Here is a 144,179-nt window from a genome sequence, read left to right on the forward strand (position 1 = left end):
GTATTTCTGGAATGAGTGATTTGGCATTTAGGAATCTGGGGTTAGGTTGGAGAGAAGGAAATTGGAAAAGGCCTAGGGTGAAGTGTCTCTGGGTTCGGTAGTATTGTCAGTTGTTTGTGGTTTTGTGGTTATGGTGCTAGTAGTGGGACCTATGTTAGGACGTTCTTGTGGTCTTTTGGTGATTGTGAGATGTGGTGGGGTTTGAGAATTGGAGTAGGTGGGATGTGGTGCGCTGCAGGTCCTTGCAGTAGAGTTCTGTATGTACAGTCATATTTTGATTGCAACGTAGTTTCAGGCAAGTTGTTATTCTGGATGGAGTGGCAGGGGATGCGCTATAGATAAAGAATGTGGTAGAAGATGTGGAAGAGGTCGTGAGAAGAGCAAGGGAGGCAACGGAAGCGACTGCAGATTGCGACGATACAACTAGAAAGGGGGGGGGGGGAGGTGCATATGGGATGATGGGTCAGAGGATCTGCTCCACGTAGTGATAGTGGAAGCAGAGGAGGGGTGGTGTAAATGACGGACGTCGCTGGGGTGTCCATTGTGGGTCAAAGGAAACAGGGAACAGAAGGTCGATGATAATTATCGGCGGCGGAGCGTCACCGGTGTGGCGGGGGATGACGACAGCGACGTTATGACAGCATATGAGGATGGCGGCTGCAGCAGTGGCGATGAAGACGGAGGAGGTTGCGGCGAGTAGATTGTGACGGTGGCGGTAGCGGCAGCAGCTTCGGAGAAGAAGAAGTCAGAGAGACAGCTGCTGCAGTGGCTAAGACGATGGGTAGACGGCTGGAAATGACGGTTATGGCGACAAGAAAACGATGAATGCAAGGAGATGACGAGCACACATACAGAACAAAATCTCGACGACATAAGCAAACTACGCAGATCAACAGACATGGATTCAGAGCATAAGGGAGAGGGCCCTTCCAGTTTATGCACAACTAGATTAGCAACAAAACGAAACTAGAAGCAGAAGCTTCTAGTCGGTTGGTGCCGATGCATAAATTCAAAGAAATACTCTGTTTAAGTAAGTGTGCAAAACTCAGATTACTGTGCTTACACGCACAATTACGTAAAGGGTATTTCTTTGAAGTTACGTGAACCGACGTGCAGCAGCGACATCTAGTGTGCCAGAGTACACAGCAATATTTCTCATGTCTTCAAATTGTTAACATATATGGCGTAATAGCACGCATGGTACTACAAAAAAAGATGTTATGACGAAGCTTGTGTGGGTGATTAATTTGATTGTTGTTGTGGCGTAACAAGCTCGCTACGCCACACTGAGAAGGAAGCCGAAAGGCAGGCGTACACACACGCCGACTGGCGTCAAGTCTGGAACAGGATACGTTATGACTGCTATAAAGAAAATACGTAGCTTTGGAATATACTTAACTTTTAATCAATCCTTGTGATACATCTCTCTTGACTATACAAATGAGACTCGTAAGATACATGCACTGTGACAATTGGCGCCTTGCTAAGTCGTAGCCATTAACTTAGCTGAAGGCTATTCTAACTGTCTCTCGGCAAATGAGAGCAAAGGCTTCGTCAGTATAGTCGCTAGCAACGTCGTCGTACAACTGGGGCGAGTTCTCGTACGTCTCTCGAGACCTGCCGTGTGGTGGCGCTCGGTCTGAACACACAGTGGCGATACGCGGGTCCGACATGTACTAATGGACCGCGGCCGATTTAAGCTACCACCTAGCAAGTGTGGTGTCTAGCGGTGACACCACAATTGTAGCATCTATACACGCAGTGACACGACGAATCATGGTATGTACAGCATTCATTCACGTACGGAAATGCTGTCATGTTTGCTAATAATGATTTCTCATTCTGTATTTTGTTAAATTTGGGAACATTGCAGATCAAGCTCACTTTGTACTTTTTTAGGTCTGAAGACTTGATTTAAAATAAATATTTCCTGAATCGCTGTGAAGACTTATTGCGAATATGGTGCAACTCGTGAAAAATTGTTCTAGTTTTCCTGTTCTGACTGCGATAGAGGCTCAGGCCAGGGCCCAAAACATCGCTTGTTGTTGTGTACTGGCTCAGCATGCCAGCGACTCTGCAATCACGACCCGTCCACTGGGGTAATTGCCGGCGTTCGAGACGTTTCGGCAGCGCTTGCCAAACCTCGTACGTGACATTCACAGCAAGGTCTCCCTTTTCATATATAAAAGGTAGCTGTGTGACCAGCTTGATGATGGGGACAGCTGGACTTTGAACCGGCGTCCGCTTTGTGTAGGCCTGAGTCGCAAACCCTCCGATGTGCCTCCGCCATCGTGAGAGCACCGCCAGTCGGGTGTCCCGGCCTCAAACCTTTGCTGTCTTCCATTGTCTAGTTACCACTCTCGAGCCAGCGGTACGAGTTTCGACCCTGGGCAGTGCCACCAACCAAGAGGGCTCGCTCTGCTTATAGTTATAAGAGCTGAGGCACCATTGCCTGACACAGCTTTGCGAGGCAGACGGGAATGTGCAACTAAACAAGGCGCAGAGCCGTGTATGCGAGATGAGTAGACACCTGAATGTCTACACCAGCGCACCCCAGTCATAGTCATTTGCACCGCCTGACGCCCGCCTCCCTCTTTCGCTGATTTTCTACGCCTGTGTAACAAGAAAGTCGTAATCTGCATCATTTGCCTCTTGCTGCCTCAGCATTCTGCACACCTACTCCACCTCCACCAATGAAATCACGACCGCACCCTTTTACAGGCTTTTTAGGTAGTGTCAGAACAGCTATTGGAGGCTGGATGGTTGAGCGACTCAGGGAAGTGGTGGCAACGGCAATGCAGCAGTGGCGTTCAACGGAAAGGTACACGAAATTTCTGGCTTTAATATTTTTTATTTGAAACAGTGCGAGTGTTTCTCGTTTTGTTTTTTCCTTTTTGTGGGGTATATTGTGCGCTTCTGGTAGTAATACATGGGTGCTATGGCAGTGAGTGAAAACGTATCAGCCTAGGAAGCAACTCAGAACTTGCAGGTTGTGGCAGTTCAAGTGCAAGCTGATAATGCAGAGTTACATTGGGAACTAGTAAGGCTAAGAGAGGAAACAAGGGAACAGTCAATTCCTAACATGCTCTTACCTGTTCTAGTGCCAGTTCCATCTCTTTAGTAAGTCCATTTTTAGGTAAACCTGGAGAATATTTTGAGTTTTTGGTGAATTTACACGCAACTGTAAAAGTTAGGGAATTTGAATGAAGAGCATTTCTTAAATATGCCTTGGTTGACGTTCAGTTATGGTCGTTTCTTGCAGGACTTGAGGCAAGGGCTGATGGGAGCGTTATAGAAAGAACACGAACGTACACTCGAAGAAAAAAAAAAAGCGACGCACCAAGAATGAATTATTCCTATGAAACGGAAATCGGTAGATGTGATGTTCATGTAGAGACGAACAAATGATTACAATTTCAGAAAAAAGTGGATAGCTTACTCAAGAGAAAAAGCTTCACAAATTGAGCAAGACAATAATGCTTTGGTCCACCTCTGGCCTTCATGCAAGCTGTTATTCGGCTTGGCATTGATTGACAGAGTCGTTGGATGTCGTCCTGGAGGATATCGTGCCAAATTTTGTCCAACTGGCGCGTTAGATCTTCCAAGATATGTTTGGAGGGCTTTATCGATAACGGTCCAAACATTCTCAATTGCTGAGAGATCCGGCGACTCTGTTGGCGAAGGTAGGGTGTGACAAGCATGAGGACAAGCAGTAGAAACTCTAGCCGTGTGCGGGCGGGCGTTATCTTCATGAAATGTAAGCTCTGGATGGCTAGAATTTCGAAAAACTTTAAAGAAGGAAAAATATCAAGTAAACATGGGATCTAAACCGCGTTCCTTAAGAGCTATGAGCACTTCGTCATCTTGTAAAGCTTTTTATATTCTGGAAGGAGGCAGTACGGACCAAAACAAGAAAAAATTATCTAGTAAACAGGGGCTATAAAATGCATACCTTAAGAGCTGTGAGCAGTTGTTCAGTAGAAGAGATGTGTTTCATAGTGGTGAAGATGAGCAACTGTTCATAGACTTAAAGTACGCACTTTAGAACCCATGTGTATTAGACTTCTTGGCTTTGAAAGACCGCTCCTGTCATATCCCTCAATATTGAACATTCCCCCTATGACACCCTGTGGATGTGGTCAGGTTGGCCACATTCAGCGGAATTGTAGGACTCCTCAGTGTAAACGAGTTGAACACTCTGTATAGGAGCGCCAATGCCGATTTTCGGAAACAAACGGAAATATGGTATAGATTGCACGTCAGAGTTGAATGAAAGAGAGAACGATGCGACCACTGTGTGGTGTTCCCGGTGCATGTAATCATGACACGTCTGAACAGAATCAATGGTAGACTATCGCTTAACCAGATATGAAGAAGGAAGTCTCTACGAGTTTTTAACAGATGTGGGGTCGCAGGTGGTCGCACCAAAACCGGGCGTCTGGTACGACTAGCCATCGCCACCACTGATCTACCATCCACTTAACGCGAGACCTACATTTCCACCACAGTCTAAAATAGTAAACAGGAGAATGAAATAAAATGACGTGTGGTTAGGTACTCCTGTTGGGTAGGCCGGTCGTCGGGTGCAAGTGTCTTGGGCTGACGCCACTTCAACGACTTGCATGTCGAGGGTATGAGATGATGACGATTAGAACAATACAGCACCCAGTCCCTGAGCTTTAAAAGTATTCGAGCTAGCAGGGGTCGAACCCGGACCCCTTGGCATGACAGTCCGTCGCACTGACCACTCACCTATCTTTTTATTATTATTATTTACTTAATCTTATTTTGTTCGCTTTTGTTCGTCGCATCTGCTCGGGGCGGACACCCTTTTAAGTTCGTTGTTGATCGATTAACTCACTTTTTATTATTACAGAGGGCAGCTACCCCTCTGATCGAACACGCTGAGCTACCGTGCCGGCGATATCGGGGCGGACAACAGGAGAATGTAATTACGTGACGATATTCTTATTTTCTCTTGGCAGGCAACAGGAGCGCAAGATAAACCAATACACTTACTGTACAAGCTTTACTCAATATTCCAATTGACGATTAAAGAATTAACGAAGTGAATTTCTATACCCTATGGCTAACTACACATAAAAAGAAAAAAGTTCCCTGGAATAGAGGAAGAGAAGAAACAAAAATGGGCAAACTTACAGCTACAACCCTAAGCTTTACATTCTTCTCATTAATATTCCTACTTACTCTGCAGAAACGTACAAACGTTCCTTTTTTCCGTGGTTTACCGCTACTTACACAATTTACTTCAAAAACCCTTGCTTCAACTTCTAACCTAGCGTGGCCAAAGATTCACCTTTACCCTCTGACATTATATTCTGCTCTCTTCGTTCTAGCACACCATACTCTGGGCATTTCTCCTATCATCTCGTTCACTCTTTCCTTATAATCTTATCGCCTCTTGTACTCAGGGATCCATCCATATTCGTACACCTCCTGTCTCTCTCGACTGTTTACGTCCTGTAAGGCGAGTACGCTTGCTACACACCCTTGCGATCACCTCCTTCCAGTTCTGTACCATGTTTTTAGAGGGCAATATTTGTCATTTCTACTCTCAGCTAAAACAAAGTTTCACTCACATCCATCCGCAAACGTGTTCGCATTCGTCCCCTTACTGTTCCCTACGTTGATAACCACGAGGGATGCATCCTCACCCACTCTCGGAGATATCGTAACACCTACGAGTACGTTTCTGCTGCATGCCTCGTTTACAGCCCGTAGGTAGCTTCTGTACCACATTTTAACGACATCTGCAGTGCAAAGAGGGTTTCGAGGAATTAATTTCCATATGCTAAATCATTCAAGAATAAGACGGTATCGCAGAATTCTTATTTCGCGAACTGTCACCTCTCCGTTTTCTCTCGCATAATTCTTTCTTGCTCCGCTCTGGGCCAGTAACAGGCCAAGAACGCGCTCCTCAACTCCTCATATAACCCACCCTCTTACCTGGCCAATGGCATTTATATCGCCGCCGCGGCACCAAGATATTCCAACATGAAATGCAAATACTGCCTTACTGACCAGGACTGGTCAGACTGGATAATCCAGGCCATGGAATGCAACCCACTAGTAGGCCACCTCGGCCAATTTGTGATTACCAGACCTCGCTAATCTGTTGGTGCAAATAGGAAAATCGTTCCAATTCAAGTCCTATCCATTCCAACCGTTCCGCCTGTCTCGCTATCATTTCTCTCATTTCCTTTCCTATTTCCGCAGTTTCTTTCGCTTTACTTGTATCTCCAGCTTGCGGCTGTGCACCGCGTTTTTGAAATGATCATCTTTGTCATTCGTCTCTCGGGTGAGTCAGAAAACTATTCTGGTTCACCCAAATGTCCATACGGAAATCTGACAGCATTCGTCCTGTCATTGGTCTTATGTCAGAAACTCTTGAGTAATGCATCCGCACCCAACCTCAGTGATAACGTCACGTCCAGGATCAGACTTCACCGACTACATCCTCTATGAACTCATCTCCGCCTTCTGGCAAGAAAGGCTCTATCTGTGCATTCGCCCCAACACGTTCTATCCCTGCGCCTTCGTTAACTTGCTCATTAGTGTTCTCCTGACTCGCCAAACATCAGGCTATCCTATTCTTGACTATTTTGCTCCATTCGATCTTATCCGGCATCTCATTGTCCCCCACACATACTACTTTATGATCCCAGTGTCTATCTATTTTTCCTCTCACTCCTCGCAACATTTTTGCAGTCCACCTGCTCCTACGATCAGTAGACAATTCAACGGTGTTGTGAGGATCCCTCGGAAGGCGGCATAGTATTTTATTGATACAGTGCACATAAATCCAATAACTGAAAACCAGCAGAGGGAACGTCTCTATTTTGACGTTGAACATTATATTCTAGAATACAAAGTAACTCAGATAGGAGAACAGTGAATTGTTAGTCTTGTTCTCTTTCTGACTCACAGCGGCCTCGCCAGTTTGCCTGTTGACAATCCCTGGGGCACAACAGAGCGCCTGTAACAGATTTTACACTCTTCCTAAAGAAATTTACTACTATTATTTGCTAGCTATTAATTAACTTAAGCCTGCTCGCGCGTCCATTGTCTCTCCGTCTCCGGTGGCTTTCGTCAGTAACCAAGAGACCCTACTACTTTTGCGGCAGACAGGAACAATCTCTGCAGTCTCCAAAAAGGGGACCATGTCTTCTACAGGCCATGTAAAGGCTTGGCGTGGACTGTCAACAGTGGCACAATATCCGGTCAGGTTGCACTGTGTGTACCCCATGGGAGACAGCTCGCCAGCCGTTTGCCTCGTATCTCCTCCTTATAAACCACGGCTAATCTCCGGTCCACTAATCCGCCCTTCACCTTTGCGCGCCGAGACATATTACTACAACTAATTTTCAATTAGAGGTCTTTCTGATCTGTCCTGATCCATAGTGGGCATTCAATAGTTGTTAAGTACAAATGAACAGGATTCATGTCACAGCTGTTGTGCCTTGACCCTGTCATTATTTCCGTCTATTCCCAAATAAAGCACATAAGTGAAACTCATGCAAATATTTATTCACAACACTGAATCAAGTATGGACAGAACAACAAGTAGACCAGACGCAAAAAACATGACAAGAAATAAAGCTTTTAGAAGAGACATATGAACTAAGTAAAAGCGCCAGCCGTGTATGGAAGTGAAACATGGACGATAAATAGCTTAGACAAGAGAATAGAAGATTGGGGAGAAGAGAAGTTTGTAGCACAACTTGACTAGTAGAAGGGATCGGTTGGTAGGACATGTTCTGAGGCATCAAGGGATCACCAATTTAGTATTGGAGGGCAGCGTGGAGAGTAAAAATCGTAGAGGGAGACCAAGAGATGAATACACCAAGCAGATTCAGAAGGATGTAGGCTGCAGTAGGTACTGGGAGATGAAGAGGCTTGCACAGGATAGAGTAGCATGGAGAGCTGCATCAAACGAGTCTCTGGACTAAAGACCACAACAACAACCTACAATGGCTCCACCTCCGCTACGAAATTGTTTACTATCAATCTCAGACTTTTCGTTCTACTTTTGAGCACAACTTAATTAATTTTCATCTGTCTTTTTTTTAGCAATCACTCATTCTTCGCCAATTTTTTGAAACACCGTCTTCGGCCTGGAATGTCGTTGACTGGGGTACAATTCTCTTCAGAGATTAGTCAGGCTTCGAACTGTGGCCCGATGACCAGCGAAGACCTATCTTGAGCCGCCCCGGACATCTCTGGGATACCAGCCTGACTGTCTGGGTGCCATTTAATTTCGTAGTAGCAACCCTCTTGTTGTCATCCATGCCACCCTTCAGCGCAACGGTACGTCGACGATATTCCAAGCCCCTTTTTGTTATCATTCATGGAAAGCCATGTAGAGAGTAAATTTTAGAAAGATAATGCCCGCCCGCTCACGACGAGAGTTTTTGCTCCTTGTCTCAGTGCTTGTCAAACCCTACCTCAGCCAGAAAGGTCGTCAGATCTATCAACTGAAAACGTCTGTAGCTTTATGCGCTGGGCCCTCCATAATTTGGACAGAATTTGGTACGATATCCCTCAGGAGGACATTGAACAACTCTGTCAATCAATACCAAGCAACGTAAGTGCTTGCATAAGAGCCATATGTGGGCCAACGAGTTATCGGCGTGCTCAGTTTGTGGTGCTCTCTTTCTTGAATAAATAATACAATTTTTCTGAGGTTGTAACCATTTATTTGTCTGTATATAACTTCGCATCTATCGATTTCCGTATCGTTCGGATAATTTCTGCATGGTGCGTCGTTGTTTTTCTCTTAGTGTGTATTTTAAATTGTGAGTCACGTCACTTACGGTATAGGGTCTGTTCTGTTCGATATGATTTTGAGCATACTAGGGAATGACCCTGTGGTCGGAATCAGCTATCTGTTGTATGAAATATTTCGTTCGTAGCGAGAGACGATGTAAGTGGAAACATGATTAAAGGTTTATGATGGTTGTATATCCGAGCTAGAGAAAAAAATTGCATACGTAATTTACACTCTACTATAGTTGTTCTCTTTTCTCTCCTTCCACTTCTGTAGGTAATCTATGAATAACGTAGTAAGAATTCAGGTGTCGAATAGATTATTGAGAAACTAGTAATCAGTGGACTGCCTTATTCCAATACGCTGTTTTTCAGTCATTAATATCTAGAAGTGTTTTTGGTATTATACCATCACATATATGGGCAGTGTCTTCTGTTTAAAATGTGCTATTCCCACGTGGAAGGCGTGAACTTAGGAGCATTCCCGTTCAACATTTATGCAATCTAATCCCCGTGTAATTTGATACCACAGAATTATTTGGAAAGATGCAATACAGCAACAATATAACGTTGTTAAGATTTTACAGAACAACGTAGTAATTGTAAAGACCGTTGAAAAAAAAATAACAAACTGTTTCATTCAGAGGTATAATTCACCACAGTTCCAACTGTGTTATTTCACAAGAAAAAATAATTCATTGACGGCGGTACAGATGTTTAACATTATTTCGGTTGTTAATAACCAAGAAACAGAAGGCTTCTCCACATATAATTACTGTTGTTGTTGTCTTCAGTCAAAAAACTGGTTTGATGCAGCTCCCCTTGTCTATCCTGTGCAAACCTCTTCATCTCCTAGTAGTGATTGCAGTCTACATCCCTCTGAATCTGCTTACTGTAGCCATCCTTTGGTCTCGCTCCAGTACCAAACTGATGATTCCGTGATGTCCCAGAACGTATCCTACCAATCGGTCACTTCTTTCAGTCAGATTGCACCACAAATTTCTTTTTTCCCCATTTCATTCAGTACCTCGTCATTAGTTCCTTGATCTACACATCGAATCTTCAGCATTCTTCTGTAGCATCACATTTCCAAAGTTCTATTCTCTTCTTGTATACACTGTTTATCGCCCATGTTTCAGCTCTAACACATGGCTACACTCAATACAAATACTTTAAGGAAGAACGTCCTGACAATTAATTCAATACTCGATGTTAAAAAATTTCCCTTCTTCAGAAGCGCTTTTCTTGCCATTTCCAGTCTACATTTTATATCCTCCCTACTACGACCATCATCCGTTATTTTGCTTCCCAAATACAAAGCTCATTTACTACTTTAAGTGTCTCATTTCCTAATCTAATTCCCTGAGCATCACCTGATTTAATTCGGCAACATTATATTGTCCTCGTTTTGTTGTTGTTGATGTTCATCTTATATCCTCCTTTCAAGACAGTGTCCATTCCGTTCGTAAGTATCGCACACGAACGAGTTTAGATATTATCTTTCTCTCATTGACCACTATATCAGATATATAGGTTACTTTACAACAACTTACGTTTTCATTCACAACCAATATGTAGCCGTCAGGCAAATACACAAACACGTCACCACAGCTCTGAAGGAAAGGGCTTTCAATACCCTTGCGAATTTCCAGGTGTGTAAGTTCCGCGGTTATTCAAAATCCGCTGTAGCGAATGTCGAAATGGTTCTCTTTTGGGACACTTCCGAGTTCCCATCCAATTTAAGTCCAAGCTGAGCTCCGTCTATAATGACCTCACTGTCGACGGAATCTTAGTTTTTTTTTCTTTTTCACAGCTCTGTACCCTGCGTTGTGCTAACAAACGTAAACTGAATTACTACGCAGATGTTTCACCTGTAACTACCTGAAAATTAACGAACAGTAACCTTATAGATAGGACGCAGAAAACTACATATACAAAATTTAGGGGGCATAAAAAACACTTTTTTGCTTGACAAAACTGTCGCACGTCACCAGGGATCCATTAATCTTATGGCACTAGTGAGTTTCAGAGACGGTTTTCAGAGTAACATGCAATGAATAAATTTTAGAGATTTGCTGATGTTCTACGGATTTCTTCCTGTGTGATGAAACGCCGACAGGCAATTCGGAAGAAACAATTGCCCTTTTGGTTGAATCTGCAGCATTTATTCGTGAAGTACTTGGTTGTTTGAACGTTTTAGATAGTCAGTGGCACGTAGATACTCAACTCAGTTTGCGCTTCTTCTGCATTTTCCGCTATATGTGGCTGGCAAAGTGCCTGAGCCAGATGCACTCGTTTATCCTGTCCCAGAGGAAGCGTCTCGTCTGACAAGGTCTGGACATCCACAGAGGGTGGGATTATTGGTAGCTGGGAGCTCCAACGTTAAGCGCTAATGCGGCTGTCGAGGAGGCGAAGGAATCCTGTGTGCCCTCTGTGTGCGTACTGGGAAAGTCATTCCAAATGTGGGAGGACTGCTGCCGGATGCAGAGAAGAGCACAAGGTGTAGTCAACTGCAGGTGGTAGCTTTTATTGGACGACCGATGAGTGTCGCTTTGGATCGGAAGTGATTCTATCTGGTTTTTTGGCGGGAAGCCGAAGTGGTAACGACTACCAGTCTTGCCTCCGAGATGAAGACGGAGCTCACCACCTGCAACATCATCGACAGAACCGACCGTGGTCCTCCGGTACCGACCCAAGTGTGTAAGTAGGCTGTTTATGTTTTCTTATCGGCAACGTTACGGAGCGCTCTGTATGAAAATCACTGGCTGTGCTGTGTGCAGTCTGTGGCTAGTTTGCATTGTTGTCTGCCATTGTAGTGTTGGGCAGCTGGATGTTAACAGCGCGTAGCGTTGCGCAGTTGGAGGTGAGCCGCCAGCAGTGGTGGATGTGGGGAGAGAAATGGCGGAGTTTCGAAATTTGTAAGACTGGATGTCATGAACTGCTATGTATATTATGATTTTTCAACACTATTAAGGTAAATACATTGTTTGTTCTCTATTAAAATCTTTCATTTGCTAACTATGCCTATCAGTAGTTAGTGCCTTCCGTAGTTTGAATCTTTTATTTAGCTGGCAGTTGTGGCGCTCTCTGTATTGCAGTAGTTCGAGTAACCAAGATTTTTGTGAGGTAAGCGATTTGTGAAACGTATAGGTTAATGTTAGTCAGGGCCATTTTTTAGTAGGGATTTTTTGAAAGTCAGATTGCGTTGCGCTAAAAATATTGTGTGTCAGTTTAAGCACAGTCTTGTACAATTGTTCAAAGGGGACGTTTCAAGTGGAGGGTCTAAATCAGAAGTTCAGACGGTTTTGTGCCTAAGGCCGGAAACCAGTCCAGACGAAAGTTTTACAAATGATCTAACCATGTGCAGAAAGAATAGATGAAATAGAGTTGGTGGTAAAGTGTTTACTGCTGTCAGAAGTAGTTTACCTTGTAGTAAAATAGAAGCAGATAGTTCCTGTGAGTTAGTGTGGGTAGAGGTTATATTTGACATGATGAATAAATTAATAACTGGTTTATTTACCGATCCCTCTACTCAGATGATACAGTTGCTGAACAGTTTACTCCGAGTAAACTTAAATCTCACTTCAAATAGGTTCCCCACTCATACAACTATAATTGGTGATAACTTCAATCTATCCTCGATATGTTGGCGAAAATACATGTTTAAAGTAAGTGGTAGTTGTAAAACGTCCTCCGAGATCTTACTGAATGGGCACTCGGAAAATTATTTTGAACAATTAGTTCAGGAGCCCACTTGATGTGTAAATGATTGCGAAAACATACTCGACCTCTTTGCAACAAATATCACCGATCAGACAGAGAAAGCATCATGACGATTATAGGGATTTGTGACGACAAAGTTATTGCAGCGAGACTAAATACTGTAACATCAAAACTCCAAAAATAAACGCAAAATACATCAATTTAAAAAATGCACTGCTTCCCATATGCCTACGCAAAAAAGGTGAGCTAAATGTGACTTAAGGGAACTTGTACGTGAATAACTGTCAAAAAATCGATTTTTTAATTTTTGTCTTAAAAAATTCTCTGTACTTTTCTCAACGAGAAGAAGTTTACTTCCATGCAAAAGGACACCAAAAAGTACCAAAATTAGAGGAATTTAAAAGTGGCTGCACGTACCGCGACGTCTCCACGGCACACAGTCATCTCTGTTAAAAATAAAGTTTTGCTCTCATTTGTCTCGTATTAATGACATTTAAGTCTCTTAAATTGTCTAACCTGCGAAAGCTTTAGAGTTGCTTTTTTTTGTTGGTACAGAGAGTTTAGTCATTGTTTGTTGTTGTTTAGACGCGAATATTTTGTTTACAGAGAAGTATGTGTGCGTGAGTTTCTTATTCTACTTGAAAGCAATGCGAAGAATTAAGAAGTTCGACGTTAAACAACGTAAATTTTATGAAAATCGGTTCACCAAACGGTTTAACTCTGCTAAGCCTGAAATACAAACTGATACAACACTTGAATCAGCTTCAACTACTCCAAGTACTTCGAAGGTAAAACCGAAATGTTTGGACAATGGGGTTGACAGTATTAATGCTGATAATATAGAGACGCCAACTATTGATATCAGATTCAGGAAAATATAGACATGAATGACAGCAATACATGTATATCTACAGCCCTGGATGTATCCTGGCAACGAAGAGGCCATAGTTCCCTAAATGGTGTAGTGACAGCTACCTCCTTGGACAATGGTAAAGTCATTTATACGGATGTATTGCCAATTACTCTCATGGCTGTACTTGTGGAACTGAAAATTATAGACGTCTGATTAATTTGAGTGGTTATTGTGGCGGGATGTAATCTGAAGGTGTTATGGAGATATTTCACAGGTCAGTGGAGAAACTTTTTGGTATCCTTTTGAGTCTCCATCTCCTAGGTAAGATGTGTACATCAATACATCTTACCTAGGAGATGGAGACTCAAAAGGGTACCAAAACGTTTTTGAATCCATACCTTATGCTGACAGAAAAATTGAAAAAATTTAATGTGTTGGATATGTCCAGAAAAGGTTAGGTACAAGATTGACGAACTTGAAGAGGAATTTTAAGAGAAAGAAATTAGCTAATGGTAAGTGCATTATTGGATGTGGTCGACTTACAGACGAAAAAATAGGTAGGTTGCAGTATTGTTATGGACAAGCCATAAGACAAAATAAAAATGACCTTGAGAGAATGGAAAAGTCAGTGTGGGCTACCTTCTTTCATAAATCCTCCATAGATGACAAATCACGTCATTCACTCTGTCCACCTGGCAGTGCGATTCGTTGTGTGGCTACCAGAGGGCTGTTACTCAAGGTGAGACCAGCAACCATAAACATTCTTTGCCATTTGCTATAATGGAAGTTATAAAACCTATATATAGGGATCTTAGTGACACAAGATTATTAGAGAAATGTTTAAATGGTAGGACTCAAAATCCAAATGAAAGTTTCAACAATTGATGGGAACGGATACCAAAAACTGTTCTATTAGGACTAAATACTTTGAAAATAGGTGTGCTAGATGCTTTTGTATGTTTCAAAGACGGTGCAGTGTCAATGCTTAATGTCATGGAACTGATGGGAGTGCCTTGTGTACTAAATATGCGTACAGCTCTAACAGCCATTGACCGAAAGACTCTTCAAAGCAAAAAAAAAAAAAATAAATAAAAAAAATTTAAAAAAATATAAAAATAAATTTTAAAAAAATCTGTGTTGGAAGCCATCAAATGGAAATGGAAATATGTGGTAAGGTCTTATGGGACCAAACTGCTGAGGTCATCGGTCCCTAAGCTTACACACTACTTAATCTAACTTAAACTAACTTACGCGAAGGACGACACAAACACCTACGCCCGAGAGAGGACTCGAACCTCCGACGGGGGAAGCCATCAAAGAAGCAAGAATAAGAAGTAATGTGAAAAAGAGAGGTGAGGAAGAACAACATAGGAAACAAGATAAATATGTACCTGGGATGCGTTAGTGCCATGCACATTTAATAGAAAAGGCAAGTTTTAACTGTAACTTGAATTTCCCAAAAGTTAAATTATTTCATGTTCTGGTACACTTTGTCTAAAAGCTACTAAAGCTAGAGAGCTGAAAATTTGTATACTATCTTAAAACATGTTTAACTAAAACGTAGATTACTCTTGTGACTTAACTTTGAAAATAAAATACTTTTTTGAAGAAAAGTCCTTAATTCATTTCAAAAATGTTTAATAATCATAATTAACATTTTTTTATAACGCAGCTTATGACAGCACCATCTTTCCAGTGATCTGCTTTAAAGGCAATAGTGTAAAGAACTTAGAGGAAAGACACAAACCTTCTACTTTGGTTATATTTTTAGTAATATGTACCTATGACGTACATAAGTTATTTGCATCGTTTATTTCACTTGCAACAAAAAATACAGTTAAAAAAATGTGTGGGAGCTAAAGCTGTGGTCATACATAAAAATGTTGCCAAAAGACATCTTCAAAGACGGTAAGCGTTATATCAGCTTATAAATCTTATTCTTTGAATTACACTGTTTAGAAAACTGACAATTTTTTCAAGGTTTCCCCAGGTATTCACGGACCATTCCCCTTAAATTAAAGAAACAGTGTTGGTGGCAACAGAGAGATATATACCAAATAAACTAATAAGAGATGGTACTGATCCACCGTGGTACACAAAACAGGTCTGAATACTGTTGCAGAAGCAACGAAAAACCATGCCAAATTTAAAAGGATGCAAAACCCCCAAGATCGGCCAAGTTATACAGAAGCTCGAACTGTAGCGCTAGCTTCAGTGCAAGATGCTTTTGACAGATTCCACAACGGAAATGTGTCTCGAAATCTGGCAAAAAGTCCAAAGAGATTCACGTCATATGTAAAGTACACTAGCGGGAAGACACAATCAATACTTCTTTGCCCGATAACAATGGTGATGTTACTGATAACAGGCCGCTAAAGGAGAGTTACTAAACACAGTTTTCCGAAATTTCTTCACCTAATGAGACGAAATAACTATTGCAGAATTCGAACCAACACGAGTAACTTAGAAGTAGACATCCTCGGTGTAGTGAAGCAGGTTAAATCGCTTAACAAAAGCAAGGCCTTCGGTCCTGACTGCAAACCAGTCAGATTCCTTTCAGAGAATGCTGATACGATAGCTCCACAGTTAGCAATCATGAACAACAGCTCGCTCGTAGAAAGAACCGTACCTAAAGGCTGTAAAGTTGTAGTCAGGTCACATCATTACCCAAGAAATGCAATAGGAGTAATCGTCTGAACTGCAGACCGATATCAGTAACGTCAAGTGGCAGTTGGGTTTTGGAACATATACTATGCTCGAACATTATGAATCACCTTGAAGCAAACGGTTTATTAACAAACAGCCAACACGGATTAAGAAAATATCGTTCCTGTGAAACGTACCTAAGTCTTTATTCTCACGAAGTAATGAATGCCATCGACAGGGCACGTCGAATTGAATCCATATTGTTAGATTTGCAGAAGGGTTTTGACGCCGTTCCTCACAGGCGACTTCTAATAATACTGCGTGCCTACGAAGTATCGTCTCAGCTGTACGGCTGCATTCTTGATTTACTGCCAGAAAGTTACAGTTGGTAGTAATTAACGGGACGTCATCGAGCAAAGCAGAAGTAAATATCTGGCATTCATCAAGAAAGTGGTGTAGGCCGTCGGCTGTTTCTGATCTGTATAAACGATTTAGGAGACAATCTGAGCAGCCCCCGTTGATTTTTTTAGCATGATGCTGTCATTTACTGGCTTATACGCTCATCAACTGAGCAAAGCTAATTGCAAAATGAATTAGATGTGATATCTGTACAGTACGAAAAGTGGCAATTAACTCTAGGTAACGAAAAGCGTGAAGTTATCCACATGAGTACTAAAACGAAACCGCTAAATTTCGGTTACAGGATAAAACACACAAATCTAAAGTACGTAAATTCATTTAACTACTTAAGGATTACATTTACGAATGAATTCAAATGGTTCAAATGGCTCTGAGCACTATGGGACTTAACTTCTGAGGTCATCAGTCCACTAGAACTTACTAGAATTACTTAAACATAACTAACCTAAGGACATCACACACATCCATGCCCGAAGCAGGATTCGAATCTGCGACCGTAGCGGTCGCGCGGTTCCATACTGAAGCGCCTAGAACCGCTCGGCCACCAGGAGCCGGCACTAATGAATACACTCCGAAAGATGACATAACTAACGTTGTGGGGAAATCAAACCAAGGACTGCGATTTACTGTAAGAATACTTAGAAAATATGAAAGGTCTGCTAAAGAAATTGCTTACACTAAGCTTGTCCGCCCTCTTCCACAGTATTGCTGTGCGATGTGGGTTCCTCTTCAAATAGGACTGACAAAGAACATCGAAAACGTTCAGAGGAGGACAGCTCGTTACGGGTTGTCGCGAAATAGGCGAGAGAGTGCCACGAATATGGTACAGTAATTGACGTGGCAATCTTTAAAACAAAGGCGTTCTTCGTTGCCCCAGGATCTTGTAATGAAATTTCAGTCACAAGCTCTCTCCTCAGAGTGTGAAAATATTTTTTGCCTCCTATCTACATAGGGAGAAATGATCGTCATAATAAAATAAGAGAAATCAGAGCTCGCACGAAAAAATTTAAGTGTTTGTTTTTCCCGCGCATTGTTCGGGAGTGGAACGGTGGAGAACTAGCTTGAAGCTGGTTCCACGAACCCTCTGCCAGACACTTAATTGTGAATTGCAGAGTAATTATGTAGCTGTAGACGTAAAAAATTCGCATATCTTGTTTCGCTTCGTTTGTGAAAGACATTTATTACTTTAAACTAACCAGTACTCGGCACAGGTAAGCAGCACAGACAAAATGGAAGCTAAATTTCCTCTTTGACCCTTTTATGCCTGTACTGCGGCGGAGCAATGCTCTGTTTCCAAGCTTTTCGACGTGGTTTATTTCCTTATTTGGGTAAACCTCGGTATTACACAGTTACGGATGTCTTGTGCAAAACAGATAAATCTGGAGTTCTAAATATTGTAATTAGTGACAAATTAGTAATCAGATTTTGAAGAGATAAACGCCGTTGAATTCTCCTCTTACACAAGTAAGATACTAGCAGTATGAATTGCTACACTGCCATTAAAAAAAAAAAAAAAAAAAAAAAAAAGTTAATACCGATTGCATCAATACAGCATTGGAAAGGGACTACACGTCGTTAGTGAGGACTTCTTCAAATTTATTTGGATATAAACGGAATTGAGATGATTCAAACGGTTCCGTACTTATTTGAAGTGAACAGATTAGCTGATTCATCATATATGTAGTATTTATTAGTCATACTAGTGGCACGAGAGAACATATCTATGGAGGTCCTTGCTGATATATTATTTACACTGGACAGTCATAGAACAAGCAAATCGTGTCATTTAAAAGAAAGTCATATGCTGGATGCGAAACCACGAGGAGTGGTTTGAGCTACCTAATTGGAAAGGTGCAACACGCACAGTGGCACATTTCCTTCAAGAAGAATGACACGTCTTGTTTTTAAGTGTAGGTGATACTGTAGGTGACAGTAATGGGTATGTCTCGTATAGTGTCATATTTGTGTTGGCTGATGATTAGAGAAGGTGGGTGAACCAGGTGCCGGCACATATCCTACACCTCTCGAATAGCACCAAGATGGCAGCGGAGCTTAATTTCTCTATCCGATGAAGAGATCACCAACTCTACCGGAAGGTCCGGTAATCACAAACTTGACACCGCCTCTTATCCCATTTGCCGTAAAGGTAAAAGGGAAGTAACCTAACAGCACGTGGTGTACCCAGTATTGTCCACGTCCGATGTGGCTTAAATTCGGCGACATGTCGAGAACCGTCGTATTCAACGAGGCAAAGCCCTTGACACAGCACGTCAACAGTTTAGTCATGACAGTCCACTGTAACGAATCAAACTGCTGTATAGATAACAAAAGTTAGATTCCTAATGAAGTCTCTGCTTGGTAGGACTACACAGGGTCTTCCGAAGCTAAGTTACACGAGTCGTCGTTCTACGCTAAGAGAATTCCGCAATGATAGTGGCCCATTTTCAGAAGAGCGAACATGTTGCGGATTTCCAGCAGACACACTTCTACTGCGGCACGGATAATATGTGCGTCGCAGTGAAATGGCGAGTGAAATGGCGCAAACACTGGGAACGTACCCCAGAGTTGAAGCACGCGAACAGTGCGGTTCTTGTGACCAAAGCGTCTAGATTGCACGCAGATGCACCGTGAAATTCTGGCGGTAGATGGACCACATGCAGTGTCGCGTCCAGCCGAAGTCAAATGGTGTCATTAACTTTACCAAGACAGCACAGATGTGGGTGATGATGCTGACGGGATGGAAGGAAGATCTTGCATCACGTGGTTTCCTCGTTTTTATCTAACTAGAACATCTGGGAGAATGTAGTTTTCCAATGATGAGAACGTTCACACAGTGGTTTTCGATTGGCTCTGTGACCAGTGAGCCGATATCTATGGTCGCGCAGCTGATCGACTGGTAGAACGCCCCGACCGTTGTTTTGATTGGTTGGTTGACTGATTCGGCGGAGGTGACCAAACAGCGAGGTGATCGGTCCCATTGTGTGAGGGAAAGATGGGGAAGGAAATCGGCCGTCCCTTTCAAAGTAACCATCCCGGCAATTGCTTAAAGCGATTTAGGGAAATCACGGAAAACCAAAATCAGGATGGCCGGACGTGAGTTTGAACTGACGTCCTCTTGAACGCGAGGTCACTGCGCCACCTCGCTCGGTCGTTGTTTAGAGACTTGGTGATTATGCTGAATTTTAGTATCAGATAACGCGTAGCTATAATTAAAGTGCAGCTAGTCGTGGAGGTCCACTGTGGGTTGCAATTATCGAATTACAGCGAAACTTGGTGGATATGCCAATGCATTAATGTGGAAGCGATATACGTTGAAAAAAAATGTTCCAGTTTTGGCCACGAGGCGCACTGTATAGCATCTCTTTGACGTCTTCAGTGACGGTTAAGAATAAAATCAACGTTATGCCTTCCTTACTTGTTTTAACTACTCTGCTCACGTCGTGATGCTAATCGATTTTATATGGAAACATTTCTATACGTATTACTCGCATTCACAGCGCCAGATTTGCACCTGGTGGCCAAAATTGGAACAAATTTTCTACCAGCGTAAATTGGTTTCGCGTTAAAGCATTAGAATACCTACCGAGTTTCGCTTTCATACGATAATTTGACAGAGCACTGAAAGACCTAAGTCGAAACAAGGCCCCGGGAGTAAACAACATCCCATTAGGACTACTGACAGCTTTGGGAGAGCCAGTCCTGACAAAACTGTACCATCTGGTGAGCAAGATGTATGAGACAGGTGAAATACCCTTAGACTTCAAGAAGAATATAATAATTCCATTCCCAAAGAAAGCAGGTGTTGACAGATGTGAAAATTACCGAACAATCAGTTTAATAAGTGACGGCTGCAAAATACTAACACGAATTCTTTACAGACGAATGGAAAAACTGGTAGAAGCCGACCTAGGGAAAGATCAGTTTGGATACCTTCGAAATGTTCGAACACGTGAGGCGGTACTGACAATACGAGTTATCTTAGAAGATAGATTAAGGAAAGCAAACCTACGTTAGTAGCATTTGTAGACTTAGAGAAAGCTTTTTACAATGTTGACTGGAATACTCTCTTTCGAATTCTGAAGGAGGATGGGGTAAAATACAGGGAGTGAAAGGCTATTTACAATTTGTACAGAAACCAGATGGCAGTTATAAGAGTCGAAGGACATGAAAGGGAAGCAGTGATTGGGAAGGGAGTGAGACAGGGTTGTAGCCTATCCCCGATGTTATTCAATCAGTATATTGAGCAAGCAGTAAAGGAAACAAAAGAAAAATTCGGAGTAGGTATAAAATCCATGGAGAAGATATAAAAACTTTGAGGTTCGCCGATTACATTGTAATTATGTCAGAGACAGCAAAGGACGTAATATAGCAGTTGAATGGAATGGACAGTGTCTTGAAAGGAGGATATAAGATGAACATCAACAAAAGAAAAACCAGGATAATGGAATGTAGTCGAATTAACTCAGGCGATGCTAAGGGAATTATATTAGGAAATGAGACGCTTAAAGTAGTAAATGAGCAAAACAACTGATGATGGTCGAAGTAGAGAGGATATAAAATGTAGACTGGCAATGGCAAGGATAGCGTTTCTGAAGAAGAGAAATTTGTTAACATCGAGTATAGATTTAAGTGTCAGGAAGTCGTTTCTGAAAGTATTTGTATGGAGTGTAGCCATGTATGGAAGTGAAACATGGACGATAAATAGTTTGGACAAGAAGAGAATAGAAGCTTTCGAAATGTGGTGCTACAGAAGAATGCTGAAGACTAGATGGGTAGGTCACATAACTAATGAGGAGGTACTGAATAGAATTGGAGAGAAGAGCAATTTGTGGCACAACTTGACTAGAAGAAGGGATCGGTTGGTAGGACATGTTCTGGGGCATGAAGGGATCACCAATTTAGTACTGGAGGGCAGAGTGGGGGGTAAAAAGTGTAGAGAGAGACCAAGAGATGAATACACTAAGCAGATTCAGAAGGATGTAGGTTGCAGTAGGTACTGGGAGATGAAGAGGCTTGCACAGGATAGAGTATCATGGAGAGCTGCATCAAACCAGTCTCTGAACTGAAGACCACAAAAACAACAACGATAATTACGGCACACGCTGGACACCTTTGAGTAGCTGCACTTTAATTATATCCACCCGGCATCTGCGTCACTTTGAAATATAGCACTGCATACAATACATCTTACTTGGGCTGCCATAATAATGTGTAACTTAAGTTTTGAAGTCAGCCCAGTGTAAGAGCTTGCCAAGAAGTGTGGTTCGAGACCAGACCTAGTGCTCAGTTGCAATCTCTCGACCACACTCGGATGGGTGCCCGTGCAGATATATAGTGCGATAAATTTCGTTCTGATATGAACTTGTGCTAAGAGTGCCTTCGGCAGTGATTAACATTCCTGATCACATGCCACATGGGTAATTATCCCTATTTCACAAGAGCACACTGACTTGCGCCTCTATTTGCGTGAAACGAGTTGCAAGCAAATTGCTTAGTATGTGCCTGTATACAGGGCGCCACTAGTGTACACTTCAGTTTCGTCGTTTTGTGAGTGCCGCAGTCATGAGTAAAATGAGTCCTAGCTGCTGTACGAGTTGTGGAGGACATAATGCTTGTCTACATGAAATCACTGCGTAAGACAAAAGATTAAAAAGAAAGAATAACAATCGAGTTTGGGTCCATGACTGGATAAGAAAGACGTCAGCTCGGTTGCTGAGCGAACTTGCTGAAAGAAATTATACCACTCACTGCACTACAGTTTGTGAGGGGGAAGCACTTCCGTGACGTTTTAAATAAATTAATTTTGAACAAAGCTTTCTCCTGTCAACTATTTCCTTAAGAAAGAATCGGCCAACTCGAACCACAAAATTTTAGTCTTGTAGACGTGGGATGTTCTGCAGGCAAATGTTTTACTTGGCTGCATTTTTCTTAATTCACCTGTACTTGCACTACTAACTGAATGAATTTTGCTCCACAGCTCATATACTGTCTACCAGTCCATGTCTATATCGCAAACGACAGCCTCAAGCGCAGCAACACGTTGCTGCTTGTTTTTATAGGGGTCATTAAAATCCCAGAAAATACCCAGAAAGCGAACAGTTTCCTCCGTACCCCATTTCATATTTCCGTTTATGGAGAAGAAGAGCTATTTATGGATAACGAGCGTTCGATCGTCTCGAATGTTTCAACATCATGTGTTAAAGAGGCGGCACAAAAGGAACTGTTGGCTAATATTAAAAAAAAAATGGTTCAAATGACTGTGAGCACTATGGGACTTAACTTCTGAGGTCATCAGTCCCCTAGAAATTAGAACTACTTAAACCTAACTAACCTAAGGACATCACACACATCCATGCCCGAGGCAAAATTCGAAACTGCGATCATAGCGGTCTCGCGGTTCCACACTGTAGCGCCTAGAACTGCTCGGCCACAGCGGCCGGCTAATATTACCAGTCCCATTCAGAGGGCTGCAACTTATGCAAACGTCAGCCTCACCACAATAGGACGCATAAGGAAGAAACGCGAAAATAAACCGCGTGGTTTAGTGGAACAGCCACGAAGAAAAACTGATAATTTTGGGAGGAAGCTCATTGTTATAGCCAGTTTCACAAAATCGGTCATTCGACAACCGATGGAGGACTTTCACGTAAACCAAAGAATAATGCCGACATTACGGACATTACTTACTGCCGTGAAACAAAAAATCGATTTTCCTTGGCAGAAAGATGTTTTACATAAGACACTGCGTGAAATGGGATTTACATGGAAAAGATCTATATGTAAACGAAAGATTCTGATAACGAGAACGGATATAATTGACTGGTGATGTTAGTACCTGAACCAAGTGAGGAAATTAAGGGAGCTAGGCAGAAAATTTCTTTTATATTGATGAAACTTGGGCAGACAACAATATTATTTACAGAAAATGTTGGCGGGGCCCTGGCGTTGATAGCATTATCTACAACGTCAGCTGAAGCAGTAGGACGATAGTGGTCAATATTGAGTCAAGAGATGGGTTTCTCTCCAATGCACAGTTAATTTATAAAGAGGAATATGCAACAGGAGACTACTACCATAGCGCAGTTGCGTGCAACTTAGTGTCGTCGTGTAAACTAAGCTTTACCTTAATACCTGCCCAGGAGGCAACACACAGGAACAGTGCCCACGCGGGCTCCCCACCCCGCGCACCCTCTTTTACCGTTTCCCACCCCTGCAAGCGCACTCGCCGCGGAGTCCCTAGCGGTACCGCCGCGGCCCTTGCTTTTGTTCGGCCCACAATGGCCGCTGTCAATTGAAAATACCGCCGCCCACGCCCGGCTCGAGTGTGTGCTCTCTCGGGCCCCCGGCACACATCGCATGTCCCCGGAGCGGCGCATTGTGCAGCCCTCTCGCAAGGATAATCCTCTTTCCGCCCTCTGGATGATAACCGCAATGCCCCACTGACGGATGCGCCTTTGAGGAAAAGCGGTGCCGCATTTACTTCAAGCGCACCACGAGGACTTCATCCCCCCGACACCAACGAAGAAGACAGCCGAACACTCTCAGCTGTCGGCAACTTGTCTGATGTCTTTCCATCTCATTTATTTCTCGAGGAGGAACACCTTCACGTTCTACATGGTCATTCATTCAGTTACCGAGAAGTAACACTCCCACCCTCTGCTTGGCAATATTGTAAAAACGATTTTCAGGTTTCAGGAATTGTGACGCACGTTATGTCACTCCGTTATTCATTCTTGGAACACGATGCTCAGGCATGTCTACATCTGCATATACACGCACACTGAAGCGACGAATGAAAATTTATACCAAGGCTGGAGCTCGAACTCGGGTCTCTCGCTCATTAAACAGATACCCTAACCACTACGCCACTCTGGCACAGTGGCTTTGCACAACAGTACGGGGTACCATAGCACGTCTCCCTCCTCAGCACAAATCCCCATTCAGGCCTCAGCCCATGTGGTATTCCCCCCAAACTCGAACAGCATTGCAGAGGCTCTCCAACTGTAATGGAATAGCACATCATTACCGAATGAAACAACGATCCTGCCTGAAGCCAGGCATAGGTGCTTTGAATGAAACTATGTGATTCCAGAGACCTTTTCAACTCTCAGACATTAATGATGTATGCATCCAGATTGGAGCGGAAAATGAAGATATGTACCAAGGCCACGATTCGAACCCAGATCTCCTGCTCACTAGACACATGCGCTAATCACAACTTCACACTGGCACAGGCTGGATTTCAGTCAAGGTCCACCACTTCATTTGACGTTCAGGTGCCATTCCAATATAGCTGGTCGTCCTTTGCAATGCTATTTGAGTTTAGGGGATATACCAGGTGTTCTGAGGCGTGAATGGGGATCTGGACTGAGGAGGGAGGCGTACTGTAGTAGTCCGTGCACTTACACAAAGCCACTGTGCCAAGGTTCTGTGGAGTTTACTGATCTGCCTAGTCAGCTGGACACCCAAGTTCAAATACCGTCCCTAGTAAAAGTTTCAATTTGTCGCTTCAGTCTGCATATATATGTCGTAGATGGCTGGGACCTTAAAAGGTCTCAGGAACCACATAGTTTCATTTGATGGGATGCATAGGTGGTATGGCGTGAATCTACGAGTACTTGTGCGCTTTCCTTTGGCTAGCAACCTGACTACATCATTCGACACTTTTTCTAACTTCCATGTCCACCGAAATTACTTCCTCTAAATGGTGCACATGCTGCAGTCTCGTAAGCTGTTTGACATTCACTGCTAAATAAACAACTGCTCTTTTTCTTTCTTTTTTTCTTTCTTTTTTTTTCACCGATACATCCTTCCACTATGTGCAACCTGGTTGCTACAGCACGTTCTATAATAGTATCTACCCACCTTCTATTAGCTGCAACTTCTCTTTTTTATCTCTTGAAATTTAACAAAGTATCTCTTAGGCCCACATAACATACACTCGCTCGATCATCTTCGTTTCATTATCAATAGATATAGATACATCTTGCTCTACTACGCTTACATCGGGCGCCTTCTATACACAAGAATCCTCAAGGGCCCCACACACATTCAGTATTTATTAACAATGCTAGTTTGACAAGCCTTCAATAATACTGTCAAAAATTGTCAGTTGACTGCGTGGTATTGCAACGTTAAGACGTCGAACACCCAAAAGAAAAAATGTGCTGCAATTATTTTAGCTATAGCCTGCAGGCAACAGAAAACAGAAAAAGAGGAACTGGATCCAAGAACAGTTAAAAAAAGGAACGACTTGTCTCATATGAAATTACTGACTGAAATAAGGACCACGGACCTGAAACATTTCATCAACTATTTTCCTATAAGTCCTGAACCATATCACAAGATTATTTATTCTTGTGGTCTTCAGCCCAAAGACTGTTTTGATGCAGCTCTCCCTGCTACTCTATCCTGTACAGGCCTCTTCATCTCCGAGTAATTACTGCAATCTGTATCCTTCTAAATCTGTTATCTGTCTGCCTTTACGATTTTTGCACCCCACGCTTCCCTCCAGTACTAAATTGGGGATCCCTAAATGTCTCAAAAAGTGTACTACCAACCGATCCCTTCTTCTACTCAGGTTGTGCTACAAATTTTTTTGCTCCCCAATTCTAGTCAGTTCCTCCTCATCACATATGTTATCTACTCATCTAATCTTCAGCATTCTTCTGTAGCACCACATTTCAAAAGCTTTTATTCTCTTCTTGTCCAAACTGTTTATCGTCCATGTTTCACTTCCATACATGGCTACACTCTATACAAATACTTTCAGAAAAGGCTTCCTGACACTTAAATCTATACTTGATGTTACCAAATTTCTCTTCTTCAGAAACGCTTTTCTTACTATTGCCGGTCTACATTTTATATCCTCCCTACTATGGGCCATCATCAGTTATTTTGCTGACCACATAGCAAAACTCCTCCCTGGACTTTAACTCCTACTCCAGATTTTTCTTCTGTTTCCTTTACTGCTTGCTCAATATACAGACTGAACAACATGTGACATAGGCTAAGACCCTGTCTCACTCCCTTGTCAACCACTGCTCGTCTTTCATGCCATCTGGTTTCTGTACAAATTATAAATAGCCTTTCGCTCCCTGTATTTTTCCCCTGCCAGCTGCAAGATATGAAAAGGGTATTTCACTCTACACTGTCAAAAGCTTTCTCTAAATCTAAAAATGCTATAAAAGTAGATTGACCTTTCCTTAATCTATCTTCTATGACAAGTCAAAGGGTCAGTATTGCCTCGCTTGTTGATACATTCCTCCGGAATGTGCTTTCTTTAGAATTTGAATTATTATATTCTTCTTGATATCTGAGGGAATTCGCCTGTCTCATAAATCTTGCTCGCCAAATGAAATAGTTTTGTCATGACTTGCTCTCCCAGTGCTATCAGTAGCTCTAACGGAATGTTGTCTACTTCCGGGCCCTTGTTTCGACTTAGGTCTTTTAGTGGTCTGTCAGATTATTCACGCAGTATCATATCTCCCATCTCAGCTTCATCTACATCCTCTTACATTTCCATAATATTTACCTCAACTATACCACCCTAGTATAGACCCTCTATATACTCCTTCCGCTTCCGTCTGGAACCGCGTGACCGCTACGGTCGCAGGTTCGAATCCTGCCTCGGGCTTTGTTTAGTACCAATTGTCACTTTTCGCACTACACAGAAATTCTCTCTAGATCATTTTGTAATTGGAATTGATCGTCTGATGATTTTACTAGACGGTAAATGACAGCATCATCTGCAAACAATCTAAGGGGGCTGCTCAGATTATCACCTAGATCATTTATGTAAATCAGGAACAACAGAGTGCCTATGACACTACCTTGCGGAACGCCAGATATCACTTCTGTTCTACTCTATGATTTACCGTCTATTACTACGAACTGTGACCTCTCTGAGAGGAAATCACGCATCCAGTCACACAACTGAGACGGTAGTCCATAAGCACGCAATTTGATGAATAGTCGCTTGGGGGGAACAGTATCAAAAGCCTTCTGGAAATCTACGAATATGGAATCCATCTGAGTTCCCTTGTCGGAAGCACTCATTACTTCATGGGAATAAAGAGTTGCACAAGAACGATATTTTCTGAATCCATGATAGTTATGTATCAATAAGTCATTTTCTTCAAGGTTCAAAATGGCTCTGATCACTATGGGACTTAACACCTGGAGTCATCAGTTCCCCAGAACTTAGAATTACTTAAACCTAACTAACCTAAGGACATCACACACATCCATGCCCGAGGCAGGATTCGAACCTGCGACCGTAACAGTCACGCGGTTCCGGACTGAAGCGCCTAGAACCGCTCGGCCACCGCAGTCGGCTCTCTTCAAGGTGATTCATAATGTTTGAGCACATTATATGCTCCAAAATCCTACAGCAAATTGAGGTCAGTGATATGGGTCTGTAATTCAATGGGTTACTCCTATTTCCTTTCTTCAATAGTCGTGTGACCTGTGCTACTTTCCAGTCTAGGAACAGACCTTTCGTCAAGTGAGCAGTTGTACATGATTGCTAAGAAAGGCACTATTGTGTCTGCATTCTCTGAAAGGAACCTGATTGTTATACCATCTGGACCCGAAGACTTGCCTTTCTTAAGTGATTTGAGTTGTTTCGCAACACCTAAGATATCTACTTTAATACCACTCATGCAAACAGCTGTTCTGGTTTCTAATTCTGGAATATTTACTTCGTCCTCTTTCGTGATGGAATTACGGAAAACTGTATTTAGCAACTCCACTTTAGTGGCACCATCATCGGTAACATTTCCATCGCTAACACGCAGTTGACTGTTTTTCCCACTCGTGTACTTTCCATACGACCAGAATCTCTTTGGTTTTTCTGCCATGTTCTGAGATAATGGTTCTTCGCGGAAACTATTAAAAGCATGTCGCATTGACGTCCGCACTAAATTTCGAGCTTCCGTGAATCTTAGCCAGTCTTGGGGATTTAGCGTTCTTCTGAATTTAGCATGCTTTTTTAGTTGCTTCTGCAACAGTGTTCTGACGTGTTTTATGTACCATGGTGTGTCAGTCCCGTCTCTTGTTAACTTGCGCAGTATGAATCCATCCATTGCTGTCGATATTGTATCTTTGAATTTGAGCCATATCTGGTCTACGCTTACATAATTAGCTTGGAAGGAATAAGGACTCTCTTAGGAAGACATCAAGCTAATTTTTATCTGCTGTTTTAAATATATGTATTTTGCATTTATTTTTAATGGTTTTGGTTGATATGGTTTTGAGCCTCTCTACAATGGCCTTGTGTTCACTAATCGCTGTATCCGTCATGACGCTCACTATTAGATCAGGATTATTTGTGGCTAAGAGGTCAAGTGTCTTTTCGCAAACATTTACAATTTGTGTGGGCTTATGAACTAATTGTTCAAAGCAATTATCAGAGAAAGCATTTAGTACAATGGAGGGTAGACTGAAGTCTCCACCAGTTATAACTGTATGAGTAGTGTACTTATTTGTAATGAGATTCAAGTTTTCTTTGAACCGCTCAGATATTATATCATCTGAGTCGGGGGGGGGGGGCAGTAGAAGAACCCAATTATTGTCTTGGTACGGCTGTTAAATATAACCTCTACCCATAGTAATTCGCAGGAACTGTCTTTTTCAACTTCACTACAAGATAAACCACTACCAACAGACACACGCATACCACCACCTACTGTATTGAATCTATCCTTTCTGAACAGGGTTTACACCTCTGTAAAAATTTCCGCAGAATTTATCTCCGGCTTTAGCCAGGTTTTTGTTCTTATAAAGATTTCAGCTTCAGTGCTTTCTGTTTGCGCTTGAAGCTCTGGTAGACTACTTTTCCAACACAGCTACGACAATTTACCACTGTAATACCGACTGTTGCTTGGTCGATTCTCGTCGTTTCTTTGTCCTGTACCCTTTGAGACTGGAGCCCTTTTTGATCTTTCACGAGAATGTCTAACCTAAAAAACCGCCCAGTCCACGACACACAGCCCCTGCTACCCGTGTAGCCGCCTCCTGTGTGTAGTGGACACCTGACCTATTTAGCGGAACCCGAAACCCCAACACCCTATAGCGCAAGTCGAGGAATCTGGAGCCTACACGGTCGCAGAACCGTCTGAGCCTCTGATTCAGACCCTCCACTCAGCTCTGTACCAAAGGTCCGCAATCGGTCCTGTCGACGATGCTGGAGATGGTGAGCTCTGCCTTCATCTCGCTGGCAAGCCTGGCAGTATATACAATATAACCCTGTAATCACTCGACCAGCAGTCCTGTTCTTCCTGCCACCCAACTTCAGTATCTCCCACTATATCTAACTTTAACCTATGCATTCCCGTTTCTGAATTTCCTAAGGGATCTGACATTCTACCCTCCGGTCACAAGTACATGATCAGGTAAGTGAGGAACTTTCCTCTACTACCTCTTGCGAGTCATTGCATATATACGATGTATGTTTCGAAGTGGATGCGTTTCTCCGAGGTGGTGTGTTATTCACCATCTGTACTATATTTTCAAATTTATAAAGTAAGCAGTGTCACAGAGAATCCACCGTTGACTGTTCTAAAGGCGTTTATGCAATGCTCACCGTCACTTAGGCTAAATAAAACCGTTATAAGATAGAAGACCATTCAAAAAATGGATTCCTGGGTACGCACAAAGCAGAATCGAAAACATAAACAGCGCACACAGACGCCGTGAGGCTGCTGCATGAATCTCCGTCAACAGACGAATCGTGAATACTGTCAAACCGTCACTAATTTACCTCAAACTTTCAGTATGTACCGAGAATACTGAGAAAATTTTGAGGGCCATCAACACTGCTTGTCAATATTTCTAGAATTGACGATATGTCAATACATGCCATCAGAAAGGCAATATGTTGACGATTTGACAGTTTTATCGAGCGCAAGGGGGGCCCCTCTACAGTGTGTAGCAGATGGTACTTTTAACACTCTCTTTTTCCCCTTCACTGTTCCATTGTATAACAGTACATAAGAAGATTTGTAACAAATCATTTCTAAACCGCTTATATGTTGCACCCCGGATCCGTTATAGTAGTCGTTTCAGCTAGTTTGTGGCGGCGGAGTGGGGACTTGTTCGTCCTGTAGCGGATAGGTTGGATTCTTTGTTGTTGTTGTTGTGGTCTTCAGTCCTGAGAATGCTTTGATGCAGCTCTCCATGCTACTCTATCCTGTGCAAGCTTTTTCATCTCTGAGTAACTACTGCAACCTACATCATTCTGAATCTGATAAGTGTATTCATCTCTTGGTCTCCCTCTCCGATTTTTACGCTCCACGCTGCCCTCCAATACTAAATTGGTGATCCCTTGATGCCTCAGAACATGTCCTACCAACCGATCCCTTCTTCTAGTCAAGTTGTGCCACAAATTGCTCTTCTCCCCAATTCTATTCAATACCTCCTCATTAGTCATGTGATCTACCCATCTAATCTTCAGCATTCTTCTTTAGCACCACATTTCGAAAGCTTCCATCCTCTTCTAGTCCAAACTATTTATCGTCCATGTTTGACTTCCACACATGGCTACACCCCATACAAATACTTTCATAAACGACTTCCTCACGCTTAAATTCTATACTCGATGTTAACAAATTTCTCTTCTTCAGAAACTCTTTCCTTGCCATTGCCAGTCTACATTTTATATCCTCTCTACTTCGACCATCATCAGTTATTTTGCTCCCCAAATAGCAAAACTCCTTTACTACTTTAAGCGTCTCATTTCTTAATCTAATACCCTCAGCATCACCCGATTTAATTCGACTACATTCCATTATCCTCGTTTTGCTTTTGTTGATGTTCATCTTATATCCTCCCTTCAAGACACCATCCATTCCGTTCAACTGCTCTTCCAAGTCCTTTGCTGTCTCTGACAGAATTACAATGTAATCGGCGAACCTCAGAGTTTTCATTTCTTCTCCATGCATTTTAATACCTACTCCGAATTTTTCTTTTGTTTCCTTTACTTCTTGCTCAATATACAGATTGAATAACATCGAGGAGAGGCCACAACCCTGTCTCACTCCCTTCTCAATCACTGCTTCCCTTTCGTGTCCCTCGACTCTTTTAACTGCCATCTGGTTTCTGAACAAATTGTAAATAGCCTTTCGCTCCCTGTATTTTACCCCTGCCAACTTTAGAATTTGAAAGAGAGTATTCCAGTCAACATTGGATTCTTTATAAACCTTTATAAACAGTTGCTGTTGCAAGGAGAGAAATTTTCCCATGACCGCTGTAGCAGAAAGGTTTCTAAATGTCGTGTCAGAGGACAATGGCTAATGGCAATGCTTACTTTTTTCCTCCTGTGTTCTGACTGACTAAAAGGCCTGTGTTTCACACAATTTCGTGGAGACCCCGAAATACAGGAAGTCGACATTAGCCTTGCTGAACTTGAGTTGGTTCGTCGTGGGCCGTCTGGGGTGGAATTGTGGGGGGAGGGGAGAGGGATGTCGATTATCCCTTTGGTATTTTCTTGTTCTCTGTGAATATTGAGGAGTAATAAGTGTCTACGATTTCGATGAGTTAAGAACTTTAGAAGAATGGTGAACTGGGAATTACGGGTTTAGTGATTGAGATACCCTTGCCTAGAGTCAATTCTAGTCAACAAATTCAGTTGTTTTCTGTATAAATCTGAAAGGGATGTTCCTTGAGTGACCTTTTCCCTTTTGATTTTGAACTGCGTTCGAGTCTGGGTACCGGCCGGAGTGGCCCAGCGGTCTAGGCGCTACAGTCTGGAACCGAGCGACCGATACGGTCGCAGGTTCGAATCCTGCCTTGGGCATGGATGTATGCGATGTCCTTAGGTTAGTTAGGTTTAAGTAGTTCTAAGTTCTAGGGGACTGATGGCCTCAGAAGTTAAGTCCCATTGTGCTCAGAGCCATTTGAACCATTTTCGAGTCTGGTTGTTATCGTAATTACCAATGGAAATTGCTATTGGACAGTTGAAGGTGATTTGTTGAACCGTTAGGGGGACATTTTTCCGGTCCAGAAGTGTGCTCCAGGAATCTTACCTGACAATAGTTACGTACAACAGTGCTTCTAATTACTGAGTTTCATGTTGTGAAATTTAACCCTGTCCCGCAGGTTAACGCGAGACTAGCCATCGTTATTTAACCTCGGTGGATATTGAGGTAAAGTGGACAGATAATCCGGGTTCCGCAAAAACGTTTCCTGTTTAGCAGGGCGTCCTGAAAAGTGATTCCACCAAACTTTTTATTCTGTTTCCAATACTGGTTGAGATGCATATAATTTTGTCGACTTTCCCGCTTCGCTGACGCAAGTTTCAGCCGTCTGCCGCTGGAGGGCTCCGAATTGCACCGTGTAACATAGCAGTGCGTAATGTAGGTAGGTCGGTGCGTGAGAAACAGCCTGCTGTCATCGAGTTTCTAACCGCAGGAAACGTTCCTCGAATTGAAATCCATAGAAGAATGAAAGCTATGTATGGTGAAGATTGTATCGATATCAGTAATGTGCGACGTTTGGTTGTTCGTGCTCGTGATGAAGGAAACAGTCGTGCTAACCTCGACGTATGTGATAGTTCCGATTTCACGACCTCTACGGCAACCGCCCCCCATGAACCATGGACCTTGCCGTTGGTGGAGAGGCTTGCGTGACTTAACGATACAGATAGCCGTACCGTAGGTGCAACCACAGAGGAGGGGTATCTGTTGAGAGGCCAGAAAAACGTGAGGTTCCTGAAGAGGAGCAGCAGACTTTTCAGTAGTTGCAGGGGCAACAGTCTGGATGATTGACTGATCTGGCCTTGTAACACTAACCAAAATGGCCTTGCTGTTCTGGTACTGCGAACGGCTGAAAGCAAGGGGAAACTACAGCCGTAATTTTTCCCGAGGACATGCAGCTTTACTGTATGATTAAATGATGATGGCGTCCTGTTGGGTAAAATATTCCGGAGGTAAAATAGTCCCCCATTCGGACCTCCGGGCGGGGACTACTCAAGAGGAAGTCGTTATCAGGAGCAAGAAAACTGGCATTCTACGGATCGGAGGGTGTAATGTCAGATCCCTTAAACTGGCAGGTAGGTTAGAAAATTTAAAAAGGGAAACGGATAGGTTAAAGTTAGATATAGTGGGAATTAGTGAAGTTCGGTGGCAGGAGGAACAAGACTTTTGGTCAGGTGAATACAGGGTTCTAAATACAAAATCAAATAGGGGTAATGCAGGAGTAGGTTTAATAATGAATAAAAAATAGGATTACGGGTAAGCTACTACAAACAGCATAGTGAACGCATTATTGTGGCCAAGATAGACACGAAGCTCACGCCTACTACAGTAGTACAAGTTTATATGCCAACTAGCTCTGCAGATGTTGAAGAAATTGATGAAATGTATGATGAGATAAAAGAAATTATTCAGGTAGTGAAGGGAGACGAAAATTTAATAGCCATGGGTGACTGGAATCCGAGAGTAGGAAAAGGGAGAGAAGGAAACATAGTAGGTGAATATGGATTGGGGATAAGAAATGAAAGAGGAAGCCGCCTGGTAGACTTTTGCGCAGAGCATAACTCATAGCTAACACATGGTTCAAGAATCATGAAAGAAGGTTGTATACATGGAAGAACGCTGGAGATACTAGAAGATATCAGATAGATTATGTAATGGTAAGACAGAGATTTAGGAACCAGGTTTTAAATTGTAAGACATTTCCAGGGGCAGATGTAGACTCTGACCACAATATATTGGTTATGAACTGTAGATTAAAACTGAAGAAACTGCAAAAAGGTGAGCATTTGAGGAGATGGGACCTGGATAAACTGAAAGAACCTGAGGTTGTATAGGGTTGCAGGGAGAGCATAAGGGAACAATTGACAGGAAAGGGGGAAAGGAATATAGTAGAAGAAGAATGCGTAGCTTTGAGGGATGAAATAGTGAAGGCAACAGAGGATCAAATAGGTAAGAAGACGAGGTCTAGTAGAAACCCTTGGGTAACAGAAGAAATATTGAATTTAATTAACGAAAGGAGAAAATATAAAAATGCAGAAAATGAAGCTGACAAAAACAAATACAACGTTTCAAAAATGAGATCGACAGGAAGTGCAAAATGGCAGGGTGCGCTAGAGAACAAATGTAAGGATGTAGAGGCTTATCTCACTAGGGGTAAGATAGATACTGCCTACAGGAAAATTAAAGAGACATTTGTAGAAAAGAGAGCCACTTGTATGAATATCAACAGCTCACATGAAAACCCAGTTCTAAGCAAAGAGGGGAAAGCAGAAAGGTGGAAGGAGTATGTAGAGGGTCTATACAAGGGCGATGTACTTGAGGACAATATTATGGAAATGGAAGAGGATGTAGATGAAGACGAAATGGGAGATAAGATACTGCGTGAAGAGTTTGACAGAGCACTGAAAGACCTGATTCGAAACATGGCCCCGGGAGTAGACAAAATTCCATTAGAACTACTGATGCCCTTGGGAGAGCCAGTCATGACAAAACTCTACCATCTGGTGAGCAAGATGTATGAGACAGGCGAAATACCCACAGACTTCAAGAAGAATATAATAATTCCGATCTCAAAGAAAGCAGGTGTTGACAGATGTGAAAATTACCGAACTATCAGTTTCATAAGTCACTGCTGCAAAATACTGACGCGAATTTTTTACAGACGAATGGAAAAACTGATAGAAGCCGACCTCGGGGAAGATCAGTTTGGATTCCGTAGAAATGTTGGAACACGTGAGGCAATCCTGAACCTACGACTTATCTTAGAAGATAGATTAAGGAAAGGAAAACCTACGTTTCTAGCATTTGTAGACTTAGAGAAAGCTTTTGACAATGTTGACTGGAATACTCTCTTTCAAATTCTGAAGGTGGCAGGGGTAAAATACAATGAGCGAAAGGCTATTAACAATTTCTACAGAAAGCAGATGGCAGTTATAAGAGTCGAGGGACATGAAAGGGAAGCAGTGGTTGGGAAGGGAGTAAGACAGGGTTGTAGCCTCTCCCCGATGTTATTCAATCTATATATTGAGCAAGAAGTAAAGGAAACAAAAGTTCGCAGAAGCTATTAAAATCCATGGAGAAGAAATAAAAACTTTGAGGTTCGCCGACGACATTGTAATTCTGTCAGAGACAGCAAAGGACTTGGAAGAGCAGTTGAACGGAATGGACAGTGTCTTGAAAGGAGAATATAAGATGAACATCAACAAAAGCAAAACGAGGATAATGGAATCTAGTCGGATTAAGTCGGGTGATGCTGAGGGAATTAGATTAGGAAATGAGACACTTAAAGTAGTAGATGAGCTTTGCTATTTGGGGAGCAAAATAATTGATGGTCGAAGTAGAGAGGATATAAAATGTAGACTGGCAATGGCAAGGAAAGCGTTTCCGTAGAAGAAAAATTTGTTAACATCGAGTATAGATTCAAGTGTCAGGAAGTCGTTTATGAAAGTATTTGTGTGGAGTGTAGCCATGTATGGAAGTGAAACATGGATGATAAATAGTTTAGAGAAGAAGAGAATAGAAGCTTTCGAAATGTGGTGCTACAGAATAATGCTGAAGATTAGATGGGTAGATCACATAACTAATGAGGAGGTATTGAATAGAATTGGGGAGAAGAGGAGCTTGTGGCACAACTTGACTAGAAGAAGGGATCGGTTGGTAGGACATGTTCTGAGACACCGAGGGATCACCAATTTAGTATTGGAGGGCAGCGTGGAGGGTAAAAATCGGAGAGGGAGACCAAGAGATGAATACACTAAGCAGATTCAGAAGGATGTAGGCTGCAGTAGATACTGGGAGATGAAAAATCTTGCACAGGATAGAGTATCATGGAGAGCTGCATCAAACGAGTCTTAGGACTGAACACCACAACAACAACACGGCAACCGACGACTCTCATCGGAATCGGTTTCATGAACTCGTCAGAAAAAAATTTCAGATAACACAGATACAGCTCTTAGGTAAATGAGGCATATCACGAGAATGTGCACAGGACATAATTACAGACTGCGCCACGGAAAACTGTGTGCAGGATAAGTTCCTCCGATGCTCACTCCTGATATGAAAGAGAAGAGAGTGGACATCTGTCTATTTCTTTTACGTTTTGAGCTTCATGCTGATGGGTTTCTTAACAAAATAGTGACAGCTGATGAAAGCTGGGTTCACCCGTTTTGCATCAAAAACAACAGGACATCAGTCAAGTTCCGCCACACAGGATCACGGACCCCAAAATATTCAGAATTACGACATAAGAAGGCAAAGCCACGCTCACATTGTTCTCGGAAGCTCAAGGTTTGGTGCATTTCGATTTCATTACCAAAGGCACCACCATAAACTCTGCACGGTAGTGCAAGGCCCTCAGAAAACTGGAAGCACGAATTCGACGAGTTCGTCCAAACATGGGGCACCCTGTGTTTTATCGTGACAGTGGCAGACTACACGCGAGCTCTGTGACATCTGCAGCAATCCGATTCCTTGAGTTCACTGTCGTCGATCATAAAGTCCTGACCTACCCCATCCGACTTTCATTTGTTTCCAAAACTTAAGATACACCTTTGAGGACTGCACTTTGCTAGTGGCGAAGCGGTGCAAGCTGAGGTGATGTTGTGATTCAGTCAACAAAGTCGAAGATTGTACAGTGACGGTATGAACCAATTGGTTCCTCGCTGGGAGAAAAGTTGTAACGCCGGAAATGCATATCCTCCTATTTCCATCTATTGTACTATAAATTGTTTTCCTTATTTTGTATCCGCAGCTCGTGATCATGCGGTAGCGTTCTCGCTTCCCGCGCCCGGGTTCCCGGGTTCGATTCCCGGCGGGGTCAGGGATTTTCTCTGCCTCATGATGACTGGGTGTTGTGTGATGTCCATAGGTTAGTTAGGTTTAAGTAGTTCTAAGTTCTAGGAGACTGATGACCATAGATGTTAAGTCCCATAGTGCTCAGAGCCATTTGAACAATTTTTTTCCCTTATTTTGTTACCTGAAGATATGACATTTCTGTGTCTTTATATATTGTAATTGGTTTACTATATATATATACAGTTATGTCGATGTATAATTGGTTTGTTTTGTAAATATTATTTGTATTTTTACACTGGGTCTGGCCTAGGGAAAACTATGCTATCGAACGATTACATCGATAGGTCGTGCGGAGATCCAAGGTGTTTAGGATCTTTGGTAGTGTTAACTCTGCCGCATGGAGCGCGGGCAGAGAGAGTCTGGCTGGAGTAGGGCGGTGGAGCAGGTGTGTTGTGTGACGCTCCCGAGAGTTGCCGCGCTTTCAGGGTTTGGCAGCATGTAATTGCGCTCGACTTGCTATGATAGTTTCTGACACGGTGTCGCGGACGGGAAGCATTAGCTGGCGCACATCAAGAGCCCGTTTCGCCTTGTGACAGTGTCGAGAAGGAGGCGCGCAAACATCCAGCTTCTGCAACAGCGACGGCCGACAATGAGTGACTGTCGCCACCTCCTCGACCGACGACTTCAAACCTTCGATCAACCAACAAGGAAGACTGGAAGCACTTAAAGTTTTAGAACTGTACGGCAGACCTCAGCATTTCAAACTGTTGCCTCACAAAATTACAGCAACTTAACATGAGCCTTTGTTGCTCATTGACCCAATTGCATTAGCAAGCAGGGTCCCTTCCTTTTCCGGAATGAACCCGAGTGTCGTTGAAATTCAAACGCCAGCATCAAAGTAATATCATCGATGTCACTGCTTTAATTTCAAAGTTCAGTTAAAGTGTTCATAACTGGCTACAATATTTAGATTACACAAGCACAAATTAAAAGTGCGAGTTTTGTTACCATATTTTAGCTTACCTGTGACTGCAGCTCAGCTTGGTACATACTAACTTTTACTATTGTTAATTGTTCAAAATCATTTAATTCAAGTTCAAAGTTAAATCTCTTATTTCTAAATTGCGTAGATTCAAGTAGCTTTTGCCATGATTGTTGAGGTAGCCCAAGACTAATCATATGTTATTTTATTTCGTAGTGCTTCAGGAGCAAAGTTCACTATTAGTTTCAGTGACTAAACTAACTTTCAATTTTCCGGTTTTATTAATTCTTTTGCTAAATTACGTCAGAGTGTAGCGAAATTTATTACTTCTGACAAACATTCAGTTTTCACACAACACGTGTCAACCATCAGTTGCCACGCTTTTAGTGCTAATTATAAAACCTTTCGTTTTCAGTTATTATAGTAGTTGTACATGGGACATATCTAATTAACGCCAATTAATTGTTAACGTAACGACACACATTTACTTTCTTTATTAACTTTACCCCTTTTCAAAATTAATTTCCACCAATTTCATTTTCATTTTTCCATTCATTTAGATGTAACCCTTTCCTCCCTCTTTACCGACAGATTAACTTCGGTGACGATTACTTTTCCCAAATTTCCATTAGGTACACGTGGTTTAATTTTTCACTGTCATTAAGGTCGATAAGTGAGGGGGAGGTTACAAAGTGTTTGTCGCCAGGGTGACTATATTGACAAACAAATATATAGACACGAGGAAGGAAGACACAGAATGTAAATAAAGTTTCTTTATTTTAAAAAAAAGCTTTGAGAGTTTTCACATAATAAATTCGGAGGAATCACCTTCCAGCACGCCCCCGTAATCCGCGGAGCAGTACGTCGCGTTACTGGTCTCGGCCGTTGAATACGACCAAGGGTGCTACGCCATGGAAGCTTCGAGGAAGGACTAGAGCAGTGGTTTCCAACCTGGAGTTAACTAACCCCTGACAGTACTCCGTCTTCAGGCCACGAGTGGCCTATCGGGACCATCCGACCACCGTGTCATCCTCAGTGGTGTATGTGGATAGGAGGGGCGTGCGGTCAGCACACCGCTCTCCCGCTCGTTATGATGGTATTCTTGACCGAAGCCGCTGCTATTAGGTCCAGTAGCTCCTCAATTGGCATCAAGAGGCTGAGTGCAACCCGAAAAATGGCAACAGCGCATGGCGGCCTGGATGGTCACCCATCCAAGTGCCGACCACGCCCGACAGCGCTTAACTTCGGTGATCTCACGGGAACTGGTGCAGCCACTGCGGCAAGGCCGTTGATCCCCTGAATTTAGAAATGAAAATATTTGGTGGGTAAAAACAAATGAGTTTAATGATGATCTAGAGACGACTCCATTTTTCTTAAATATTCACTATTTTTATTACTGTTGCACACACTTCTATACTAGGTGATTATAATTAAACTTGCTGCTGCTGATCGAGGTCCAGTGTGGGCTGTAATTATCGGCTGGCAGCGAAACTTTGTACGTATGTGTCATAGCGGAACCGAATTAGTCTGGAAAAAAATTAGTTCCACTTTTGGGAATCAGCTGCATATCTGGCTCTGTACACTGTCTCTATGACGGTATGAGACTCACAATGTCATGTGACTAGCCATAATGTGAGTGAACAATACAGCTGTCGTGAAGAAAGACGGTGCACTGTTAGTGCAACTGTTTTATGTGAACAGCACCAATTATGAGGCTGCATTGAGAGAGCATCGCCGACTAAAAGGACTGTGGATATTCCTGATGTCATTAAATGGATTAAAGAAGATGATACTGAAATTCGAAAGTAGGAGTGAGGTTGAAACGACACCATTTGTGCCGTTCCATAACAATAATAACGATATAAGATTGTCTGCAAGAACTCAGGCGGCTGCGCCGCCACCTTTCATATGACGCGGCCCTGCCGTAGGCGCCGCGCATCCACATGTCGACGGATGACAATAGCAAAAAACATTGTAAGTAGGTTGTATAGATTCAGCTACTGTTATTAGGTTGGTACTGAAACGCTATTTGTCTGTATACACCCCATGTTCTTACACTCCTATCCTTGGGCGTAGTCAACATTAGTTGGGTAGCAGACGACTTTTCGTGGCAGAGTAGCTCTACAGAGTAATACCAACTTAGTTTCTTCCACTCTGTGACGAGAGCAGAGAGGACACAAACAGAGATAGTCGATTGACTGAAAAAAGCTTCGAGATGGAGAGGTTGGTCACGGCAGGTTTTTGGCGCGTTCATCCCCTCCACCGAAGCACTGTAAAAACGTTAGGAGCTCCCCAATTCGGCAACGGGGGCAGAGTGTAAGAAGACAGATAAGGGAGCAGACGTAGCATCAGTAGGTCTGTCTCCAAATTCAGGACAAAGGTATTTGAATATTTGATAAATGTATTAATCCGTTCTGTTTCTAGCACATCGTTGCATAGGGAAAGACTTCATGACGTGTCTGCTTTAGTAAGATTTGCCTTAAAATGTTAGCAGAGAATGCTGTTCCTTGTTCCTCGCCGCATAGTAGCCAGTGCTGAAGTTGAAGCCTCTTACATCCCCTATTACATTAACTGCAACCCCTTATAGCGTGTGAAATGACTAGATATGATCTCCGTTCTGGCTAGGGAATTTCGTGACTGTTTATGTGGACCAGATGCACAGTGCCGCTCTTAAAGCGACTGTTGCCCACTACCGATAAAATCAGATGCCGAACGGAATTAAATCAGTAATTCCTGCCGCTTCACGGCTCTTTTACACACGGGTTAGGTCGATTTTGCAAACAGGATACCGGGTGATGTGTTTGACCAGAACCACATGGTCATCGGCACAATAGGCGAGCACAGTAAGCTAGGAGCGCAAAGACGGAAGAAGAATAGAAAGTAGAACGTTTTCTTGTACGCAAAAGGTAAGCTCGTGTCCGTTAAAGATCTGAATGCGAGTAATGAATCTCTGCTCTCCCCTCAGCACTCTCCAACCTATTACATTCCTGTCTTATTGTGTTTGATTTCTCGTTTCGTGTAGCTGATTGAATGCCCACTAGACTAACGAATTACGGGTTGAGGAAAGTTGACGAAACACAATCCCAACCATTCCCTCACGTGTTCACACAGTGTGCACTCAAAGTGACTGTGTGTCAATGAAAGATTTGTCTAAATCGTAGTGATGTTAATATTTGTCTTCACCATGGTGGATTTCGACGACGATGTTATGTGATTCAGTTACTTCAGTTAATAAATAATTCAATGGTAAATAGAAGACTCTTAAACATACAGAGAAATATCCCTGTACATCACTAGAATAAGTCGGATGCCTTCAGTACAAGCCGACTAGACAAAGAAAGAATGATCACTGGATCACATATTAGCATTTGCAACTCCAATAAGCAAGAGTAAAGCCTGTTGGAAAACACCCCTGGAATACTGTTCATAAATGGCAGCACAACAGATTGAATCACCAGCCTGACGTATAGCTTTGAAGTCAGGGTGCGTGGGATAACTACAAGAGTGCTCCTTCTTTACGTACGAAATCGCACCTCATATCATACCTCCATGTGTAGGTCCAGTGCGTCTAGCACACAGACAGATTTTTCTCAGGCCCTTCTTTGGCCTCCTCCTAACCAACACACGGCCATCACTTCTACCGAGGCAGAGCCAGCTTTCATCAGAAAACACAATAGACCTCCACATTGCCCTCCAATGAGTTCTCGGTTGAGACCACTGAAGTAGCATATGGCGGTGGCTTTGGGTCAATGGAGTGCACGCTACAAGGCGTCTGGCTCGTAGCTGTCCTTGAAGTAACAGACTTATAACAGTTCGTTGTGTTACGGTGGTGCCAACTGCTGCTCAGATTGCTGCTGCAGATGCAGTACCATGCGCCAGTGTCATACACCGAACGTGGTAGTGGCACGTGGCCTTCTTACACACGTATATTCTCATGACCATCGCTGCCAGCAATCATTTATACTGGCTACATTCCTGCCAAATCTTTCTGCAGTATCGCAGAAGGAACTTCCAGGTTCTCGTAGCCCTATTACACAACCACGTTAAAATTCAATAAGATGCTGATAATGGCGACTTTGTCGCCCTTTAAGGCATTCTTGATGGACATCAACTGACCACGTCCAGTCTCAAAGGTAACTAACTCTCACGACCGTTACAACGTTTATTTACTGCAAACTTGATTTTCATCATTATAGTGGCGCTACTATAAGCGTCAAAATTGGATAGATGATAATAATATCTCAGATGTAGATACACGACTACCAACTTGAGTTTTTGCCACGCTACTCCTTCTTGCTGTTGCGATTTTTGTTCCATCAGTGTATATAAAAAAGAAACATTTTGTGCATTTCTGTACTCTTTAAGCTTTTACTAGTATATTGAAACGAAAACCAACACAAGAAACCAGTGGAACAGTCTCTGCAGGTAAAAAATCGTTCAAATGGCTCTGAGCACTATCGGACTTAACATCTAACCTAAGAACGACACACACATCCATGCCCGAGGCAGGATTCGAACCTGCGACCGTAGCGGACGTTCGGCTCCAGACTGAAGCGCCTAGAACCGCTTGGCCACTCCGGCCGTCTCTGCAGGTAACTAAACATCACAATTATGAAGAATTGACGAGGATGGCATGCTTGAAAGTATCTCGGAAATACAGTCGGGTGGAGTGGTAGTTGTAGTATGATATTTCGACGATGTGACGTGATGTGGTCATCACCTGATGATTAGTCCCACAAAGCAATCCGTACTGCTGCGTGCTGGAGAGTTTCAGGCAACACATTTGTTGTTAAAGCATAGTAACTCACAAGGGGACATTATATAACAGGGGAAATTGGTTGTAGCTGCAGGTCTTGGTTTTCAGAAACTGTTGTTAATTGATTATGTGTGTGGGAAAGCACCAAGAAACCACTCAAGTTGGTCAGTTCAACTGACAATGTGTCGGTAGTCCAATGGGCTGATATGACTAAGGTCTGGTTCATATCCTTACTTGCACACTAAGCATGAAATTATTATACATGAACATTAGCATCATTGGGGGCCCGAAAGTTTCGAAGTTTTTTCAACTACACTATGTAGTAATTTATTTTTCTTCCCCACACTTTATGGGTCATATACAATGTGTCCCAGAAATGTTGCGACAAACTTCGAAGGGGCTGTAGCGGTTGTCTTCAGGAACAAATTCAGGTTAGGAACCCATAGCCAGAACTGTCATCCAACGGCGGTACAGACCGTTGAAGTTTTGGATGCCAGCGCCTGCCACTAGGCAATTTCTTTGGCAGCGAAAGTGCCTACGTGCGCTGAAGGACCATGTGGAAAGTCTTGCAATGTTGTCTGTTATTCGGTTACTGCGACAGACTGCCACGCTCGCCAGTGGAGAAGGGAGCTAACTGCTGCCCTGACAGACCTTGTCTGCTATAAGTGCGATGCTCTACTGCCTTGGTGGATGACTGTTTCAGACACGGGTTTCCATCTGTAGTTTACTTTTCTCGTGCAGACCGAAAATCAATAGAGATTTTAGAGGGTCCGGGAGGAAAACAAAATTCAGATGGACAGCCGGGTCCAAAAACATCATCCACTGTGGCAACAGAGCATCGCCATCACACGAGAAAAGACCTTTCTATGCATCAATCAGCACCATCTTCTCCACTGGCGATCGTGGCAGTCAGCCACAAACGATGAATAACAAACAACACAGCAAGACTTTCCGCCTTTGTCCGACAGCGTAGAATGTCCTAATAGCTCCCGGGTTCGATTCCTGGCGGGGTCAGGGATTTTCTCTGCCTCGTGATGACTGGGTGTTGTGTGCTGTCCTTAGATTAGTTAGGTTTAAGTAGTTCTAAGTTCTAGGGGACTGATGACCATAGATGTTAAGTCCCATAGTGCTCAGAGCCATTTGAACCATTTTTGTCCTAATAGCTGCACAATGTGTGGCCTAGTGGCAGGCGCCGACGCCTATAACCTGGATGCTCTGTAGCTTCTTTGCATGAATTTTCCAGACATAGGTCCCTATCCTCGACTTGTTCCTTAAGTCATTCTCTACAACCCCTCGAAGTTTGTTGCAACATTTCTAGGACTCCTGTGTGCGATACTGTATATGCAACTGAAAATGCATCTGTAAACCTACAGATAAGAATGATGATATTTTTCGAATTAAGTACTATCAAAAAGCATGCTCATGGATATTTTTGCTTACTATGGGAAGTGAAACTTTTCGAAGGCACAAGTCAGTCATAAGCTTAGACAGGATTGCAATAAAAATATTTTTTACTTAGAATAATAGTGATATCACAGGTTTACATTGAACAGAACAAGACCCTCATTGGATAGTTTAAAGGTCATAAATACTATGCAGTACATACAACGCAAAATTCATCATTACACTCATGGATAAAGTGACTGACTAATTTTTCATTTTGCCTGCTGCTAAAAAGTGTCATTGCGAATATGAAAATAAATTAGAAATTTTTATTGAATATCAAAGATTGAACACTTAGAAGACACTGCATAAACTAATCAGAGACTGAAGCAGTATTACAACAAAAAACTCTTTTCACCTAGAATGGCCGGCCGCGGTGGTCTAGCGGTTCTAGGCGCTCAGTCCGGAACCGCGCGACTGCTACGGTCGCAGGTTCGAATCCTGCCTCGGGCATGGATGTGTGTGATGTCCTTAGGTTAGTTAGGTTTAAGTAGTTCTAAGTTCTAGGGGACTGATGACCACAGATGTTAGTCCCATAGTGCTCAGAGCCATTTGAACCATTTTCACCTAGGATGGTGCTTATCAATCAAGTGTATAAGAACTTCCAGTGTGCTGAAGTAATTACAGAGCAGAAACTACGGAAAAACAGCAAAAGTTGCAAATTACCCTTTTATTTACCTGATGACTAGTTTCTGGTCGGGACCCATTTTCAGATCAACCAGACAGTCAAAATGGTAATTCGCAAGACATGAGAACCATGTCAAATTATGAAACTTATACGTATAGCACAGTTCAAATGAAGAGTCACAGAGCATATAGACACCTGGTGAGCAATCAAAGATTGTTGTGTAGCACTGTACGAAACCAGCATATGAATAGAGGGATAAGAGTCTTGAGGGAACAAGTACAAAGCTCCAGAAGAGAGGTCCCTTCTTTGATACGTTAAGTCGAATTTAAAATTCCGTGGACCGTGTTGGGGCTTTTGTCGAATCAGCATTTCCGGTTTTGCTTGGCGTTAATAGAACGTCAGGAATAGGGCTCCCCTTTGCTTCTCTTATCTCGCTGTTTAAATCAAGCCAGTGAGGGACCTCGTCATTACTATCCACGCACTCAATGCAATGAATTGTTCCGATCCGCGGGGCACCGCAGCACTTGGAGCCGGCGGCCGGCAGATGGCAGCAGCGTGCAGGCGGCGCGCCCGCGGCCGGCCGCACGCACAACAAGTGCAGCGTTTTGTCACCGGCGCCGGCCGGGCAGCCAGGAGCAGATGATGACCTCACGGCCGGGGCGGCGTTGTCACGTCGCGGCCCTCCTCCCAATCAGCGGGTCGCTGCTCCGCAGCAGAAGCAGAGCGACACGCAGAAGCCCGGTGCACGCCGCCACAGCTGCAGCTCGTGCTCGCGAGTGTCGGCGTAGGGCACAACAGTAGTACTTCTCAAATCATGTTGCCAGTACGTTCGCGTCTCAGTGCAATCGATCTCAGTGCCCGAATGTGCCATTTTCGAACTACGGTCGGCGGAATTCGTATCATATTCTTTCCTTCTGGCGACGTTTCCTATTGCAAAACTTGTCTTGTGAGAATCTTATAGGTGTAATACAAGAAAGACTTTGCAAGAAGCTGAAGATGAAAGATATATCTCCCAGTCTATAAATAAGGAGAATCTTTTTTGTACATTGGGAAATCATTTGTAAAATATAATTTCACATTTTTGTAAAAAATTGTTTTCATTCCACTGTCATTTCAAATCTGCAACATAAGTGCTTTATTAACTATGATATACATCGTACCCATGGGTAAATCAAAATTATTCGCTCAGAATTAAATGAGTAAGTAAATTAAAGGAAGCAGATAATTTGCAAACAATTCAGTTAAAAAAACTGTATGTTACTTATTATATTACTACATCGGGCCCAGTGTGATAAACTCTGGTATGTGGTAGTTTTGTAGAATATACAGGGTGGTCCATTGATCGTGACCGGGTCAAATATATCGCGAAATAAGCATCAAACGAAAAAACTACGAAGAACGAAACTCGTCTAGCTTGAAGGGGGAAACCAGATGGCGCTTTGGTTGGCCCGCTAGATGGCGCTGCCATAGGTCAAACGGATATCAACTGCGTTTTTCTTTAAACAGGAACCCCCATTTTTTTACATATTCGTGTAGTGCGTAAGGAAATATGAATGTTTTAGTTGGACCACTTTTTTCGCTTTGTGATAGATGGCGCTGTAATAGTCACAAACCTATAAGTACGTGGTATCACGTAACATTCCGCCAGTGTGGACGCTATTTTGCTTCGTGATACATTACCCTTGTTAAAATAGACTGTTTACCAATTGCGGAAAAGGTCGATATCGTGTTGATGTATGGCCATTCTGACTAAAAGGCCCAACGGGCGTGTGCTATGTATGCTGCTCGCTATCCTGGACGACATCATCGAAGTGTCCGGACCGTTCGCCGGATAGTTACGTTATTCAAGGAAACAGGAAGTGTTCAGCCACATGTGAAACGTCAACCACGATCTGCAACAAATGCTGATGCCCAAGTAGGTGTTTTAGCGGCTGTCGCGGCTAATCCGCACGTCAGTAGCAGACAAATTGCGCGAGAATCGGGACTCTCAAAAACGTCGGTGTTGAGAATGCTACATCAACATCTATTGCACCCGTACCATATTTCTATGCACCAGGAATTGCATGGCGACGACTTTGAATGTCGTGTGCAGTTCTGCCACTGGGCACAAGACAAATTACGGGACGATGACAGATTTTTTGCACGCGTTCTATTTAGCGACGAAGCGTCATTCACCAACAGCGGTAACGTAAATCGGCATAAAATGCACTATTGGGCAACGGAAAATCCACGATGGCTGCGACAAGTGGAACATCAGCGACCTTGGCGGATTAATGTATGGTGCGGCTTTATGGGAGGAAGGATAATTGGCCCCCATTTTATCGATGGCAATCTAAATGGTGCAATGTATGCTGATTTCCTACGTAATGTTCTACCGATGTTACTACAAAATGTTTCACTGCATGACAGAATACCGATGTACTTCCAACATGATGGATGTCCGGCACATAGCTCGTGTGCGGTTGATGTTGTATTGAATAGCATATTTCATGACAGCTGAATTGGTCGTCGAAGCACCATACCATGGCCCGCACATTCACCAGATCTGACGTCCCCGGATATCTTTCTGTGGGGAAAGTTGAATGATATTTACTATCGTGATCCACCGACAACGGCTGACAATATGCGCCAGCGCATTGTTGGTTGGTTGGTTGGTTTGGGGAAGGAGACCAGACAGCGAGGTCATCGGTCTCATAGGATTAGGGAAGGAAGTCGGCCGTGCCCTTTGAAAGGAACCATCCCGGCATGTGCCTGGAGCGATTTAGGGAAATCACGGAAAACCTAAATCAGGATGGCCGGACGCGGGATTGAACCGTCGTCCTCCCGAATGCGAGTCCAGTGTCTAACCACTGCGCCACCTCAGCGCATTGTCAATGCATTTGCGAACATTACGGAAGGCGAACTACTCGCTGTTGAGAGGAATGTCGTTACACGTATTGCCAAATGCATTCAGGTTGACGGACATCATTTTGAGCATTTATTGTATTAATGTGGTAATTACAGGTATTCATGCCGTAACAGCATGTGTTCTCAGAAATGATAAGTTCACAAAGGTACATGTATCACATTGCAACAACCGACATAAAATGTTCCAACGTACCTACGTTCTGTATTTTAATTTAAGAAACCCACCTGTTACCAACTGTTAATCTAAAATTGTGAGCCATATGTTTGTGACTATTACAGCGCCAACTATCATAAAGCGAAAAAAGTGGTCCAACTAAAACATTCATATTTCTTTACGTACTACACGTATATGTAATGAAAAATAGGGGTTCCTATTTAAGAAAAACAAAAAAAAAAAAAAAAAACAGTTGATATCCGTTTGACCTATGGCAGCGCCATCTAGCGGGCCAACCATAGCGCCATCTGTTTTCCCCCTTCAAGCTAGACAAGTTTCGTTCTTTGTAGTTTTTCCGTTTGACGCTTATTTCGTGAGATATTTGGCCCGTTCACGATCAATGGACCACCCTGTATATAGAGTGACCCAGAAGTTCATTAATATTTGAAAACGCTATACTTCGCGGAATATCGTGGGCAGAGAGGAAAGAATTGACTTAAAATGACATGGGGTGTTATTGAAACAAATTTGCACAATGTGGTCGACACATGGCGCTTCATATGATACAAAAGCAATAATTAGCATAACAACAGATTTTTAGAAAAGACGACGTTCTTTATGGCAAATGTTCAGAATGTCGGCAGTCATTTATCAATGTTGTGAACAGCACAGTATAGTGTGTCATTAGGTGCGGTGAGAAATTGCCGTCGGATGTTGTCTTTTAGCATCTCTGACGAGGTCGGACGACAGCCCTAGACTGACTTCAGTAACCGTACAACCAATAATCACACAGGTTGATGTCTGGGGACTTTGCAGGCCAAGTATGACGGAAATGGCGCCTCATCATACGGTCCTCACCAAATGACGTGCCCAAGAGATCTTTCACACGTGTACCAATATTGGGTGGAACGCCATCCTGCGTTTCTCATGCTGCCTCACTGACGTGTCGTTGTCCAGCGCCATCCCTTGGCCGGTCTTTCCTCTCGTTTTTGGTTTCAGTAAAACGTCATGTCTTTTCAGGGTTGTGTGTCGAGTTTTATCCCTCTGTCTACATTATTCCGTGAATCATCGCATTTTCAAATGTTAACAGACTTGAGTCACCATGTGCTAGTATAATTTTTTGAAGAAATTATTAAATGGTAGAAATAAAAAAAATTGTTATGTTTACGATTTGCTTGTCGTCCACTGAAACGCATTTTCTGAAGTTGAATTGCTTTTCAGTATCACAAGGAAACATCTCAAGTATTAAGCGTTCCTCTCTTCATTGTCATATATCCGTAAAATTTGTATAGTTGTTCCACTGACAGGGGAAATAGTATAATGTGTCCGTCATTGTCATGCATTTGGCGTCGTTTTAATAGCAAAACCCGCATTGTAGGATTCGTCTCTAGGTGCAGAAACGTCATGGCATCCAACCGTCAAAAACTGATTGAGACCGGACGCACTGTGACCAACCTCTCGACCGATGTTATCGGGCGATCTCTGGCGATGACGTCAGGCAACCGCAGCGTTATGCAAGGGACTTCCTTGCCTCAGTCAACAACCCGTGGCAAATGAGAGTACCAGAGGACCACTTGTGGCACACCACTCAAGTACACAGTCTCACCTTTCAAAAGTGGTCGTTGTCGTTCACATATCGGCTCCAAAACTGCATGTTGTGGCAGCTGCCTGGTCTGCGGTTTCAAACCCGAACTGTGGAAACGAAACGATGAGAGACCATCCGCCTTCCAAGAAGTCGAAATATAGCAACATAATTAATGATTAATTAATAAATTTACTGGTGTGAATCTGTCTCTTGCTACACAAGTTTATATTCTCTGACAAAAGAATAATTAAGGTCGGTTTATTTTAAATATTCCTTGATTTCGGCGTCCAAGTGTAGCAACAATTTCAGTTGAAGTATTGGCAGTGACAGCAGAAATTTTAATGACAAACACAAAACCACAGTGGATGTTCTTGACGAAGGTCGTATGCTAAATGATATACTAAATAGGATTCTAGCACAATGTGAGTCGATTACATGTAACAAGTTCAATTATTTGTACAAGGTATTAAGTGGAAGGAATAAAGAAAGTTATCACATGGTTACGGTTAGTCTCTCGTCCATTGAAACGCATTTCCTGAAGCTGGAGTGCCTTTCAGTATCGTTACCGAAGAGCCAATTTGATTAATTACACAAGTACAAACTATGTACCGACGCGGATATCGGACAACAACTCCTACTCACAAGGAAGCTGGAGTGCATTTCAGTATCGTTACCGAAGGAGCCAATTTGATTAATTACACAAGTACAAACTATGTACAGACGCGGATATCGGACAACAACTCCTACTCACAAGGAAGCTGGAGTGCCTTTCAGTATCGTTACCGAAGGAGCCAATTTGATTAATTACACAAGTACAAACTATGTACCGACGTGGATATCGGACAACAACTCCTACTCACAAGGAAGCTGGAGTGCCTTTCAGTATCGTTACCGAAGGAGCCAATTTGATTAATTACACAAGTACAAACTATGTACCGACGTGGATATCGGACAACAACTCCTACTCACAAGGAAGCTGGAGTGCCTTTCAGTATCGTTACCGAAGGAGCCAATTTGATTAATTACACAAGTACAAACTATGTACCGACGCGGATTTCGGACAACAACTCCTACTCACAAGGAAGCTGGAGTGCCTTTCAGTATCGTTACCGAAGGAGCCAATTTGATTAATTACACAAGTACAAACTATGTACCGTCGCGGATATCGGACAACAACTCCTACTCACAAGGAAGCTGGAGTGCATTTCAGTATCGTTACCGAAGGAGCCAATATGATTAATTACACAAGTACAAACTATGTACAGACGCGGATATCGGACAACAGCTCCTACTCACAAGGAAGCTGGAGTGCCTTTCAGTATCGTTACCGAAGGAGCCAATTTGATTAATTACACAAGTACAAACTACGTACCGACGCGGATATCGGACAACAACTCCTACTCACAAGGAAGCTGGAGTGCCTTTCAGTATCGTTACCGAAGGAGCCAATTTGATTAATTACACAAGTACAAACTATGTACCGACGCGGATATCGGACAACAACTCCTACTCACAAGGAAGCTGGAGTGCCTTTCAGTATCATTACCGAAGGAGCCAATTTGATTAATTACACAAGTACAAACTATGTACAGACGCGGATATCGGACAACAACTCCTACTCACAAGGAAGCTGGAGTGCCTTTCAGTATCGTTACCGAAGGAGCCAATTTGATTAATTACACAAGTACAAACTATGTACCGACGCGGATATCGGACAACAACTCCTACTCACAAGGAAGCTGGAGTGCCTTTCAGTATCGTTACCGAAGGAGCCAATTTGATTAATTACACAAGTACAAACTATGTACCGACGCGGATATCGGACAACAACTTCTACTCACAGGGAGGTGAATTCAATATCTGACTGTCGTCCTGGATCTGGAAACTACGTAGTTGGAAGTGTCACAAGACAGTGACGGATAAAACTTGCTGTAAAACAGAGTACATTATTGTGCGTGGTATGGTACAATGGTGCACTGGCAATTGAAAGGAATAAATTGCTTTGTTTCTGAGAGCAGAAAGAGAAGCAAGAGCATCGTCCAAAATGTTTTACAACATGAACATCCATTTATTCTAGAAAATATAAGGAGGGGCATAAAAAAGCAAGTTAGATATCAATATGACAGGACAGGTAGGTTTCATTGAATGTTGGGTTGTTATTCGAACTGACACAGATGCGTGACACTGTTTTTCAACGTAATGAGTAAGTCACTGTAAACAACGGTCGGAACGTTCTAATAATCGCTCAGTTCTTCGAAGACCCTAAATCCGCTGTTCGAGAATCAGTATGTCAGTGTTCTCACCGTTGAAAAATCTCTTTTCCCCCCGGATGTACTTTTAGCTTGCCGAAAATGTGGAAATGACACAGTGTATGATCTTCCTTGACTTTCGACCAGCTTCACCATGATCTGTGCAGTCTTCGCACACATAATGGTACCATATTATTTCGTCTGGACGCGAGAAGCATTTGCTCAACACATCGCCAGAATTTCACAGTGAATCTGAGCGCCGTTTAGACGTTTTGCCCACGAGAACTGTACTGTCTCGAGTGCTTCAATTTTGGAGTACATTTCCAGTGGCCGCGTCATTTCACTCACATCCGTACCGCAACGGAACTGCCTGCAGGAAGCGCGGAACGTGCATGCACTGTCTTCTGACAAAGCCCCACTCTGATTGCTCTATCGTCTTAACGTGAGACGACATGTGTAACTTGCTTTCCGAAATCGCCTCATACATACAAACGCATCAAACAATATCGTAAAATAGTGAAAAGTGTCGTTTAGCTTAATCCCTTGTATCTTGTTTTCGTTCTAAAGGCCAAATAACATTGAAAATTAAATGCCACTTTCACTATAGATCATTTTTTCACTGTCGAAACATCGTTCATTAAAATAAAACATCTACCTACGTACATTCTTTATCCATTTATTGCAAATCCTAAATTCATTTTTGTTTTCAGATATTTTGTGTGTCTTCTGGGAGAACATTAGAAGGAAAAATATAAAGTCCTAACCAAATTTGAAATTTGTCACGAAAAAAACAAAAATAAATAAATAAATAAACAAATAAAATCACCACTGAGAAGCCGCAAACTCCATTACTATGACGCGACGACAGTAGGTGAACTTCCACAGTTCACAGACAGTGCAACATACCCAGTTTCAGCACATGCGCCGTCTTCGCCGTATGCTACACTTGGCACAATAAGTTGACATTAACGTCACCGACTCACTCACAACATAACTGTTGACTCACATGTCCACGAGTAGTCGACATCGCGAAGAAAGTCGCTCGTGTGCAAACACTGCACAACCGGCACGCTCCTAGGCCTTACTCGAAAAATTTTGGCGAGCTCTTACTGCGTTACTTCGTTTTCTAAGGCCCAAATTTGGTGTATTACGCAGGTGAACTACGTACTGAATGACATATCGCACAACATCTATACACGGGGAGGTCAATTCAGTATTTGGCTATCGTCTTTGATCTAGAAACTACGTATCTTGCAATGCAAAAAGCTAGAGACAGAATTTGCTGTTACAATATAGTGCTTTATTGTGCACAGTATGGCACAATTGTACACCGACAAGTGAAAGGAATAAATCGCTGTCATGCTACACAAAGCTGACAGTAAAGCAAAGCTATCCTAAGCCCAAACGTTCGTCTCACCACCGTGGTTTTTAGCTAGGTGCTCTTGGAGAGGGTATGACATTGCCGTGCTTCTTTCATCTACATTACTAAGGACGGTGATGAGGAGGGGGGGGGGGTGGCTGAGATGAGCACGGGGGAGAGGAGCGACAGGTACAGTTTAACACCGATTCCGAGAAGGGATACATCGTGCCGTGTTCCACATTAACAGTTCATAACCACAGGTGAAAGATGTGATAAGTGGTAGAAAAAAAATCACAGGAACGACTGGGAATCGAATTCTGGACCTTTGAATTAATAGTCTATCGCCCATCCCCTGAGCCACCATGCGACAAGATGGCTTTGAGAAAGTAATAATGAGAACTTCAGATCAAAAGTTAGGCGTATTTTTGCTCGTTGTACGACGTCTTCGATCAACTGATAAACGTGCTGCATTTCGTGCAGTGTGCACAAGATGGGAAAAAAATACGCCCTTCACTAATTTTGTTGTTATTATTATGGTTTTAAGTCTGAAGACTGGTTTTATGCAGCTCTTTATGCTAGTGTACTCTGCACAAGCCCCTTCATCTCATAATAACTACTGCAACCTACACCCTTCTGCATATGCTTACTTTAATCACCTCTTGGCCTTCCTCAACGAATTTTACCCTCCACGCTTCACTCCGATACTAAACTGGTGATCCCTTGATGCCCCAGAACATGTCCTACCAACCGATTCCTTCTTCTAGTCAAGTTGTGCCACAAATTTCTCTTCTCCAAAATTCTATTCAGTACCTCCTCACAAGTTACGCGCCCTACCCATCTACTGTAGAAACACATTTCAAAAGCTTCTGTTCTCATCTTGTCTAAACTGTCTATCGTTCATGTTTCACTTATATAAATGGCTGCACTCCGTACAAATACTTACAGAGAAGATTTCCTGACGCTTAAATCCATATTCGATGTTAATAGATTTCTCATCTTCAGAAACACTTACTTTGTGTAAGTAGGCTGTTTAGGTTTTTATGTTAGTAACGCCACATAGCGCTCTATATGAAAATCACTGACTGTGCTGTGTGGAGTCTGTGGCTGGTTGGCATTGTTGGAATATTCGCCATTGTAGTGTTGGGCAGTTGGATGTGAACAGCGCGTAGCGTTGCGCAGTTGGAGGTGAGCCGCCAGCAATGGTAGATGCGGGGAGAGAAATGGCAGAATTTTGAGAGCGGACGATCTGGACGTGTGTCCATCAGAAAGAGTAAATTAGTAATATTGGATATCATGAACTGATGTATTTATGATGGCTTTGGAACATTATTAAGGTAAATACATTTTTTGTTCCCTATCAAAATCTTTCATTTGCTGACTATGCCTATCAGTAGTTAGTGCCTTCAGTAGTTAGAATCTTTTATTTAGCTGGCAGTAGTGGCGCTCGCTGTATTACAGCAGTTCGAGTAACGAAGATTTTTTTGGGGTAAGTGATCCATGAAACGTATAGGTTATTGTTAGTCAGGGCCATTCTTTTGTAGGGATTTTTGAAAGTCAGATTGCGTTGCGCTAAAAATATTGTGTGTCAGTTTAGTGAATGTCTCAGTACGTTCAGTTTTGCTCAGCTGTTTGAAAATCAAATAATGTAAGAGGTTTATCAGCACAGTACTTCATTAATTTTTGAAAGGGGACGTTTCATATGTCGACCCTTAGCTGAGGATACCTCACTAGAGTCTTCTGATTTTTTCTTGTAGTTTCTGTAATTAATGTAGCTATTGTTTATTGCTAGCGCGTAATTATAGGGAGAACTTCCTTTATAGTTGTAGTTTTTCATTGTTGTACAGTAAATCAGTTGTGGCATGCATGTAGATTTGCACCAAGTATTTCACAGCTGCACTTGCAATTAACTAGATATTATTTTCAATCCTATGTTAATGTGTTTTCTTATTTTTGCTCTTCAAATTGTGCTTTTCTTGTTATTGTGCGAAATACGTGATAATTATGGCGTGTGGAAAACGTAACACTAGGCTCCAAAGTAAATTGAGAAATGATAGTGACGACGAGCGTAACTTATCAACACCACTGTGTAATGAATTAACAAACATTCAGAGTAGTAATTTGGTAATTGTGCATAGGGAAATGGAGCGGGCGGCAAATAATGGTGTAGACAGTGAAACAATTAGTGAACAGGGAAGCATTATCGATCGATCGGCCGCCAACAGGTCTCCTCAGGATTCCGAAATGACGGGACACAATCTTGCAAATACTGTAGATTCAGGTTTTGCATCCTCACCGTTTTCTCAAATAAGTCAAGACACATTTTCTGCTTTTCAAAACGCGAATATTGCCAGTTCAAATGCACTGCCGAGTAGCACTGAGGAACATGTTTCAGACACCATGCATTGTTATTATAATTAATGCAGCAAATGGTACAAAAGCTTCAAAAGTTAGACACGATAGAACAAAATCAGAGACAACCACAGCAACAGCATCAAAAGTTAGACTCAGTGGAACAAACGCTTGAACAAACACGTGAAGGTTTAACTGCTGAGTTACTTCAAATCGAATCGAAATGTCAAAAATTCTGTAATGACGTAAAAACACAAATTTGTGAGCATTTTGAACCTATTTTTTCGCGCCATGAAAATGCATTATAGAATCACGAAGCAGTCATAAAAGAACTGCAAACTACTGTTCATGAAAATCACGCCCCCTTGCAAGCTGAAATTGACTCAGTGGCATCTACCGATTCAGTTACGCAACTTGCAGAAACTCAGGAAAACTTAAAGGACACAGTAGAGAGGATTTCAACACAAATGGACACTCTGAAACTTGGTTCAGAAAAACACACTGAGCAAATCAGTTCACTTTTGGAGAAAGTAGCCGAATTTTCGGATCAGTTCACTAACTTATCTACAAAGGTAGATGATGATCTAAATGACACCACACCTGTAGCCATCACTGACACAGAAGAGTATGAACAAATTAGAAAATTCAATCAAAATCAAAATCAAATCAATACACAGTACAAAAGAGCAATCCGGGAAGTACAAGATCAGTTGACACAGGTAATACTAGAATTACATATTTCAGAGGAGACTCGCGCTCCAACACGGAAAAATGGACTTAGAAATAATGGAAAAGTCACAAAATAATAACACAGGGCATTTCGGAAATTATGAAAGAAATTGGCAAGGCGCACTAAATTTTGAGATGGAACCGCCGAAACGAATTAACAATGACCGATAAGCGACACGATGACTTTGACTATAAGCTGTTCATTAACGCACGTAAATTTAAAACAATTAAGAATTCTGGCAACGACATTCATCCACAAGCATGGCTTCATAAATTCTCTCATTGTTTTCCTCCCAACTGGTCATTAGAGCACAGATTAGAATTTATGTGTAGCTATTTAGAGAATGAACTAGCTGTAAGAATGCGATCGGTCATTCACGATTGTCACAGTGAAGGAGAATTTTATTATGCTTCCTCTCAGCATATTGGTTTGAAGCTACTCAAGACCGAGTAAAACATAGCATCGTAATGATGAAACATTTCGGACAATCTGAATTTTCCAGTCTTGCCAAATATTTTGAAGACATGTTGCATAAGAATCAGTATCTGTCAAACCCATTCAGTCCGTCAGAACTCATCCGCATTTGCTTAATCAAATTGCCTGAACATTTTCGACAGCTTATTTTCGCAAGACATTGCAAAGACGACATTGAAACTTTTCAGGGACTGTTACAAGAATTGGAAATTGACACTGACAATCGCGGGACGCGAAAACAGGAACACAACAATTACAGGTCACATCCGTCACAATTCCGCGATGACAGAAATAATAACTGGACATGACAAGGCTATTCTTATAAAGCAAATCGTGACCAAAACTGATACCACCCGTATGACAACCGTTGGCAGAGTAGTAATAATTATAGGGAAAGATCACCTCTCCACGGTAATGACAATCACAGAGACAATCAGAGAAACAGACAATATGGAGAGCAAAATAATTATTATCAAGGGAGACAGAATAACTTCAGACACAACGGTCCACCGCTCAGTTACGATTCCGGGAGAAATTCTCCACCATATGACCGACAAAAAATAAACTATGTAAACTACCGACATAATGACAGACCTTAATTTCATCAGAACTGACGGGATTCAAACAGGGCAGGACCCTCTCGGCAAGGTGAATTTGTAGAAGATAGGTCTTCTAATCCCAATAACGACGCGCGCCAACAAAGAGACAGACAATGACTCGCACCGCAGGCAGCCACGTGCGCCGGCTGGCTCAGAGAAAAATAACATAGACGCTAACCTTGAGAAAAATTCCAGTATTCTATACTGACGTATACTGCATGATAATTGCATTCAAGTTGAAACTCTGAGTACTAGGAAGAGTAAAGGACTGCACCACATTTCACATGTAAAACCGTTTATTGAGAGATAATCTTTTTTTTTTAACTTAGTCTTTGCTATAAAATTTTTCATGTCACGTTACTAGTACGCTTTGTCAGACTTAGAAACTGTTAACGTGTAACAATGTTTGAAGTTAAATATCCAGTCAAGAACCTAGAGAACTTATTTAAACAGAAATTACAAATTCATTGTTATAGTGAACAGGGACACAGTGTTATTGTGTGTGTACATTCTTGATTGTTAGTTGCACGATTATGCAACGAATATACGGCTTACATACTTAGAAAATATACTGCTAATGAGATTTTAATGCAACATTTTGGTCTACTTGAAAAGGTATTCTTTATTTGAAGTACATTCTGTGAGATTAAAGATGACTTAGTATTTGGTTTCTTTGACAGCTACACGATTATATTATGATGCTAATAATATGTGACACAATTTACATTGTTGCTTTTGCGGTGTGTCTGTTTTATATCTGCATAGTTTTTCTGAATTCTTCTGGAAAGTAAAACATATTTTACTAGTAACGTTTTTGGTATAGCTACAATGAGACAGCCCTTTCCGTAGTACAACAATACGTTACAGTATAGTAATTTCTTGATCAGGGTAATGTACGTAATAACTACGATATCTATACGCATAGCATTCCACTTTTGTTTATGATGAGGTAAGTACATCGACTTATGCAGAACTTAGCTTACGGAGTACGATAACTACAACACTTCCGCAGGATTATCTTACAGAAAGACTCACATTTAGCGCTAAAGGACAGGTATTTGAGTGATTACTTTTTTACTTAAAACATTTATGTTTAAAGATTTTTGAAATACAAAGATACAAAGGTTTTCCGTGACACATTTCATTCCATTGCTGTAATCGGTAACACCTGAGGGTATTATTACATTAATCCTCAGGGGGGTACACGCTTATTTTGCGTACCATGTGTTTGGCAAGCACAAGGATCCCTAGCTAATATGGTATTTGCTTATACAACTTTACACATCGGTACCACATTACTCTAACACATAATTACACAGCTGTCTGATGATTTAACTGAGAGAGACAAACATTTTTTTACTACGTCAGTGACACATGTTTACGCAATTACACAGTTGGATAACTTCACACTTATGAAATTGTATTTTGTTTGTACTTTGTGAAGTCTTCATATTTTTTCAGAACCATTGTGATACTATGAGAGCTTTGAATGATGAATTTGGTATGCGATCATGATTTTTAAAGTATGTTTGAGGTAGATGACATTACTGAAGTGTGCAGAGAATTTTTTTTAGGTTTTGAAATTATTGCAGAAAGCAACGACGTTTTTGAGATTTGACTAAGGTGTTATGATGTTATTATTACGATGACGATGTGTATTATGCTGTTGAGGTACGTTTATGATCAATAAGCTGATGCTATATGAGGAATTTGATTATGCTACGTATTTATTATAATGAAATATTGAAGAAGTGTCGACAGATATGTATATGTGTAATAAGGTAAGGAATAGTGGGTAGTGGTTAGGGACTCTGATTTGTGAAAAAGCATGTTGGAAACCAAGAATCATACTTTAAGAGCTATGAAATGTGTGTAAATGCGTGAATGTATGCTGGTGAAAATTTTTTGGACACTGTTATATTTATAAGATTTTTCTCTACACATTTATAACGCAAATTCTCGACCTGCGAAATCTTTTTCTATGAGACTGTCACTGTAGCAGAAAATGCTGTCGTAAATATTTCGGTACAAAAGGTAAGTGACCTTGACATAATGTGTTGTGGGCGCCCACCTGCCTGGAGAAAAAGCCATTAGGTGGAGAAAAAAGAGGTCATTAACCTCACTATGGACATTCCTTTGTAGAAAGCATCACAAATATGATACGCGATGACTTGGAAACATATGATTATACTGTGTAGCTCGTACTTTCTCATATTTACTGATATGCCTAATGAAATGATGAGAAATATTTTTTGTCTATACACCTGATTATGACTACTGTTTTTCTAGTTGAGAGATTTTTTTATTGCCTTACGAAATACCCTATGGCTAGTGAATGATGATTCATGTCTTGCTTTGTGTACGTACTATTTTGTTTGATATCTGGTTTCCAGCTGTGTTGCAGCATTGGTTTTATAAAATAAAATTAAATGCATTTGCTAATGTGAACACTTTCTGTCAACAGATCTATTAAATAATAATTTTATGAACAAGGTGTACTGATGGTCTACAGTGTCCAACGGGCACAATATTTCGGCGATCATACATGTCGCCATCATCAGGTGAGCTGACGGACTGAGCTCCTGTGAACGTGCCGGTACGGAGATCCGTATGCTATGGCTGCTCATGGGTAACTGGGTTCGGTCGCGGCGGCGGCCGATTTAAATACTTAAATACCCTCCGCCCGCGGCGCACTCCCTCCGCCGTCCGCGCCCCGCGCCACGGTCGCGCGGTGGAGCAGATTGCGACGGCGTCTGAGATGACGTCGGTGTGATGGCTCTGTCCGCCGTGGTCGTCACAACTATACGTTTGCTCGATTTACTCTTGATTAACCCAGTCGCTGGTCCCCAAGCCTTGCTAAGATTATAGCCACAGTCACGGTTTATGATGTCTTCATTGGTGCGAATTTCGATGGCCTCTCGAACAACGCTGTCCCAGTATCTCGACGTCTGTACCAGAATCCTCGTGCGTCATACTCCATAGCGTGATTTTTCGACAAACAATGTTCAGCGACCGGCGACTTGCTCGGATACACCGCCGACTTGCTCGGATACATCAGTCGAGTGTGCCTCTGGTGTTCACGGCATCGATCCTCGACGGTACGCATCGTCTGAGCAATATGCGACTTGCCACATTGACACGGAATCTGGTACACGCCGGCCTTCCTCAAACCGAGGTCATCTTTGGCGCTCCCCACCAGTGCACGAGTTTTATTCGGAGGACAAAACACAGTTCCGACGCGGTGTTTCTTCAAAATGCGGGCGATTTTCCCCGAGAGTGCGCCTGTATATGGAATAAACGCAGTGCCTACCTCCTCCCTTGTGATTTCATCCATCTCCACAGGTTGTGCTGTAGTGGTTTACCTCCTCCCCTGTGATTTCATCCATCTCCACAGGTTGTGCTGTAGTGGTTGGGCGGAGAGCACGTTGAATCTCCCACTCTGAGTACCCACTTTTCCGAAATACAGTTCTCAGATGTTCCCATTCCTGGGGTAGACTCTCTGCCTCAGAGATAGTGCGCGCCCTATGTACTAGTGTTTTAAGTACCCCATTCCTCTGTGAAGGGTGGTGGCAGCTGTCTGCGTGCAAATACGTATCAGTGTGCGTTGTCTTCCGATACACCCCATGACCTAGGGTGCCGTCAGCACTTCTCTTGTCCAAGACGTCAAGGAAAGGTAATTTACCCTCCGTTTCAGTTTCCATAGTGAATTTGATGTTGGGGTGTATGGCGTTTAGATGTGTAAGGAAGTCAAGGAATTTATCCATACCATGTGGCCAGATGACGAACTTGTCGTCCACGTAACGAAAAAAGCAAGTAGGTTTCCATTCGGATGACGACAGGGCTTCCTCCTCGAAGTTCTCCGTGTACAAACTCGCTACCACCGGTGATAGTGGGCTACCCATGGCGACTCCCTCCGTTTGTTCGTAGTATTCTCCATTAAAAAGAAAATACGTGGAAGGTAAGACGTGCATAAAAAGTTCAGTGGTCTTCTCGTCAAACTTCTGACTAATCAATTCTAGTGACTCTCGCAGGGGTAGCCTCGTAAGCAAGGAAACGACGTCAAAACTCACCATGATATCTGACTCATCCAATCCGAAGCTATCAAGGCGTTTAACAAAATCCACGGAATTACGGATGTGATGAGGGCATTTACCCACATAAGGACTTAATATTCCCGTCAGGTATTTGGCCAACAAATATGTAGGTGCCCTGACGTTACTGACAGTGGGGAATAATGGTACCCCGTCTTTGTGAACCTTCGGGAGTCCATACAGTCTAGGCGGTACCGGACCTTGGGGTAACAATTTCTTAGCGTCACCCTCTGGTAAATCTGCGTCCTTGAGAAGCGACCTCGTCTTGTTCTCCACCTTCTTTGTAGGGTCAACGCTGATCTTCCGGTAGGAATCGTCATTTAGCAGGCTCTGCATCTTATCAGTGTAGTCCTTATGGGGGACAACAACTGTAGCATTGCCTTTATCAGCCGGTAACACAACAATTTCAGAGCGCTCCCTCATATCACGAATGGCCACCCTCTCTTTACTGGAGATATTTGACTTCATCGGCTTGGATTTCGTCAATGCACGACAAGCTTCACGACGTATTTCCTCAGCTGATTCAGGCGGAAGTCGAGCTGCAACCTGTTCAACAGCACTAACCATTTCTGCGAGCGGAGCGAACTTGGGGGTGGGAGCGAAGTTGAGACCTTTCTGCAAAACCGAGACCGCATCATCACTCAACACCATGCCACTCAAATTGATGACAGTCTTGCAGGGAACCTGCAGAGAAGGTTTGTCAAGGAGACGTGAGAACTTAGCTGTTTGACGTCCCGTTGCCTTCTTATGGGCGGAATCAGACACATGTCCTCTAGCCATTTCTAGCTAACCGTTTTGAACTTCCTGTCAATCTAATTTTTTAGACATTTTTGTTCCCTTTGTAAGTAGGCTGTTTATGTTTTCTTATTGACAACGTTACGTAGCGCTCTGTATGAAAATCACTGGCTGTGCTGTGTGCAGTCTATGGCTAGTTTGCATTGTTGTCTGCCATTGTAGTGTTGGGCAGCTGGATGTGAACACCGCGTAGCATTGCGCAGTTGGAGGTGATCCGCCAGCAGTGGTGGATGTGGGGAGAGAAATGGCGGAGTTTTGAAATTTGTAAGACTGGATGTCATGAACTGCTATATATATTATGACTATTAAGGTAAATACATTGTTTGTTCTCTATTAAAATCTTTCATTTGCTAACTATGCCTATCAGTAGTTAGTGCCTTCAGTAGTTTGAATCTTTTATTTAGCTGGCAGTAGTGGCGCTCGCTGTATTGCAGTAGCTTGAGTAACGAAGATTTTTGTTAGGTAAGTGATTTGTGAAAGTTATAGGTTAATGTTAGTCAGGGCCATTCTTTTGTAGGGATTTTTGAAAGTCAGATTGCGTTGCGCTAAAAATGTTGTGTATCAGTTTAAACACAGTCATGTATAATTTTTCAAAAGGGGACGTTTCATATATCGACACTTAGCCGAGGGTACCTCACTGGAATCTTCTGATTTTTTCTTGTAGTTTGTGTAATTAGTGTAGCTTTTATTTATTGCTAGCGCGTAATTATAGAGAGAATTTCCTTTGTAGTTGTAGTTTTTCATTGTCGTACACAGTTGTGGCATGCATGTAGATTTGCACCAAGTATTTCGCAGCTGTGCTTGCAATTAACTAGATATTTTTTTCAGTGCTATGTTAATGTGTTCTCTTATTTTTGCTCTTCAAATTGTGCTTTTCTGTGTTATCGTGTGAAATATTGTGACAATTATGGGGTGTGAAAAACGTAATACTCGGCTCCAAAGTAAACTGAGAGATGACAGTGAAGACGAAAGCAGTGTGTTAGCGCTACTGTGTGATGAATTAACTAATGTTCAACATAGTAATTTGGTAATTCTGCATAGGGAAATGGAGCGGGCGGCAAACAATAGCGTAGACAGTGAAACAATTAGTGAACAGGGAAGCATTATCGATCGATCGGTCGGCAACAGTTCGCCTCAGGAATCCGAAATGACAGGACACAATATTGCAAATACTGTAGATTCAGGTTTTGCGTATTCACCGTTTTCTCGAATAAGTCAAGACACATTTTCTGCTTTTCAAAATGCGAATATTGCCGGTTCAAATGCACTGCCTCATAGCACTGAGCAACATGTTTCAGACACCAATGCATTGTTATTACAGTTAATGCAACAAATGGGACAAAGGCTACAAAAGTTAGACACAACGCTCGAACAAAATCAGAAACAAATGGGACAAAATCTTCAAAAGTTAGACACAATGGAACAAAATCTTCAAAAGTTAGACACAATGGAACAACACCAGAGACGAACTCAGCAACAGTTAGACACAATGGAACAAAATCAGAGACAAACACAGCAAAAGCTTCAAAAGTTAGACACAATGGAACAAAATCAGAGACAAACACAGCAAAAGCTTCAAAAGTTAGACACCACACTTGAACAAATACGTGAAGATTAAACTACTGTGTTACATAACATTGAATCGAAATGTCAAAAAGTCTGTAATGACGTAAAAACACAAATTTGTGAGCATTTTCAACCTATTTTTTCGCGGCATGAAAATGCATTACAGAATCACGAAGCAGCCATAATAGAACTGCAAACTACTTTTCATGAAAATCACGACACCTTGCAATCTAAAATTGACTCAGTTGCATCTACCGATTCGGTTATGCAACTTGCAAAAACTCAGGAAAACTAAAAGGACACGGCAGATACTCTGAAAATTGGTTCAGAAAGACACATGGAGGAAATTAGTTCATTATCAGAGAAAGTAGCCGAACTTTCGGATCAGTTCACTAACTTATCTACAAAGGTAGATGATGATCTGAATGACACAAGACCTGTAGCCATCACTGACACAGAAGAGTATAAACAAATTAAGAAATTCAAACAAAATCAGAATCAAATTAATACGCAACACAAAAGAGAAAACCGGGAAGTACAAGATCAGTTGGCACAAGTAATACAAAAATTTCATATTTCAGAGGACACTCGCGCTCCAACATGGGAAGAGGGACTTAGAAATACGGAACACCCACAAAATAATAACACAGGACACTTCGGAAATTATGAAAGAAATTGGCAAGGTACACCGAATTTTGAGATGGAACCGCCGAAACGACGTAACAATGACCGACATGAGACTCGCCGACATGATGATTTTGACTATAAGCTGTTCATTACTACACGTAAATTCCAAACAATTAAGAATTCTGGCAACGACATTCATCCACAAGCATGGCTTCATCAATTCTCTCATTGTTTTCCTCCCAACTGGTCGTTAGAACACAGATTAGAATTTATGTGGGGCTACTTAGAGAATGAACCAGCTGTAAGAATGCGATCGGTCATTCACGATTGTCACAGTGAAGGAGAATTTTATAATGCCTTCCTCTCAGCATATTGCTCTCAAGCTACACAAGACCGAGTAAAACATAGCATCATAATGATGAAACATTTCGAACAATCTGAATTTTCCAGTCTTGTGAAATATTTTGAAGACATGTTGCACAAGAATCAGAACCTGTCAAACCCATACAGCCCCTCAGAACTCATCCGCATTTGCTTAATCAAATTGCCTGAACATTTACGACATATCATTTTGGCAGGACGTTGCAAAGACGACATTGAAGCTTTTCAGAGACTCTTACAAGAATTAGAAATTGACACTGACAATCGTGGAACTCTGAAAACAGGAGCACAACAATTACAGGTCACATCCGTCGCAATTCTGCGATGAAAGAAATAATAACTGGGCACGACAAGGTTATTCTTACAACGTAAATCGTGACCAAAACAGGCACCACCCGTATGACAACCGTTGGCAGAGTAAAAACAATTACAGAGAAAGATCGCATTTCCATAGTAATGACTATCATAGAGACAGCCATAGAAACAGGCAATATGGGAACCAAACTAATTATTATCAAGGGAGACATAATTACTTCAGACGCAACAGTCCAGCGCGCAGTTACGATTCAGGGAGAAATTCTTCACCACGTGACCGACAAGAAAGAAACTATGGAATCTACTGACATGACGACAGACGATATGATCGTAACGACAGACCTGAATTGCATCAGAACTGGCGGGATTCAAACAGGGCAGCACCCTCTCGACAAGGTGAATTTGCAGCAGTTAGGTCTCCTAATCCCAATAACGACGCACGCCAACAAAGAGATAGCAGACAATGACTCGCACCGCAGGCAGCCACGTGCGCCGGCTGGCTCAGAGAAAAATAACATAGACGCTAACCTCGAGAAAAATTTGAGCATTCTTTACCGATGTACCATATACCACATGATAATTCCGCTGAAGGTGGAGCTCTGCATAGTAGGAAGAGTAAAGGCTTGCACCACATTTCACATGTAAAACCGTTTATTGAAAGATAATCTGCTTTTTAACTTAGTCTTTGCCTTAAAATTTTTCACTTCACGCTACTAGTATGCGTTGTCACACTTAGAAACTGTTAACATGCAACAATGTTCGAAGTTAAATATCTAATCAAGAACCAAGAGAACTTGTTTAAACAGAAATTACGAATGCATTGTTATAGTGAGCAGACGACACAGCGGTTAGTTTATTTGACAGCTACACAACTATATCATGACGCTACTAATGAGTGACACAATTTATATTATTGCTTTCGCGCTGTATCTGATTTATATCTGCACAGTTTTTCTGTGTTATTCTGGAAAGTAAAACATGTTTTAGTTGTAACCTTTGTGGTATAGCTACAATGAGACAGCCTTTTTTGTAGCACAACAATATGTTACATTATAGTACTTTCTTGATACGGTAAGGTATGTAATAACTACAATGTCTATACGCAAAGCATTTCACTTTCGTTTATGATGAGGTAAGTACATTGACTTCAGCAGAGCGTTGCTTACAGAGGACGATAACTACGACAGTTCCACAGAATTATCTTACAGCAAGACGCACATTTAGCGCTAAAGGACACGCATTTGAGTGATTAATTTTGTACTTAAACCATTTATTTTTCAGGATTTTTGAATTACAAAGAAAGTTTTCTGTGATACATTTCATTCCATTGCTGTAATCTGTAACACCGGAGGGTATAATTACATTTATGCTCAGGGGGGTACAAGCTTACTTTGTGTACCATGTGTGTGGCAAGCACAGGGAGCCCTAGCTAATATGGTATTTGTTTATACAACTTTACACATCGGTACCATATTTCTCTAACATAGAATTACACAGCTATCTGATCATTAACTGAGAGAGACACACATTTATTTTACTACATCAGTGACACATGTTTACGTAATTACACAGTTGGATAACTTCACACTTATGAAATTGTATTTTGTCTGTACTTTGTGAACTGTTCATATTTTTATTTGGAACCATTGTGATACTATGAGAGCTTTGAATGTCGTATTTGGTATGGGATCATGATTTTTAAAGTACGTTTGAGGTAGATGACACTTTTGAAATGAGCAGAGAATTCTTTTTAGGTTTTGAAATTATTGCAGAAAGCTACGACGATTTTGAGATTTGACTGAGGTGTTATGATGTTATTATTACGATGACTATGTGTATTATGCTGTTGCGGTATGTTTATGATCAATAAGCTGATGCTATATGAGTTATTTGATTATGCTACGTATTTATTATGATGAAATATTGAAGAAGTGTCGACGAATAAGGTAAGGAATAATGAGTAGTGGTTAGGAATTCTGGTTTGTGAAAAAGGTTGTTGGAAACCAAGAATCTTACTTTAAGAGTTATGAAATGTATGTAAATGCGTGAATGTATTACAATGCCAACGAAAATTTTTTGGACATTGTTATATCAATAGGATTTTGTTTCTACAGATTTGTAACGCAAATTCTTGACCTGTGACTTTTTTATATGAGACTAGCACTGTAGCGGAAACTGCTGTCATAAATATTTCAGTAAGAAAGGTAAGTGACCTTGACGTAATGCGTTTTGGGCGCCCAGCTGAGACGTAGTCGTCCAACAAAAGAAAGCCATTAGGTGGAGAAAAAGAAAAGGGCCATTATCCTCGCTATTGACATTCCTTTGTAGAAAGCATCGCAAATATGACACGCTCATTGCTTGGAAAGATACTTACATCTGCACACCTGATTATGACAAGCGTCTTTCTACGAGAGTTGAGAGAATTTCTACTAACATATGAAATGCCACATGACTATTGAATGATATTGTTATGCTTCGCTTTAGGTAGTTGCTTATTTCATTTGATATCTGGTTTCCAGCTGTGTTACAGCATTGGTTTTATAAAATAAAATTAAATGCATTTGTTAATGTGAAACCTTTCTGTCAACAGATCTATTAAATACTAATTTTATGATCAACATTCTTCAGAAATGGAGCTCTTGGAATGGAAAGAACAATAAGAAGGGATTAATAACAGTAACTGCATACATAATTTTCTTTTCAACTACTTGGTAATTTTTTTGGTAGAGTAAGTTATCGTGATGCATCACTCTAGTGTTAAGATATGACATAGGTATTAAACATGGCCTTTTTTACTGTAATATTTTTTCTGCTTGAGCTTTGTCATGTTTAAATATAAGTTATTGCATTTGCTGCTGCTGTTTGCCAGGCATAGTGCTACTAAATTTCACTTTGTATTACTCTGTTAAGCTAGTTTTACTACTGATTTATTTTTCTTGTTGCTGCACATTGGCTCATATTAGTTGTAATGTTGCATTTGCTTGGTAATTTAGATTTACTGTAGCTTGCTTTGCCCATTTCCATTTTTTTGTCATTGCTGTTTGTGTTAATTGTTTTGTGCTGCTGCATTGCCTCGTCGCTTAGTTTAGCATCTGAGCTCAGTAGATTTAAGTTAGCTTAAGAGGGGGGCAGATTATATAAGAGAAAGAATCATGATGAATTGGAAGAAATGCATTGAGAAGCTATAAGAAAATGGTTTGGCCAAAAAAGTAGTGTACAGTGGATAAAAACTATTTTTGAAAGAGGATGTGAACAGAACACAGAAAGCATGCTTGGATAGGATTTTTTTTTTTTTTGGTGGAAACAAGTGTTGACATAAGAGGAAAGATCTATAGAATGAAGTTTGGGGATGGACTGCAGTACCAAATGTCACACTGAAAACAAACTCTGTCCTGCATTTTTGTGTTATTACACTGTGTGAATTTGTGTTTTTCCTGTCTTTACGTGTTTAGCTAATAAGATTTATGTTGTAGAATTTTTCAAATACTATGTTATTTTCTTTGTAAACATGTTTAGACATTATTTATTCTGTTCTGTTTTAATGCTCATGTGTGAAGTTGATGTTTCAAAAGTTATTCTGATCTTTTATGTATTTACTTATGTCATAATTCCTGTAACACTGATGTATATGTTATTTCGATTCTTTTGTAAATCCTGTACTACAAATGTTATCTGTATTGTTATGTTCTTTAATGATGTATTTTGTACCTTTGTAATAGTATTCTTATGTTTTAAATTGTAATTGACACTAGTTCATCAAATTAAGCAACTTGTAAGTTACATTTCACTGCACACGTTTCTGTTGGTCATAGTATATGGACAATATGTGAGAAGTAGGGACTGATAGTGTTTGCATGTGTGTTGATAATTCAGCAAGGGACTGGATAACAGCATTGCTGGTTCTAAGGACATTTCAAACAAATTTTTTGTGAGTGGACAAGTGGTGGTTTATGGACTTGCTATATTCTCCACAAGACACTTCGATGATGATTGTGCACCTGCACAGTTGCAACGGCTTTTGGCCGTCTCTACAAGGACTACAGTGGGTCTGCATCTTTGATGGTCCACCAGTACCATTATTTCTACAAGGACTACAGTGGGTCTACACCTTTGATGACTCACCAATACCATTATTTCTACAAGGACTGCAGGGGGTCTGCACTTCTGGTGACCCACCAATACCGTAATCTCTACCAGGACTACAGTGGGTCTACTCTGTGATGACCTACCTACCAATATTCTTCAAAAAGTCGAATGACTCTGCTGTGGGTTTCCTCTGTTGTGGCCCATTACCTGTCTGCATGTCGAGAGTCAGCTCTGTCTTTCCGTTGGAAGGACAACACTACTTCTTCAAGACTGCATGGAAATCCACTACTTCCGTGTGCATTTTCTTTTACTGCTCAGACTTTTCGAAAAACACTGCAATTTTACTGTGATGAATGATCAGGACTGTCTTTATGGACTGTGAGAAAATTTTAGCTTTTGACCAACATTGTACCAACAAGTGTGTGCATTTGATATCTTTGTTATTGTAATTATGAAAAATTTTATCAAATCATTATTGGCCACCGCCCAAAACAATTTGTAAAATTTTTTGTGGGGAGCATGGGGGCTATGTAAGTAGGCTGTTTATGTTTTCTTATTGGCAACGTTACGTAGCGCTCTGTATGAAAATCACTGGCTGTGCTGTGTGCAGTCTGTGGCTAGTTTGCATTGTTGTCTGCCATTGTAGTGTTGGGCAGCTGGATGTGAACAGCGCGTAGCGTTGTGCAGTTGGAGGTGATCCGCCAGCAGTGGTGGATGTGGGGAGAGAAATGGCGGAGTTTTGAAATTTGTAAGACTGGATGTCATGAACTGCTATATATATTATGACTATTAAGGTAAATACATTGTTTGTTCTCTATTAAAATCTTTCATTTGCTAACTATGCCTATCAGTAGTTAGTGCCTTCAGTAGTTTGAATCTTTTATTTAGCTGGCAGTAGTGGCGCTCGCCGTATTGCAGTAGCTTGAGTAACGAAGATTTTTGTGAGGTAAGTGATTTGTGAAAGGTATAGGTTAATGTTAGTCAGGGCCATTGTTTGTAGGGATTTTTGGAAGTCAGATTGCGTTGCGCTAAAAATATTGTGTATCAGTTTAAACACAGTCATGTATAATTTTTCTAAAGGGACGTTTCACCTTTAACCTGCTTCATTTACTGTAATTTTCTATTATCTGCTTTCATCGATTTAATTTAATTTCTGCTGTGTTATCCAAGGATATTTACTAGTCTTTATGTTACATATTTGATCCTTTGTTGTCTTGACTTTCGTCTCTCAGTGCTACCTATTCGTCTCTTCTTGTCAATCGATATCTAATGCTCCCTCTAAAACCCTCAACAACCTTCGGTTCTTTCAAATTACCCCTATCCCATTTTTTAATTTTTGCAGTTTCTTCAGTTTTAATGTACAGTTCATAACCAATAATGAGTGATCAGAGTCCACATCCTCCACTGGAAATATCTTAAATTTAAAATCTGTTTCCGAAATCTGTGTCTTGCCATAATGTGACCAATCTGAACGTTTTGGTGTCTCCAGGTCTCCTCCACGTATATTATAATAGTCTTCTTTATGTAATAGAAAAGAATGACTTTGGCTTCTTTCCTACATTGTTGAATCACAAACTAAAATGTGTCTCTTTCAGAATTTACTACAGAGACAAATAGATTAAATTATTTTTAACGTAAGTCCAAACATAAAAGTTTTTCACCTATGCAGAATATGAGTATTCCGGCGGCCAAATGAAAGTTAAGCGCTAATAATATTTCATTTACTCGTTAATCTCTCCAGAGAAATTTTATTGTCATAAAGGTAATAATTGTTTTGTTCCTTCACTATAAGGCGATAAAGTGAAACACACTGACGAGTTCCTTCTCGTCCGTCGTCGAAGCTTCCGTGGCGTTGCGCAAAATCCGCTTCCGGTCCACGCATAACAGCTTAAATAACGGGCGCCAGCTTGCTTTGACCAGAGAGACAAAATTGTCACTGCTCCTGCTCCACTAAACACTACCCTGTGGCAATCCAACTACTTGCAAAACGTTCTCAAATCTGATCAGTCGATTGTAAAACAAGCACCCCAAACAGCCACATTACCATCTCACAGTCCTTTTTAGTCTCTTCCGTCGCTAATCCCCTCCATACCCAAAACCTTAAGTCAAAAAGAAGGACGACATACTAAAGAACACAACCCTCAGGATTTTACATTTTAATGTTCGTATAATAAGTTGCCTTCTCTTTAATCTAAAAATAGATGATCAATGCAGCTAGCCGCTATCTCTGTGTAACGTCTTGTCTGTATAGACGTGTATCTGTTGTCTTTAAGATCCCTTCACCTTCACACATAAGTCTATACAGTAAAGTAAGGCCCTCCCAGTTCTTGGCTGATCCGTGATAAGACAGGCGAAAAATTAGACTAATGGAGGATTATTAGTATTATCTCTATTTTCATTCGCTCTCTCTCTCTTTCTCTCCTTTATCTATGTATAGTTTTTAATATAAGATTTCATTATGTGATATGGTGATAAAAAGAATCAGCCAAATAGAATCTTTGGTAGAGTCCTTCGTCATGGTAATCAGCGGCTGGCATGCTGTAAGAGATCTTTACATTTATTATTACTATTAAACGCTGCAGTCAGTCGGGAGAATCAATCGTTTGGACAATTTGTTCCTTTTACGAAAGATTGCGAATTCCAGATGTGTACGAAGCCTTTTTGGACGATTTAACACACAGTGATTGCAGGCTCTCTTCGACACAGCTGAAACTTCCCCACTATTTACAGGGCCAACGTGATCAACAAATGATTCAGAAAAAACTCATTCGTTCATTCACTCCAGAACAAAAAAGTCACAAACCTTATTTATGGAGGAAATCGTGTATTAAATCCATCTCCATTACATGTCCATATCTCCGGTGATTCCACGCCTTAATTATTTGCCTTTTACATTCTCTTTCTCTTCAAAACAAACCGCTAGCGGCACAAATGTTAATTGGATCGCTTTAGCGATAAGAAAAGCAGAATATGTATCTCTCAGAAACACGTCAATCCCTCAACAGATACTCCAGAAGCTCTCCTAGTTACCCCTCTCCCAACCATGGAGAATGCACATATGCATCTCTGTTATTTCAAAGAATAAACGCACTAGAAAATACTTTGGTATCGACGAGCTGTCGCCGCATATATTACGAGAAAATCAGATCAGATAACTTTTCCAAAGTGAATGAATATGGATGGTTTGATTGAAAATGATTAATTGGTGCGTGGTAGATGGTATTTGCTGTGGGGACATTACAATACCCAAAACCTTAAGTCAAAAAGAAGGACGAGATACTAAAGAACACCACCCTCAGGATTTCCACTAGACCCAAAAGAAATTGATAATCCTACGATGACTCGCGCCAAGTCCGTTTCGTTAGTTTAGCATTACCTCCAGCTAACTAAAGGCTGCTGTACTGCTGTGCGGTCTGTCGCCAGAGAGAATGCGAGCACCCGCTAAACAGCAGCTCGTATCTTGAAAGCGGGTAACTAAATGAGCTGGTACCCACACCCACTCTCGGAAATGCATTTCCGAGTTCTTTTGAAACTTTGGAAACACATTTTAGAATGTGCCGGCTTGTGCTAGCGAGGGCTTTCGGCCGGCTCCCGATATCGCGAGCTCCAAAACCGCGAAATTATCCTAACGTCAACCTCCAGAGCACGATGTAGGCATTTCAGCTGGCAGTTTCCTGATACCGCTGTTAGTGCCTGCTTTGACGTGCTGCTGCCTGCCGATAAACTGAGAAGTTCCTTTCCCAAAGAGTCTCAGTAAACACGGGCCATCACGTGGATTTCGCTTGCCTCTGAAAACAGCAGGATCACCCCATATCATTATACGTATTAAGAAAAGAGCGCTTCATTATATCCAGACTCTAGAATTCTTCAGATCCCCCGAAAAACTGAAAAGTGGCGCTAGAATTCACAATAGGGCAATACACTAGCGGACGGGCAACGCTAGGAAGTGACTTGTTACAAGACGTGATGCTCAAAACGCCATTACTGGCTTCTGCAGTTGAATTGTAGCTCCTAAATGCGTTGTGTTTAACTGGTGGATCCATCAGTGGCTGACCTCTCAAAAGTGAGTGAGAGGGGTCTAAGGACCGTTAACACACACACACACAAAAATAAAAACCTATTTATTAAAACAATACTATCATATTATGACGGGTTTAGTGACACAGAACTAACAAGAAAGTATTTATTACAACATTTAGACTTTCATTTTAGTACATGAAATACAATATAATTACTTCATAAATTTTCTGAGACTGAGCCACTTTACTTGGTGATCTTCCAGTTCGCGCAAATGTTCGACTCTTGCCTCACAACGTAGCATTGCTTCTAAAACATTCCTTTGGAGGTGTGAGTTGTTGACTCTCTTCTCCATATGCGGCAGTATAATTCCTTGCTCTTTCCCTTCATTAAAATGCTCCTATTATCAGATTTGCCTTCCCGATTTTTGGGATGTTGCTGGGGAAACAAATGCAGAGTACATTTGTCCGTATGTCAAAAGGCTATCTTCTTGACTGTCTCTTGCATTTGTATGTACATGCCCTCTGGTCAACAGAATCAACTCTTTGTTAGGCTACATTACTGATTAAAACAATCTCTGGCTTCTTTTTACACTCTCTTCATCTACTGTGGTATGGTGGCGCACAGAACTGAGCAGTACGACACTTTTGTTCGCTATGGGCACATAATATACAGCTGTCTGATTGTCTTCAATCAATGATGAGATGAGGATAAAACGTCTTTATAAATGGAAACTTCTATTTCTGGTGTAATTTCCTTGCTCCTTTTTTGTGTGAAAGTCCCCATTGTTGTAATCTTTTCTTGCAGTTGTTGTTGACGTTGTTGTTGTTGTGGTCTTCAGTCCAAAGACTGGTTTGATGAAGCTCTCCATTCTACTCCATCCTGTGCAAGCCTCTTCATCTGCCGGCCCGGGTGGCCGAGCGGTTCTAGGCGCTACAGTCTGGAACCGCGCGACCGCTACGGTCGCAGGTCTGAATCCTGCCTCGGGCATGGATGTGTGTGATGTCCTTAGGTTAGTTAGGTTTAAGTAGTTCCAAGTTCTAGGGGACTGATGACCTCAGAAGTTAAGTCCTATAGTGTTCAGAGCCATTTGAACCTCTTCATATCCGAGTAACTAACTACAATCTACATCCTTCTTAATTTCGTTAGTGTATTCATCTCTCAGTCTCTCTACGATTTTTGCCCTCCACGCTCCCCTCCACTACTAAATTCGTGATCCCTTGATGCCCCAGAACGCGCCCCACTAACGCGTCCCTCTTCTTCTAGTCAAGTTGTGCCACAAATTTCTCTCCACCCCAATTCTATTCAGTACCTCCTCATTAGTTACGTGATCTACCCATCTAATCTTCAGCATTCTCATGCAGCACCACATTTCGAAAGCTTCTATTCTCTTCTTGACTAAACTATTTGTCATCCATATTTCACTTTCATACATGGCAACACACCATATAAATACTTTCAGAAAAGACTTCCTAACACTTAAATCTATACCCGATGTTTACAAATTTCTCTTCTTCAGAAACGCTTTCCGTGCCATTGCCAGTCTACATTTTATATCATCTCTACTTCGACCATCATCAGCTATTTTGCTCCCCAAATAGCAGAACTCGCCTACTTTAAGTGTCTCATTTCCTAATTCACTTCCCTCAGCATCATCTGATTTAATTTGGCTACATTCCATTATCCTCGTTTTGCTTTTGTTGGTGTTCATCTTATTTGCTCCTTTCAGGACACTGTCCATTTCGTTGAACTGCTCTTGCAGCTCCTTTGCTGTCTGTGACAGAATTACAATGTCGTGGGCAAACCTCAAAGTTCTTATTTCTTCTCCCTGGATTTTAATCCCTAATCTATTCCTTTGTTTCTTTTACTGCTTGCTCAATATACAGACTGAATAACATCGGAGATTTGCTGCAACCCTGTCTCATTCCCTTCTAAACCACTGCTTCTCTTTCATGCCCCTCACTCTTATAACTGCCTTCTTGTTTCTGTAAAAATTGTAAATATCCTTTCGCTCCCTGTATTTTACCCATGCCACCTTCAGAATTTGAAAGAGAGTATTCCAGTCAACATTGTCAAAAGCTTTCTCTAAGCCAACAAATGCTATAAACGTAGGTGTGCCTTTCCTTAACCTATCTTTCAAGATAAGTCGTAGGGTCAGAACTGCTAGCGTGTTCCGACATTTCTAGGGAATCCAAGATGACCTTCTCCGAGGTCAGATTCTGTTTCTTTTTTCATTCGTCTGTAAAAAATTCGTGTTACCATTTTGTCACCGTGACTTATTAAACTGATAGTTCGGTAATTTTCACATCTGTCAACACCTGCTTTCTTTCGAACTGGAATTATTACATTCTTCTTGAAGTCTGAGGGTAATTCGCCTGTCTCATGAATCTTTCTCTCCAGATGGAAGGGTTTTGTCATGGCTGCATCTCCCGAGGCTATCAGTAGTTCTAATGGAATATTGTATACTCACGGGGCTTTGTTTGGACTCAGGTCTTTCAGTGCTCTGTCAAACTATTCACGCAGTATCATATCTAGCATTTCATATTCATCCACATCCTCTTCCATTTCCAAAATATTGACCTCAAGTACATCACCCTTGCATAGACCCTCTATATACTCTTTCCACATGTCTGCTTTCCCTCCTTTGCTTAGGACTGGTTTTTCATCTGAGCTCTTGATATTCATACAGATGGTTCTCTTTTCACCAAAGGTCTCTGTAATTTTCCTGTAGGTTGCATCTATCTTTTCCCTAGTGATATATATGTTCTCTAAATCCTTACATTTGATCTCTAGACATTCTTTCATAGCCATTTTGCACCTCCTGTCAAACTCGCTTTTTAGATATTTATATTCCCTTTCGCCTGCTTCATTTTTATATTTTCTCCTTTCATCAATTAAATTCAATATCTCTTGCGCTATGCAAGGATTTCTACTAGCTGTCATCTTTTTATCTATTTGATCCTCTGCTGCCTTCACCATTTCATCTTTCAAAGCTACCCATTCTTCTTCTACTGTATTTCTCTCCCCTGTTCCTGTCATTTCCTAATTGTCTCTCTCAAACTCTGTACAACCTCTGGTTCTTTCATTTTATCTACATCCCGTCTCCTTAAATTTCTACCTTTTTGCAGTTTCTTCAGTTTTAATCTACAGTTCATAACATATTGTGGTCAGAATCCATATCTGCCCCTAGAAATGACTTACAGTTGAAACTCTCTTCCACGTATACAACCTTCTTTCATGATTCTTAAACCAAGTGTTAGCTATGATTAAGTTATGCTCTGTGCAAAAGTCTACAAGGCGGCTTTCTCTTTCATTCCTTACCCCCAGTCCATATTCACCTACTACTTTTCCATCGCTTCCTTTTCCTACTATCGAATTCCAGTCCCACATGGTTATTAAATTTTGGTCTCCCTTAACAATTTCAATAATTTCTTTTATCTCATCGTACATTTCTTCAATCTCTTCCTCATATGCGGAGCTAGTCGGCATATAAACGTGTACTACTCTGGTAGCCGTGTACTTCGTGTGTACCTTGGCTACAATAAAGCGTTCCCTGTGCTGTTCGTAGTAGCTTAACCGCATTCCCATTTTTTATTCGTTATCAAACCTTCTCGTGAATTACTATTGTTTGATATTGTATTTATGATCCTGTATTCACCTGACCAGAAGTCTTTCCTCCTGCCACTTGCAGTACACCTTTCTTGCAATGGATCTTCAAATAATTACAAATTTGTGAAAATTTATCTATTGTAATAATTGTTGAGATTCTTCCCAATGTGTTTTTACTGTAGCAGCTGCAACACTGCCTTCTTTTGTGTTGTTTGATTAGGCTCCAAAAATGCATTCATTTCTTGAGGCGTAGTAACTATCAATGTTTTTCTAGATACTAGTAATGTAAATGATTTCGATATTAATACAAAGCTTGATCTCTAAATTTGTTTGAGAGTTGGTATTCCCATACCTTCTTGGAGTGACACACTACTTGTTACTAGTTTAGGATGAATTTTCATGATATTGAGTACTCGAATTCAACTGCATGGTGGCGGTGTTTTACACCACTGAATCCCATCACGACTAATAATCAGCACTTTCGTAGTCTGTCTTCACTTTCATTGTTAGAAGACGTGGGATCATCATCCTGGGGACCGTCAGGGTATAAACCACTCCCTGATAAAAAAGAACTTCATTGCCAAGCACATTCAAGTATTGTTGATACAAAATTCTGATCCCCTTTCATGACTTCTGATGTGGTTCTTTTTCTTCTAACAGGTAATGTGGAATTCATGCTGTAAGTAAGGAATAAAAATATCTTGCTTAGTTATTTATGACCCTTAAACTAAACTTATGCTCACAGGAAACACTTTTTCCGTGAAAAAATATACTTATCTTCCACAAAAATACTCAATTGTAGCTTTTGCAGGACGTCTGACTTTAGAACAATGAATGTAGGTGTGCGGAACTGCTAAGTTTTGTCAGTAACTTATCAATATAAGTGCCATTAACAGTAAAGATAAATTATTCGAAAGATGGCTTGTTCATTTAGCGGTCTAAAAGACTCCCGCCAAGCATTAGACGTGTAGGGCTACAGAATTAGTAAGGAAAAATTAATTTAACTTGCACCAATTAATGTTTCTCCTAAATGTTGTCCATTGTATTCCCAATGATTACACAGAATAGAAATAAACAATTTTTGAGACAGTTTATTGAAACACGTAAAGTTGCCCCGTCCAAAGGACGCCAGTTTGCATCCAAGGACTAAACAAGAAAATTATACAAGTTGCTATGGGTATAAGGGCAGATATTTCTGTTGATGAATGATGACCGTGTACTGAACAACATTCCATCAGTATATACTGCATTTGCAGGCTAATAATTATGGTATTATTATATGTGTAGTGTCCGAAAGAACAGACACCACACTTGTAATAGTAGTATATAAGCTTTGACGGCATTTCATGGTACCTTCAGCGTGGAGGCACCCTAGGCCAAAACTATTGCGGGAATTCTGCTAAGTTCTGCAAGGAATGAGGAGGAACTGAATATTCAAAGCCCCTGCGTATCATGCCATTTGAGACTATTCAGACAAAATCGGACTAATAAATGTCTGACAGAGATTTACAGCCAAACATTCTTCGCAAGCCTAATTCATCTAGGGAAAGGTAAGAAAATACTGTAACTCGTACAATTAAAAGTAGTTGCGGAAAGATAACTTTTTCCCGAGTGAATCTCTGATGTATGATAATTTATTTTGTTACGGTGTCGGCTAGGTGACAATTTTCCAGTTTTTATAAGGAAGGCGTCTTAGCGCTATTCACAGTTAACATGGAACAGCCGGTATGTTTTAGCGGTGACTTATGCTAGGGCGCTTCATAATTACATAAAAGTGGGTTGTGCAGCAGTTTATCACACATCACACAGTCGCTTGGCGAACATAGCAGATAAACTGAAATTTCGCTGAGGGACCACTCTTGAGTCACTGCGTATTTGAATGAAGACTATTGAGAAAGGAAGCACAAGGGACGCTAATTTACTGCACTTCCATTACATTCAGCAACCAAAGCGGTGAACGAACGGGAAATCCAAGACCGTTTCGGGATACATTACGTAGGCTTAATTATGAAATACGATGGGAACGAGGTCAAACAGTTCTTAAAATTCTGTTAGGTTTGCTAGAATTAACTTATTCAGATCCGGTTACTTGGCTCCGTTCCCAGAGAGGGACTAATGGGATTAGCTGCTCGTTGGAAGAAGAGCGCTTGCTCTTCACCTTCCATAAAGTGCGTTCCTGCCGCATTAAAATAGGAACGTTAAGGAGAGTTACGGCTCCTGTGGCCGACAAGATACTCACCGAATTTAAGATGGTCTACCCACAGAGAGTTTGAACAACGATGTGGTTGACGTTTGCGCATTTATATTCCGAATTAAGCGACAGCCTGATCGTACTGTTATTATCTGTCTTTTCCTCTGCGTTTCCCGCTGTAACTTAAACCTAGATCAATATTCCAACATTTCTTTCAGCTTTTGCTTAACGCTAACCTTGAGAAACTGATGTCTTGACGCGTCCCGAATATTCGTTGGGACTGGGCGACGGGGTTCGGAAAAGGGAATTAGCCAGCTGGCCTTTCTGAGAGATAGTCTTGACATGCCTAAAATGTTAAATCCCTTACTACACAGGTAAGGATTGGTAAGTGACTCGAAATAAACTCAATGACATGTGTTTTGCAACTCCTAAATTTATTCATGAAACAGTTTCAGTCCCTGCTGTACTTGCCTCGAAGGAGTTGCACACACGAAGAGGGCAAGTCTCAGTACAGAGACGGTGACAGGCTAGCACCGTTTCGTCTGCTCACTATACGACACACTGTTTTCCCCAGCTATTAGCCTACGATTTCCTTAACTGCGCTGATACGCCTGCAGCTACTTCTAAGAAGCCTCGCTCTGCCTGGCTGCTCTCCTGCTTCTCTCTGTCTGATTCCCCTGACTTCCATGGCTTCCATGCCTCCAAGCGTCCTCCTTTCGAGTTTTGTTCGATTTTCCCCTTTTCTCCCATCTGTCCCTGATATGACGTGACGCCGAAGGCCTTTCGCCACCTCATTGGCTGTAACTGTGCACTGCTCTTCTGTAGTTTCCCAGAGGCTGGGTGGTGGATGGTCACACATTGCATCCTAAGTCCGCTATTGGGTTTTCATGACGTATCGGTGTGCTTTGCTAAGGCCCTATATCTTTATACTTTCCGTCCCACGCTCGATGTATAGCCAGGAAATGCTGGCCTAACTACTGTTGTCGGTATGTGTGCTGAGTTCATGTGGAGCTATGCCTATCAGTGGAACCCTGAAACGTTCTCGGATCATTCCGTGTTACTGCTATATTTGGCCGCGTGACGTGCTGGTGACTCGTTGTCCCGCTGGCTGCCCTGTTGCTTTTCCTTAGCACGCCCTAAGACTTCTAAGGTTAAATGTTATTCTCCATTCGTTACTTTTTCTACGAGACTTGGCTGTTTTCTGTAGATAAGACATTGCAATACGCAATAAGAAAAGTAATAATTTCAGACGACAGTATTGTTTTATTTAATACAACATCACAAAATGGGAGAAAAAAACCTTCAGTCTTGCGTCTACTTTCTATTATTCGTAGCATTCTTTCCATTGGATATTAGATGATTACCTAGTTAATTATTTATTAGATTCCTCTATTAGGGATGAACAAGAATCAAGTCAACTGTAATGTATGATGTCATTAAAACTGCGGTACTATGAACGATACAAAATAACAAAATCTTACTTACGATAATATACAACATATAATAGAAAGGGCATGTTACTACCGTTGTAGGTGAACCCAGGTGGGCATCAAGTCAAACTCAGTTTGGAAGAGAGATTGGGGCAGGTTATTCCAGGCTTCAGTTCTTTGTCAGACAATAATATTGTGCCGTGCCAGAATCACGGAAAACCATGATCAGATATTTTCAGTGGATGCAAAATCTGGAAAGCGAGCTGGCCAGGTCACAATCGAACGCACTCGGTATGGTGGTAGTTCAGCACAGCATGAGCAACATGTTGCTATGAGTTATATAGCTGAAAGATAACGCCAAGAAGAATCTTACTGAGGCTGGCGTGACAGGCCTTGGTGGAACCTCTGCTAAGTGGCCTTGACCCTAGTAGTCCACCACTCTAGTATGCTGTCCTCTATTGTTATCAAATAGTTAATTCCTTTTATTTTTGCGTCTTAAAACGACATTTTATGTGTTACGTATATGCGCGTACGTAACAGACAAGATTAAGCGACAGCAAAAATGAAAAACAAAAAAAAAAAGTTCCTTGTGTCAGTTGTGTTCAAAATCTTTACATTTAAATTTTTTACTACCTTACATTTAATGCTTTAGTGCCTCGAATAAGGTTAATGAATAAAGCTCCTTGTGAAATTATTTATAACGTTAGCTAAGTACAGACCACAACCTATTGCAGAGAAGCTTTTAAAAAACTGAAAACTGACTGTTAATCGCTTTCGCTAATATGCTGAAAATCAGAATAAATAATTTACTTGTGATAGTACTGCATGCCTATCTCACAACTGAAAGAAAATTAAGTCTGCCGCGTAATGGCGGCGTATTGTTGCGCGCTAGTCGAAAGCAATATCTAAAAATGCTTAAATATTTTACATGGACGGTGCTATTATTAAACGGATAACAACAAAAATAATGCTTAATACATACATTACTCACCTTTCTTCCAATACAGACCTGTATACTCTTTGCTACATCCGGAGAAGATGGTTCAAATGGCTCTGAGCACTATGGGACTTAGCATCTGAGGTCATCAGTCTCCTAGAACTTAGAACTACTTAAACCTAACTACCCTAAGGACATCACACACAACAATGCCCGAGGCAGGATTCGAACCTGCGGCCGTAGCGGTCGCGCGGTTTCAGACTGAAGCGCCTAGAACCGCTCGGCCACAGCGGCCGCCCATCCGGAGAAGAAGTAGTACTGTAACGAACGCTATTTTTCAGCATTTCACCAAGACGTCCCATGAGTTTATTGCACAATTTTCTATTCTTGGACATTACGGCAGACAGTTTATTCTTTGCATGGATAATTACAATTAATTTCCAATTATTCTCTTATGAATAGCATTTATCGTATTCTCGTCGTAAAGCGTATTGAAAATGATAGTCATATGACTCGCGTAGTGTTCTTCGCTGTTCTGCGATTAACATATTATTGCATATGCAGATTCATGTGGGGCGTTATGCTGAGTGGGGTAGCAGGGGAGCGGTGAGTGGACACCTGGTACCCATCCGATATGTTGTCGTGAAAACACCATTGTTACAATATTATTTATTGTGCATAAGCTACAACAATCGTGATGATACTCTGAAAAGTCAGCGTCCCCACAGTGCCTGGGGTCGACACAGCTTGGAATGAAGTGATCTGTGCTGGACACTAGCGCCACAACGAGGCGGTGGCGAGAAGCGCTGTCGGCAACGGTTGGGGCAGTGTGAGACGGACGGAATGGACTTCGGCAAGAGGAGTGGCTAGCTGGTCGCCGGATGGACCTCGGTATGACAGCCGAGTGGAACTGGTGTGAGTTCTGCTGGATGATACCGCTTCCCGTAGTTTGGAAGGTAAAGCTGCCCAGCTTGTCCTCCACGGTACCTTTACCGATGATGTACGGTTGTAGGAGTGCATGAAGGACTGAGTCTGCTCAATTGAATGACGCAGTCAGATACTCTGTGTGTAAACGGTACATGAACTATGTTAAACAGACTGCACAGCTGGAGAGCCTCCCTTTCATTACTTTTCTGTTTTATGTAGAGTAGAATGGGCCCTGTGATTACGTTCGGTATGTGCAGAGGTGCTCGACTAATGCCCCTTGAATTAATATGTACTGTGCTACCTGTATGTTGCTGCGATAGGAGGATGTTATCACTGAACTGATTAGGCCGCGTGGCGGTTGTGTTTGTAGATGCAGGAACACTGCTTGTGCACACTTACTGTACCTTGAATGGCTCTTGCTGTTGTATCAAGTTAAATTGGGTTCGTTCGACGTTTCTATTTGTGCTCTGAGTGAGATTGTCTGCCATTGCGATAGATGGTGCTCAAAAAGAGTCTGAAAGCTGTTAACAAAAAATTCGGAACGTTGCTCTCTTTCTCAATTATTTAGCGTTGAAGCTAGCCATGCAGGTGCTTACCCGCAGATCCAAGCAGACCATCAGATACAGTTCTCGTCAGTTGTTCTCATAGTGTAGATGACATCGTACGAGACTGCTCAGACTTTGGCTCGGGTTCGATCCTTACTACCGTTCAAAAATGGTTCAAATGGCTCTGAGCACTATGGGACTCAACTGCTGAGGTCATTAGTCCCCTAGAACTTAGAACTAGTTAAACCTAACTAACCTAAGGACATCACAAACATCCATGCCCGAGGCAGGATTCGAACCTGCGACCGTAGCGGTCTTGCGGTTCCAGACTGCAGCGCCTTTAACCGCACGGCCACTTCGGCCGGCCCTTACTACCGTCCCATGCCCAAATTTTGTATCGCATTTTTGTCCGGTTTTAGGAAACACAAGAAGGACACGTTTGGCGACACCGTCTTTGTCTGGCGGCCTCATTGGCTAAACTCGGAAACGGCGCAACGTATCGAACTTTTTTCTTAAAAATTATTTGTCAGCACAATCTATCCTACAACAACCTCACAATTTTTCAGAGTATTCCTGGCCACCCAGTGTGTGTGTGTGTGTGTGTGTGTGTGTGTGTGTGTGTGTGTGTGTAGTGGGTGGGTGGGTAGGGGGTTGGGTGTGTGTGTGTGTAGTGGGTGGGTGGGTGGGGGGTTGGGTGTGTGTGTGTGTGCAGTGGTACATGCTACAAAGCATAACAACACGTCTCACTTTTCTTTCACTAGACCGATGTAAGGTGTGAGTGTGGAAAACGTTAAGAGGCACCCACGTGCCTTGCTCATACTGTGGCATCAAGCAGTCTGGCCTGCAAGATGAGTGGTCTGCCAAGCGAGTGGATTCATTCTTATTTATCGAGTAACATGAACTCTCGTACTCACAATTAAGTTACAAATTATCCTCCTGTATGAATAATACGCAACGGAAACGCACATCTCACTATCAGTAATTTACAGAACTCTGTTCACTATGCACTGGCAATACCACATTTTCCCTTTTTTTTTTTTTTTTTATTTAACGGCTTTTATCAACACGTGGCCATCGCACTGAATATGAGTGGCGCACACATTATAAATTCTGGATATCATGACAACATACAATTCGAAGGAAAAGGTCACCAATCTTTTTCTTTTCACTATCTTATTTATTCCGATAAATTCTATAACCTAAACACACAAATTCTATAACCTACAACAATAACACATGAGAAATTCCGCCCAGTGGGCATGGCTTTACATTGGTGAATCTCTATCTTATGGACTCGAAATTATTTAACGCTACAGTGCCCTTTCTGAATGGGATGGTGGATTTTTTATTATTTCTCACACTTCGACTCTCACAATCATCATCACGAAACTCTCCTCCAGACCGAGCAGTACAAAAGGAACACGCATAACCCACTACCTCTGAAACTACCTTGCTACTCTCCCATGCAAACCACACATACTTAAATTACATGACATACACCACACTACAACATGAAATACTACACAGGGAATAGTCACAACATTATCACTTTTAGCTTTCCCACTTCAATTAATATTTATCCCAGTTTCACACGACACTGCCCCACTTCGTAATTCTACTTTCCTACTATGAACTCTGGAGATATATGCACGTCTTCCTGTGCAATGCAAGCCAAGTGGCGTTGCTGGATAGACGGCTGACTCACCTTGTTTCTCTCTCAGAGCATTATAGTTTGAATCAAGCGTCACACGGAAACATATCTCGCAAAGTAATATTAAGAACATATTCATCACACACACGAGTCCTCAACTGATACCATGGACGAGTACTTCTCTTTATCCTTTGTCTCATACACAGATTGAGACACTCACAGTACTCACCACGTGGAAGTACTCGCCTCTAATTTCAAATCCTGCACACGCTATTTCTTAAATATTTCAACTTATAGTACACACGCTAGTAATTCAGCTAAACTTAAGCACACGGAAGTATTTCAACTTATTGCTAGATGTGGTTTCATTGTGACCGTTGGTCACTTCCGAAGATTACTACGATCCCATTAATATTACCTGCCTGACATTTAATTCTCCCCACAAAAGTTCCTGAAATAGAGAAATTATTATTTCAAACTACTCTTAAATATTCCACATGCATACCATGTCTCCACTCTTTAGTCTTTACGGAGCATAACTAAGACAGGTCTTAACAACACAAGATCCAGCGGCAGAGTGCTGAAACATGACCGTTCTTCAGGTTCTCTCGCACCTCTGTCGAAGTGGGGGAGCACCTTGCTACCGTATTGGTCAGCCACATTTCAGGCGCTCAAAGCTCAGGTAAATTTCATCTCTTTGGTCCCACCGAAGGTGGCCAAAGGATCGTCTCAAAGATGATCATATATTCACATTCACTATCTGCGGTTAGCAGACGACCATACATTCATTCATTTCACAGATCTCACCAAACTGGATGTAGGGATTTATTTTGTGGGAGTGCACATGTGATCAATTAAATAAATAAATTGTCATTCTTTCCCACACTGGTATCCGGCTTCGCTGTATTAATTGAAATTGAGTTATTATTAGAAAAAAATGTGTTGTTCTGACAAAAATAATGAAGTATGTTGTACCTATTTTCAATGTCGGGCGGTACTGTACCCTTTCAACGTGACTGGAATTAGCAGTAGAGTAAAGCGCACCTATTGTGCCCTGGATTGTTGGCATTTAAATGCACATATCAGAAACAAAAATACGGCGACAGCGCAGAAAGTGACGACCGATGTGTAATTAGGACTTGTCAGTGAGGAGTGACTTGTACTTTTCAGTCCTGCTTTGGGGGTGCTGTGGACTCTAAAGAATAAAGCGGTCTGACAACAGTGGTCGAGCACTGAAGAAAAATCAATGTTATTTTATAGACTGAATGATACGCTACCTCGAGTTAACTACGAACTTACGGTTTTGGACAAGCATTGAAGCGTCATGTATTAACATGTGTGAGAAGCTTTCTTAATTATCAGTTGCTGTGCGTTGAGAAATTATGTTAATAAGGAAGAATTACGGAAACCGATTTTTGGTGAATCCGTAGTGAGTTGTTTAAATGTAGAAGTAGTGTTATATCCTTCGCCCGCTATTCAATCGGAAAACAAGTCGGCGATCAAATAAGTAGCACTGCGTAACAACATTACCATAGATCAAGAGAAAACAAGACGGGGACCGGGAAATTCGGAAAAGAAAGTGCCTGTTATTACAGGGAAGACTGAAGACTTGGAATTTCGCAAAACATCGGTCTCTTAAAATCAACCCAAAAGAAGAAAAACAGCCCACGTGGCATTCTAAGTGTAGGATACGCACGAGAGGAAATAAAGTAAGAGAGCCATAACAAGAAATTAAAACAAAAATTTTACCAAAAATTGGAAGGTGTACGTCGTTGCCTAGGGCGACGGAAGTAAACAAGCCATCAAGAACTGTATCGAAATCATATACGCTGTAACGTACAAACGACAGCAACATTATTCGAACTGAAGGGACTCTAGCTTTCATTAAATCCAAACAATTTGATTTGCCATGGTCTTTAACAGAAGGAATACCAGTTGGCCATAGCAACCAGGTCAACAACGAATATTATTCATGAGTCGGAGTACGTTCTCCGCAGGTAAATCATGAGAAAATAAGACGACTACAGAGAAGACTTTTGGCGAGCGGTTTCGGCGACTACGAGTGCTGTGACGGCCTCCGACGGGAACACTCCATCGCCTCCCAGTCGCCGGCAGTGCAGCTGACCACGGCAGCGGCTACTCAGCGACTGTCCGAGACAGCCCTACGTACACGACGGCGTCGGTAGGGCGCTACAGAAGCTGGTGAGACAAATTAGGTGAGATACAAAGTGTACCGCCTCCAGAATTTGTGTGTCGCTATTCAATTTGAAATAATTTACTGTAAACGACGTTAGGTAACGGTGGGTGTTACTGAAAATACGTTGACAAACAACGAAAATTTTTAGTGGCACAAAAGCTTCAAGTTATACAGTAATGTATATTAATTGCATATCACAACCAAACCTATGGATAGTACTGTCTCATCGGAAATTCTAGATAAATTTAAGGCATTAGAAAACCTAGTTGAACAAGCATATAAATTAGACAAGGTATCTAATAAAATGGAGCAGTTAGATGAACTATCTTAAAATAATAACAAATTAGACTATTTACCAACAAAAATAGATAAAATTTCCAAATTAGAGGAAATCTTAGATAATGTACATAAGGAGTTAGAGTTAGACAACAAGTGAAAATACAGTTTAAATATGTGAATGATAACTGCCACATTCAGAAAAATCATCTTCGTGTAGTTACGGAACTATATGCAATCAAATCTCAGGCACAAAAGACAGGGTGGAAATAACAGAACTAAATAAAAGATTTATTGACATTTCTAGCGATCCAAATACTTTAACTGATTTGGAGAAGCGGTTAGAAGAAATGGTACAGCAAAATGTACAAGAAAAACTGAAGACCGTCAGCGCTATCTCTAATTTTGTGAACGATACTATTAATAATAAGATTAAGTTACAGAAATTATGGAGAGAATTAAGACAGAAGCAAGCAAGATTAGAAGGAAAATAGCTACATCCAACATAGGATTACCCCCAGAATTATTAGAAGAATTACAAACAGGAAATGGAGTTAGTTGTGCTAAGCAGTTTCTAATAAAAGAGTATTGTCGGAGTTCAAATGTAAGGAAACAGACGAGAATTTTTTCCATAAATATACTGGAACTTTCAAGATAATAGGTATACCACATCCCAAAGCAGTATTTCGGATCGATCCCAAGATAGGACGCGAAAAAGGACTTTATAGCATTGATACAATATAAATGTTTAAGTCCTCAGGATAATCTGGCGTCTTTTCACTTTATGCGTGATGACAACCAGCAGGTTCCGAGTTGATTGATTAATTTTTTTGTCCACTTTAGTTTTCTATGGGGAAATTTCTTCCTCTTCAACTATTCTGTTCTCTTTGAATTTCCTCCTATCTTAGAGAGATTTTGCCAACATGAAGGACATCTGTTAAAAAGCTACAGGTATACCGATATTTAGAATACAAAAGTATAACATAATCTTCATAAGTCGTTGCAGAGAGGTAAAGATTTACTATAATAATTGAAGAAACTACTGGAGTGCAACAAAATTAGGTATTTATTTTGAAAATCTTTATAAAAATGATCCAAATACTTTTATATATTTTGTGCGTGGGATGTTTTTTCTTCCTTCCAAGTAAACAATAGGTTGGGTTTTATGAATGTCTTGTAGGAGAGGTTAACTACTGGAATGAGTAATATATTTTTTCTAAGTACAGTAGAGCGTTCACAAGTTCGGTATGAATAGCGAGACCAAGTACCCACACGCTTGTTAAGACCAACAAAATGATTGACGAAATCATTAGGACAAATGACACCTCATGACGAATACTTGTGACTACCATATATCTATCCGAGATCCATAGTGGTGGGTTAGGATAAATTTTCGGGGTCTGCGACTGTGAAGCTGTGACAGCCCGTTCTGTAGGGAATCCCGACCATCTTTCTCTCCGGTGTCACAGTCAAGAACCTTAGCAAAAGGAAATCTGCCTTTAGGGTCTCGTCTTTTTCTTCTCTCTCCTAACGCCTTTATTCTTATACTTTCTTTAATTTCTTCTTCCAATATTAGTGCTAATTCTATCCTCCCTCTTTCTGTAAGCATATGTTCTGTAATCCTTCTCTTATCCGGGCCATATATTGATTATGGCACCCTGTTCCCACATATAAAGCCGAGAGATCATGACAAAAATTACGTAGCGACACCTACTAAAGCTTTCTTGTTCCTCAATAAGACGTTCAGTTCTCTCCAGTAAGATGAATGGTTATAGCTTGTGTTAGCGACGTCATCTTAACGATGGTGGGGGAGGGGGGAGGGAGGTTCAAAATGGTTCTAATGGCTCTGAGCACTATGGAACTTAACATCTGAGATCATCAATCCCCTAGAACTTAGAACTACTTAAACCTAACTAACCTAACGACATCACACACATCCATGCCCGAGGCAGGATTCGAACCTGCGACCGTAGCAGCAGCGCGGTTCCGGACTGAAGCGCCTAGAACCGCTCGGCCACAACGGCCGGCTGGGGAGGGATGAAATAGGACAGAAGAAATTAAAACTGACGTGGTAATATAATCAAAGTTATTCAGAGGCCACTTATATAACACATAAATAATAACAGATTGAGAATGTTACAGGAGAAAAGTAGACACTAAGAAACTATTAGTGAAGTTCGGTGGCAGGAGGAACAAGACTTTTACTCAGGCGAATACAGGATTATAAATACAAAATCAAATAGGGGTTATGCAGGAGTAGGTTTAATAATGAATAAAAAATAGGAGTACGGGTAAGCTACTACGAACAGCATAGTGAACACATTATTGTGGCCAAGATAGACACGAAGCCCACGCCTACTACAGTAGTACAAGTTTATAAGCCAACTAGCTCCGCAGATGACGAAGAAATTGAAGAAATCTATAATGAAATCAAAGAAATTATTCGGAGAGTGAAGGGAGACGAAAATTTAATAGTCATGGGTGACTTTAATTCGGTAGTAGTAAAAGGGAGAGAAGGAACTTCACCAGAGGTTGTACAGAGTTTCAGGGAGAGCATAAGGGAACAATTGACAAGAATGGGGGAAAGAAATACAGTAGAAGAAGAATGGGTAGCTTTGAGGGATGAAGCAGTGAAGGCAGCAGGGGTTCAAGTAGGTAAAAAGACGAGAGCTAGTAGAAATACTTGGGTAACAGAAGAAATATTGAATTTAATTGATGAAAGGAGAAAATATAAAAATGCATTAAATGAAGCAGGCAAAAAGGAATACAAACGTCTCAAAAATGAGATCGACAGGAAGTGCAAAATGGCTAAGCAGGGATGGCTAGAGGACAAATGTAAGGACGTAGAGGCTTATCCCGCTAGGGGTAAGATAGATACTGCCTACAGGAAAATTAAAGACACCTTTGGAGAAAAGAGAACCACTTGTATGAATATCATGAGCTCAGATGGAAACACAGTTCTAAGCAAAGAAGGGAAAGCAGAAAGGTGGAAGGAGTATATAGAAGGTCTATACAAGGGCGGTGTAATTGAGGACAATATCATGGAAATAGGAGAGGATGTAGATGAAGATGAAATGGGAGATATGATACTGCGAGAAGAGTTTGACAGAGCACTGAAAGACCTGAGTCGAAACAAGGCCCCGGGAGTAGACAACATTCCATTAGAACTACTGACAGCCCTGGGAGAGCCAGTCCTGACAAAACTCTACCATCTGGTGAGCAAGATGTATGACACAGGTGAAATACCCTCAGACTTCAAGAAGAATATAATAATTCCAATCCCAAAGAAAGCAGGTGTTGACAGATGTGAAAATTACCGAACAATCAGTTTAGTAAGCCACAGCTGCAAAATACTAACGCGAATTCTTTACAGACGAATGGAAAAACTGATAGAAGCCGACCTCGGGGAAGATCAGTTTGGATTCCGTAGAAATGTTGGAACACATGAGGCAAACCTGAACCTACGACTTATCTTAGAAGCTAGATTAAGGAAAGGAAAACCTACGTTTCTAGCATTTGTAGACTTAGAGAAAGCTTTTGACAATGTTGACTGGAATACTCTCTTTCAAATTCTGAAGGTGGCAGGGGTAAAATACAATGAGCGAAAGGCTATTAACAATTTCTACAGAAAGCAGATGGCAGTTATAAGAGTCGAGGGGTATGAACTTGAAGCAGTGGTTGGGAAGGGAGTGAGACAGGGTTGTAGCCTATCCCCGATGTTATTCAATCTATATATTGAGCAAGAAGTAAAGGAAACAAAAGAAAAGTTCGGAGAAGGTATTAAAATCCATGGAGAAGAAATAAAAACTTTGAGGTTTGCCGATGACATAGTAATTTTATCAGAGACAGCAAAGGACTTGGAAGAGCAGTTGAACGGAATGGCTCTGAGCACTATGGGACTTAACATCTGAGGTCATCAGTCCCCTAGAACTTAGAACTCCTTAAACCTAACTAACCTAAGGACACCACACACATCCACGCCCGAGGCAGGATTAGAACCCGCGACCGTAGCAGTCGCGCGGTTCCCGACTGAAGCGCCTAGAACCGCTTGGCCACCGAGTCCGGCTGAACGGAGGATATAAGATGAACATCAACAAAAGCAAAACGAGGATAATAAAATGTAGTCGAGTTAACTCGGGTTATGCTGAGGGAATTAGATTAGGAAATGAAGCACTTAAAGTAGTAAAGGAGTTTTGCTATTTGGGGAGCAAAATAAGTGATGATGGTCGAAGTAGAGAGGATATAAAATGTAGACTGACAATGGAAAGGAAAGTATTTCTGAAAAAGAGAAATTTGTTAACATCGAGTATTGATTTAAGTGTCAGGAAGTCGTTTCTGAAAGTATTTGTATGGAGTGTAGCCATGTATGGATGTGAAACATGGACGATAAATAGTTTGGACAAGAAGAGAATAGAAGCTTCCGAAATGTGGTGCTACAGAAGAATGCTGAAGGTTAGATGGGTAGATCACATAAGTAATGAGGTGGTACTGAATAGGATCGGGGAGAAGAGAAGTTTGTGGCACAACTTGACTAGGAGAAGGGATCGGTTGGTAGGACATGTTCTGAGGCATCAAGGGATCACCCATTTAGAATTGGAGGGCAGCGTGGAGGGTAGAAATCGTAGAGGGAGACCAAGAAATGAATACACTAAGCAGATTCAGAAGGATGTAGTTTGCAGTAGGTACTGGGAGATGAAGAATCTTGCACAGGATAGAGTAACATGGAGAGCTGCATCAAACCAGTCTCAGGACTGAATATGACGACAACAACAACAAGAAACTATTATATAGATTTCGGTTAAGATCATTATGCTGAGCAGAAATCTTCAATATTAAAGATTTTAAAAGCCGTATGTTCAGAGACAATGCATATGATGGTAAGGATGAAGGTGCAGTGGGTCCAGATTGGAGAGAGATAGGATGGTTGTTCTGTGTGACGTGTGCCTCAGTCATCCACATGGTGTTTGGATACAAGCGAAAATGTTTGTAACTTTCCCCGCTATGTGTGTGGTAGCGATTGTACCTCCCCATGAGATATGTGAACACCTTGACTAGCAGTGTTGCCCTGGTCAGTGAAGCAGCTGGAGGCTCTCTGCCTGCTGCAGTCTGGGGTGAAGTGAGTTTTCTTAACCATCGGAATTCCAACGTTACTAGATCAGACTCTAAACCTTTCCTTTGTTTTCTTATTTTCCTCTTTTTATTGTAGGTTAATGTGCCTTTAACATGTCAGTTTTTCAGCTGGTCAATGGTTTATGTAGCCCTGCTTGTTACGGGTAACGTTTTATTTTGAGAAGGTTGAGTCCCCCTGCTTCCCGTATAATGAGCTTAATGCTTAAACATCGTATGAGAGTTTCATATTTGTTGTTATAGAGCTTCGATCACTGGGACAGATACCTGTATTTTATCATAATGTCGATTGTATGTTTTCTACCTTGTAGATGTACACTTGAATATGTGAGCTGATATCACGAAACCGATCGTGCTCCTGTAAATATAAGCTTTTACACAGCTGAAAGCGGTTTATTTCTAAAACATGGATTACTTCAGCTGCGGTTCGCCTCAACGAAGAACTATTTGTGACACAAAATATTGTTGGGTAGGTAATTTTTCTGTACATCTTGGTACTTTATAATACGAATTGAACTTAAATGAAAGTGCACGTAGCTTATTCGATTGCACCTTCATGTTCAGTGAACATTGCGACAAAGTTTCATTTGCAACGGACGTTTCCAGCTGGAAAAATGCTCCATTGAGGTCGAATGTGTGCTGCGATAGATCGATTCTTGAGAGATGGTTATTTCATTATTCGGAAAATTCAATCCTAGGATTGCACAGCACCACTCACCGACATGGGGCAATGCATCCATATACCCTGCAAAATTCCTTGCTCCGATACAGAAATTGTCTAGTGTTGGCTCCAATGGTGACAAATCACTGTCCCGTACTTCACGTAATCTACGTAATGGAGAGTTCAGTCTCTTCCTAACCAACAGATTCAGAATAGTCATTGACACATGAGTTCACCATGCCCAACAAGCAGTACTCTGCTCTTATGGCCGATTTTACTAGCTGTGGCAGGTGTCTCAGTTTTACTCAGCCACTGGCAGTAAATTATTTGCGCTACAACATTTCGAAAATAGGACATAGCCATTGGCGTAAATACGTCCGAATGTAATGACTGTGTGCAAATCATGCGATCCAGAGATCAACCACCTTTGTACCCAATGGCATCCACTATAATCACACTCGTCTCTGCGTCTAAATGATGATGACGAATGCAACTGGGCCATAAAAATTCTTTTCATAATCTCCGTGGATGGGTACGTCCATTGTGATGCTGATGAAGACCCGCTAATAATCTGAAAAAAATGTGGTACAACTACTGTATCTAGTGTTGTCGCTGGGCTCGCTACTGTCGATACACGAATGTTTGCTGTCATGTCAAGGTTTAACTGCATCAGTGGTCACTGTGTCGACATCTCGTGTTGCTCCAGACATTGTCGTGTGCAGATACACGTCTTGCTGCATGAAACTTATTAACTGCTCAAGGAACATGACGTGTCTGTACGATCCTGCACATCCAACTGAACAATATGTTTGCGCGGTCGGGCATTAATGTAGTGGGGCTGTTTTTATCATATGTGGAAATGAATATGCCCTTCCTGAACCAATAGATTTCATATGCACTTGCCAATCGTCAGACCACGAGCAACGTAAGCGTAAGTACTGCAGAACAATAAACTGGGTTTACTATAGGCATGAACCTGCCTCGATCGAATTCGATTACATGCTGGTAGCCGTTTATACGTCTTACACTAAGTATAACATAAGCTTCTAAAAAATGGCAGTAGGGAACAATGGCGATCATGGGGAAATTCGTTTCCCTGTAAGTTCGGCATGAGAGCTCCGATCACTACCCATTGTGGAGGATCAGGGAAAGAGCAGCACTCTACAGAAGCACTATAATCACAAGCAGGATAAGGCCAATGAAAATGCCTACATCCTGTTCCTGATTCTGGTCGTCTCAAATTCCTCCATGTTAAATAATTGTATGGAGTGGTTTGGAGCTAATGAGATCGAGTTAATCACCTGGCAGCCATCTTTGGGTGCAGCAGATATAGCGTGCCCAGTGGGGTGTATCACTAGCTTTTCCAGCCAAGCGTTGTTGCGGCTCAGTCTGGTTAAATGAAGCATGTGAAACAGTTGTTTCACATGCTTCCCAACGTCAAGAGTCTGTGGATCCAGACTGCCGCCGGGTGTGCAATTTCTCGAGACTGTACGGAAGCTCCAAGATACAGACAATATGAACCTTTCCAAATTAACGTTATGTGGATCGGCAAAAGTGTTTGTTTTACATTTGCACACTGTATCTATACCTTCAAAACACGTATAAGTGGCGGACAAATGAAAATGAGACAGATGGGAAAAGGTAAATAAACTGTTTATTCTAATCACCGCAACCGTTGAATACATTTATCCCACTGTGAAACGTCCGCACCCGGTAGCTGAGTGGTCAGCGCGACAGCTGGCCGGTGTGGCCGAGCGGTTCTAGGCACTTCAGTCTGCAACCGCGAAACCGCTACGGTCTCAGGTTCGAATCCTGCCTCGGGCATCGATTTGTGTGATGTCCTTAGGTTAGGTTTAAGTAGTTCTAAGTTTTAGGGGACTGATGACCTCAGATGTTAAGTCCCATAGTGCTCAGAGCCATTTGAACCATTTTTTTTCCAGCGCTACAGAATGTCTATCCTAAGGGCTCAGGTTAGATTCCTGGCTGGGTCGGAGATTCTCTCCACTCGGGGACTGGGTTTGTGTTGTCCTCATCATTTCATCCCCATCGACGCGAAAGTCGCCGAAGTGGCGTCAAATCAAAAGACTTGCGCCTGGCGAACGGTCTGCCCGATGGGAGGCCCTCGTCACACGACATTCATTCATTCACTGTGAAACAAGAAGTCAGTGCCTTCCTGGAAACATCATTACAAGTGCCTACGCAGCCACTATGTACCCAGCTGAGCACATCTTCGTCTGAAACAAATCGAAGATCACAGATAATTTATTTCAGGGCTCCAAAATTTGGTAAACGTCCTGGGGGGAAATCGGGACTATATTATCGCAGAAGAAGCTTAGTAGCACAGTCACGATGGTGTGGTGGTTATGACACTAGACAGGGAGGGTCGTGAGTTCGAACCTCATTTGAACTATAAATTTTAATTTCTATATTCAGTTCGAGTACATTCTAGAAGTATCCACAACTGTCAAGAATCATTGTACTGGAATGTTCTGTAACTGTATATATATACCGTATGTGTTCTGGCTGGAGGCAGTTCGCTCCGCGCTCTTGTATGTGCAAGTGCTTAATAAACCTTCGTTAAGTGAAGTTAGTGTTCGTCATTCATCTAATTACACCTCCTTCTACGAGACAATATGGAGGGTGTGTAAGGACTTCCCGGCGAAATTTCTGCAACAAGATGACCATTCACATGTTACCACCGTGTTTCCGAGTACGCTGCAGAAGTTTCGATGGGAAACCCTTCACATCCTCCATACATTCCCGATCTCTTCCCGTGCTATTTACATATTTTTGAAGCACTGAGGAAAGACAGTCGCGCTGTCGTTTTGCTATGCATGAGGAGGTGCACGCGTGGCTGCAATCGTGGCTGCATAGACAACTGTAATCTTGTTTCCATGAAGGCACTAACTACCGGTCTTGCAGTGGGATAAATGTATTAAAAGTTAAAGTGATTATTTTTGAAATCATAAACAGTTTAGGCTACTTACAAGGTGACAATTATTGAACTATATGATATAAACGTCAATTACGTGTACACATTAAGCATGTAAACGTCACGACAGATATTCGGACTTAGGTTATGACATGTCCGATAAACCTGCCATCATTGGCGATGATGTAGCGTAGACAAATAGCGAACTTCTAATGATAAGCTGAAGTGTCGGAACATCGCTGCTGTCGATGATCTCCTGAATGGCTGTTTTCAGTTCAACAATTGTTTTGAGGTTACTGCTGTACGTCTTTAATATAACCCCACAAAAAGGAGTCGCATGTGTTCCGATTCGGAGAATATGGGGGCCAATCAGTGACTGTGCCAGTGGCCTCTGGGTACCGCAGAGCCAGAATGCTGTCCCCAAATTGCTCTTCCAGGACCGAGCTCCGTCTTGCATGTGCCACTCTTGTCGAAATCAGGGTCACTTTGAATAATGGGGATCAAATCTTGTTTCAAAGACTTCACGTGCCGTTCGGTAACCACCGTGCCATCACGGAACACGGCATAGATTATTCAGTGACTGGACATTGCGCTCCACGCAGTCACCCATTGGGGGTGAAGAGACTTCTCGGTCGCGAAATGCGGATTCTCAGTCCCCCAAGTGCGTGAAGTTTGCTTATTGACGAACTTGTCTAACCGAAAGTGGGCTTCATCGTTAAACCAAATATGCATGCGCATACTAATTCCCATCATGCGCTGCAGCCAACCGTGCAGTTTGAACGTCCTAATGGAAACCGTTCAGAAGTTACGACTACTTTATTTCATATAGTTTAGTAACACAGGCCAATGAAAATTTTTTTGAGAAACTGTTTTTTACTTTGATATCTGATCTTCATAGATTTTTAAGAGCTGAATCCAAATCTAGCCTTAGTCTTTTTGTATCACCCTTAGTTTTCGAGCAATATACTTTATTATATAGTATAAAACTCCTATGCTGTACGATAAACTGGGATATTATTGAAACGCTGTGTTACAACATAAGTATGGTTTGTATTTACAGTAAGCTACTTAATACAATGATATGTGTTAACAGAGATTCCACTTGTCAGCTGGAGTTTGTTTGTATTTTCTTTCTCTTTTTTTTCTTTGAAGCTTCTTGTGTAGCTTTTTCTACGATGAGTCGCTTGCTGAACTTCTCAGTGACGTGACCAACAGTAACCCCCATCATATTAGTGTTCCAGCGGGTAGTGTATTTCCATCACTTTAATGTCCTGATGAAAACGCTCTCCTTGCACCCCACTAACGTCTCCCATATTGTATGGGAAGTAATCAAGGTGACTGTTCAAAAATTGAACTTTCAGGCTCATTAAACATCCTAAATTTTTAAACTTATTTAACATTGTAGCTATAATAGAAACATATTCTGGGTCTTTCTCATGTCCTAAGAACTTTTTAACGACTTGCTTGAATGATACCCATGCTTCTTTCCCATTTAAGGTCATTGTGGATTCAAAGTTAACACCAAGCATCAATTTTCTAATGTCAGGTCCGACAAAGACGCCTTCTTTTAGTTTAGCTTCTGAAAGGTGTGGAAACTTTTGGCAGAGATACTTAAAACATGCTCCATCTTTAGACCATGCCTTTACAAACTGTTTTCATTTGGCCTAATATTGTATGTATAGGTGGTAGGAGTACGTTTTTCCTACCTACAAGGTTTTTGCGCAGAATCAGAATGTTCTTCTCACCAGGTTTTAAGGACTCCCTCGCAGGCCAGTTCTTTTTGTACCAGTGGTGATCCCTAGCCCTACAGTCCCATTCACACAAGTAACATGGAAATTTGGTAAAGCCACCTTGCTGACCAAGGAGCATGTATGTTACTTTTAGATGGCCACATATCATCCAACCATGAGCAGAATAGGCTATTTTATGTAGCACTATTTCTAGGTTTTCATAGTTTTTTTCATATGTACAGAATTCCGAGTAGGTATAGATGCATACATGTTACCATTGTGTAATAAAACAACCTTTAAACCAGTTTTGGATGAATCAATAAACAGCCTCCAGTCTTCCTTTTTGTACTCAATACCAAACTCATTCATCATATCGGGAATGTCTGAGCAGTACACTAAATCACCTTCTTGTTGAGAAAACTTGGAAAATTGCTGCTCTCTCTTTCTATACATGTATATGCTGCTTCCAACTGCCAATAAATTCTTTTCTTTTAATCTAGAGCCATATCCCTAACCAAATCGTTAAGCTGGGTCTGAGTAAACAATTTGGACTCTAGACTTTCTGTACTACAATGGAATTCATCATCATATGGTTCATCTAAATCAGATTGTACATAAGAAAATACTTTTGTTGGAATAGAATTTAAATCATCTGGTGGTTCATCAACCAGCAAATCTACACCATGCAGTACTGGTCGGATGGCGCACGGAAGGTTCAAATGTGTTCTGAGCACTATGGGACTTAACTTCTAAGGTCATCAGTCCCCTAGAACTTAGAACTACGTAAACCTAACTAACCTAAGGACATCAGACACATCCATGCCCGAGGCAGGATTCGAACCTGCGACCGTAGCGGTCGCGCGGTTCCAGACTGTAGCGCTTAGAACCGCTCGGCCGCCCCGGCCGGCGCGGACGGAAGGCTAGGGTAGTTTATTACCTTCTTGTTTTCGAATTATAACCAGCAATATCAACAGTGCAAAAGTAGCAATTATCGGAATGATTTCTTGGCTCCCTCCATATCATAGGAACAGCAAATCTATAGGCTATTTTCTCCTTTTTGGACCATTTTCTCAGATCTTCTACACACATATAACATACCTTATGCGGCGCCTAAGATTTATCTTCATCACCAAGTTTAGATCCAAAGTATGAAAGATAAACCTTTTTCACAAAGTCTGTAATGTTTCTTTGGTGTTTTTTAATCACAACTTCACCACAAATATAACAAAAACTGTCAGCAGAGCTTTTACAATCACGATTAGACATTGTACTGAGCACATTTAAAGGAAACGGGAAAGTGAGGCTAGGCTGACAGTAAACAAAACATAATCTTCATTAGGTTACCTTCCATTCAGAAGGCTGTTGCACTCAGCGATTATTATATTGACTTGTAAATAATAGATTTCAGCTATCAGTCGTCCTTTTTAAATTTTATTGGAAGATCTAGATTTCAGCTAGAAACTAGCCATTTTCAATGCACTAACATTTTTGATCAATGCATGTAATGCCTGTTGGTCGGGCTTCATCCACAGTTCATTGAATACTGTGGATGAAGCCCTACCAGTTGGCATTACATTCTTTGATGAAAAATGATAGTGCATTGAGAATGGCTAGTTTCTAGCTGAAATCTAGATCTGTCCATAAAATTTAAAAGGGAAGACTGATTGCTGAAATATATTGTTTACAAAAACATCATCTGTCAACACAAAAATAGAATCGACCTTCTTTTGCCATCAAATGTTTTTCAGCAGTGCTACCAACGTCATCTACATTCATTGCACCTCCGTTTTAAATTATTTCAATTATATAAAAGCTGTTAAATTCTTTGAAAAACGCTTAATTTAATAAATATAACTGGAAAATGTGAAGAAATGGTGGGTGATACAGTTTTTTAAGTATCATATTTAGGTTTCCCAGCCTAAAAAGCATAAGAATAAGGTATTTTCAGTAATAAAGTTTTTCCATCATTGGCCTGTGTAATTGTCGCTCTGTACATCAACAAGAGAATTATGTAAAAGGTATACAGACAATAGAGAAAATAGCAGTGAAAAATGGGCATGATGCACAGACAGTAGAAAAACGGAATTACAAAAAATCAAAACTAAAACATGTAACAGAAGCTACACATATACAGTACTGAACACTACACAAACCACCGCCTAAAGTAACTGAGCGACCCAGTCCGCAGAGTGTATTGGCGACAGTGGTCACCGTCCTGCATTTCCTAGTGGTCGGGTCTCTTCACTCCAGAGTCGAACCGTGAGAGCTGTGCCCTGGGGTGGCGCCCCCGCTGCCACCCGGCGGGTCCAGGCCTGGACATGGCGCCCGGTTCCGTCTGGCTACAGCAGGCGCGCTGCGCTTTGGCGATTTATCACTTCTCTGCCCTGCTCTGTTATCCTCTTCGTCGCGAGTGCGCGGCGCAGCACGGAAAAACTCGGCACTGCGCTGCTCCAGCAGTGAGTAATTGACGTCCAGGTTTTTTCTTTACCTCGCGTTCCCTTCCGCTCAGAAGATAAACTGCACTGCTCTCTTCCGACTCGTAGTCTCCAAACTTCAACAGAACCTTTAGGCGATAAAAGAATTCTTTCGCCTGCTCAGCCTCCAGTATCTAAGTGTACCGCACAACTGCATGTTCGCCAGCTACACATACCTGTCAGTTCCTTGTCGTCTTGGGAAGGACTGAAAAGGAGAAATACAGGCCCTTTTACAGGAGCGAGTTTCTTGCCTGTCAGCAGATCGTGATCCACGAGATAGCTTCACTCGCTCTAGATCGCAGGTTCCTGAGTTCGGTTCCCGGCTGGGTCAGAGATTTCCTTCGCTCGGGGTTCATTCATCTCATATTCACTGGATGCCCAGGTCACCGAATCTGCATCTAATAGACAGACTTGAACCTGGCAGGCGAACAACCCAAGAATTAGCAGCTTTCACTCAGTTAATGGTAGGCAAAAATCCAATCTGCATTTGAATTGCACTTGCTTGACTCTTGTGCAGAGAAGTTAATGGAACATTAAGGAAGGAAGGATATCACAGGATACCGATCAACAACACGGTTCTATCTCGGAACAGGCGTATTGACCGTAGGTTTTTTCTCCAGAAGAACAATGATCCCAAATCTGTTCCTAAATTCTGCAGAGGTTATGTCAATTAAAAAGAGCCGTCCGCTGTGGCAGAGCGGTTCTAGGCCCTTCAGTCTGGAACCGCGCGACCGCTACGGTCGCAGGTTCGAATCCTGCCTCGGGCATGGATGTGTGTGATGTCCTTAGGTTGGTTAGGTTTAAGTAGTTCTAAGTTCTAGGGGACTGATGACCTCAGATGTTAAGTCCCATAGTGCTCAGAGCCATTTTGAATAGAGAAGAGTAATGTGGGGAACTGAAGAATATGATTTGGCCAAGTCAGTCATCTCACTTAAATCCTATTGAACTATTAAGGGATGAACTTGACAGCAGGGTCAGAAAATAGACTTTTTTTCCAGTATTAGATGTAATATTGAAGACATGTGGAATAATTTACTGATGTGTGTTCTGTAATAGAGACAAAAACTCTACAAAATTGTATCCAGAATGCCAAGAGTTTGTCAGCAGTTCTGAGATCAAATGGTGGATACTTTCAAGAGGTTAAAATCTAAACCGATTTTATCTTACTTACTGACAGGGCGAGAAGATATTGATTTTGTTCGTCTATTTCGTTTGTACATTGAAATAGAATACATAGATTTTGCTATGGGTAATCGAAAACTTTTGACCGGAAGTCTATAACCGACTTATTCACTATTGAAATAATGTTAATTAAAACACATGTATCTATTTCATTTCTTTTTATATGTACAGGGTGCGGTTTTCTTTGTCTAGTTATTATAAGACGTAAACACGTTTTCGATTTTTCAGTAACTGTAGAGCGCCGGACGAGATTAGAATGACTTCCGATGTTAGCACACGAACCCATAGTTGATTGTTTTCGCACATATGCCGTCTGCGCCATACTCGACACAGTCAATGATTACTGATCCGCTCGTGACGTGGTTGCCGATTTTGATCAGGTAGTCGGTCGTGTAAAAAGGGATTAACTCAGTCAGCGATGAGGACCCGTTGAACGTTAAAAGAGAAAGTCAGAGGCCTTGAGAAATTAAGCTGAAAAATACGTTCCAACTGAAAGAAGTACCTAACCTGTTGTACAGTGGGGACCGTTACTGAATGCGTTTATTAGTATAAAAATTCGTTTTTTATTTTTCACTTGATGGTCGTCAGTGCCTTCTGCCTAGCGGATAATTGCAGCAGATCAGTCACGTTGCAAGAAGCCAGACAAAACCACTTTGAAACTCACGTGTGAGCCATCAGCAGCTACACTCACGTGTTGCTGGCGAGGTAACGCTACCGAACTGCGCGTCTTCGATTTGGCCGACCAATAGGGTGGCTTGGAGGTGGTGAAGTGGGGGTGGGACGGCGGACACGCCGTCCGGTCTCTTCCGCTGGCAGCTTCCGACCCGACCAGACGTTCTCCTCTCCTGCTCTTTTGGGCGGCAGCCCATTCAGTCTCGGCGGCTTCTATAGGCCTGCATTTCCTTTTTACGGCATTAAAATTTCATACAGTTAAAACTACGTTTGATTTTTCATCTCAACGGATGCCTAATGCTTTCCCCTCCTGGCCAATCCTGACGCATTAACACTGTAAACAATCGCGATGTGGCCAAAGAGGCAAAAAAGATACTTTCGTAAAACTCTGACACAGTGTGGGAAGTCAACAATAAATCCACGGATCTCAAAGGAGAGTAGCTTTTCACACAAACTTGAGAGTTGAAGATCTGAAGTCATCACATGCTAGATTAACCTCACTGTATAACTAAGATTTGTTTGTTTGTTTATTTGCAACATACTCCATTGCAAATCAGTGTAAGACTACGGGTATGTATACAGTATCTATGTCTGTGGAGTGTAGTGTAACGTTTGTGTTGTGTGATGTTCACGATGATTATCATGATGATGAGAGAAGATGAAACCCGTTGCGAGCACATATCCTACTCCTGGCGAATAGCGTCAACAGGGCCACCAAGCTTAACGTCCCCATCCGACGGACGGATCACCATCAAGAGTGTCACACGCCCTCACTACATAAGAGGTTTGGTATATAATCGGGGACATCGGCGCAAAGTCTGGTGATCGGGAACCTTGTTCAACCCCTCTCCTCCCCTAAACGCCCAAATGCTGCAGTGAAAAATTTTTCCACACTAATTAGATTAGCTGCAAACACTCGAATCACATTCAGAAGTAAATCTACATACGTCGTCCAGTTGATGTCTATAGCAGTAACGTACAGCCACTAATCCAACGGTGGTGGTATATCCAGATTCACCGGCCAAGTGATCGACTCTCTCTTTCCGAAAATCGAGGAACGTTGGAAACGTGCCTCTCAGTCCCACTCGAAGTAGGACACATCTTTTGCAATGACACGACCCTCGTCCTATTCAATAGTAACAGTTACTGGCTGAATCCTATTGTAGACCGTATTGCAGAAATACAGCGGCGTAACAAGAAAAACACGATGCTATTAGTAAAGTGGCACCTTGGTATAACATCAGTGAAATTGATGACGTCCTCGTTAAGAACGCCGTTCACCATGGGATATAGACATAAGAACGTGTTCCTTACCCAAACATTCTGCAAGACGTTCGGCGACAGATCAGAACCTTGCGGACCAGTAAGTGGTATACATCGTATAATCAAACTCGAATCATTATACAACTGTACTGCGAAGTATCCTTGCTTGATCGTGGTACTCCATTGGTGTGTATCACCAAATGTTTCTGGTCTCCATGTTTCACCTCCTCTTGAATCACGGACGGTTACGACAGCATCCTCCGGTGGCTACAACTGATTCACTCACATCTACGTGACTTTGATACACAGGACGCCAACCGCAACGTATTCGGCTGTCCATTCCGATACCAAGCAATAACCAATTTACTGCAGAGGTTAGTGCACCGTGGACAACAGTTTCTCACCGGAATAAAGACGCCACTCACAGTGCATATCTTTATCGCTAATTTAAGTATTTTACTTCAGTCAAGGAGATATGTGTGTGTTATTGGGCTTCTCTTTTTATTTTTTGCATCTCACGTATCAAAGGCTAGCTTGGTGGATTACATACCAAGGCCACAAATAAGAAAAATAAATAATAACTACTAAGCTCACACACAGAGGCGTCTGCGAATGAGGATACGAAGGGAGTCTAGAACACATTGTCTGACATTTGGCTTCATTCATCAAACTGACGAAAGAAACCTTGCACCCAATACATAGCTTAAGGGGGTAGGACGTCAAACGGGTCGACTTGGAGCAGGAGAGGCACCACAGGACATTTTAATTTCCACTGTCCACATTTTTCAAATAAATTCATAAAACTTTGTCAATATGATCAGGAAGGATTCAGGATTCACACTCATAGCAGTGGACGTTCAAAAGCATAGCAAAATTAATTTTTGGTACATGTGGAATTTCATCTTTTTTTCAATTACTATTGGCCGCATTTGTTGCTATACATACAATTTTCTTCGTAAGTAAGAAAAATTTTTCGATACATTTTGCACAGGATACAAACCATATTTACAGGTGAATGAAAGTCTAGAATTTTCCAAATCTATTAAAAACTGTGATAAAAATTGAGATAATTAACTATACAGTTTGAGTTTTTTCTAAACATGAAGTTTAAAATGTAACAGCTCATCCTTTTTTTCATAAATTAAATAAATTCTAGAGTGTCATACATCTGTAAGTATAGTTTGTATGGTGTGCAAAATTCACCGAAGAATCCCTCTAACTTATGAAGAAGTGTCCTACAGCAACAAATGTAGTCAATAGTAAGTGAAAAAAATGATGAAATTTCAGATGTTAAAAATTAATTTTGTTATTTTTTGAACTTCCACTGCTATGAGTGTGAATCCTGAATTCTTCCTAGTCATGCTGATAAAATTTTATGAATGTATTTGTAGAAGTATAGACAGCGGAAATTAAAATGTCCTGTGTTGCCTCTCTTGCTCCAAGTAGGCCCGTTTGACGTCCTACCCCCCCTTATAGAGAGAAGAAGACGTAGCATATAATTGAAGACCTAGCAAAAAAAAAAATCTCAGACTGCTGGTAGGATAAAAGGAAAGGTGCCGCTGCGGGAACAGAGAGTAGGCTCTTACAGTACGTGCGGCGAAGACTGAACGTCAGGAAGTGAAAGTCCAGCACTGACACCTACATTTTGCAAGTCGCATAATAACGGACTTGAAAGGGGAACTATCATTTTTTTATCGTAGTTTTACACTAACTAGACACGTGACTGCCGCGAACCAAGTGCCGTGTGGAAAGGAAACTCGCTACATCGGCAGCCGAACATGTCATAGAGAGATGGGTAACACTGCAAATAACGCGAACCCAGATCATTACCCATGAACAAAGTGTAATTCGTCTTACACAACACAGGATCAAATATAGTTTCAAATCAAAATTCAGGTCGAGAAAAGCGAGGCAACTGCTGTAGTCGAGAATCGGCATCACTAAGGCTTCGCTGTCCATATACGAACATGTTAGCGGCGACCGTATACATCTGCAATCCGTACGAGCAGAATCGCTGCCACTCTCTGACTACGTCTCCACATCGCTGGAGTGATGGGATACCAGACTCTAGATTTTCAGAGCCGGTGCACACTTGCACAATCAGTTACACTTGCAGAACCGCGCTGAAGTGAAAATACTCTGCCTCACAAAAAACAAAAAACAAAAAAAAAAAATAAAAAAGAAAAGAAAAGAGAGAGGCACCGAGAAGACGTGGTCGGTTATCACCGCAACTTGGTACACCTAACAACGTCGGCTGGTATGCAAGTGATGAGACCAGTAATTCTCTGTGACACGTCAGAACGGCCACCAGAATGTACCAGTGTCGTTCGTGTTTGGTGCTGCTACAAAAGCGTGATAGAAAATATAGGGGCATGAACAGCATTCATATGTTGAGTGATCACTGTGGAGGACACGTGTGAGACAGCATTATCAGAGACTTGCAGCATCCGGACTAGGTAATTACCGTCCCACGCGAATTAACACCACAACACAAAAGGCTGCGTCTCGAGCGATGTTGTGCCATGGAGGCATGGACTGCTGATGAACGGCGTCGCATTGTGTTCAGTGCTGACTCTCGGTTCTGCACCACCCTAGATGACCTTCGTCGGCGGATATTGTGGTGACCAGCAGAAAGGTCCCGTTCTTCCAATGTGTCACGGAGTTGGGAGCCATCAGGTATGTGTGTGAATTCCTAAGGGACCAGACTGCTGAGGTCATCGATCCCTAAACTTATACGCTACTTAAACTAACTTAAACTAGCTTACGCTAAGAACAACACACACACCCATACCCGAGTAAGGACTTGAAGCTACGCCGGGAAGAGCCGCGCAATCCGTGACATGGCGCCTCTAACCGGGCGATCACTCCGCGCGACTCCATCAGGTATAACTTCAGGTCATGTCTGATAGTGATTAATGGAGCGCTGACAGCAGAGAAGTACGTCACAGGCGCCGTACATCCTCTTGCGTTGCCTCTAATGTGATAGTATGGTGGTGCCATTTTTCAGCAGGACAATGTTCGTCCACATATGGCACGTTTCCCATAAACTGACTGCGTGATGCTGAGGTACGCCCTTGACCAGCGAGAAACCTAGATCTGTCCCCAATATAGGCCAGTATTCTTGTGGAAGTGCACTCATGTTAAAGGACAACACATTGTCATTAAATTTTGTTTAAACACTTATTTATGCCTACTTGACAGAAACGTCTTTTGATATTCTTTACAATTGTGGAGTCTGCTAACACATGCGACCACTTTTAAATTACTAGGGTACGTTGTTCTTAACAGCATTTGCAATCAACATTTAAATAATGTTACTGGCAAAATAATAAACTGTCCATCAAATAAATAAAAGTATAACAAAATATGAGGTATTCATGCTATATTCATTTGTTGTGTAATTGTGGCTGACATGGTGTTCTGACAAACATTGCACAATGAAACATATAAACGACGTCATAAATCAATAAAGAAAATAGATACAGACGAGTGGTTTTCAGCGATGATAGCTATAGTTCAGTGCTGTCATCTGATATATTGCGTGTTGAAATAGCATGACGTAATTAAAAGCTAAAAGCTAAAGCTTTCAGCGATGATGGCTATAGTTCAGTGCTGTCATCTGATATATTAAAAGCTATTGATTCAGAATAATTATGTAAATGGTTATTTGCTGTGAAATATTAACTTCTGAAGTTTTAAAGATATTGAAATTTTGTCGTGTCATTGGGTACGCTTCATTTTACTGGATCGCCGATGTGCTTAGATTTGTATTAATACCTGGTTGAAAATTATTAACGACTCTCAAAGAGGTGAGAGGAGCCACAAAGGCCATGCGAGCAACAGCCGCCCAAATTCTCAGCTTCGGGACTTACTGCCTCTGGTGGCTCTTTTCGCCTTTGCACGGAACAGGTTAAGTGGCTGGGTTGGCCGTGGAGTGCCGTAGGCCATGGACACGTTAGCCTTCAGCTGTGCAGCAAATTCAACTCTCTTCAATATCAGTCCTAGGCGAACGTATAACTCACCCCCATACTCGTAACGTTACAGACCTCCAGTTAATGTGGATCATTAGATCGCTAATTTGGCACATTAAGTCGCATCAAATTTTACGTACTTAGATAGCACAATACATAGATAACATAATTAATGTAATAACCTACTGGTTTGTCAGTACTATAATGTAAGTCCCATCGTCATATTATTGGCTTAAAGTTTCGAAATGTAACAAAAATAATAAAATTATGGCATATCAGTTAAATGCCAAAATAAACACAGAAATCTTTAAATAAATTTCGAGTCAGCCATATCTTTTCAAAAGTTTTTTATCGCTTTTACGCTCATTCGATAGCATCTTTTGCTTTGAGCCTGTCGTAGCACATCACCAGCACAAACATAGCACCTGATGGGTTTTCTAGCGTCAAAGTTTAAATGGTTCGAAATACAGGAATCTCTTCCGAAAATCATTACGCCCTTGGCCATGTACGGCATGTGGTGTGGTTGTATTGTATTGTATGCTGAATGTTAACCGGGGACCTAGAAACGACGGAGAGACTCCGTCCCCGCCGCAGCCACAGTGGTCCATAACCCCACGACGACTACCGCAGTCCACTTCACCCCTCAGCCGCCCCACACCGAACTCAGGGTTATTGTGCGGTTCGGCCCCCGGCGGACCCCCCAGGGAACGTCTCACATCATACGAGTGTAGCCCCAATGTTTGCGTGGTAGAGTAATGGTGGTGTACGCGTACGTGAAGAACTTGTTTGCGCAGCAATCGCCGACATAGTGTAATTGAGGCGGAATAAGGGGAACCAGCCCGCATTCGCCGAGGCAGATGGAAAACAGCCTAAAAAACATCCACAGACTGGTCGGTTCACCGGACCTCGACACAAATCTGCCGGGCGGATTCGTGCCGGCGACCAGGCGCTCCTTCCCACCCAGAAGGCCGTGCTTTATATCGCACGGCCAACGGAGCGGGCTGTGGTGTGGTCACCAGTAATCATATGACTTCCAGAATCCGCACAGATCAGACACTGAACGGCCTCGCCAGTGGAATCGATATATTCAAGACAGGATAGCAAGAAAACCTGATTTATAGCCTAGGCAAAATACTTGATTCAAGTCGACATTTCAAACACTCTGTCCATGTTCCCACTAGAAAACATGTCTCTTGTGCTATGAAATTTTTTCTATACGATATATCAACTGACATTTTATCATTTCTCTTTCATTTTACCGTTCTAATTAGAAATTTTAAAACTAATACAACACTGTGCAGAGATCGCCCATTTACCTTTCCTTTCAACTCCCCAAAATTTCACATGCAAATCTTTTCAAAACTCTTCCAAAATAACATACACTGTAGAATTACTCAACGAAATACACCCCTAAAATTTATCTTTACTTTGAACCTAAACACATGTTCTACTCCCACAAGTTACAAAAATTTTAATGAGCGCTATTGACCAAGTACCAAATTTGGTGCGAACTATATTTACTCCTTCCTAGCACTAAATTGTGCCTACATACTTCATCACTTGCATCTTAAATTTCTCAAACTACGTCTTACACAAAACAGAAGTATCGCCCAAAATTCTTGAAAAAACTATACATCAATACTCTTATTTAAATACTTATATTAATACACACCATGTTTTTCATTCACAAGATGCATTTCTGCCACTGTTACCTCCTCTAACAATTTTCTCGCCAGTGTGAGTACATTTTGAATCTAACTTTTTTCCGCTTCTATACCTGTTCAACTTCGAACCCTCTTTCTTCGTTCAGCAACCGACTCTTCCGAGCCCTCTTTCTTCGTTCAGCAACCGACTCTTCCGTTTATAGACTAAATTTGTAACTACTGCTGGTACCCACTTTTAGAGTCGAGAAACGCAAACTTTCGTTCTTCATCGACTTCGTTTATTTCTCTTGCAGGCTGCAAATTTTTAATTTCTATGTCTACATCTACGTGATTACTCTGCTATTCACAATCAATCGCCTGGCAGAGGGTTCAATGAACCTCCTTCAAGCTGTCTCTTTACCATTCCACTCTCGAAAGGTGCGCGGGAAAAACGATCACTTAAATCTTTCTGTGGGAGCCCAGATTTCTCTTATTTTACAGCAGTGTGCGATTTACAGGGGGGGGGGGATGGGGGGGATTTCCCCCCCTCTGCATCAGACCATCCCCTAACCTGGTTTTAATTTATGCATCCCAACCTGGGATGTTTATTTCCCACGCACTGGGGTAAAACTTTACATATAATTTAAATTTGTGGAGCTGAATACTGAAAGTTTTTAATATGTCTTACTATTAATACTATTAATATGTTTCAGTTTTCTATCATCAGAATAAGTACAGCTTTTCACAAATGTGCCTCTACTTTTTGAAGTCCCCTCGCATACCTGTATGTAGATGATTTTGTAAATAAGCTTTACCTTTAATGCACTTTTAAAGATATTACAAGGGATGGCTTTTCTGATAGTGCATACGCGTGAATAGTGAGTTTCGGCATTAACATCTATTTATAAATAGCTGTTTAACCATGTGTAACGCCACGGTCCAAGCTAGTAACATATATAATTCTACCAACCCCCTAAGACATCCCCCCCACTGGTAAAAGCACAAATCTCCCTATGTAGGTGGGTGCCAACAGAATACTTTCGTAATCTCAGTAGAAAACTGACGATTGAAATTTCACGAGAAGATTCCGTCCAAATGAAAAACGCCTTTGTTGTAATAATTACCACTCCAATTCACGTATCATGTCTGTGGCACTAGCTCCCCTACTTCGTTATAATACAAAACGAGCTGCCCTTCTTTGTACTTTTTCGATCCGTCAGTCCCATCTGATGCGGATCTCACACTGCACAGCAATACTCCAGAATAGGGCGGACAAGGGTAGTGTAAGCAGTCTCTACACCTTCTAAATGTTCTGCCAATAAATAGCAGTTTTTGATTTGCTCTACCCACAACATTATCTATGTGATCGCTTCAACTTAGGTTTTTGTAATTGTAATAGAAATTTAGTGTACCTTTTTTAGTACTCATGTGAATAACTTCACACTTTTCTTTATTCAGGGTCAAGTGCCACTTTTCGCACCATACAGATACCTTATCTAAATCATTTTGCAATTTGTATTGGTCATCTGATGACTTAACGAGGTTGTAAATGACAGCATCATCTGCAAACAATTTAAGACGCATATTAAGATTGTCTCCTACGTCGTTAATATAGACCAGGAACGATAGAGGGCCTATAACAATTCCTTGGGGAATGCCGGATATTACTTCTGTTTTACTCGATGACTTTCCGTCTATTACTACGAGCTGTGACCTCTCTGACACGAAATAACGAACCCAGTAGCAAAACTGAGGCGATATTCCATAGACACGCAGTTTGGTCAGAAGACGCTTGAGATGAACGGTGTCGAAAGTATTCTGGAAATCTAAAAGTATTGACATCCGCTGTCGATAGCATTCATTACTTCATGAGTATAGAGAGCCAGGTGTGTTTCGCAAAATCTATATTTTCTGAATCCGTGCTGACTGTGTCAATAAATCGTTTTCTTCGAGGTACTTCATAATGTTCGAATACAGAAGAATATGTTCCAAAACCATACTGCAAATCGACGTTAGAGATATGGGCCTGTAATTCAGCGGATTACTCCTACATCGGTTTTTGGGGATTGGTGTGACTTTAGAAATTTTACAGTCTTTAGGTACGGATATTTCTGTGAGCGAGCGGTTGTATATAATTACTAAATATGGAGCTATTGTGTCTGCATACTCTGAGACGAACCTGACTGGTATACAATCTGGACCAGAGGCCTTGGCTGCTTTGCTACACCGAGGATATCTACTATGTTTCTCATCCTAGCAGCTGTTCTTGATTGCAGTTCAGGATTATTTACTTCGTCTTCTTTGGTGAAGGAGTTTCGGAAAACCATATTTATTAACTCTGCTTTAGTGGCATTGTAATCAGTGACTTCACCGTTGTTATCGCGCAGTGAAGGTATTGATTGCGTCTTGCCATTGGTGTGCTTTAGGTATGAACAGAATCTCTTTGAGTTTTCTGCTAGATTTCGAGACAGTATTTCGTTGTGGAAATTATTAAACGAATCTCGCACTGAAGTACGCGCCATATTTCGAACTTCTACAAAACTTTTCCTGTCTTGGGGCTTTTGCGTTCATTTAAATTTGGAATGCTTTTTTCACTGCTTCTGCAACAGCGATCTGACCCGTTTTGTGTACCATGGACGATCAGTATCATCACTTATTAATTTATGTGGTGTATATCTCTCAACTGCTGTCGATACTATCTCTTTGAAATCATTCCCCATCTTTGCTACGCTTACAGGATCAGATAGGAAGGAGGGAAGACGGTCTCTTAAAATGGCGTTAAGAGCATTTTTATCAGCTTTTTAAAATATATATACTTAGCGTTTCTTTTTGATGGCTGCAGGAGTTACGGTATTCAGCCTAGCAGCAACTACCTTGTGGACGCTGTATTCGTCACGATACTCACTATTTGTCCAGGATTATTTGTTGCTAAGAGGTCAAGTATGCTTTCGCAACCATTTAAGCTTCGGGTGGGCTCATGAACCGATTATTCAAAATAATTTTCTGAGGAAGCATTCAGTACAATTTCGGATGACGTTTTCTGCCTGTCGCCGGCTATAAACGTATAATTTTTCCAGCATATCGAGAGTAGATTGAAGTCACCATCGACTATAACTGTATGAGTGGAGTACCTATTTGAAATGAGACTGAAGTTTTCTTTGAACTGTCGGGGGTCGGTAAGACAATAAAATTAATAGTTTAGTCCGATTGTCAGGTATAACCTCTACCCGTACTGTTTTGCAGGAACCATCTACTTCAATTTAACTACAAGGCAAATTGCTTCTGACAGCAGTAAATACTCCACCACCAGCTGTAATTTAACGTATCCTTTCTGAACACTGTTAGATCGCTTGAAGAAATTTCGCCTGAATTTATTTCCGGCTAAAGCCTGCTTTCTGTACCTATAACTATTTGAGTTTCATTGCTTTCTATTAGGGCTTGGAGCTCTGGTTATTTCCCAACACAGCTACGCCATTTTATAACTACAGTACCGATCGTTTCTACAACTACCTTAGTGTGTTTTACCTGCCTCCTTTTAGATCCTCCAGGGGGTTGTAATGGTATTAGAATTACGTAACCATTACGGAACCTCACCTCAACCTCTCGATACCAGCAATATTCTACTGTGCTTCTATAAAGTAGTTAACATATTTCTGAGACAACATTCAGATTTTATTTCATTAATGTAGAGGTACTTTGATACATCGATATGTTTATATTGCAATGATATTATTCTTATGTGAATTCTCTGTTTTGTTACTATGATCTTTGTCGTATTTGTAACTCTGATTTTTGGGCGCGTAAGCGGTTATTAGAGAGCGTCAAGTCTTGGTCATCATGTTGAAAAGACGCAAATTGTAGTCAGTTTATAAATTGTGAACTTTAACAGTGAGGAAGATATTTTCAAGTATGTTTTATAATTTGATGTTTTGTGTGTTACGTGATACTGCAACAAAAGTAATAAAAAGGAAGTGTAACTTAAATTCGGAGTGCTGATTACTTTTTTACATCTTCAAGAATGGTTTATGAAACACATCTATAAAACTTTTGAATATCGCAGAATAACACCTAGGCCTCTTTGCATCCGAGCTTGGAATCATCAGTATCTAGATTTTCAACGATTTAGCCATGATTTTACAACGAGACCAGCGTGGGAAACACGAAAATATGAGTGCCTAGTTTATCCATTATTTCATGAAATGACTTTCTTAACTGTGCTCTCATGACACCTGCCACATAATATAACTTTGTTGTTGCCCGAAAATGCAGTATTTAGCAGCGTGAGCAACACCACAATCATAATTACATTTTACCTTTGTTGTGGTACGGTTGTTAGAGGGTCCACAACTCTTTTGTGGATACGTGCGTGGCGAGCACGGGGCCCCGAGCTAGTGCAGTTCTCCTTCCTTTCCGGGCTGCCCTACCCCCCTTCCCCATCCCTCATCGACACGTCCGTCCACCCCCCACCCTTACCTCCCCTTCACACTCCCTCTTCTTGGGAGTAATTTATCGAGCCTTCATCCAGAGACAGACGTTTGAAAACTCCAGGATCCTGTTTCCTTTCTTTTTCTCCATCCTCACACTTTTTTCCTCTATTGGTCTTCCCCTTCGTTCACTCTTCTTGCTTTCCTGCCCTTACTTCTATCTCTGCCTCAGTCTTCTTTTCCGTGTCTCATTCTCCGCTTCAGCGTTGGAGATTCTTTCTTCTATACCTCCATCCCTGTCTCTCTTTCCTCTCTTCTTTCCTCCCTGTGCGTGTCTGAAGGCCGATCCACGCGTTCACACGCGTAGCCAGTGACGGGGTAACGCGTAATTCCCCACCCTGGGTAGACAAGTAAGGCACGCATGTACCCCTGGTAAAGGCCAGGCCCAGGGAGGGGTGATTGCCTGAGCTGTTACCTTCCGAACGAGCTGATTGGTCCCTCCGTCCGTTTCTCGGGAGGTGTGACCTGAGGTGTGAACAATCACCTAAGGCGGGAGTGCCCTCTGAGAGGGCCCCCACAAGGAACGAACACACCATCGGAGATGCTGGCAATCATGGGGGATTCATCCGCAATGGATTTCTCTTCCTCTTCTTCCCTGTCTTCTGCCCAAAAAAGAAAGCTAGCTGAAACTCCTGTTCCGATACTACTACCACCAGCACCGAAGTTTCTTGTTGTCACAAGATCTGACGGTCACGATTTCTCAACAGTCAACGCTTTCGTCATTCAGAAGGGTGTAGATGCGATAGCAGGACCAGTGAAATCTTGTACTCTGTTGCGCAACGGTACCTTGCTGTTAGAGATAGATGGCGCCTTCCAGGCCCAAAAATTACTTCGAGCCACTTTTACACACATTTCCTGTACGGGTGGAGGCCCACCGCACCTTGAATTCGTCGCGTGGCCTGGTGTATACCAGGTCACTCGACGGACTAACTGATGAGGAGATTCTGTCTTTCCTCTCTGATCATGGAGTGACGGCCGTCCATAGGGTCGTGAAAAGGGTCGTCAAGGACCTCATACCGACCCGAACCATATTCCTGACATTGGACAATGAGCATTTGTCTTCACGAATTAAAGCGAGTTATGAGATCATTTCTGTTCGGCCGTATGTACCCAGCCCTACAAGGTGTTACCATTGTCAGCGGTTTAAGCATACCCGGCAGTCTTGTTCAAGTGCGGCTAAATGCGTTACCTGTGGCAGGGACGCCCATGAGGGTGACTGGTCACCTCCGTCCCCTCGTTGCATCAACTGTATGGGCGACCATGCTGCCTCCTCTCGCGACTGCCCCGTCTACAAAGATGAGAAAAGTATACAGGAAATTCGAGTGAAAGAGAAGGTGTGGACCTCGGCTGCGCGCAAGTTATTCAATAGCAGAAAGCCCACTGTGCTTCCGGCAGGTAACTACAGTACTGTTCTCGCCTCTCCTCGGCCTACCAGTGAGGTATCTACACAGACATGCGATCTAACATTTAGCGATTCGGTCGTCAGATCGGCCAATGCTAAGATCACCATATTAACGTCTCCTCTTCCTCCCACCAACCCTAAGGCTCAAACAACATCATCTGCTACTGGTAAGACGAGGACCTCTAGATCAGAAGCTCGGACCTTCAAAAAAGAACCGACACGCGAAGATTTCTTGCGTACACAAACTTCACAGCCATCAACTGTTCTTTCGACAAAACGTAATTCTTCAAAGAAGGCTCATAGAAAAAAGAGTTCTCCATCTCCGCGGAGACACGTTTCTTCTTCTGCGCCACCCAGCGGTTGCCGTCCCCGGCCATCTTCAGTTTCGCTAGGCCGCACCGCTGGTAGCCGATCATCTGGCCTTTCACCAGCAGAGGAAGCTGCCCCTCCTGACCAGCTCAAGAAGGTGGCAGACGCAACTGTTGAGTTGATGGACCATGACTTACCACATATCGATTGCAGCAGCAGTGCTCCCTCGAAACCAGGCCCTCAGCGGCCATCGAGGTGACCCATTCTTGTTTCTTCTTTTTCTTTCCGTTTTCATAATGGCACTTCTTCAACGGAATATTCGCGCCATTCGGTCCAACCGAGAGGAACTAAAATTGCTCCTTAGAATACACTGCTCGCTTGTCGCAGATCTCCAAGAAACGAAGTTACGCCCATGCGATCGTATTGACCTGGCACACTATACCTCCGTGCGTTTTGACCTAACCCTTGTGTCAGGTATTCCGGCTCATGGAGCAGTCATGTTGCTGGTTCCAATCACATTGCACACAGATCTGCAGGCGGTTGCCGTCCGAATTAGTCTCCCCACTTTCACATTTTTTATTTGTGCTGTTTACGCTCCATCATCGTCTGCCTTTACTAGGGCAGTCATGATACAACTGATTGCTCAGCTTCCTACACCATTTTTGTTGACTGAAGACTTTAGTGCCCACCATCCCCTTTGGGGCTCTCCAGCATCCTGCCCGAGAGGCTCCCTGTTGGCAGACCTTTTCAGCTACTTCAATCTAGTCTGCTTAAATACCAGTGCACCTACCTTCCTTTCGGACGCAATGCATACCTATTCCCACCTGGACCTCTCAGTATTCACTATCCAACTTGCACGTCGGTTCGAGTGGTATGCTCTGTCTCACACATACTCGAGCGAACATTTCCCCTGCGTAATCCATCTTCTGCATCACACCACTTCTCCACGTTCCACTAGCTGGAACATCTCCAAAGCCGAGTGGGGGCTTTTCACCTCCCTGGCGACCTTCCATGATCAAAACTTCTCCAGCTGCGATAATCAGGTCGCATGCCTCACGGACGTTATTCTCATTGCTACTGAATATTGCATCCCTCGTACTTCCTCTTCTCCACGTCGAGTCCCAGTCCCCTGGTGGACTACAGCATGCATCGACGCTTTTCGGGCTCGGCGACGTGCTTTACACACCTTCCAACGCCAACCTACGATGGCGAACTGTATCAGTTACAAACGACTCCGTGCACAATGTCGTCGTGTTATCAAAGAAAGCAAAAAGGCTTGCTGGGTGGCTTTCACCAGCTCATTCACAGTTTTACTTCTTCTTCGGTTGTCTGGGGTGGCCTGCGCCGGCTATCTGACACCAAGGTCCACTGCCCGATTTCTGGCCTGACTGTAGCGAATGAAGTCCTTGTGGATCCTGAGGATGTCTCAATTGCCTTCGGCCGCTTTTTTGCGGAGATTTCGAGCTCTGCCCATTACCACCCTGCCTTCCTCCCCTGAAAACAAGCATAGGAGGCACGGCCACCTTCTATCCTGTCTTTGAATCGTGAAAGTTACAATGCCATCTTCACCGTGCGGGAACTCGAAAGTGCACTGGCCCAGTCCCGATCCTCTGCTCTGGGGCCCGATGGTATCCATATTCAGATGCTGAAGAACCTTTCTCCTGTAGGTAAAGGCTTTCTTGTTCGAGCCTATAATCGCATCTGGACTGAAGGTCATGTTTCCACACGCTGGCGTGAAGCGTGTTGTTCCCATACCCAAACCAGGAAAGGACAAACATCTTCCTTCCAGTTATCGCCCCATCTCCCTCACCAGCTGCGTCCGCAAGGTGATGGAGCGCATGGTAAATTCTCGATTGGTTTGGCTTCTTGAATCTCGACGCCTCCTTACCAATGTCCAACGTGGCTTTCGTAGGAGCCGCTCTGCTGTTAACCACCTAGTTACCTTTTCGACCTTCATTATGAACAACTTTTTGCGTAAGCGCCAGACGGTGGCTGTCTTCTTCTATTTGGAGAAGGCTTACGACACCTGTTGGAGGGCGGGCATTCTCCGCACCATGCACACTTGGGGCCTTCGCGGTCTTTTTGTTAATGAATTTTTAATGGCTCGAATGTTCAGGGTACGTGTGGGTTCTGTTTTGTCAGATGCCTTTCACCAGGAGAATGGGGTGCCCCAGGGCTCCGTTTTGAGCGTGACCCTTTTTGCCATAGCTATCAATCCAATAATGGATTGCTTTCCAGCTGACGTTTCAGGCTCCCTTTTCGTGGACGAATTTACGATCTACAGCAGCACTCAGAGAACATGTCTCCTGGAGGGCTGTCTTCAACGTTGTCTAGACCGTCTCTATTCCTGGAGTGTCGCTAACGGTTTCCGTTTTTCTGGTGAGTAAACGGTCTGTATGAACTTCTGGCGGTACAAACAGTTTCTTCCACCATCCTTACATCTCGGTTCCGTTGCTCTCCCATTCGTGGAGACAACAAAATTTTCAGGTCTTACGTTTGACAGGAAACGTTGCTGGTCTCCACATGTGTCTCACTTGGCTGCTCGTTGTACCTGTTCCCTAAATGTCCTCTGTGTTCTCAGCGGTATTTCATGGGGAGCAGATCGAATGGTCCTGCTTCGCTTATATTGGTCCATTGTCCGATCAAAGCTGGATTATGGGAGCTTTGTCTACTCTTCTGCCCAGCCGTCCATCTTACGCTGCCTACACTCTATCCACCATCGGGGGTTACGTCTGGCTACTGGAGCATTATACACCAGCCCTGTTGAGAGTCTGTATGCCGAAGCTGCCGAATTACCGCTAAACTACCGGTGCGATATGTTGCTTTGTCGGTACGCCTGGCAACTGATGTCACTGCCCGACCAGCCGTCATACTTCTCCTACTTTGACGACTCTCTCGACTGCCAATACGGGCTGTATGTCTCTGCCCTGTTACCTCCTGGAGTTAGCTTTCGTCCCCTGCTTCAGCAACTTGATTTTACCCTCCCTACGACTTTTCGAGTGGGTGAGAGCCCGACGCCACCTTGGCTCCAGGCTCAGGTTCGCGTTCACCTTGAACTCAGCTCGCTCCCAAAGGAGAGGACCGCGGATTCGATAAGCCGCTCGAGGTTTGTCGAACTTCGTTCGAGGCTCGCTAATAACGTCTTTATTTACACAGATGGCTCCTAGACTACTGATGGCTTCGGATGTGCCTTTGTCATTGGGGATGATACCTTTCAATACCGGCTCCTTGACCAGTGTTCAAGTTTTACAGCTGAGCTTTTTGCTCTCTATCGGGCTGTTCAGTATATCCGCCGCCATCGTCATTCTCGCTATGCCATCTGATCTGATTCTTTGAGCACCATTCAGAGTCTCTGTGACCCATATTCGGACCACTCTCTCGTGCAACGAATTCATCAGTCCCCTCAGTTGCTAGCTGATACAGGCGCTCGTGTCCTTTTTTTGTGGATTCCTGGCCATGTTAGTGTGCCTGGGAACGAAGCTGCTGATGCTGCAGTCAAGGCTGCTGTCCTCCTGCCTCGGACAGCTTCCTTTCCTTGTCCCATCAACTGATGTTAGTGGGGTTCTTTTTCAGCGCGTTTCCTCATAGTGGCATGAGGCTTGGTCCTCTCTCCATAAAAATAAGCTTAGGACCATCAAACCGATCCCGACGGCTTGGACGACCTCCTCACGCCCTTTCCGGTGAGAGGAGGTCATTTTGGCCAGGTTGCCGATTGGGCATTGCCAATTTAGCCACCGCTACCTGTTGTCCAGTGACCCCACCCCGCAATGCCCCTGTGGTCATCCATTGATGGTGCACCATATTTTATTGCCTGTCCTCATTCTATTCACTCTCGTGTTGTCCTGTGTTTGCCGTCTACCATACAGGAACTTTTAGCTGATGACGCTCGAGCAGCTGCTCGTATCCTTAATTTTCTTACATTGACAGACTTGTTCAAACAGACCTCTTTTATATTGTTTATCTGCGTCTTTGTAAGAACTTTCTGGTGTTGCCCCTTACGTTTTCTCTCTGCTATTAGTGCACTAACGTTTGTGACTGGGCACTAATGACCTTAGTACTTGAGCGCCCTAAACAAAACAAACAAAAAAATCCTTTTAGACGGATGCACTTTCTGTGGTTCCCTGAGACCCTTTAACCTAAAAAACCACCCAGTCCCTTCCACACAGACCCCGCTACCTGTATTAAGCGGAACCCAGAAACCCACCACCTGATGACGCATGTCAAGGAATCTGAAGCCTACACCGTCACAGAACCGCCTGAACCTCTGATTCATACCTTCCACTCGGCTCTACACCAAATGACCACAGTCGGTTCTATCACAGATGCAGCAGATGGTGAGCTCTGCCTTAATCTCGGAAGGAAGACTGGCAGGCTTTACCATTTCCGCTAGCCGCCCGACACCAGAGAGAATCTCCTACAATCCAAAGCGACACACGTCATTGGTACAGACATGAGTCACTACCTGCAGTTGGCTGCACCCTTTACTCTTCATGGCATCCGGAAGCACCTTTTCCACATCCGGAATGACTCCTGCCAGAATGCACACTGGCTTCTTTCCCCTCCTTGGCAGCCATATTCCTAAGGGGCCCCATGTACATTACATACCTAACGTTGGAGCTCCCATCTAGCAGCAAACCCACCCTCTGTGAATGCCCAGACCTTGCGGGCTGAGAAGTTTCTACTGGAATAGGGTGGACGACTACATCCGGCCTAGAGACATCGTCAGCCACAGATAAAGCCCGAAACTTGTTCGTCAATCGAACTGGGGAGACCCTATGATCGACCCCTCACAAAGGTTTTCACTGCCTGCCATACTAAATAATGATCTCGCACTCGACCATGGGTGAGGGGTCAACCTCAATGCAGCCAGTACCTGGCGCAGCCACAACAGTGGACCGATCGGGGGACACGTGGGACATGCTCGACGTCCCTCGCACCCTGTTTCCATAAAGTTCAGTTTACTTCCTTTTCACTTCCTGGTTTTTGTAATGTGTTTAATATGGCTCCCAAATGTTCCATGTCCATTGCCTTGTTTTTCAGGTGAACCATTCCCATTGGAGGGTTGAAGTTCTTTATAATGGTAGTGGAATAGGAAGTACATTTCTTCACCTTACCTTGATCTTCCTTTATTCATAGACCAATTCCGGACGCACTTTTTATCCTTCCCGATTTTATAAGGAAGAGGGTTTTTGAAGAGTATTTTGATAGGTGATTTTCACACAACATACGGGAATTCAGCCAGGTAATATTTACAGCGACCGCCGATATTTTGGCTGGAGCACACCTCGCCATTTTCAAGGCACAAACTGCAATGGACAGGCGATGTACAAGGCTGATGGATCATTGGGACATGCGGTTTACCGGAAACGTACACACGCTGAATTGTATTTACAGGCCGATAGTTGATACCATCCGGCTCAGCGTGAAGGGGTACTTCGTACCTTGGTACACAGGGCACATGTCATTTCCGACTGAGACTTTGCCAGGCGAGCTGGCCCATCTTAAAGCAACATTTCGTCAAAATGGTTATAGTGAAAGACAGAGTGAGTTTGCGTTGCGCTGACGACTAACTATGTATCGGGTGACTGGTGTTAATACTGAGTCGACACCTAAGTCTACTGCCTTTTTGCCTTACGCACGAACTACGTTCAACAAGATCGGTCGTATTTTACGGAAATACGATGTGAAACGTGTTTTCAGACCTCCATCTAAAATTAGAGTGCTTTTGGGTTGTGTTACGGATGATCTCGCTTTGCGTAAGACGGGTGTATATCGCATTCCTTGTAGCTGTGGCATGGCACACATTGGTCAGACTATCAGGACCGTGGAAGACCGAGGTACTATCTATAAACGGCACACACGATTACAGCAGGCATGTAGATCTACTATTACCGATCATTGTTTGGATCTGGTCACCCTATGTTATATAAAAATACCGAGATATTTGCATGTCCGTCCAGCTATTGGGACAGTGTTATTAAGGAAGCTGTTGAGATTAAATTAGCGAGCAACCTTTTAAACAGGGATGGATGTTTTTGTTTAAAGTCTGCTTGGAATCCTGCTCTCTCCCTTATCAGAAAATAGAGAGACAGAGTCAATGTTAGCTCACCTGCTAGTTCGTAGTCTTTCACTATCGATACTTCTGACTTTGGTCATCTTTGGCTTGAAAATGGCGGGGTGTGCTCCCGCCGAAATATCGGCGGTCGCTGTAAATATTACCTGGCTGAATTCCCCGTAAGTTATTTGAAAATTGTATACGCCAAGAGAAAGGTCTGACATTGATAGGTGATGATTTAAAATGTGTGTTGCATCCTTTGAATCAGTCTCACAATTTTAATTTCTGTCAGGAAGTGCAAGATTTATTTCGTTGTATGCAACGGCAAGACGTTTCGGTCTGTCAGTATGCGACTCTTGTCAAATTTACCGATTTTACTGCTATTTCTAGCAGCAGGCTTGACACATTTTATTTATCTGATTCCCTGCGTAATAGGATTGAGGCCGTTTATGTCATCCCTGCCATCTCCATGGACCACTGCTTATTGACTGTTACTTTAAATGATGCGCGTCAGGCGATGAAATCGTTTCGATCGCCTGGGATCAGGTGATCTGGGAAGTGTGGGACCGTTGTCTCCGTTCGACTGCGCGATACGCCTTCATTTTGGAATGGTGGATTCAACTGGAAAAACCGAGGCTCCGTCAAACGTTGATGCGATTCTACCCACTTGATAAGGCGCGGGAATTTCTGAGGACGCAATAATTTTACTGTCCTCTCCAACGTGACCTTTATGACAGCGCTCATTAGGCTCACTTACCGATTGCGGACATCAGGCGTGTAAAGGCGCAATTGTTAAAACTGAAGCAGCTTCAAACGGACGTGAGCAGGTCGCGGCAGAGACAACATCCTCAGGAATTTGCTAGGCAACCGCGGCAGCACGTTGTACTCTGCGTGGTGTGTTAGCAGCCTTCCTCGCCAAGGCCGCTGAAAACATGATTCAGTTGCAACACTTAACTCGAATAAGCTAAAGCTATTTCGTTAGTGCACAGAGCATCAACTGGCCTTTACCACCGTCCTCCACGCTGCGCTATCCTGCAACCGTGAAGGTATCAGCGCAGGTTCTTGCAAAGATTGTATTATTCCTATTCACAATTTTGTGTGTTCCTATGTGTTTTCTGCTTGAATTTTTATTGTTACTCATTAACATCGAGTATAGATTTAAGTGTCAGGAAGTCGTTTCTCAAAGTATTTGTATGGAGAGTAGCCATGTATGGAAGAGAAACATGGACGATCAATAGTTTGGACAAGAAGAGAATAGATGCTTTCGAAATGTGGTGCTACAGAAGAATGCTGAAAATTAGATGGGTAGCTCACATAACTAATGAGGAGGTATTGAACAGAATTGGGGAGATGAGGAGTTTGTGGCACAACTTGACCAGAAGAAGGGATCGGTTGGTAGGATAGGTTCTGGGGCATCAAGGGATCACCATGAAGGGCAACGTGGAGGATAAAAATCGTAGAGGGAGACCAAGAGATGAATACACTAAGCAGATACAGAAGGATGTAGGGTGCAGTAGGTTCTGGGAGATGAAGCTTGCACAGGATAGAGTAGCATGGAGAGCTGCATCAAACCAGTCTCAGGACTGAAGACCACAACAACAACAACAATTGACTTGCAGTCATTTTGTACCACTAGCATTTGGTACCGCTATTATTTAGTACTGTGGAAACATTTCACTGTATTGGGAAGACCACTGTCCTAAGGGGGAGCCTCCTCATCTCAATTTCCTTGACCTTTGTGCTTGAAACGCTGCTTGCTGTAAGCGGTTGATAATTGTGGCACTAATGACATCCATTACGTTGGCGGCCCACAATCTTCTTACCGTTCCTCCTGCAGACATTGCTTCTGCAGAAGCGCCTAATAGACACTCGCTTATTAAGTTTTCAGAATGGCCGCTACAGTATTCCACAGCAAACGATATGCTCAAGATCACAATTGAGCACCAAGTACCTGAGCCGTAAGCCTATAAACCAAGAAGGGTTACGTGGAACCTGTATATCGGAAATGGTGGAAGGTACGTCATGTCTATTAGCTTTTGGCTATTGCTGTAGTCCTGTGCAAGAGTAAAGTCTCTTCCTATTTATGGATTTCATACCCTCTTATTATTTCGGCAAATAAACGTGGCTCTCAAATATCTTGGACATGGTGAAAGACAATTCTTCGTTAGGAAACAAAATATTTTTTAATACAAATTCAATGTACAGGACCAATGAGACCTTCATCCACGGTGTTCTGAACAATATACCCAGTAATCAGTCTGGATTTACATATGGGCAAGTTGCATTAGACTGAGACTTAGGGACTCTTATTATGTGGAAAAGGTGTGTCACATGTTTTTGCCGCTAACTGGAGTAGTACGGACCCCAATAATGCACGTTACGGTTTATAATTCTGACTTAACTGCGACAGTTAATATTACTGGAGAGTGTACTTTTATACCCTTGTTTCATTGTAGCAAAAGATTATAAATGTCAAGGCAAAGATTTTCAGTACTGAGGTTCAATCATGGGGGATAGTAATATGATTCGCGTATTCATCTATTGGATCTGTTTATGTGTGTGAAGATCCTGTTCTCTAGGTGTTTCATGAATATGTTGGCTAGGAGGCTACTAGTTGGTGAGCCCATTGGCAGCCCTTCCTGCTGGTAATAAAATTCTTAGTTGAACATAAAGTAACTTTGTGCTGTTATGGTCTTGAGTATGGTTGCTATTTCATTAAAGTGAGAGACTGCTGTGTTTCCTTGTTGTTTTAGTTTATCTGTGGCGATGTTCATTCTTTCATTAACTGGAATACAAGCGTACATTGATGTGACATCAAATGGTATGTGGCTTCCTCTGTTTGGTATGTCTACGTTCTTGAATCTGTCGACTAGTTACATTGGGTTCTCTAGGTTTCTGTTGTTTTCAAAAGTGTATGTGTTCTTTAGTAATGTGAGCCGGCCGCGGTAGCCGTGCGGTTCTAGGCGCTGCAGTCCGGAACCGCGGGACTGCTACGGTCGCAGGTTCGAATCCTGCATCGGGCATGGACGTGTGTGATGTCCTTAGGTTAGTTAGGTTTAAGTAGTTCTAAGTTCTAGGGGACTGATGACCTAAGATGTTAAGTCGCATAGTGCTCAGAGCCATTTAGTAATGTGTGTGTATGTTGGGCTAGGTGGTATGATAGAGTAGTTCTGAAGTCTATGATGGGCGTTAATGGACTATGCTTTTGTGCATCTTTGGTAAGAATTTTAGTTTTGGTGTCTTTGGATCTTTGTGTCATTCGTTTTATCTGCCGTTTTGAGAATGTATTTTTAGTGTTTTTTGTGTTTGTTGGATGTTTCTCTGATATCTTGCTGTTGGGTCACTGGTCAGTTTGTTGATGTTGTCCTTCAGAAACGCTAATGTTTTATCTGTGTATTCTTTTTCATTCATAATCACAGTGATGTTCTTTTTGACTGCTTTTGTTGGTAGGGAGATTAGAGTCCTCCCTTCGGCATGGTTGTGTGGGTTTGTCCTTAGGATAATTTAGGTTAAGCAGTATGTAAGCTTAGGGACTGTTGACCTTAGCATTTAAGTCCCATAAGATTTCACATACATTTGAAAATTTTTGTTGGTAGGGCGTTGTTTTGTTTTAGCTTGTTGACTGTGGTTTCCTGTAGTGTTTTTTCGTTACAGACCACCTAATAGCTCATAACCACCACCCTACTACAATAGAAACAGATTCAAAAATACTGAGATCCACTCACAGTCTATACCACAAACTGACAAGGAAGAGAACTTCAATATAGAGAAGGCAATAGCAGAAGGCAAACACGTTTTAAATGAAAAACACTACACTCTGAAAATGCACATTATTTAACACATTAAAGGAACTTTACAGAAAAGGCAATACAAATGCCTAAAGGAGCTTACACACACACAAAGAGAGAGCAAAAGTAAACCAAATTCAAATTCGGCCCCAAATTATCTCGGGAACAAAAGAACGCCCACAGGGTTAGAAAACAGAACATAGTGCTCACCGCATTTCGCGAAGTACAAAGGCGTTTATACAGACGTAAATTACACTAATATGAGTGTGCAGTGTCCTCGGAATCATAAAATAAGAAGGACCAGTCACAAAAAACATGAGTAGTAACAAATACATACGCAAAACATTTACAGACGCCAAACATCAAATTTTTAAAAATCAAGGGATATTTAAAATTACAGATGAAATTTACATTTGGATCGTTTAGTTTGCAGATGACAAGCTATCAGTGCAGGATACCTATGAGTTGGCCCTGCAAAACTACATAATGTAAAATCGCTACAGGATGGGAAACGAAAAAAAGGATTTTCCTTATGTCTCACTTTGTTAAATCAGTTATAACCTAGAATATTTTGAGTTTTTACAGTTTTTCAATAAACAAAAAAAGCCACTGATGATGACTCAGATGTTCCGAAACAAGTTGGGATAGAAAGAAAAAGCAGTGTGTTTGCAAAAATGCGGAACCCATATCGTATAATCTTTCGGGTACTGAATGTGACTTTTTATCAGCTGCCAATAATCCACGCACATGAAAATTTCCACGTTGCTCAATTGCTCGTATTCCTAATACACTGTCCTATAAATATACTGGCCTGCAAAACATAGGAACGAAAGTAACTTCCGAGTGATGTGTCTCTGCCAAGAAACATTACTCGAGGAGACTTGGCCCACACATAGAAAGGAGTGCTGCAGTATAGTACAGAACGTAACTGAAAGAAATACACAATAAGGCGGACTGAGATGACATTTTACTCCAGGAAAATAGTTACACGAAAGTCACCGTGATTTATGAAGGCTCCCTGAACATTACAAAAGGCTGGACATGGAGTAATACCCTCGGACGGCAACGTGCTCGCACGCTGGCGCATGGTTGGTAACGAGTTATTGAGGCAGGGCCTTCCATTCTTCCGCCAGCGTGGTTGACCACTGCTACATGCTCGTCAGCTCTTGTGCACCTGCTGCGATACATCTTCCTAACATATCTTACGTGTAGTCGTTGGGACTGAAGTCAGGGCACTGGGATGCCATTTCATTCACAGAATATCCTCTCATTCCACGATCCCATCCACATCTGCGCAGATCGACGCGGTCGAGCATTATCATGCATAAAAATGAAGGCAGGCTCAAATGCACTCACGAAGATACTCACATGGGGGTGCAATACAGGTCACAACAACTTTGACCGGCGAGTGAACCGTGTTCAAAGATTTGGAGGTCAGTACATCCCTGCAGGACTACGCCTTCCGACATCATAAAATCTGGACCAGGAAAAAGATCACGTTCAACAAAGGTCCTGGATGCATTGTGTGTTCCAACTAGGAGTGTTGATATTTTTAAAAAGTATCGTGTATCCGATATATTGATATTTAAAGGTACAGAACAGGCTCTCCATGTATAGAGAAAATGTATCGATCAATCGATATATCGGAGGAAACGTATTGACGTACTGGCTCATAAAAATGTCGGCTTCACATTGTAAATATACTGCCGGTTTTAGAGCTGTACATTTAAGGATTGATTTATTATTAGATATTCTGTACGTCAACAAACTAGCAGCCTGGCTATCCCCCTTAGAGCAAGAATTGAAAGGAAACCTATGTACGTGTACGCTTGGAGATAACCACCTTGGTAACAATGGTAACTGCATGGAAGTCGCACAATAAAATGTGTCCGACGGCTCCGTCGCTCGGTTGCGTCTCACCAGATTTGCCCGGCGCACTTGACGTCGACTTCCCCGTTTTTTTCATTTCTGCCAAGGCCAGTGACCTAGCAGCTGCAGTAGTGTCGAAATGGCGTGGTGAAGCTAAACGTTGCAGTTTCTGTTGGTAGTCCCATGAGCTGATTACGTCAGCATTTCCCCTCACAAGTCTCCGCCCAGATTTGTCATTTAGATTTTTGTTCATCATTTTCTGCAACTGTTTTTGAAGAATTCAATGTGACGAAATAGCACACTAGGCGTCTTAAAATTGTGTTTTTCAAGCAACTGGCGTGCTGTTTCTTCACATCGAAAAACTAATTCCATTCACACCGCCATCCCCCAGCGCAATCGGACTTCTTTTTTGTGTCGGACATACTTGCTTACACAGTCAAATAGAAAGACTGGACGTGATGTAGTTAGACTCCTTCGCACAGTGAAAGTAAAATTGTTCTTCTACAGTTTCCAGTGAACAACTTCAAATACGTACCGAAAATCGTAAAAAAATACAATATAAAATGAAAATATCGGTACTCAATAACGGCATCTTTATATCGATACATTGATACAACGAGGTAAGAAATATCGGCGACTTATATCAATATGCTGCGGATGTGACACGTGTATATCGATACATCGATATTTTATCAACAGTCCTAGCTCCAACATCTCACCATGTGAGGGTACGCAAAGCACCCTTAACCACTTATTTATTATGCCCAGTAAAGAACCATGCAGGTACGAAGGATAACGGCGTTCGCTTTGGAAGTGCTCAACTACGTTGTTTGCCGTATGCCCGGAACTAATTATGTAGTGCTACCTATGCTGCCGCCTTTTATAAGTGAAAGTCTGTCTGTGAGTCTACCGACGTGGAAGTAAGAAACGAGCAGTTACACATCGAGAAGATGAAGCTTAGAAGCCTAAAAAGTGGACCTAGATTAGCTTCCCTAAACATTAACAGAAATAAATTTTATGAACTAAGAACTCTTGAAGTTCTTCTGACATAGATTCGTCGATTCCATCGAATATCAACGTTCGGATTGCAAACACCGGCGCTAAATGAAGAACAGCGCATCTTACAGGAAATAGTAAATGCACGGCGACGGAAGAATCATTGAAGCCTCCACTCCAGAGCCTGTAGATCAGAAAATAAACACATAGCTTGGTGGAGTTATTGCTATCTGATTGTGACTACCTGTCCTCCTGCAACTGGCGTCGCATTACACGCCTCTGCATGACATTTTACAGTTAGAGTTAAATAGGCCTAACTTATTTCCTATTTCATTGTTTACCCTGTATGTAATGCGGCACCCTAAATATTTAAATATATTGCCCTAACATTTGATTCTTGTAAGAACGTAGGCCTCCGCGGCCGGTGTCATAGTGATTAAAATTCTTCTGGGTGTTATGCCGTGTCATTGCTAAAAAACTAACAACAATAATAAACTAAAACCGACGTTTCGGCCGAATTGCAACGGCCTTCCTCAGGGCACGAGACCCAGAAGATTTTTAATCACCATCTACTTATTAGTTTCAATCTTAGCTCGCATAATGTAACAGGAAGACTAAACAAAGCGTACAAAATAATGAAACGTTTAAACAAAGAAGACAAGCAAAAACTGCAAATAAACACAATATCTCAATCTAACTGGTTGCAATACTACACAACACTGGAAGAATGTGCAAGGTGTAGTTCGTTCTGTCTGAACCCGTTAGGAACGTAGACTTAATAATGTTGGAGGAACTACAGAACTGATTAAATATGCATCAAATATTTCAAAAATAGGAATACTCGATTTCGTAAATATGTGCTGGCAAAGTGATTATATACCTGAAAAGTAGAATATAGCCCACATATGGCCAATTTATAAGAAAGGGAACAGACATGAATGTCAGAACTACAGAGGAATTAGCCTTCTGAATTCTTGTTGTAAATTGCTTGCGAGAATTTTAAGAAAGTGACAATCGCCAATCGCTTAAACTGTATTATCTGATCCCCAAAATGGTTTTCGAAAAGGCAAGTCATGTTTGGAGTGTGTCTTCACCATGTGACAACTAATGGAGAAACATTGTGGATCGAATTTACCAAATTTCTGGCCTTCATTGACTACGAAAAGGCCTTTGATAAATTATACCGAAACAATCTGTGGAAATTTTAAGAAACAGAGGGATTCCATCGCATCTTATAAGAGCTGTACAGGGTTTACAAGCTAGCCAAAGGTGTCCCTTCTCACCCATTCTTTAATGTATAACAACGATGTAACCTCAGATTGGTTACAGACAATAAAGCATTTTAAAATTAACGATGTGGATGCTAGTTCACTACTTTTTGCTGACGACTAAGTAATTGTTAGTCAGAATGAAAGTTACATACAAGAAGCTGTCTTTAATTTAAATAAAATAGCCAGAGAATACAATCTGAACGTCTCCATCTAACTAACTAACTCCGTCTACAGGCCGCAAGCGACCCATCGGGACCATCCGACCGCCGTATCATCCTCAGGTGAGGATGCGGATAGGAGGGGCATGGGGTCAGCACACCGCTCTCCCGGTCGTTATGACGGTTTTCTTTGACCGGAGCCGCTACTATTCGGTCGAGTAGCTCCTCAATTGGCATCACGAGGCTGAGTGCACCCCGAAAAATGGCAACAGCACGTGGCGGCGGGATGGTGACCCATCCAAGCGCCGGCCACGCCCGACAGCGCTTAACTGCGGTGATCTCACGGGAACCGGTGTATCCACTGTGGCAAGGCCGTTGCCGGAACGTCTCCATCACAAACACAAAATCAATGACATTTTACGGTACCTGCCCATAGGAAATAAGACTGATACTGACAAATGCAAATACCATTTACACAGATGATACAAAAGTGACACATAGAGCCTTTGCATAGGAAATTATTACATTTTTGTTGCGCCAAAGTAATAACATTAACCAAAAAGGAATCAAAGTGTTTTTGCAGAGGTCCTTTCAACAATTGACGAAAATTAATTCTGAATTTGTAACTGCAATCTGCCACTTATAACTGAAAAAAATTTTCAACTTTTGCCGATTATCTTTTATTAAAAAAACCACTCTCATGTTGCTGAATGTGAAGTTTGATATTTGTAAAGCAGAAAGATGACCCTGCTGGAAATACTGGAAACCAACAATCATATGACACAGAATACCAACTTAGCATTAAATTATCAAACTCAATTTCCTTTTTCTCCTCTTTTCAATTTAGTTTTAGTTACAAAGACTACTTTGAAATTGTAAATTAAATATTATTTTTCATATTTTGTTATATATACCTCTACAAAGAACTTTGTTTCCTTTTTTAGTTAACATAATTATTTTGTGTGACAAAAAATGTAATACTTTTCTATGTTAGCACTCTAAAAGCCATCACTCTACAGTCTTCTACGTAATTAATATCTGTGTAAGTTGCACATATTTGTATCTGTGTTTGCACCATTGAGTTGTCAGTTGATGTTGAGAGAAAGAAGCCGAAAGTCGATTCCTGACCAAACGAATATATTTTTGCCTAACACCAGGAAGTGTTACCTATTTCATATAGTAATAAGTAGTTTCCATAATGCTGGGAAGTAACTTAGGATAGAATGTGGAAGCCCTTGACGGATGAAGTGGGTGTGACTGGCATCCCGCTAAGGTGTATGGCAACAAACTCTACGGGGTGGCAACTCTCCTAAGGGAAATTATGCCAAAATGATTTTCCTGAACGGATCTCCTCTTGCCTTCGAACTGAAATTTTCTCTCATTAATACTCAAACAATTTCTCCTTCTAAGAGCCTAAGCTGCTGCCCGTCAATGAGTCTGCTTGATTCCAGCCCCTAGCTTTTATCAGGTTTGGAGTCTTAATGTGGCTCTTTGATCAACTTAAGCACCAGTGAATGTTTATCTCTAATGATGGGAAACAGCAGAACCACTTCCTTCTTACATTTTCAAAAACTGATGCAAACATATTCAGACAGTCACTGTGTGCTGCATGTCCGTATGAGCTGAAAGAGGTCGACATTGCCTCAATAAGATCTGGCATGGGCACTCCGGCTCATCATCCACTGGACTACATCATTGGTCTCTCAGAGCTCAGACAAGCATGACAGTGATGTTCTCAAATTACAATTCGGCAGATCATCTGTCACTAGCAGGGAAAACTTCATTTCAGCGCATTTAGTTAGTGTGGGTTGTTTATATCAAGGGCAAGTATACATTTAGTACCAAACCTATTGTTCTCTTTAGACCGACAGGCTTTAACCTATTGTTCTGCTGAGTGAATCATGACCCCATGGGGATAATCTGTCCTTCTGAGAAACCTTCCCCCACCCCTGTTCCTCCTACTCCCCTCCCAACCGCTAAGGAAACAACCAACCCTGCCCCCTTCGCCATGCTCATACAGATACACTTACAGGCCTGACTTACTCAAATAGCCCTCTCCCACTCTCTCAATTTGATTGGATAATTAGTTCATTGATCAATTAATTAATGCCCTTCCCCTTTGGTAAATTCTGCAATCCTCCCCTCCAACCACCCAAGCTGGAAATTGGTGATTCTGTTCTGAAGAGGAAGCAACTCATGACAGGAAATTCAATTATGTGTCAGATGATATATTGTTTATTTATAAAAAAATTCAATTTGCAGGGGTTGTACCTCTCTTACTCATCATTTTCTGCTGTTTGGGAGGATGCGGGTCTTGTAAAATTCTTCGAAAAGAAGTAACTAAATCGATCGCTTTTTTTATTCTAATTGTGCACGGTGTACTGTCATGAAACACCCATCAGATGCAGTTACACTGTTAAGAATCTTTAGATCGGGAAACACGCCCCGTCCACCATCGGCCGTCTGCTCCCCTGCCCAGAATGCTGGCTGGCTTGCACCACTACACAAGAAGGTCACTCGGGGTCCCACAAAGTGATGTGTCGTTCAGCGGCCGCACCATATGCCAGTGTCCAAGAGGTGTCTGTTCAGGCCACATAACTGACAGACTGGACGTCGCGCTGATACCGAAACACAAGCGTCAGGAGGCGGCAACTCTTTGATATTTGATAAATGAGAAATTCCTGTTCAAATACCTGCTCTGTCGCTCTCTCTCTCTCTCTTTCTCTCTCATATCCTATAGCATGCCACTGCACATTGGATCGAACCGCAAACAAAGCAGCATTCACATGATAAACCTCCAGCTCTGGATGTCTTGGAAATAGCCCCCCACTTTATCAGATAAATAGACGAATTAATGAAACCAATACCGTTTCTGTGGGACAATTTTTCCTTCCTTCCCATTAGTGGATACTGGGAACGGAATATTTGGTGGGATTCGATCCTACAACAACTGGATTTCCAAACCCTACTTGTTTTTTATTCCCCATGGCATCCTATAAGTGGGTACCAGCACAGTTAGGTCATCCAGTAGGATGTCTATCACGTTGGAGGTTACTGGAAATATCAAATTTCAGCTCAGATGCATGCTGTGTCCTTAGAAAATTTATGTGAGGGGCTAGATAGATGCATGCTCAAAATACGTAATATCGAAAACAATAAATTGATCATTTGGGAATTTGATGTTGGAATTGGGTATTTAAGGCAACACAGTATTCCTAAATTCTCCCTCTCCCCAACATTTGGAAGGAGGTGGAAGGGTCTAGCATGTGATGGAATAGTAACAACAATAACAAATAACTCTGCAAGACAAAGACCACTACGATGTAATGAGAAGCATTAAATATGACAAAATTAAACCATCCCGTCCGTAGCAGTAGTTGCTGTGGCTAGACCTCAAAGATCGCTATCAGTCGGGAATTTGACGTCGCAATTGGGTTATTAAAGCACTATAGAATTCTTAAATTGCTTCTCTCTGCTACATTCAGAAGGAGCATGAGGAAGAAGGATCTACTGCATGACAGGATAGAGACAACAGCCAAGACCATTGCAAGACAGAGTCCACTACAATTTATTGAGAAGCACTAAACACAACACACTTAAGCTACAATCCAGTCTGTAGCACTATTTGCTGTGGGTAGATGTCAGAGATCACTGAAAACACTCACACATTCCTTGCACTCATGTCCTGAGGTCTACACACAGTGTACCAAGCACCCTCCCATAAATTGTTTAAGGGCATAGCATGCAACTGAGCTGAAATTTGAAATTTTCAGTTACCTTCAGCATGATGGACTTCCTACCGAATAATTAGCTGTGCTGGTACCCACTGATAGGAGGCAAGGGGGGAAAAAATCCCATAGCGTTTGGAAACCAGCCACTTGCAGGATCGAATCTCACCAAATATGCCAATACTAGTATCCACCCATAGGAAGCAAGGAAAAATTGCCCAACACAAAGAATATTGATTTCATTAATTAGTCAATCAGTCTGGTACAGTGACGGAATATTTACAAGTCATCCACAGTTCGGGGTGTACCACATAAACACTAGTTTGTTTGCAGTTCAATACGACCTGCGGTGGCACACTACGGGGCGAGAGAGAGAGAACTGGTGTTTTGACAGGAGTTCCTCGGGTATAAAATATCAAAGGGTTGCAGCCACCTGACGCTTTTGTTCGTGCATTAGCGTGACACCCGGTCTGTCAGCTGCAGAGCTCGAGCCGACGTTTCTTGGACACCGGCACGTGGCATAGCTGCTGACAGACTCGTCACTTTGCGGTACTGGGAGCTGCCTGTGTGTGTGGCAGCGCAAGCTGGCGTTCTGTGCGGGCTACTGGACAGCTGATGGTGGACAGTGCAATGTTTCGCGATTGAAAGACTTTTAACAGTCTAATTACGTGTTATGTGTGTCTCATGACAGTATTCCTGGTGCAACCGAAACAAAAAAAGCTATTGATGTAATTACTTCTTTTCGATGTATTTTACAAGATCTGCATCTTCTCAAACAGCAGACAATGATGGCAAAGATAGATACAATCCCTGCAAATTTAATTTTTTTGTAAATAAACAATATATCATCTGCTGTATATTTGAATTTCCTGTCATGAGGTCCTTCCTCTCCAGCACAGAACCACCAACTTCCTACTGGGGGGGGGGGGGGGGAGTTGGATGGCAGGGTAGTGGTATTTACCAAAAGGAAAACCAGGCCTCAAAGTGTATCTGTATCAACGATGGGGAGGGGGCAGCGTTGGAGGTTTCCTAAGGCATTAGGAGGAGGAGGAGGGGGGAGAGGGATGTATGGGGGGAGATAGGAGGGGAGGTTTCTCTGAAGCACAGATTATCCTCAGGGGGCCATAATCCAGTAAGCAGAACAATATGTTAAGGACCACTCAGTCAAAAGAGAATATGTTTGCCCCTGAATGTAGGCCCCTGAATGTAGGCCCCTGATATAGGCAACCCACACTAACAAAATGCGCTGAAACGCAGTTTGCCCAACTACTGCTGTCAAGTGGAACCAGGCAAATTGAATTTTCCCCATCTTCTCAACTTGATGCAAGACATGACGTTAGCCATTGTATAAAGAAATTTTAAAAACATATGGCTGAAGATGGTACCATCAGTCCTCACATACTGAACAACCATCATCCCATTTCCCATAGAAGATATATTAGCAAAAGTTGATGTTAGCCAAGCTGTTTGTTATGGAAGTGTACGAATATCGTGTAGAAAACCTTTACCAATGACCATTAACTCTTAGCAACCATTACAAGTCTACAGAAAATAATTGGTGCTGTCATTTTATTACTTTGGAGTCTGTAGATAAATGCCAAAGCACGAAGTGTGTGTCTCTTTTCTGGTCGCCTTTGGTCAGTACAGGACAGTGATTAATGAAAGTTCCTCACCTTCCACACTGTAAAAGTTGGTAATTTTTGGCTTTCGAAACAGAAGCTGCACAACTACACTTTGGTTTTATTTTATTAACTTTTTTTTTTTTTGCGACTAGTTTCTGGGTCACAGAACCATTCCCACCACTCGTTCCTGTGTGCTGCCAAGATGTCGACCTGAACTTAATGATCATAGGAGTGACCTCACATTCCTATAAACGTGTAGTCTAGCTGTAACTAGTGATTATGCCTGTTTGCAGATCTACATCTTGGCTCTAAACGTGAATGAGCGCTGAGAAAGGAACTGCGACACCAGATCCAGTGTATATACAAAATTTAAAAATCTAGTAGTAGAGTTTAGTTTCCAAAAGAAATAATTTATCAGATAAGGATCTGCAAATAGGTTTTTTCCGTCGAAAAAATTATGGAAGAGATTACTATTCGTTCAAAGGCTGTGGTGACATTAGCCGCATTTCGACACTGAAATGTATCAATAACAGGTGAAATTTTGCTCCAGACGGGACTCGAAACAGTATTTCCCACTGTACATAAGCGACAGCCTTAACCACTCATCTTCTTCTTCTCTCTCTGCCTCTCTCTCTGTTCCTGTCTCTATCTCTTTTAACACTCACGCCTTAGTGATCTTATGGTGCGTTAAGGGAGCAGAGCGGTCAGTTTTAGGCTGGTGGCTGCAGGGTGGGCACAAGATGAAACCCGAGGACTGGCCACGATGCCTCCATCATCCCGTACCGTACTGACCCCTCTGACTGACCTTTTTCCCTTCAACTCCGAAATTTGGGATATAACTTTAATACGATGTATACCTCTTGTAGAGTAGATACTGGTAACAATTTAAATAACATAAAACCACGTCAATATGAAATAAAATTTTAGCCCACTTTCCTCGTGTGTCCATCTTCCAGAAGATATGTGAACTCAAAACATCCAAGAAAAGAAATTTAAAAAAACTGAAACTGCTACAGTTATATTCCTTAGACAACAACCTCACAATAGAAGGAAATCACAATAAAAATCTTCAGCTTCCTAGATGCCTTGTAGAAAATAAAGGGGAAACGCGTATGGCACGAAAATTGCGTTTCATTCAGTTGTAGTCAAACGGTCCAAAAAGTATAAGTTATCAATAGACCGTAACAGAATAAAAATGTAAACAAAATCCAGTAAGCCATCCTACACACACGCTTCCCATCTGAGAACTGTGTTCACTGGTACCAGGTCGATAACCATTTCTGCTCGTGTCAAGGTCCACTAAAGCGGTCGTCCCCTGCCTGGTACCGAGAGAGGTGACGCAGTTAGTATACTGGACTCGCTTTCGGGAGGACGACGGTTCGAGCCCGTTTCCAGTCATCCTCATTTAGGTTTCCCGTGATTTCCCTAAACTGCTTCAGGCAAGTGCCGTGATGGTTCCTTTGAAAGGGCACGACCGACTTCCTACCCCATGTTTCCCGAATCCGATGGCACCGATGACTTCACTGTTTGGTTCCCGTTCCACAAATCAACCAACCAACCCCTGTCTGGTGCTCCCCAACTGTGAGGAGGGGAGGGGGGGTGAGGGTCCACGAAGACACTGCAAAAATAATTTACAAAAAGTTGCTGAGACAGAGGAATGCGCTCAAATGTTCTATAACTGTCTTGCAGGCTTTGCCAATAGGCAAGAACCCTCGTCTTATCATCCCAGAATAAATACTAAATTGACATATTCTTAAACCACGTGATAGTATGAGTGTTCGCGGTAGTAAAGTAACTATCTTCAGAGCACACTATGACCTGATGAGAAGGCAAGCTGCCATTATTCGGCGTCTAACACTCCTGGCATAATATCATGTGAGACATAGATGTGATCAAGACAACTGTCAGAGTGACTGGCAAGATACGTGTGGCGGATACAGTCTCCTTGCGCTTTCTACCAAGTATAAATGAGAAGCAGGTCTCGCACCAATATCCGAAGTTCTTGACAAGTCGAAAAGTGTGAGACCCAGTCTTTGGGAAACGGCGCGCAGTTAAATTCGCCGCTGATGATAACGACCGAGAAAGAGGTGGTCGATTTCCTCCAAGTAGAACTGTGATCCCTCGTGACATTTGTCGGTTCCTGATCGGTCATAAACGTTGATAACACATGTACCTAGTGCTGTGATCGCCAGCCACATGGCTGATGATACGTGAATCATTTCTTCTATTTCAGTACTGTCACTTCTAGTATCACCATACCACTGTTACTCTGATCACTCAGTGCCATATATTTTGTACAACCATGTTGTGTGTATGCTGTTCATGTATTCGAAATCTGACAGGAAGACGTTTGACTTTTTGATCCAGTTTGCTGGTCTGGTGTTCAGCCAAATAAACGCTTTGTCGTCAGTGGAACTACTCAGATGGTGGTGGTGCACTAATATGCTGCTATGCCGTTACCTGGGGAGGGGAAGGGGGGGAGGGAGTGACGGAATGGTAGCACACAGCATATGAAACTTGGGTGTTGTGAGATGCTCCACTAATTACAGGCCTGAGCCTCTACTTGAAGGCTCTATTTTCAAGTAGGTTGAAGGAAATCAGGGACTGATATGTGTAGTGTCAGAGAATTGGCCCAAGCAGCAGGCACTTGGGTCCCATGTGGATACAGGCACATGGACGTAATTCAGGGAGTATCACCAGAAATCTAGAACCATTTAAGAACGGCAGCCAGTACAACTCTGTCCACAGCGCTGCCTACCTACACGTGAATAAGATAGAGCTAAGGGAGAATGACATGCCCTAAAGAACAGAGATCTTTTTCCACCCAGCGACCATGTAAACAGTTGTTCAAAGCTCTTATTGGCGTCGAACGCACTTGATCATTCACACGTATCAGTAGCAGATGAAAATTTATGCCAGACCGGGACTTGAACACTGATTTTCCCTTTTACCTGAGCAGTCACCTTAACTGCCTTGGCTATAAAACAGTTCTGCATTTCCGTAAGAGTTCGAGCATATTCAGTCGGACACAACAGACATCACACATATATACTCGTACACGCTGTCCCATTTATCTTACTCAACCAAAATAACTTTTTTTCTGATGCATTAAATGAAAAACTGTTTCAATCAAGGTTTTTTTAAATCATTGTGTAGTTCTTGCTGAGGGTGTGCGTTTTATATATCCCCACAGATATTCGAGATACATTCTGGCAGATTAAAACTGTGTGCCCGACCGAGACTCGAACTCGGGGAGCTTCTGTAAAGTTTGGAAGGTAGGAGACGAGATACTGGCAGAAGTAAAGCTGTGAGGCCGGGCGTGAGTCGTGCTTCGGTAGCTCAGATGGTAGAGCACTTGCCCGCGAAAGGCAATGGTCCAGAGTTCGATTCTCGGTCGGGCACACAGTTTTAATCTGCCAGGAAGTTTCATATCAGCGCACACTCCGCTGCAGAGTGAAAATCTCATTCTGGAAACATTCCCCAGGCTGTGGCTAAGCCATGTCTCCGCAATATCCTTTCTTTCAGGAGTGCTAGTTCTGCAAGGTTCGCAGGAGAGCTTCTGTAAAGTTTGGAAGGTAGGAGACGAGACACTGGCAGAAGTAAAGATGTGAGGCCGGGCGTGAGTCGTGCTTCGGTAGCTCAGATGGTAGAGCACTTGCCCGCGAAATGCAAGGTCCCGAGTTCGAGTCTCGGTCGGGCACACAGTTTTAATCTGCCAGGAAGTTTCATATCAGCGCACACTCCGCTGCAGAGTGAAAATCTCATTCTGGATTCGAGATACAGTTCAGAAGTTGAATTTTTTAAAATGTAATTATGTACATTTTATTAAAGAATAGACTTACCCTCTCCAAGAGCGAATTTTGGAAATTTATGGTAAGGTCTTATTGGACCAAACTGCTCAGGTCGTCGTTTCCTATGCTTACACACTACTTAACCTATCTTAAACTAACTTACGCAAAGGACGGCACACACACCCATGCCCGAGGGAGTGTCCAAGAGCTATTCAAAAATTTATCACACTGTAGAATTTATGTCAGTAAAACGTACGTGTTCAGGCGATAAAGAGTACACAGATTTTGAAGAAACCGAGCTGTTTACTGCTCTGATTGTACACATTATGTATCCAGCATAGTGCTGAAATAGAGGTGTAGATTTTGTCTACACCAGTATAGTCGTGCGTCAGAGTAACTTAGTAATTGCATGATGGTAGTCCCCATTGTGAATACAGTTTTGTTGTATAGGGGTATATGATGTACACGAATGACGATGAGGTAGATGTGCTGTTCATCTATCGAGGAAATACGACGAGAGAAAATTATTCAGTAACTTGCATTTTTATGTTCAGTAATATTGTACAGTATTATGATTATTGCGTTATTATGTCTATCTTGTACTCTACTGTACATGCCTGTACTTTAATTTGCTGTAGGCAGCCGAAATTCTGTTCAGTCACAACTGCTGTACAGCAGTCGATTCACTGATTAGCCGTCACCTTCTCGCTGGATGTTTGGTCGTTTCATGTCTCGTATAAATGAAACGGGAACTTTAAATGCTCTAAATGAAACGGGAACTTTAAATGCAAATCTCGAAATCGTCATAGAACACGAACAGGCGAAGCTGCCTAGGTCGCTGTGCTCGCTGCTTAGCTCTGAGTCCTGAAGTCAGCACACGACGAATTCAACGTGAAATTGGTGTCTCGGGAACGAGCGCACATTGCATTCTGCAATGCCGTAAATTCCATCTTCACCATGTTCAGCTGGCCGCTGTGGCCGAGCAGTTCTAGGCGATTCAGTCCGGAACCGCGCTGCTGCTACGGTCGCAGGTTCGAATCCTGCCTCGGGCATGGATCTATGTGATGTCCTTATGTTAGTTAGGTTTAAACAGATCTAAGTCTAGGGGACTGATGACCTCAGATGTTAAGTCCCATAGTGCTTAGAGCCATTTGAACCATTCACCAGGTTCATTTATACCAAGAACTGCATGGAAATGACTTCAACAATCGGATTCAGTTTTGTCACTGGGCTCAGCAACAACTTCTGACTAATCGTAATTTCTTCCCAGATGTTCTTTTTACCGACGAGACATCATTCTCCAGCAAAGAAATTGTTAATATGAGAAATATGTGTTATTAGTCCATCAACAATCCACGATGGGTTCAACAGGTAGAGCATCGACGTCCTTGGAAAATTAATGTTTGGTGCAGAATTCTTGGAGAAAACATTAACGGGCCTTTCTTTGTAAATGGCAACCAAAATGGTAGACAATATGCCCGACTTTTAAGACACACTCTTTCCGTTCTATTGGACGCAGTACCTCTGAATCAGCGGATGGTCATGTGATATCAGCATGATAGATGCCCTGCACATAACAGTTCACAAGCTATTCTGGAACGTAAATATCCTGGTAGGCGGACTGGACGTTGTGAGCCAATTAGTTGGCCTGCCCGACCCCGGATCTTACATTGCTGGATTTTTCTTTTTTCTATGTGGGGCAGTGAGGGTAGTGGTGGTAGTACCACAGTAAAAGTTACTGCAAAGAGCCATGTTACTTCTGCATTCTCATAAATACTGTAATACGGTACTGTACAACAACAAGATTCAATTATTGTACTGTGGAGTACTGTTGCATTCAGTGTTTATTGGTAATTTGTAAAATGTTAAAAAGGGCCTTGAAGAGGTTAAATGATTGTTGTTAATGAAATGCACTGAAGTGATATTTAAACTAGAGACGTTATGTATTTGTAATTTTCATAGCTACTAGTAGTGGATAGAGTGGTACAGTGTGACACATTTTTGAATACGTCTTGGAGAGGGTGAGTGTATTCTTGAATAAAATGTACACAGGTACATTAAAAAAAACTCTTACCCGTATCTCACACGTCTGTGGGAATACATAAAACGCATACCCTCAGCACGAACTACTCAATGATGTTAAAAAACATTGGTTGAAAGAATTTTTCATTTGACGCATCAGAAAAAAGCTATTTTGGGTGAGCAAGATTAATGAGCAAGGAGGGCTACTGATATCTGCGGTGCAGATGCCGTCCACGTCTGAACTCATGCAGGAATACATGTAATGATGCGAGCAATGAGGTTAATGTCCAAGGACGCCGCCTGCGTGTAACAAGTTGAGAATGTGAGTCGACCGTGATGCGTATCCGGATGGCTGAGGCAGTTAATACGCATGTATTAGCGCAAATTCCGGGGTCGAGTTCCGGTGCGGCACAAATTGTCAGCTTTACCCATTGGATTTATTTCAGTGCACAAATGCGGCTGATGTTTTGACTTTCCCAAATAATGTTAACACCTGTACTTACTTGAGAAATGTTTATTAATAAGGGGTTGGACCTACATTTGTCCGTAATACAGCTGCTATTCTCCTTGCAATAGAGGCATATAATGATTGTAACGTCTCCAGTGGAATGTTATGCCACCCTTCGATCAGAACCTCTTCTAACTCCTATAGTGACGAGTGAGGCGGAATCTGGTCCGGAGTCTGTGCTCCAATAACGCCCAAAAGGGTTCAATAATGTTAAAGTTTGAGGACTGTGCTGGCCAGGGAAGGCGCTGCAGTTTAGCTTCATGCTCCTCATACCACGATTGTACGGTCCTGGCTGTGTGAATGGATGCATTATCGTCCTGAAATATGACATCACTGTTGGGAACAACATTTGAATCGTGGGGTGCACCTGGTCACCTAAAATGTTCACATAATCGTTGGCTGTAGCACGGCCTTTGCGGGTAATGGTAAGACCAGCAGAATACCATGATATGGCTGCCTACACCATCACACTTCCACCTCCATACTTAACCGTTGGAATCAAGCAATAAGGATTGTAGCCTTCTTTTGGCGTTCTCCAAACGTAAGCCCGGTCCGATGTTGGAAATGACGAAAACGTTGCCTCGTCGGACCATACGACGTGTTTCCACGGATCAGCCGTCCAGGATTTATGCTCCTGACACCATGTTTTACGCTTCTTTGCGTTGGCTGTCATCACTAATGGTTTAGGTATAGCAGCTCGTCCATGAATATTTGGTTTATGGAGTTCTCGGCGTATAATGTCGATAAATACGTGGTCTCGTAGAGGGCGATTGATTTCTGCAGTCAATTTAGCCACCATAGTTTTGTGTTGTTTTTACACAATTCGTGTTATCGTACGACGATCTTTCATTTAGTTTCGATTTAAGGCCACTGTTACGTTTACCAGATGATGTCTTTCCATGTTTTGTGTAGGCTGTCATGACTTTTAAACAGTTGCTCTTGTAACTTCAATAAGTTGGCTGTCTTGGTTACTGATTCTCCAGCTAATTGGGTCCGCACAGTCTGCTCTTTTTGGAACTCTGTTAGGTCTTCCATTGCAAGTAGACCTCGACCTCTGAATGCAAATGCAAAGTGTGCGCTACTCGTAAACTACCTACACTGATGCCTAGTCCTTACTGAACACGCACAGTCCAGCGCGACACACGCCTTACCTGCGCTGTTGATAATCAAACACAACCAACCCATTGCTACCACTGCTAACATTATTTTGCCTATCCCCTGTATATACGAGGGCTATTCGGAAAGTATATTCCGATCGGTAGCGATATGGAAAACACTGTGAAAATCAAAAATGTTTTATTTGCAATAGTTAGCTACACCTTACAGCTAATTCTCTACATAGTCGCCGCTCCGACTTAGATCTCTGTCGTAGCGTTGTACCAACGTTCCAATACCCTCGTCACAGATGGCAGCCAGTTGTGGGCTGCACGACATCAGGCGAAATGTCTCATTAGGCCCTCATACTTGGCGGGAGACACTATTTTCTCTGCTTCTTTACGTCCTCACTGTGCGCTCAGAACTGAAAAGTGCGACGTGTTGCGATCGACGAGTATACTAGAGACACAAGCCAACACATGTGTGAAAAACTCCATTTGATTTTCATAGTGGTTTCTATTTCGCGACCGATTGGAAATTTGTTTCCTAATAACCCTCATATATGCCCACGGTATCACACAAGTGGACATGTCCCGCGGAATATACCAAACATACACAGTAATATAGGAATCCAGGTTTCCAGAATGAGATTTTCACTCTGCAGCGGAGTGAGCGCTGATATGAAACTTCCTGGCAGATTAAAACTGTGTGCCGTATCGAGACTCGAACTCGGGACCTTTGTCTTTCGCGGGTAAGTGCTCTACCATTTTTCCCCCTGATACGTGGTAGGCAAGCACTTTTTTTAGAGTGGTCAGTTACGAGCAGGTGGAGACAAGGCGGGTGGGCAGGGGCCGGGACCCGAGGCCTGGCCGCGATGCCTTCCCCCTCCCATCCCTGAATTACTCCCTCATAGCAGCTTTTTGATTTATTTTTTTATTCTATTTTTTTGTACTAGGAACAGGGCAAATGAACAAAATATTTTTATTAATGAAAGCTTATATACAACAGAAATGCCATTCTTCTGGCGGAAATAACACGAGACATTACACTTGTACAAGGCGAGCATTTTTTTATTAACAAGGTGTAGGAAAACCAAATAATAATACTGATGTAAGCTAAGAGGTGTGAAGCAATAGAGAGTAGAGTTGGGGGAAAACCCAGCGTGTTCTGGTATAGTGTATTAAAGAAAGGAGGCGCGTGTCCATGCGCCTACTCCACTGTGGGTGACAATATAGAAAGTAGCGCGGAGAGTCTCACTCAGATGTCAGCAGGGAGGCGGGCGTGCTGTCGGCGTGTGACAACATCCAACTGAGCGGGAGTGACGTAAAGATCGCGTGTACATAATTGGCGAAGAAGGCGCAGTAGCGCGGCCGGTGCTCAACTTCACTGTAGGCGGTTTGTAGCGACTGCCAGAAATCAAGGCCTGATTTGTCGCCATCATTATACATGTAGGTGATCGTCCACCCCTTGACCCATACAACCGCATGATTTTTGGTGGCGGGGGAATAACTATCCTCAGGATGGATAAAAGTCCATGGGTTAATCGAGTCCGTTAGTCCGATGGTTTGTAGACGTTGATTTGTGGCGAATTTTCCACTTGCGACGTGGTACCATGTTGCCCGGCCGTTGGAGGGAAGAAAAGGCTGGTGGATATGACGTCAAACCGTGGGCCACCGCTTGGACGGATGTCTGAGTTCCATATTGTTGCTGGGTATGGAACGAATCAGTAGGGTGTAAAAATCTTTCGGTCGAGAAGAACACATGGTGGGTAAGTGTGTGTGAACATAACTGACGTCGACGATGAAATCAGAAATGTGCGTCAGATGGTGCGTGATGTGTCCGACTGGCACTGTTGGTCGCGGGCATAAGAATTTTCAGGAAGCTGTGCGCAAGGGTGGTGCCTCCGTGCCACTGCTTATGCATGGTGGACATGTACAAGGACGCCGCTCGGAGTCGCACATTGACAAGGCCGAGGCCTCCCGCTTGCGGACCTTAAAGAGCGCACCAGCCGTAAGAAAGTATCCGAAGACAGCCTGGAGGCTGCGTCCAATAATTGATGACAGCGGGAGGGCCTGTGCGATGTGGACCATTCTGGACTCCACGTGCTGATTGAGGTATTGGACACATTGCAATGAATCGAGTCTGAGGAGAAGATTTTGTCGCACCCTCGTGAGGATAATTTGGAGTGCACGCCGAAAATTGATGGCATCGGAGCGGCGCATGGTGGAGGTGAAAATGATACCAAGTTATAGTAGTTTTTGTACACAAGGGAAATGTGCTAAGTCGTCGTGTGAGAGGAAGCGTCTAATGGACATCGCCGTGGATTTAGCCACATTAATGTTGCTACCCGCTGCAGTTCCGTACGTTGA

The sequence above is a fragment of the Schistocerca nitens genome, chromosome 2 (assembly GCF_023898315.1).
Source record: "Schistocerca nitens isolate TAMUIC-IGC-003100 chromosome 2, iqSchNite1.1, whole genome shotgun sequence".
NCBI classification, from domain to species: domain Eukaryota; kingdom Metazoa; phylum Arthropoda; class Insecta; order Orthoptera; family Acrididae; genus Schistocerca; species Schistocerca nitens.